The 144,179-nt window shown below is 37.2% G+C and overlaps 1 pseudogene; it reads left to right on the top strand.

Moving 5' to 3' along the window:
* Nucleotides 1-23,829: 23,829 nt before the first annotated feature.
* On the top strand, nt 23,830-119,849 carry LOC138446272 (solute carrier family 25 member 36-like; annotated as a pseudogene).
* The last annotated feature ends 24,330 nt before the right edge of the window (nt 119,850-144,179 follow it).

The raw sequence follows: 144,179 nt of genomic DNA, 5'->3' as shown, positions 1-144,179 counted from the left end.
TTGGAAGGGCTCATGCTGAAGCTCCAATACTTTGGCCACCTGATACGAGGAGCCAACTCATTGGAAAAGACTGTGATGCTGAACAAGATGGAAGACAAGAAGAGAAAGGGGCGACAGAGGACAAAATGGTTGGATGTCATCATCAACTCAATTGATGTGAGTTTAAGCAAACTGGGAGATACTGAAGGACAGGGGAGCCTGGGGTACTGAAATCCATGGGGTCACAAAGACTTGGAAGTGATTTAGTGACTGAACAACAAAAAAATTTTAGTTGAAGGATAATTGCTTTACAATATTGTGTTGCTTTCTGTGATACATGAACATGAATCAGTCAGAGGTATACATATGTCCCCACCCTTTTGAACCTCCCTTCCATCTCCCACCACATCTCACCCCTCTAGGTTGTCACAGAGCCTCAGTTTGACTTCTCTGTCTTCCAGCCAATTCCCATTGGCTATTTTTTTTTAAACATATGATAGTATATATGTTTCCATGTTACTCTTTCCATTCATCCCACCCTCTTCTTCCTCCCACCTGTGTCCATCAGCTTATTCTCAGTGTCCATCTTTCTCAATCCCATATATATGTGTTAACGTATGATTTTTTTTCTCTTTCTGGCTTGCATCACTGTGTACAATAGGCTCTAGGTTCATCTACCTCATGAGCACTGATTCAAATGTGTTCCTTTTGGTGGCTAAATAATATTCCATTGTGTATGTGTATGGCTGCTTCTTTATCCATTCATCTGTTGATGGGTATCTAAGTTTCTTCCATGTCCTACTTATTGTAAATAGTGCTTCAAACTCTATTTTTTAAAAATACCACAGCCTGATCAAATAGGCAGATTTAAACTTTTAATAACTGCTGTGTGCATGCAAATTGTAATAATTGTTACTAGTTGCCAATCTAGTGAAAGAGTAAAGAAGAGAGAATCCACAAATAGTAGGAAGATAAGAAAATAAGAAAATGCAGAGGTTTTGTTTACTTTAGAGCAGAGTCAATAAAGGGATGTGGAAATCCATGAAGAATTATATAATGCTAAATATAAAGGCATTATATATATATATATATAATATATATATATAGCTGAAATGTAACATATATAATTTTGAGAAAACTGCTATTACTACTGCTCAGCTGGAATTCCATCACTTCCACAAACTTTGTTCATAGTAATGCTTCCTGAGGCTCACTAAAGGATGTCTGGTTCTAGTTGAGTGACCACACCATAGGGTTTAACTGAGTCATTAAGAACTTCTTTGTACAGTTCTTCTGTGTATTCTTGCCACCTTTTCTTAATCTCTTCTGCTTCTATTAGCTCCTTGATGTTTTTGTTCTTTATTGTACCTGTCTCTACATGAAATGTTCCCTTGATAGCTCCAATTTTCTTAAAGAGATCTCTAGTCTTTCCCATTCTATTGTATTCCTATATTTCTTTGCATTGTTCCCTTAAGAAGACTTTCTTATATCTCACTGCTGGTTTCTGGAAATCTGCATTCAGTTAGTTATACCTTTCCCTTTATCCTTTTCCTTTCACGTCTCTTCTTTTCTCGGCTATTTGTAAGACCTCTCAGACAACCACTTTGCCTTCTTTCATTTATTTTTCTTGGGGATGTGGTACCACCTCCTGTACGATGTTATGAACTTCCGTCCATAGTTCTTCAGGAACTCGGCCTACTAAATCTAGTCCCTTGAATTTAATTTATTAATCACTTCCACTATATAGTCAAAAGGGATTTGAATTAGGTCCTACTGAATGACCAAGTGCTTTTCCCTACTTTCTTCAATGTAAGCCTGAATTTTGCAATAAGGAGCTGATGATCTGAGTTACAGTCAGCTTCAGGTCCTATTTTTTATTTTATTTTATTTTTTTTACTGTATAGAGCTTCTATATCTTCAGCTGCAAAGAATATAATCAACCTGATTTTGGTACTGACCATCTGGTGGTGATCATCTGAGTTACTTCAAATCTTAAAAGATGATGCCATTAAAACGCTGCACTCATTATGGCAGGAAATTTGGAAAACTCGCCAGTGGCCATAGAACTGGAAAAGGTCCATTTTCATTCCCATCCTAAAGAAAGGCAATGCCAAGGGATGATCACATGACCATACAATTGCACTCATTTCACCTGCCACCAAGATTATGCACATAATCTTTCAAGCTAGGTTTTAGCAGTACTTGAACCAAGAACTTCCAGATATACAAACTGGTTTTAGAAATGGCAGAGGAACCAGAAATCAACTTACCAACATATGCTGGATCATAGAAAAAGCAAAGGAATTCCAGGAAAACGTCTACTTCTGGTTCATTTACCATGCTAAAGCGTTTCACTGTGTGGATCACAACAAACTGTGGAATAGTCTTAAAGAGATGGGAATACCAGGTCACATTACCTGTCTCTTGAGAAACCTGTATGCAGGACAAGACATACAAAGCTGTATGCAACAGTTAGAACTGGACATGGAACAATGGACTGATTCAACATTAATAAAGGAGTACATTAAGGCTGTATATTGTCACCCTGCTTATTTAACTTATTTGCAGAATACATCATCCCAGAATGCAAATGCCAGCCTGGATAGATCACAAGCTGAAATCAAGATTGTCAGGAGAAATATCAGCAACCTCAGATATGCAGATGATACCACTTTAATGGCAGAAAGTGGAAAGAAACTAAAGAGCTTTTTGATGAAGATGAAAGAGGAGAATGAAAAAGCTGGCTTAAAGCTCACATTTGAAAAAGTAAGATTATGACATCTGGTCCTATCAGTGCATGGCAAATAGATGAGGAAAATGTGGAAACAGTACCAGATTTCATTTTATTGGGCTCCAAAATGAATGTGTGGCTGCAGCCATGGTATTAAAACTTGCTTGCTCCTTGAAAGATTATCTATGACAAACCTAGACAGTTTATTAAACAGCAGAGGTATCACTTTGATGACAATGGTCTGTATAGTCAATACTATGGTTTTTCCAGTAGTCAGATTTGGATGTGAGATTTGGACCATAAAATGACTGAGCACCAAATAACTGATGTTTTCAAACTGTGGAGTTTGAGAAGACTCTTGAAAGTTCCTTGGGCAGCAAGGACATCAAACCAGTCAATCCTCAATGAAATCAATTCTGAATATACATTAGAGGTTTGAATATTCATCAGAGGCTTTTGTTCACCTGATTTGAAGAGCCAACTAATTGGAAAAGACCCTGATGTTGGAAAGATTGATGGCAAGAGGATAAGGGGATGACAAAAGATGAGATGGTTGGGTGGCATCACTGACTCAATGGACATAAGTTTGAGCAAACTCAGGGAGATAGTGAAGGACAGGGAAGCCTGGAGTGCTGTGTCCAAGGGGTCACAAAGAGTTGTACACAAATTAGCAACTGAACAACAAAAGCAACATTAATACTGCCACTGCCGTTACTACAACTACTATGCACACCAAGTCAACTTCTATAATTTTTGCATTAAAACTTTATTAAGAAATAAATGAAATAAAGAAATGAGACAGGAAAAATGGAGGGAGGAAGGAAAGAACTGAGAGAGGGGGAAAATAAACAAAAATGACGTAGATTGGAAAGAAAGACAAAGTAAAAATGAGAGTCGATGGTCAACATTTAGAATGAATTAATCAAATAGCAAGATTGTTGATATATATTTGTGTTCAGTGGTCAATAGAATCTTTATACAACAGGAACAATACACTTGAAAACAAAATTTTAAATTATTTTATTCTCATGCCATCAAAGTAGCAGAAATTAAGTCCAATATAAGAAAGATATTATTGTTATGAAAAAATATAAATCTTGAACAAAATTAGTGACACAAATAAAAAACAAAGTAAACATTACGATATATTTGAAAATATCTCGATTTACACATGAATTCAATGACATTACAACCAAAATTCCTCACCTCAATAATCAATAATTTGAAAAATTAATCCTCTATTTACAAGAAAGTATAAGAGTGAAGGTGAGTCAAGATAATTCTGAAACAATAATAGGAGGGACTTAATCTACAAGATACTAAGCGTTCAGTTAGAGTACAGTCAGTTAAAACATTATCAGCTAAAACAAACCATCATGAAACTCCAAAGAGGAATGTATATCCAACTCATGAGTGTTGGGGGATCTTGGTGTGTCACATTATTGAGGGCTTTCTGATTGCACATTCATGCAGGAGTGACACTTGCTTCTCTGTTCTGTGTATTTGATAGCTTGATAGAGAGGCTTGAAGGAAGTCAGGTTCAACCCCTTTTGCAAGATTTTGAGTGGTTGTATGCTCATTTACAGGCAACATTGATAATAACTGGTTTTATTATTTTGGGAGAACAGCAAAAGACACTGAATGTATGTCTATTCATTGTGAAGAAGAGAGGCAAAGTGATAATATTTTAACTTTATCTTTTTGCTTTCATTTATTGATTGGGATATTTTATGGCTTGCTTCTTTATATCTATACTTCTATAAACTTTAGTAAATATAGGAAAGGTAGGATAAATGTTTAATTCTATTCTTTGATTTTCCAAACTCCATTGGATGAATTAGCTCCAGCTCATTATTCAAAATAATCAATTAATAATTAAGAGCACATAGATTTAGATAGTTATTTTGACTTTAATCTTTATTACTGCAATTTTTATCCATTTTGAAGCTTACAATGTCACATCGTTGACAAGTGGGAATCCCTTCAAATTATCTCTTGCTTCCTTTTCTCAAGACCCTTGTTGACTTAATAGCTTTATTATTCTATGTAATATGTCAAGATGTTTCAGGCTTATCTTGAACATTTCTGCAACAGATATTAATCAACAATTTTTCCAAGAAGATTTAATAATATATTTTCATAGAAAATGAAATTGTAGAACCACAATTTGGGCTCTATGAATGTTCATTGTCCTGTTGTGCATAGTTCTAAAAATTTTCAGTAGGTGAATCTAAGACTCTGTGTGTGTGTTACCTGCTCAGTCATGTCCAACTCTTGGCTATCCCATGAGCTGTAGCCCACCAGCCTCCTCTGTCCATGGAATTCTCCAGAGAAGAATACTGGAATGAGTTGCCATTTCCTTCTCCAGGGGGTTTTCTGGAGCCAGGGATTGAATTCATGTCTCCTGTATTGCAGTCAGATTCTTTACTGATTGAACCACCAGGGAAGCCCAATATAATTATATTATAACATATAAAATGTGTGTGTGTGTGTGTGTGTGTGTATTTTTCAATGAGTTTCAGGTTGATAGTCAAATACAGGAACATGCAGGTTTTACTTAACTATTTCTATAATATATCTCTATCTCTTTCCACAAAGATTTCCACAGAAAATCTCCTAGAATTTCCAGTGGTAGAATATATTACAAAAAAGAGAATATATTGATTACTCACTTGCTTAATCAGAATTTTTAACACCATATTTTGGAATAAAAATAAAATACTAATACCACCACCACCACTTAAAAAGATAGTAATTTTTTTATTGCTTGGGCTGCATTTACTCTAACTGCTTAATTTTTATGTATCTATGTACGGATTGTAATAAAGACTTTATATTTTGGATCATATATTTTTCTCAATTTCATAATATTATCTCCTTTTTTAATGTGGCATTTCATTTACATATTCCATTTAATTCTCAACTCTAGTTTTTATGCTGATGTCTCTCTACTAATTTTGCTCATCTGAAGTTTTGTGTTTAGCAGATTTTTAGAACAATCTTATGGAAACAATATTGCTTGATAATACTTAGGAATTATGCTGGATAACAGCTTATACTGTTAATAATTGAATGTTGATTTCAATTAAATTGTTGCATAGAAGATATACATAGACAAAATGAGGCAACTTTCATTGAACAGTATCTATATTTTTCACATGTTTTAGGGATTTACACTGTTTATTCTATATTCTATTTAGAAATTATTAAATGCTTTTGAAATAAGCTAGGCAACTTTCAATATCTACTACTTGGTTAAATTATATTAAGCATTGCATCAAGAAATGATGTAAATAGGGTAACCTTTCTGGACCTGAGAAATCAAAAATACCATGGCCACAGACATTTGCACATGATTTCTCGTATGATCTACTCCTCTCCATTGTTCTCTTCCATTCCTTCTTCACTATTCCCATCGCCATTCCTATGTTCTTCTGCCCACTCTACCAGCACACATATCACTATCTTGCATTCCCACATGGAACTTTGTGAAAGATAATGTGTTAGGGGGCAACTCACTGTAAGTGCATCCATATTTTCACCCACGACTACAATAGGCATTTTTCAGGGAAATACTAGAAGAAAGCCAGGGAAGCACAGAGCCTTGAATCTGTTGCTGCTCAGTTACCTAAAGCTTCATGACAGCTTCACATCCTATTTCCAACTTAAGAGAACATCATAGGAACGTTATACAAACACCTTACCAGATTTCTAAAGTTCAGTGTTTAGATAGCTAATTAACAAAATCAAAGTAATTCGAGTTCACATATTCAAAACAAGTTGCAAAACACATCCTAGAAGACAGAATTGACTATGAGAACCTGAAATTTTCATTTCCTAACTTTCAAAGGCTAAAATTATCAAGATTAATGTTGCACTAAAAATGATTTTGCATTTATACATGGTAGAATACCAAATTGTATAACCTGTTAACAGAGAAATAAGTGTGCCTTTCTAAACATATCCTTAGATCACTGAAGTCATTAAAATGTGTTGAGTAAGTACTAAAGCTAAAGTCTTCCTTGGTCTCATTTATGACCTTGTTGGATTTTTTTATGTACCATTTATGTGCATTTTAAACATTTCAACTGCATTCTAAAAAAAGTAATTATTGTAAACATTTTCACCCCAGATTGTCACTTCTCTACAACTATCACTACCACAACTTAATACAAAGGCATTTTCATAGCATTTTGATCTCACATACTTCATAGTGTAACTTCTATGAGTTGATAAACTTTATGCCTTATAATGGGAAACTTTGTGATAAAAGACATTAGGGTGTCATCCTAAAAACGCATCGTAATTATCTTCCCTATTACTCATAAAATCAGAGAAAATTCAAATAACAGTTTTCTTCAGGCAGTGAACATAAGGGAAAAGAGCTCAAATTCACTATGAAATAGTCAAGGGTCACTCAGTAGCACTGATCTAGTCTATTGCTTCCGTTGTTTCAAAGATAAGATGAGATGATAAAGATTTGTCTGGGGTAAAGTAAAACTCCAAATATGATAAGCTTTGTACTACTGCCATTCTTAACTTTTCATTATATCCATGTGAAGAGGTGAAAGTTAATTTGCATTGATTTAAATAAATTACCACTCGACTATAACTTATTTTCTAAATATCCTATTCTCTCATGGAAACATGTTTATATGGACTTTTTCTTGATATTCATTCCTCAAACATGTGACCATCAATATTAACTATCCTATCTGGGTACATTTATACATACTGACCTCAACTCATTGATATTTGCATTCTAATTAAATTCATAGCATTTCTATATTAACAAATTCAGGCAGAACATATGACTATTTCCATTAAATCCTGGCTGGAGATTGTGAAAGAGAAGCATCACTTATCTAAAGGATATCCCATTCATACATTTGCTGTAAATACATATTTTAATGCAGAAAATTAAAATTATCCTTCTAGGAACACACCAAATAAATTAAAGATATAAAAAATCATTGATATATCACATTTTTTTTTCTTTATTTTCCTTATCTTACAGCCTGGGGATTCTCAAGAAAAAAAAAGAAGTTTACAAAACAAAACTTTATTTCCCTGAATATAAGGATATGCTGCACATTCATTGCTGGAATAAGCATTATTTTCTATATCTCTGATCTCATTTTACTTGGGCTTAAAATTTCAGCCATATCACTGGACAGATTTCTGAGTACAAACATATATTCATGTTCAAAGACCTTTTATGGCCTGGGTGGGGGGAGGGGAATATGCTTTTAACTTGTTCCACATTCTACCTTTTACCCTCAGTACTCTTGCTTTTTCATAATCCATAATAAAAAGCCTGAGTGCCCACGGAATGCACTGTTTATAAATAAAGTAATATAAAGACCCGATTATAAAGTGTAAAGTTATGACCAACCTAGACATCATATTAAAAAGCAGAGACATTATTTTGCCAATAAAGATCTGTCTAGGTTCTTGCCTGGTGAATCCAGGGATGGGGGAGCCTGGTGGGCTGCCATCTATGGGGTCACACAGAGTCGGACATGATTAAGTGACTTAGCAGAAGCAACAGCAGCAGCAGCCAAGGCTATGGTTTTTCCAGCAGTCATGTATGGCTGTGAGCGTTGGACTATATAGAAAGCTGAGCACCGAAGAATTAATGATTTTGAACTGTAGTGTTGGAGTTGGACTTCAAGGAGATCCAACATCCATCTTAAAGGATATCAGTACTGAATATCCATTGAAAGGACTGATGCTGAAGCTGAAACTTCAATACTCTGGCCATTTGATGAGAAGAACTGACCATTTGAAAAGACCCTGATGCTGAGAAAAATTGAAAGCGGGAAAAGGGGATGACAGAAGATGAGATGGTTGGATGACGTCTTTGACTAGATGGACATGAATTTGAGCAAACACTGGTAGCTGGTGATGGACAGGGAGGCCTGGCATGCTGCAGTCCATGGGGTCACAAAAAGTCAAACAAGACTGAGCAACTGAACTGAACTGACTGATGAAGGGAAATGACTCTGTTTCTGATCTGTCACCAGTGCCTCTCCTGAAGGATGACAATTTTAGTCATTTCTCCTCTTTTCTAACCTTGAAAACTTCAAATATTATACATTTTTCTGGATTAATGAACTGTGGACACTGCCAATTGAGTCTCCTTTGCCAAAACATCATGAGTTTACTTTTTTTTTTACATAATACTTGTTTTTCAGTACTTTTCACAAATTTTTATAGTTGCATTCTTTTCATTTCTTTCTTCAGTTAGCTTTGGAACTTTAAATATATGTAATCTCTATCATTGTTTCTTCTTTTTCACAGTATTTCTAAATGTTCTCTGTGTACAACAGAGCTCATATACTGCTACCCTTCCTCCATGTTTCCTGAGTCAAGTTTCAAGTTGCAACTTTTAACATAGAACACTTCTTTAATGATGTGTAGGACTTGCTAAAGATCAGAGGAGAAAAAGAACTGAGAGAACAACAGTCACAAACATTTTGACATTCATGGTCTATTCTCTCACCACCCTCCAAACCTGTAATCAATGAAAGAAAGCAGAGCAAAGAGAAATAAGCAAGCAGAGAACTAGAAAAAGAAAAACAAGGCAAAGAGAAAATAATAATTTAAAAAGTGCAGAGACTGAAAAAAAAAAAAAGAAAGAAAAGAAAAGAAGGAAGAGAGAGAGAGAGAAATAAACATATGGGGAGAGTGCAAATATCAGGCCAAAACAGGAAAGCAAGATGTCCAGAAAATCTGATAACCGTCTTCTAAAGCATGTGAGAATCTCACTCTTTGTAAATAGGTGCTTGAACTTTAAAATAAAAACATCTAACTAGAATATATGGTTATTATATTTCAAACTTGATTAAAGAAATGTTCTGATTCTACTCTGAATTAATTAGAAGAGAATGGTGAACTAAATTTAAATAAAGCAGTGAAAATGCCATGTACTACATATGAAATTGACTCAACAACACTTACCCAATAATAAATGCCTGACAAAAGAAATTTCTTGGGTGGAATTATCATTTAATATAGTTTACATAATGTTTTTATATATGAATATTGGCATATGATTTTTTACTACAAGAAATATAAATAAACAAAAGAGTATAACACATGGTAAACAGAAAAAATATGAAACAGAAGCAGAACCAGAGATTGCCCAAATGCTAGCATTGTTAGGCTTGTGTATGCTGAAGTATCTGATGGAAAAGGCCAAAGAATATGTGTTCAATATTTTAAACAGAGAAATGGAAAAATTTTTTAAAGCGTTAATTGAAAATGTCATACCTAAAAATAAAAAGAAAAACAGAGGTAAAGTCGTCTAATAATTGCCACTACAAAGATAAGAACTAATTTGAAGAATGCATAAGAGAAATTATCCCAACTTGATTTAAAATATAAACACATGGTGATCTGCAGGACAATATCAAGTAATATAACATGTGTTTTAATATGTTGAATTCCCAGAAGGAAAAGAAAAAAAGAAAAAATAAACAAATAATGCTTAAAAAATTTTCAAAATGAAATAAATAGATCACCAGAAACAAGAACCTCATCAAACCCTTATAATGAAAAAAAGGAAAAATATACATATACTCAGACACATGAGAAAATTGCTGAAAAACAAGGTTAAAGAACAAATCTTAAAAAGCCACCATGGAAGAAAGAAAGTGAAAGTGAAATCATGTCTGGACTCCTTGCGACCCCATGGACTGTAGCCTACCAGGCTCTTACATCCATGGGATTTTCCAGGCAAGAATACTGAAGTAGGTTACCATTTCCTTTTCCAGGAGATCTTCCCGACCCAGGGATTGAACCTGGGTCTCCTGCATTGTAGGCAGATGCTTTACCATCTGTGCCACCAGGGAGTTCTAATCAAAATCAAAGGCATTTTCAGATAAACAAAAGGTGTGATATTTTTTGTCTATCTTAAACTCCAATCTTTTAATCAAACTTAAACTTCAACTTACGTTTTTTGTTTTTGTTTTTGTTTTTGTTTTTGTTTTTTTTTTTATCAAAGTATATTATCAACCAAAACAGAAAAAAAACAAAAGAAAGCATATAATAATAAAACTTCATCTTCAGGGATGAATGAAGAAACCATACATTTAAAAAAACATTTAAAAACCAAACATTTAAAAAGAAATTAATTTAAACCTACTAAAACTTTCGTGGAAAAATTGTTGATTCTTTAAAGAAAACTAAATATACTCTGAAAATTATATCCAGATATAAATTACATGGTTTTAAAACAAAAGTCAGAGAGGGTAAGGAAAGCATGTTGTAGAGATCCTACATCACTGATGTAGTAGTAAGCAGGCTTTTCAACACAGAGTGTAATAAGACAAAGGTGAACATTATAATTCCTTTAAAAATTCACAAAAATAATGTTGAGGCATAATAAATCATCTAAGAGGAAATAAAGCTGATTATATGAGTATATGATTCACTGAAAAGTGGGCACAAAAGAAAGTGTAAATCAACCAAAGAGAAAAGTGCCACTAACTTTAGTTTTCACCTAAAACATGACAATAATTGTATTAAAAAACGACGTGCAGATTTTTCAGGCTAGATAAAAAAAGAAAAATTTAACTATTTTTTATTTATAAGACAAACATTGTATATTAAAAACATACCTATGTATTTAAAAAATGTTTAAAAAACGTAACACATGAAGTATATACATAAGAAAACATTTTATATGCATATCAGACAAATTAGACATCACAAAAAGAGTAATACCAAAAATAAAAAGGACATTTCCTAATTATATAATATTTTATCAAGAAGTTACAATTAAAGAAGTTATAAAATGGAAATTTATGGCAAAACCAATACAATATTGTAAGGTAATTAACCTCTAATTAAAATAAATAAATTTATATTTTTTTTAAATGGAAATTTATTCTATCTTTAGGTTATATTAGAACAAGTAAAGGTGTAAAGGCCATGACATTTTTCTGTATGAAAATGTTAGAAAACCGAAAAGAAATTTAAAACCAAAATAAGATGACAGAAAATTTAAAAATAAAAACTAGGAAGAACTGTAAAGATGGCGGAGGAATAGGATGGGAAGACCACTTTCTCCCTCACAAATTCCTCAAAAGAGCATTTCAACACTGAGCAAACTCCACAAAACAACTTCTGTAGGCTGGCAGAGGACATCAGGAAACCAGAAAAGCAGACCACTGTCTTCAAAAACAGGTAGGAAAAAATATAAAAGATGAAAAGGAGACAAAGGAGGTGGGGAGGGAGCTCCATCCCAGGAAGGGAAGCCCGCCCCAGGAAGGGAATTTTAAGAAGAGAGGTTTCCAAACACCAGGAAACACTCTCCCTGCCAAGTCTGTGGCGAGCCTTGGAAACACAGAGAGCAACATGACAGGAAGGAAAAATTAATAAATAATTAAAACAAACAGATTAAAAGCCCAACAGTAATTCCCCCAGAGGAAAAGCAGCACAGACACCTGCATCCGCCACAAGCTAGTGGGGGCAGGGCAGGGAAGCGTCGGAGGCACGGGCTGCAGCGCTTTGTAAGAATCGGGCAGGAACGCCCCACGTGCAACCAGAACGACCTAACTTGGGCTAGCAAACCAGACTGTGGGATAACTACCACGCGAAAAGCTCGAACATAAGACACCACCAGGACCGAGCACAGAACAAAGGACGGAACTGAATAAGCGGGCTGCAGACCACCCCCCACTGGGGACAGGCAGCCAGAGCCGTAAGGACTGGAAAGGGGCAATTGCAGACCCAGAGAGACTTTACTTACCTAACTGCAAGCAGGCTTCTTTGTTAAGACTTCTGGGGGTGCTGGACAGTCACCATCTGCCTCACGGGGGGCTCCAGCTGTCCACCCAGAAAGCTGAGCAGCAGTGGCAGAAAAGGTGACAAGTCCCGGCGATCGTGCTTGCCAAACTCCTGAGCTACTCGGACCTGGGAAGGGCACAAAGCGCAGTCCCAGCCGAATCTGTGCCTCTGAGGGCTGCCTGAGCACCGAACCTGAGTGGCTTGGACTGGGGAAGTGCACGCAGCCTAGGGCTGGCCCCAGACGGTTCCTGGCTGAGCATCGCAGAGCCGGAGTGTTTGTGCACCGCCAGAAGGGACAGGTCAAGCAGGGCTGAGACACTGTGTGCACACGACAGAGCTATTTGTTTACAGCATCCCCCCTCCCCACAGCGCAACTGAACTAGTGAGCCTAAAAAACTAGCAAACAGAAGTTAAACAGAGGGAACCACCTTGGAAGTGATCCCACACGGCCCACAACATCAGAGAAGGGCTAGATATATTTTTAATATTTTTAAAGTCATTCCTTTTTTTTTCTTTTTTTAATTGTTAAGTCTTCTATTTCTCCTCTAATTTTTATTTCTATAACCTACTATTACTATTTTTTAAAAAAAGACTTTTTTCTTTTTTTTTTTTTTTAGGGCAAACACCATATATAGTCTTTGGATGGTTGTTGGTGTTTTTTTTTTTTTTTTAATAATTCTTGTTTGTTTGTTTGTTTGTTTTCTCTCTTTTTTTTTCTTCCTTTTTCCTTCTGCTTCTTTTCTTTAATATTGTATTTTTGAAAATCCAACCTCTACTCTCGATTTTTAATCTTTGCTCTTAGGTTTTTGGTATCTATTTTGTGCATTTAAAAACCCAAACTTCACTACCCAAGCTTACCTGAGAGCGAGATTACTGGCTTGACCACTCTCTCCTCCTTTGGACTCTCCTTTTTCTCCACCAGGTGGCCTCTCTTTTCTCGCCCATCTCTTCTCTATCCAACTCAGTGAATCTTTGTGTGTTCCAGACGGTGGAGAACACCTAAGGACCTGGTTACTGGCAGGATTTGTCTCTCTCCTTCTCATTCCTCTCTCTTATCTTCCTGGCCACCTCTGTCTACTTCCTCCCTCTCCTCTTCCCCGTATAACTCCATAAATACCTCTGAGCGGTCCAGACTATAGAGCTCACATAAGGAAGTGACTACTGGCTAGCTTGCTCTCTCCTCTTTTGATCTCACTGCATCTCATTCCAATTACCTCTAACTACCCCCTCCATCTTCTCTTCTCCTTGTAACTCAGTGAACCTCTCTGAGTGTCCCTCAATGTGGAGAAACTTTTCATCTTTAACCTAGATGTTTTATCATCGGTGCTGTATAGATGGAGAAGTCTAGAGGCTACTGTAAAAATAAAACTGAAAACCAGAAGCAGGAGGCTTAAATGAAAAGCCTAAAAACATTGGAGAACTCTTGAATTCAGGGAACATTAAGCAATAGGAGCTCATCAAATGCCTTCATACCTACACCAAAACCAAGCTCCACCCAAGGGCCAACAAGTTCCAAAACAAGACATACCACACAAATTCTCCAGCAACACAGGAACACTCCCCTGAGCTTCAATATACAGGCAGCTTAAAATTATTCCAAAACCTTTGATGTCTCATAACCCATTACTGGTCACTCCACTGCACTCTAGAGAGAAGAAACCCAGCTCCACCCACCAGAACTCCAACACAAGCCTCCCTGACCAGGAAACCTTGACAAGCCACTGATAGAACCCCACCCACAGTGAGGAAGCTCCATAATAAAGAGAACTCCACAAATTACCAGAATATTAAAAGGCCACCCCAAATGCAGCAATATAAACAAGATGAAGAGACAGAGGAATACTCAGCAGGTAAAGGAACAGGAGAGTTGCCCACCAAACCAAACAAAAGAGGAAGAAGTAGGGAATCTACCGGAGAAGGAATTCCGAATATTGATAGTGAAAATGATCCAAAATCTTGAAATCAAAATGGAATCACAGATAAATAGCCTAGAGACAAGGATTGAGAAGATGCAAGAAAGGTTTAACAAGGACCTAGAAGAAATAAAAAAGAGTCAAAATATAATGAATAACACAATAAATGAGATCAGAAACACTCTGGAGGCAACAAATAGTAGAATAACGGAGGCAGAAGATAGGATTAGTGAAATAGAAGATAGAATGGTAGAAATAAATGAATCAGAGAGGAAACAAGAAAAACGAATTAAAAGAAATGAGGACAATCTCAGAAACCTCCAGGACAATATGAAACACTCCAACATTCGAATTATAGGAGTCCCAGAAGAAGAAGACAGAAAGAAAGATCATGAGAAAATCCTTGAGGAGATAATAGTTGAAAACATCCCTAAAATGGGGAAGGAAATAATCACCCAAGACCAAGAAACACAGAGAGTTCCAAATAGGATAAACCCAAGGCAAAACACCCCAAGACACATATTAATCAAATTAACAAATATCAAACACAAAGAACAAATATTAAAAGCAGCAAGGGAAAAATAACAAATAACACACAAGGGAATTCCCATAAGGATAACAGCTCATCTTTCTATAGAAACTCTTCAGGCCAGGAGGGAATGGCAAGACATACTTAAAGTGATGAAAGACAATAACCTACAGCCCAGATTACTGTACCCAGCAAGGATCTCATTCAAATACGAAGGAGAAATAAAAAGCTTTACAGACAAGCAAAAGCTCAGAGAATTCAAAACCACCAAACCAGCTCTCCAACAAATTCTAAAGGATATTCTCTAGACAGGAAACACAAAAAGGGTGTATAAACCTGAACCCAAAACAATAAAGTAAATGGTAATGGGATCATACTTATCAATAATTACCTTAAACGTAAATGGGTTGAACGCCCCAACCAAAAGGCAAAGACTGGCCGAATGGATACAAAAACAAGACCCCTCTATATGCTGCTTGCAAGAGACCCACCTCAAAACAAGGGACACATACAGACTGAAAGTGAAGGGCTGGAAAAAGATATATCACGCATATAGAGACCAAAAGAAAGCAGAAGTGGCAATACTCATATCCGATAAAATAGACTTTAAAACAAAGGCTGTGAAAAGAGACAAAGAAGGCCACTACATAATGATCAAAGGATCAATCCAAGAAGAAGATATAACAATTATAAATATATATGCACCCAATATAGGAGCACCGCAATATGTAAGACAAATGCTAACAAGTATGAAAGGGGAAATCAACAATAACACAATAACAGTGGAAGACTTTAATACCCCACTCACACCTATGGACAGATCAACTAAACAGAAAATTAACAAAGAAATGCAAACTTTAAATGATACTTTAGATCAGTTAGACCTAATTGATATCTATAGGACGTTTCACCCCAAAACAATGAATTTCACCTTTTTTTCAAGTGCTTATGGAACCTTCTCCAGGATAGATCACATCCTGGGCCATAAATCTAAACTTGATAAGTTCAAAAAAATCAAAATCATTCCAAGCATCTTTTCGGACCATAATGCATTAAGATTAGATCTCAATTACAGAAGAAAAACTATTAAAAATTCCAACATATGGAGGTTGAACAACACACTTCTGAATAACCAACAAATCACAGAAGAAATCAAAAAAGAAATCAAAATATGCATAGAAACTAATGAAAATCAAATCACAACAACCCAAAACCTGTGGGACACTATAAAAGCAGTGCTAAGAGGAAAGTTCATAGCAATACAGGCATACCTCAAGAAACAAGAAAAAAGTCAAATAAATAACCTAACTCTACACCTAAAGCAACTAGAAAAGGAAGAATTGGAGAACCCGAGTTAGTAGAAGGAAAGAAATCTTAAAAATTAGGGCAGAAATAAATGCAAAAGAAACAAAAGAGACCATAGCAAAAATCAACAAAGCCAAAAGCTGGTTCTTTGAAAGGATAAATAAAATTGACAAACCATTAGCCAGACTCATCAAGAAGCAAAGAGAGAAAAATAAAATCAATAAAATTAGAAATGAAAATGGAGAGACCACAACAGATAACACAGAAATACAAAGGATCATAAGAGACTACTATCAGCAGGTGTATGCCAATAAAATGGACAACGTGGAAGAAATGGACAAACTCTTAGAAAAGTACAATTTTCCAAAACTGAACCAGGAAGAAATAGAAAATCTTAACAGACCCATCACAAGCACGGAAATTGAAACTGTAATCAGAAATCTTCCAGCAAACAAAAGCCCAGGTCCAGATGGCTTCACAGCTGAATTCTACCAAAAATTTCGAGAAGAGCTAACACCTATCCTCCTCAAACTCTTCCAGAAAATTGCGGAGGAAGGTAAACTCCCAAACTCATTCTATGAGGCCACCATCACCCTAATACCAAAACCTGACAAAGATGTCACACAAAAAAGAAAACTACAGGCCAATATCACTGATGAACATAAATGCAAAAATCCTCAACAAAATTCTAGCAATCAGAATCCAATAACACATTAAAAAGATCATACACCATGATCAAGTGGGCTTTATCCCAGGGATGCAAGGATTCTTCAATATCTGCAAATCAATCAATGTAATTCACCACATTAACAGATTGAAAAATAAAAACCATATGATTATCTCAATAGACGCAGAGAAGGCCTTTGACAAAATTCAACATCCATTTATGATAAAAAACTCTCCAGAAAGCAGGCATAGAAGGAACATACCTCAACATAATAAAAACTACATATGACAAACCCACAGCAAACATTATCCTCAAGGGTGAAAAATTGAAAGCATTTCCCCTAAAGTCAGGAACAAGACAAGGGTGCCAACTTTCACCGCTACTATTCAACATAGTTCTGGAAGTTCTGGCCACAGCAATCAGAGCAGAAAAGGAAATAAAAGGAATCTAAATTGGAAAAGAAGAAGTAAAATTTTCACTGTTTGCGGATGACATGATCCTCTACATAGAAAACCCTAAAGACTCCACCAGAAAATTACTAGAGCTAATCAATGAATACAGTAAAGCTGCAGGATATAAAATCAACACACAGAAATCCCTTACATTCCTATACACTAATAATGAGAAAGTAGAAAGAGAAATTAAGGAAACATTTCCATTCACCATTGCAATGTAAAGCATAAAATACTTAGGAATATATCTACCTCAGGAAACTAAAGACTTATATATAGAAAACTATAAAACACTGATGAAAGAAATCAAAGAGGACACTAATAGATGGAGAAATATGCCATGTTCATGGATCAGAAGAATCAATATAGTGAAAATGAGTATACTACCCAAGGCAATTTACAAATTCAATGCAATCCCTATCAAGCTACCAGCCACATTTTTCACAGAACTAGAACAAATAATTTCAAGATTTGTATGGAAACGCAAAAAACCTCGAATTGCCAAAGCAATCTTGAGAAATAAGAATGGAACTGGAGGAATCAAGTTGCCTGACTTCAGGCTCTACTACAAAGCCACAGTCATCAAAACAGTATGGTACTGGCACAAAGACAGACATATAGATCAATGGAACAAAATAGAAAGCCCAGAGATAAATCCACACACATATGGACACCTTATCGTTGACAAAGGAGGCAAGAATATACAATGGAGTAAAGACAATCTCTTTAACAAGTGGTGCTGGGAAAACTGGTTAACCACTTGTAAAAGAATGAAACTAGATCACTTTCTAACACCGCACATGAAAATAAACTCAAAATGGATTAAAGATCTAAATGTAAGACCAGAATCTATAAAACTCCTAGAGGAGAACATAGGCAAAACACTCTCCGACATAAATCACAGCAGGATCCTCTATGATCCACCTCCCAGAATTCTGGAAATAAAAGCAAAAATAAACAAATGGGATCTAATTAAAATTAAAAGCTTCTGCACAACAAAGGAAACTATAAGCAAGGTGAAAAGACAGCCTTCTGAATGGGAGAAAATAATAGCAAATGAAGCAACTGACAAACAACTAATCTCAAAACTATACAAGCAACTTAAGCAGCTCAATTCCAGAAAAATAAACGACCCAATCAAAAAATGGGCCAAAGAACTAAATAGACATTTCTCCAAAGAAGACATATGGATGGCTAACAAACACATGAAAAGATGCTCAACATCACTCATTATTAGAGAAATGCAAATCAAAACCACAATGAGGTACCACTTCATACCAGTCAGAATGGCTGTGATCCAAAAATCTGCAAGCAATAAAAGCTGGAGAGGGTGTGGAGAAAAGGGAACCCTCTTACACTGTTGGTGGGAATGCAAAGTAGTACAGCCACTATGGAGAACAGTGTGGAGATTCCTTTAAAAATTACAAATAGAACTACCTTATGACCCAGCAATGCCACTGCTGGGCATACACACAGAGGAAACCAGAACTGAAAGAGACACATGTACTCCAATGTTCATCGCAGCACTGTTTATAATAGCCAGGACATGGAAACAACCTAGATGTCCACCAGCAGATGAATGGATAAGAAAGCAGTGGTACATATACACAATGGAGTATTACTCAGCCGTTAAAAAGAATTCATTTGAATCAGTTCTGATGAGATGGATGAAACTGGAGCCGATTATACAGAGTGAAGTAAGCCAGAAAGAAAAACACCAATACAGTATACTAACACATATATATGGAATTTAGAAAGATGGCAATGACGACCCTGTATGCAAGACAGCAAAAAAGACACAGATGTGTATAACGGACTTTGGACTCAGAGGGAGAGGGAGAGGGTGGGATGATTTGGGAGAATGGCATTCTAACATGTAAACTATCATGTAAGAATCGAATCGCCAGTCTATGTCTGACTCAGGATACAGCATGCTTGGGGCTGGTGCATGGGGATGACCCAGAGAGATGTTGTGGGGAGGGAGGTGGGAGGGGGGGTCATGTTTGGGAACGCATGTAAGAATTGAAGATTTTAAAATTATTTTTTTTTATTTTAATATAAATTTATTTATTTTAATTGGAGGTTAATTACTTTACAATATTGTATTGGTTTTGCCATACATCAACATGAATCTGCCACAGGTATACACATGTTCCCTTATCTTTATTTTATTTTATTTTATTTTTTTTTTGGAGATTAACAATACATTTTATTTATTTTTTTTTGAAAATTTTTATTATTTTTTTTATTTATTTTTTTTTAAAATTTTAAAATCTTTAATTCTTACATGCATTCCCAAACATGAGCCCCCCTCCCACCTCCCTTCCCATAACAACTTTCTGGGTCATCCCCATGCACCAGCCCCAAGCATGCTGCATCCTGCGTCAGACATAGACTGGCGATTCAATTCACATGATAGTATACATGTTAGAATGTCATTCTCCCAAATCATCCCACCCTCTCCCTCTCCCTCTGAGTCCAAAAGTCCGTTATACACATCTGTGTCTCTTTCCCTGTCTTGCATACAGGGTCGTCATTGCCATCTTCCTAAATTCCATATATATGTGTTAGTATACTGTATTGGTGTTTTTCTTTCTGGCTTACTTCACTCTGTATAATCGGCTCCAGTTTCATCCATCTCATCAGAACTGATTCAAATGAATTCTTTTTAACGGCTGAGTAATACTCCATTGTGTATATGTACCACAGCTTTCTTATCCATTCATCTGCTGATGGACATCTAGGTTGTTTCCATGTCCTGGCTATTATAAACTAAAAAAATTAAAAAAAAATCTATTAAAAAAATAAATAAAAAACAAATAAATAAATAAATAAAAATAAAAACTAAACTATTTGGAGACCAACATGGCAGAGGAATAGGTGGACGTGGAGAACATCTCTCTCCATGTAGGCATCAGGAATACACCTTCAGACACAAAAGTGCATTGAAAACACCAGCTGAGAGCAGACAGGAGAGCCTGACCAGTGGAAAAGAATATTTAGAACCACACAAAACTCGATAGGAAGAAGGAATTAGGAGGAGAAACAAGAGTGCTAATCGGACTAGACATGCCCTGGACAGGTGGGGGAACTGAAGCAGTGGTCTGATCCCCACATCAGGGCAATTGTCAGAGGAGAACCATTTAAGGCTGAGAGTGAAACAGGTGATCTGTGGAAGCCTAAATAGAATGATAATCAAACAGTCCTTGCCGCAGCCATGCATAACCCCAAGAACGACGCATGTCACCTAGAAAGTGCAGCAGCTGGGAGCTGGAGTTTAAGGGTTGTGGAGCAAACCCAGGGTAAGGGATGCTGTTGACTGTGGAGAGATGGGCTGAGGGGATGTGAGGGAGGAGATTGTGGTGGGAAATGCCTGTGGAGGAAAGCCAGACAGCCATGGAAGCAAGGTGATACTGGTGAGTTATGTGTAGGGGCTGGAGCCATCACCATAGCCTCTTTCTCCAGATGCCAGCATCAGCAGCTGAAAAATAGAGAGCCTGGCCCATCAAATGCCTTATGCACTGAAATTCATAGAAGGACCCCACCCAGGGTGCCCCTTTAAGTGCCTGATGCTCTGATCTACTGAGTAGGACCCCAGGTGGGGGGCTGGGGGGGTGGGGCGCCTCTATGTGCCTGAAGTGCTAAATAACAGAGAAGGACCTCAGGCAAGGGAGTCCTCTAAGTGCCTGAATGGACAGAGATATAGTGAAAGACTGGCCGAAGAGGCCTTATTATCACCAGCTACAAGAGGAGCAAAAACAAACAAACAAACAAAAAACTCTGATAGGGCCATAACTCCTGCATCAGAGGCAGTCCGTGTCCCTGCATACTTGAAGTCACAAGGGTCCCCAGAAGCCAAGCAGCTGTGCCACCTTCACACTCAACCCTCAAAGGGGCAGAGCTGCTGCAAGCAAAAAACTCTTGTGTCTATGCACACAGGGTCACTTTGGCAGTGTCTGACTCTTTGCAACCTGTGGACTGTGGCCTTCTCTATGAGGGGGATTCTCCAGGCAAGAATACTAGAGCGTATTGGCCCATACTGGTTGGCATACCCTTCTAGAGCACTATATTTCCTGCTGCCTTAGCCACCAACTCTCCTGAGTACCTGGTGCTACCAGAACCCTTGTGACCCAAGCAGCTGCACCACCTCCAGGCCTGGAAATCACAGGGGCAACCCAAGTCCTCCATGGCAGCCTCAGGAGCAAACCCCAGCAGATGACCCACACATAGAGGTGGAAATAAAACCTCAATTGAAACCCAATGGCAATGTGGCTAAGGAAGAAGACCCAAAACCCCACCAACTGTGCAAGCTGAACATTATATCCACATAATCAACTATACAGACCCTGTGTCTATGGAATATATAAAAGGACATTGAGAGCTCCCAGGGTGGGGGTGGAGGGGTGGGGTGGGGAACGCACTAGTTCTGATAGTTGTGGACATTGGAGGCAAGATCACTGAGGAGTAGGACCAGATTAGAATCTGAGGTGCTCCCATGGAAGGCCCAGAGACAAGCGCAATGTTGGGGAGGTGAGGTGGACTGTGACTACCCTCAAGCGAAAGGACTCTGACAGCAGTGACTCAAGAAAAAAATTTATTATCCTTACGTTTTGACTTTTTCTATAGATTCTTTTGGATTTATTTTTCCTTTTTTTCCCTCCTATTTTTCCCCCTCTGTTGTAGTTGTTGAGTTTATTGGCACTAAGATATCTAATTAAGCTTTTGAGTTTTTTATTTCTATTATTTTCTCACTCACATTTTTTAATTGTGGTTATAAATCTCTGCCTCTAAGGTGGGCTTTTGCAGTTCTATGGAGGTTTTTTTTTTTTTTTCCTTTCTTTCTTCCGTTTTTATTTTCTCTTTTTTAATTTTAATTTTTAATTTGGTAAACCTATTATTATTTTTCCTGCTTGCTTTTCTTACTGTTCTTTTCCCCTTGCAGTTAATCTTTAATGTATATAAATCTTTTATACCTACCTCTGTTTAATTTTGCATATCTATTCTCTTTCTTTTTCTCTTCTTTCTTTCCTTTTCTCTCAGCATATTTGTTAGTTTTGTTTCACTGCTTTATTCTCACTTGGCACCTTGTTTTTGTTTTGTTTTCCAGTTTGTGCTTTAGTTAGTTTTGTTCTCAATTTGTGGATATAATTTTTTGTTTCCTTTGTTCACTAGGTCAATCTATTGTACTATATTTTTGTTGGGCTATTTTAATTTTGTGTATATGTATATGTGTATATTCAGTCACACTTTTTATTGGTGTTATAAACCTCTGTTCCTACGTTATTCTTTTGCAGCTCTGTGGAGCCTTCTTTTCTTTCTTTCTTTTTTTTTTAATATTTCTTCTTCGTTTTTGTTCTTTATTTTTTCCATTTCTCTTTTTTTCACTTTAAATTTTAATTTTTTTAACTTATTATATTTTTCTACACTTATTCCCTTGTTCGCTTTTCCTACTGGTATTTTCCCCTTGCAGTTAATTTTTAAGTATATAAATCTTAATCTAGCTCTATTTGACTTCATGTATCTATTCTTTCTTTCCTTTCCTCTCAGCATTTTTTTTTTAAGCTTGGTTTTCATTGCTTAATTCCGCACTTGGCACCTTGCTTTCATTTTGTTTTCCATCTTGTGCTTTAGTTAGTTTTTGTCTTAACTGGTAGATGTAATATTAGGTCTCCTTTGTTTGCCATGTAAATCTGCTGTATTTTATTTTTGTTGTACTGATTTCATTTTGTTTATGGGTGTATATATGTGTGTGTGTGTGTGTATATATATGTTCAGTCACGCTTTTTATTGGTGCTATAAACCTCTGTCTCTCTGTTGGGCTTCTGCAATTCTATGAAGTTTTCCTATTATATTTTGTTCTTATTATTTTTATTTTTAGCCTATTATATTTTTTCTATATTTATTCCTTTGTTTGCATTTCTTATTGGTCTTTTCCCTTTCCAGTTAATTTTAATGTATATAAATCTTCTTCATCTGCCTCTCTTTAACTTTGCATATCTATTTTTTCTTTCTTTACTTTCTTTACTTTCCTCTCAACATATTTGTTAGTTTTGTTTTCATTGCTTTATTCGTCACATGGTACCTTACTTTAGTTTTTTTGTTTTCTGTTTTTTTTCCAGTTTGTTCTTTAAGTTAGTTTTTTTTTCTTAACTGGTAAATATAATTTTTGATTTCCTTTGTTTGCTGGTCAATCTACTGTACTTTATTTTTGTTGGACTGTTTTCACTTTGCTCGTGGGTGTATATGTATATTCCATTATTTTAATTATTATTAAAATAAATTATTATTTTCCTCCTGGGTAAAGGAGACTTCAAACACAATAAGTTAGAAAGAAAAATGATGAAAAGACAGAGAAATACTACACAAATGAAGGAAAGATAAGAAATATAAAAGTTGAAATAAATTAAGAGGAAATAGGCAAACTATCTGAAAAATAATACAGAATAATGATAGTAAAGATGATCAGAAACCTTGAAAACAGAATTGAGAAAATGCAAGAATCAATTAACAAAGACCTTGAAGAGTTAAATAATAAACTTACAGAGACAAGCAACACAATTACTGAAATTAAAAATGCTCTAGAGGAAATTAATAGCAGAATATTTGAAACAGAAGAATGTATCAGTGAGCTTGAAGACAAAATGGTGAAAATAACTTCTGAAGAGCAGAAACAAGTAAAAAGAATGAAAAGAACTGAGAATAGTCTCATATCTCTGGGACAACATCAAATGCACCAACATTCGAATTACTGGAGTCCCAGAAGAAGAGAAAAATAAAGGGAACGAGAAAAATTTCGAAGAGACTATAGTTGAAAACGTCTCCAATGTGGAAAAGGAAATAGTCAGTCAAGTTCAAGAGGTGCAAAGATTCCCATACAGGATAAATCCAAGGGAAAACACACCAAGACACATATTAATCAAACTAACAAAGACTAAACAAAAGGAAAGAATATTAAAAGCAGCAAGGGAAAACCAACAAGTAACATACAAGGGAAACCCCGTGTGTTTAACAACTGATCTTTCAAGAGAAACCCTGCAGGCCAGAAGGGATTGGTGGGATATATTTAAAGTACTGAAAAGGAAAACCTGCAACTGAGATTACTGTACCCAGCAAGGAACTCATTCAAATTTGATGGATAAATAAAAAAATTTTCAGACTAACAAAATTTAAGATAATTCAATACCACCAAATGAGCTTTAGAACAAATGTTAAAGCAACTTATCTAGTTAAGAAATACAAGAGAAGAAAGCAATCTACAAAAACAACCCCAAAGAATTTAAAATATGGCAATATGAATATATATATCAAAAATTGCTTTAAATGTAAACAGATTAAATGCTTCAATCAAAAGACACAAGCAGGCTGAATGGATAAAAAAACAAGACATATATGTATGGTGTCTACAAGAAACCTACTTCAAACCTAAACACAGTTATAGACTGAAAGTGAGAGGATGGAAAAATATATTCCATACAAATGGGAAGCAAAAGAAGCTGGAGTAGAAATCCTCATATCAGGCAAAATAGACTTCAAATAAAGAAGATTAAAAGAGATACGAAATGACACTACATAATGATCAAAGGATCAATCCAAGAGGAAGACAAAATAATTGCAAATATCTAGGCATCCTACATAGGAGCACCTCAATCATAAGACAAACACTAACAGACATAAAAGGAGAAATTGACAGTAACACATTAAGAGTAGTAGACTTTAACATCCCACTCACACCAGTCACCAAAACAGAAAATTAATCAGGAAACACAAGCCTTAAATGATACATTAGAAAAGAAGAATCTCATTGATATCTTCAGGACATTCCATCCTAATACAGAAGACTATATCTTCTTCTCAAATGCTCATGGGACATTCTCCAGAACAGACCACATCTTGGGTCACAAAGCAAGCCTCAGTAAATTTAAGAAAATTAAAATCATATCAAGCATCTTCTGCAAACACAACTCTATGCAGTTAGATATCAATTACAAGAAAAAGAAAAGAAAAAAAAAACAGTAAAAAACACAAACACATGGAGATTAAATAACATGTTTCTAAACAACCAACAGGTACTGAATAAATCAAAGGAGAAATCAAAAATTTCTAGAAACAAATGACAATGAAAACGTGATGACTCAAAACCTATGGGATTAAGTACTGCAGCAAAAGCAGTTCTAAGAGAGAAGTTAATAGCAATGCAGTCTTACCTCAATAAACAAGAAAAACATTGAATAGACAACCTAAACTTGGCCCTAAACAACTGGCAAAAGAAGAACAAGAAAAAAAAATTAGTAGGAGGAAAAAAAATCATAAAAATCAAAGCAGAAATAAGTGAAAAATGAAAGAAACAATAGTAAAGATTAATAAAACTAAAAGCTGGTCTTTGCGAGATAAACAAAATTGACAAACATTTAGCCAGACTCATCAAGAAAAAAAGAGAACAATCAAAACCACAAAATTAAAAGTGCAAAGATAGAGGTTACAACAGATGATGATGAAATACAAAGGATCATAAGAGACCATTATGAACAACTATGTGGCAACAAAACGGAAAAAGAAACAAAACAAACAAACAAACAAAAAAAAAAAGGAAGAAATGGACAGATTCTTAAAAAGTTCGATCTTCCAAACTGAAACATGAAGACATACAAATTGTGAGCAACCCAATTACAAGCACTGAAATTGAGGCTATGGTCAAAAATCTCCCAAAAAACAAAAGCCCAGGACCAGATGGCTTCTAAGGAGAATTCTATCAAACATTTAGAAAAGAGCTAAGGCCTATCTTTCTTTCTTTCTTTCTTTTATAACATTATTTATTTATTTAATTTTACTTTACAATACTGTATTGGTTTTGCCATACATCAACTTGAATCTGCTACAGGTGTACATGCGTTCCCAATCCTGAATCCCCCTCCCACCTGTCTCTCCATACCATCTCTCTGGGTCATCCCAGTGCACCAGCCCCAAGCATCCTGTATCCTGTATTGAACCTAGACTGGTGATTCGTTTCTTACATGATAGTATACATGTTTCAATGCCATTCTCTCAAATCATCCCACCCTCTCCATCTCCCACAGGGTCCAAAAGTCTGTTCTATACATCTGTGTCTCTTTTCCTGTCTCGCATACAGGGTTATCGTTACCATCTTTCTAAATTCCATATATATGTGTTAGTATACTGTGTTGGCGTGTTTTTTTTTTTTTTTTTTTCTGGCTTACTTCACTCTGTATAATCGGCTCCAGTTTCATCCACCTCATTAGAACTGATTCAAATGTATTCTTCTTAATGGCTGAGTAATACTCCATTGTGTATATGTACCACAGCTTTCTTATCCATTCGTCTGCTGGTGGACATCTAGGTTGCTTCCATGTCCTGGCTATTATAAACAGTGCTGCAATGAACAGTGGGGTACACGTGTATCTTTCAATTCTGGTTTCCTCAGTGTATATGCACAGCAGTGGGGTTGCTGAGTCATAAGGCAGTTCTATTTCCAGTTTTTTAAGGAATCTCTGCACTGTTCTCCATAGTGGCTGTACTAGTTTGCATTCCCACCAACAGTGTAAGAGGGTTCCCTTTTCTCCACACCCTCTCCAGCATTTATTGCTTGTAGACTTGTGGATCATAGCCATTCTGACTGGTGTGAAATGGTACCTCATTGTGGTCTTGATTTGCATTTTTCAAATTGCCAAGGAAGGAACACTTCCAAACTCATTACAAGGCCACAATCACTCTGAAACCAAAACTAGACAAAGACAACACAAAAAAGAAAGCTACAGCTGAATATCACTGATGAACATAGGTGCAAAAATCCTCAACAAAATTTTAGCAAACAGAATTCAGTGATATTCATATCCACTGAATCAGTGATGCCATCCAACCATCTCATCCTCTGTCGTCCCCTCCTCCTCCCGCCCTCAACTTTTCCCAGAATCAGGGTATTTTTAAATGAGTCAGCTGTCCACATCAGGTGGCCAAAGTATTGGAGTTTCAGCTTCAACATCAGTCCTTCCAATGAGCACTCAGGACTGAACTCCTTTAGGATGCACCTCAACATAGTAAAGACCATATATGGTAAGCCTACAGCAAACATTATTTTCAATGGTGAAAAACAGAAAGCATTCCCTCTGAGATCAAGAACAAGACAAGGGTGTCCACTTTTACCACTTTTATTCAGTGTAGTTCTGGAAGTCTTAGATACAGCAATCAAAGAAGACAAAGAAATAAAATGAATCTAGATTTAAAAAGAAGTAAAGCTCTTACTGTTTGCAGATGACATGATTCTGTACATAGAAAAACCTGAAGATAGTATCAGAAAATTATTAGAGGTAATCAGTGAATTTAGGAAAGTTTCAGAATACAAAATCAATACACAGAAATCACTTGCATTTCTATATACTAACAGTGAAATATCAGAAAGATCAGTTAAACTAATCACATCATCTTTCAACAACAAAAAATAATAATAATAAAATTTCTAGGAATTAAATTACCTAAGGAGACAAAAAAAAAACTGTACACAGAAAATTATAAGACATTAATGAAAGAAATCAAAGATAGCATAAACAGATGGAGAGATATTCCATGTTCTTGGGCAGGAAGAATCAATATCGTGAGAATGACTATACTACCAAATGCAATTCTACAGATTCAATGTGATCCCTATCAAATTACAATGGCATTTTTCACAGAATGAGAACAAAAAATATTCACAATTCAAATGGAAACACAAAAGACCCAAATAGCCAAAACAGTCCTGAGAAAGAAAAACGGAGCTGGAGGAATCAACCTTCCTGACTCAGATTATACTACAAAGCTATAGTCATCAAGAGAATATTGTGCTGGCAAAAAAACAAACAAACAAACAAACATAAATATAGACCAATGGAACAAGGTAGAAAGCCCAGAAGAAAACCCTTGTACCTATGGGTTGCTCATTTTTACAAATGAGCCAAGAATATACAATGGGGCAAAGACATCCTCTTCAATTTATTGTACTAGGAATACTGGACAGCTGGGTGTAAAAGAATGAATTTGAAACACTTCTTAATGCCATACACAAAGATGAATTTAAAATGAATCAAAGACCTAAATATAAGACCAGAAACTATAAAGCTCTTAGAGGAAAACATAGACAGAACACTTGATGACATAAATCAAGGCAAGATCCTCTGTGACTCACCTCCTATAATAGTGGGGGAAAAATAATTAAACATGTGGAGCCTGATTAAACTTAAAAACTATTGCACAGCAAAGGAAACTATAAGTGAGGTGAAAAGACAACCCTCAGAATGGGAGAAAGTAGTGGCAAATGAAACAACTGATATAAGATTAATTTCCAAAACATACAAGAAGCTCATACAATTCAATACCAGAAAAACAAACAACTTAATCAAAATATGGGAAAAAAAGACCTAAAAGACATTTCTGAAAAATACATACAGACCGCTAACAAACACATGAAAAGGTATTCAACATCACTTATTATTAGAGAAATGTAAATCAAAACCTCAAGGAGATATCACCTCACACCAGTCAAAATGGCCATCATCAAAAAGTCTACAAACAATAAGTGCTGGAACACTCTTTCACTGTTGGTGACAATGTAAATTGATACAGCCATTGTAGAAGATGGTATGGAGACTGTTTAAAAAACTAGAAATAAAACCAGCATATGACCCAGCAGCCCCACTCCTAGGCATATACCCTGAGGAAACCAAAATTGAAAAAGACACCTGCATCCCATTGTTCGTTGCAGCACTATTTGCAATGCTAGGACACAGAAGCAACCTAGATGTCAATTGACAGATGAATGAATAAGGAATGTGTGCTGCATATACACAATGGAATACTACTCAGCCATAAAAAGGGACACATTTGGGTCAGTTCTAGTGAGGCGGATGAGCCTAGAGCCTATTGTCCAGAGTGAAGTAAGTCAGAAAGAGCAAGACAAATACCGTATGCCAATGCATATATGTGAAATCTAGAAAAATGGTACTGAAGAAATTATTTGCAGGGCAGCAATGAAGAAACAGACACAGAAAATAGACTTTTGGACTTGGGAGAAGGGAGGAGTGGGTGAGATGTATGGAGAGAGTAATGTGGAAACTTACATTACCATATGTAAAATAGATAGCCAATGGGAATTTTCTGTATGTCTTGGGAAACTCAAAAGGACTCTGTATCCACCTGGAAGGGTGGGATGGGGAGGGAGATGGGAGGGAGGTTAAGAAATGAGGAGATATATGATTACTTACCACTCATTCATGTTGAGGTTTGACAGAAAACCACAAAATTCTGTAAAGGAATTTTCTTTCAATTAAAAAAAAAGCTGTTTGAAATAGTAAATGAATAAATAGCAGAGAATATCAACAAAATTGAGAACTAGTTTTTAAAATTATGATGAAATTGATAAGCACATAAGAAAAAAAAATCAAGGAAAAAGAGAATTATAAATTACCTGATTAAGAATAGGAAAGATTTCACCACATGACCTATAATTATTACATTAATAATAGCAGTATATGATAAATATGGTAACCAATTTGAAACTTAGATGAAATAGAATATTTATGACACAGGATTTAAAAGATGACAACAAAATCATAAAAAACCTAAACCTATTAGATATGACAACATTCACTAAAAATCTTAACTCCTCACACATATACACATACTCCACATAGATACACTCAAGCACACACACTTTCATTCACTCTATACCCAGATAATTTACTGGTAATTACTTCAATCATTTATTGAAAAAAAAAAGTCAGAATTACACAATCTTTTTCAAAATAAAATTTGTATTAAACAATTGCTAACTCATTCTATGAAGTCAGTTAAATCTTGATACCACGCCAGAAAACACATCATTTTCATGTAAAAGAAAAGTTAATATGGTTATAAAAATCAGCGCAAAATATTTAAGAAGTATTTACAAATTGAATTCATCGATAAATTAGAGAAATATTTTTTTTTACCAAGTACAATAAACTTCATCTAAATTCAAAATTTATGCTAAACATTATTATAAACACAGTGAATAGAGAAGCCATAGTCTAGGAGAATAAATTTACAATAGTAGAGTTGACAAGGATAATTTACCCCCAAAAATTTAAATGTTTAAATTTATCTATGTATTATCCATTTATTTATCTTCTTTGGTATTTCAATAATAAATGACAAGAAAAGCATACAAAAATATGGGCAAAATATTGCACAGACAATTCACAAAAAAAGACATTCAAATGACCAATAAGCATATGAAAAGATGAAAAAACAAAAATCTGTTATTTTGTGTCAGCTAATGGAATGAGAAAAAAAATATATTTGCCTTTGCTAGGATCATTCTTCTAGTGAGGTTACATAGTCTTAAATCATATCATATATCAGGGGCGGCGGCCAAGAGGAACAACAACACGTCCAAGGAGTGGCGGCTGTGCGGATGCAAGAGGGCCGAGAAGAGCTACTCCACTTTCAATGTCAGGAGGGAAGACCTCATCCAAGCTAAGGAGCAGTGGCTGTGCTTTGCTGGAGAGCCGTGAAGAGATATCCCACAACCAAGGTAAGAGAAACCCAAGTAAGACTGTAGGTGTTGTGAGAGGGCATCAGAGGGCAGAGACACTGAAATCATAATCACAGAAAACTAGCCAATCTGATCACAGGGACAAAAGCCTTGTCTAACTCAATGAAACTAAGCCATGCCATGTGGGGCCACCCAAGGACAAGTCATGGTGGAGAGGTCTGACAGAACGTGGTCCACTGGAGAAGGGAATGGCAAACCACTCCATTGTTCTTTCCTTGAGAACCCTGTGAACAGTATGAAAAGGCAAAATGATAGAATGCTGAAAGAGGAACTCCCCAGGTTGGTAGGTACCCAATATGCTACAGGGGATCAGTGGAGACATAACTCCAGAAAGAATGAAGGGATGGAGCCAAAGCAAGAATACCCAGTTGTGGATATGACTGGTAATAGAAGCAAGGTCTGATGTTGTAAAGACAAATATTGCATAGGAACCTGGATTCTTAGGTCCATGAATCAAGGCAAATTGGAAGTGGTCAAACAGGAGATAGCAAGAGTGAATGCCAACATTCTAGGAACCAGCAAAATAAAAAGGACTGTAATGGATGAATTTAACTCAGATGACTATTGTGTGTACAGTCAGGAATCCCTTAGAAGAAATGAAGTAGCCATCATGGTCAACAAAAGAGTCCGAAATGCAGTACTTCGATGCAATCTCAAAAATGACAGAATGATCTCTGTTTGTTTTCAAGGCAAACCATTCAATATCACGGTAATCCAGCCTATGCTCCAATCAGCAACGCTGAAGAAGCTGAAGTTGAGCGATTCTATGAAGACCTACAAAACCGTTTAGAACTAACACCCAAAAAAGATGTCCTTTTCATTATAGGGTACTGGAATGCAAAAGAAGGAAGTCAAGAAAAACCTGGAGTAACAGGTAAATTTAGTCTTGGAATACAGAATGAAGCAGGGCAAAGGCTAATAGAACTTTTTAAAGAGAACACACTGGTAATAGAAAACACCCTCTTCCAACAAAACAAGAGAAGACTCTACACATGGACATCATGAGATGATCAACACTGAAATCAGATTGATTACATTCTTTGCAGCCAAAGATGGAGAAGCTCTATACAGCCAGCAAAAAACAAGACTGGGAACTGACTGTGGCTCAGATCATGATCTACTTATTGCCAAATTCAGACTTAAATTGAAGACAGTAGGGAAAACCACAAGATCAATCAGTCCAGTTCAGTTCAGTTGCTCAGTTGTGTCCGACTCTTTGCGACCCCATGAACTGCAGCATGCCAGGCCTCCCTGTCCATCACCAACTCCTGGAGTTCACTCAGACTCATGTCCATCGAGTCAGTGATGCCAATAAGCCATCTCATCCTCTGTTGTCCCCGTCTCCTCCTGCCCCCAATCCCTTCCAGCATCAGAGTCTTTCCTAATGAGTCAACTCTTCGCATGAAGTAGCTGAAGTACTGTAGTTTCAGCTTTAGCATCATTCCTTCCAAAGTAATCCCACGGCTGATCGCCTTCAGAATGGACTTGTTGGATCTCCTTGCAGTCCAAAGGACTCTCATTCAGGTATGACTAAATCAAATTCCTTACGATTATACAATTGAGGTGAGAAATATATTTAAGGAACTAGATCAGTTAGACAGAGTAATTGATGAACTATGGACGGAGGTTTGTGACATTGTACAGGACACAGGGATGAACACCATCCCCATGGAAAAGAAATGAAAAAAGAAAAATTACTGTCTGAGGAGGCCTTACAAATAGCTGTGAAGAGAAGAGAAGCAAAAAGCAAAGGAGAAAAGGAAAGCTATATTCATTTGAATGCAGAGTTCCAAAGAATAGCAAGGAGAGATAAGAAAGCCTATCTCAGCAATCACTGCAAAGAAATAGAGGAAAACAACAGAATGAGAAAGACTAGAGATCTCTTCAAAAAAAATTAGAGATAGCAAGGGAATATTTCATGCAAAAATGGGCCCGATAAAGGACAGAAATAGTATGGACCTAACAGAAGCAGATGATATTAAAATGAGGTGGCAAGAATACACAGAAGAACTGTACAAAATGGATCTTCATGAGGTAGATAATCACGATGGTGTGTTCACTCATTTAGAGCCAGAAATCCAGGAATATCAAGTCAAGTGGGCTTAGAAAGCATCACTACGAACAAAGCTAGTGAACAAAGCTAGTGGATGGTGATGGAATTCCAGTTGAGCTATTGCAAATCCTGAAAGATGATGCTGTGATAGTGCTGCATTCAATATGCCAGCAAATTTGGAAAATTCAGCAGTGGCCACAGGACAGGAAAAGGTCAGTTTTCATTCCAATCCCAAAGAAAGGCAATGCCAAAGAATGCTCAAACTATCGCACTATTGCATTTATCTCACATGCTAGTAAAGTAATCCTCAATATTCTCCAAGTCAGGCTTCAGCAATAGGTGAAATGTGAATTCCAGATGTTCAATCTGGTTTTAGAAAAGGGAGTAGAACCAGAGATCAAATTGCCACCATTTGCTGGATCATCAAAAAAGCAAGAGAGTTCCAGAAAAAAACATCTATTCCTGCTTTATTGACTATGCCAAAGCCTTTGACTGTGTGGATCACAATAAACTGGAAAAGTCTGAGAGAGATGGGAATACAAGACCACCTGACCTGCCTCTTGAGGAACCTACATACAGGTCAGGAAGCAACAGTTAGAACTGGACATGGAACAACAGACTGGTTCCATATAGGAAAAGTAATAGGTTAAGGCTGCAAATTGTCACCCAGCTTATTTAACTTAAACTCAGAGTACATCATGCAAAACGCTGGGCTAGAGGAAGCACAAGCTGGAATCAAGATTACCAGGAGAAATATAAGTAACCTCAGAAATGCAGATGACACTATGCTTATGTCAGAAACTGAAGAAGAACTAAAAAGCCTCTTGATGAAAGTGAAAGTGGAGAGTGAAAAAGTTGGCTTAAAGCTCAACATTCAGAAAACTAAGATTATGGCACCTGGTCCCATCACTTCATGGGAAATAGATGGGGAATATATAAAAGTCTGACACTGTTTCCACTGTTTCCATATATATATATATATATATATATATATATATATGTATATGTATGTATGTATATGTATATATTTTGTTCCAAAATCACTGCAGATGGTGACCGCAGCCATTAAATTAAAAGACTCTTACTCTTTGGAAGGCAAGTTATGACCAACCTTGATAGCATATTAAAAAGCAGAGATCTTACTTTGCCAACAATTGTCCATCTAGTAAAGACGACGGTTTTTCCAGTAGGCACGTATGGATGTGAGAGTTGGACTGTGAAGAAAGCTGAGCACCAAGGAATTGATGCTTTTGAACTTTGGTGCTGCAGAAGACTCTTGAGAGTCCCTTGGACTGCAAAGAGATCCAACCAGTTCATCCTAAAGGAGATCAGTCTTAGGTGTTCTTTGGAAGGACTGATGCTGAGTCTGAAACCCCAATACTTTGGCCACCTCATGCGAAGAGTTGACTCATTGGAAAAGACTCTGATGATGGGAGGGACTGGGGGCAGGAGGAGAAGGATATGACAGAGAATGAGATGGCTGGATGGCATCACTGACTCGATGCACATGAGTTTGGGTGTATTCTAGGAGCTGGTGATGGACAGGGAACCCTGGCATGCTTCGATTCATGGGGTCACAAAGAGTCAGACATGACTGAGCGAGCTAACTGAACTGATATAAGATTATACCACTAATTTATATTTGCTATAATAAAAATGAAAATAAACCCTAGGATATATCATTCTTTCCTTCAAAAAGGTTTTTAAAAATCTGACAATTCAAGGTTGCTGAGAAATAACACAGACCTAAACAAATTTTTTCAGTTGCATTCAGTTGCTCAGTCGTGTCTGACTCTTTGTGATCCCCTGAATTGCAGTACACCAGGCCTCCCTGTCCATCATCAACTCCGGAGTCCTCTCAGACTCACGTCCATTGAGTCAGTGATGCCATCCAGCCATCTCATCCTCTGTCGTCTCCTTTTACTCCTGCTCCCAATTCCTCCCATCATCAGAGTCTTTTCCAAAGAGTCAACTCTTCGCATGAGGTGGCCAAAGTATTGGAGTTTCAGCCTCAGCATCATTCCTTCCAAAGAAATCCCAGGGCTGATCTCCTTCAGAATGGACTGGTTGGATTTCCTTGCAATTCAAGGGACTCTCAAGAGTCTTCTCCAACACCACAGTACAAAAGGATCAATTATTCGGCACTCGGCCTTCTTCACAGTCCAACTCACATCCATACATGACCACTGGAAAAACCATAGCCTTGACTAGACGGACCTTTATTCTCAAAGTAATGTCTCTGCTTTTCAATATGCTATCTAGATTGGTCATAACTTTTCTTCCAAGGAGTAAGTGTAGTTTAATTTCATAGCTGCAATCACCATCTGCAGTGATTCTGGAGCCCCCCAAAATAAAGTCTGACACTGTATCCACTGTTCCCATCTATTTCCCAAGAAGTGAAAGGACCGGATGGCATGATCTTCGTTTTCTGAATGTTGAGTTTTAAGCCAACTTTTTCCACTCTCCACTTTCACTTTCATCAAGAGGCTTTTTAGTTCCTCTTCACTTTCTGCCATAAGGGTGGTGTTGTCTGCATTTCTGAGGTTATTGATATTTCTCCAAGCAGTCTTGATTCCAGCTTGTGTTTCTTCCAGTCCAGCATTTCTGATGATATACTCTGCATATAAGTTAAATAAGCAGGGTGACAATACACAGCCTTGACGTACTCCTTTTCCTATTTGGAACCAGTCTGTTGTTCCATGTCCAGTTCTAACTGTTGCTTCCTGACCGGTATATAGGTTTCTCAAGAGGCAGGTTAGGTGGTCTATTATACCCATCTCTCTCAGAATTTTCCAGTTTATTGTGATCCACACAGTCCAAGGCTTTGGCATAGTCAATAAAGCAGAAATAGATGTTTTTCTGGAAAACTCTTGCTCTTTCCATAATCCAGCAGATGTTGGAGATTTGATCTCTGGTTCCTCTGCCTTTTCTAAAACAAGCTAGGACATCTTGAAGTTCACGGTTCACGTATTGCTGAAGCCTGGCTTGGAGAATTTTGAGCATAAATCTACTATCATGTGAAATGAGTACAATTGTGTGGTAGTTTGAGATTCTTTGGCATTGCCTTTCTTTGAGATGGGAATGAAAACTGACCTTTTCCAGTCCTGTGGCCACTGATGAGTTTTCCAAATTTGCTGGCATATTGGGTGCAGCACTTTCACAGCATCATCTTTCAGGATTTGAAATAGCTCAACTGGAATTCCATCACCTCCACTATCTTTGTTCATAGTGATGCTTTCTAAGGCTCATTTGAGTTCACATTCCAGAATGTCTGGCTCTAGATGAGTGATCACATCATCGTGATTATCTGGATCATGAAGCTCTTTTTTTGTACAGTTCTGCTGTGTATTCTTGCCACCTCTTCTTAATAGCTTCTGCTTCTGTTAGGTCCATACCACTTCTGACCTTTATGGAGCCCATTTTGCATGAAATGTTCCCTTGGTATCTCTAATTTTCTTGAAGAGATCTCTAGCCTTTCCCATTCTGTTATTTTCCTCTATTTCTTTGCATTGATCGCTGAAGAAGGCTTTCTTATCTCTTCTTGCTATTCTTTGGAAATCTGCATTCAGATGCTTATATCTTTCCTTTTCTCGTTTGTTTTTCACCTCCGTCCTTTTCAAACCTATTTGTAAGGCCTCCCCAGACAGCCATTTTTCTTTTTTGCATTTCTTTTCCATGGGGATGGTCTTGATCCCTGTCTCTAGTACAATGTCACGAACCTCATTCCACAGTCTCAGGCACTCTATCTATCAGATCTAGGTTCTTAAATCTATTTCTCACTTCCACTGTAAAATCTTAAAGGATTTCATTTAGGTCATACGTGAATTTTCTGGCAGTTTTCCCTACTTTCTTCAGTTTCAGTATGAATTTGAAACTGATCTGAGCCACAGGCAGCTCCTGGTCTTGTTTTTGTTGATTCTATAAAGCTTCCATCTTTCGGTGCAAAGAATATAATCAATCTGATATCGGTGTTGACCCTGTGGTGATGTCCATGTGTAGAGTCTTCTCTTGTGTTTTTGGAAGAGGGTGTTTGCCATGACCAGTGCATTTTCTTGGCAAAATTCTATTAGTCTTTGCCTTCCTTCATTCTGCATTCCAAGGCCAAATTTGCCTATTACTCCAGGTGTTTCTTGACTTCCTACTTTTGCATTCCAGTCCCCTATAATGAAAGGACATCCTTTTGGGTGTTACTTTTAAAAGGTCTTGTAGGGTTTCATAAAACTGTTCAACTTCAGCTTCTTCAGCATTACTGGTTAAGGCATAGACTTGGATTATCATGATATTGAATGGTTTACCTTGGAAACGAACAGAGATCATTCTGTCGTTTTTGAGATTGCATCCAAGAACTGCATTTCGGACTCTTTTGTTGACCATGATGGCTACTCCATTTCTTCTGAGGGATTCTTGCCCACAGTAGTAGATATAATGGTCATCTGAGTTAAAGCCACCCATTCCAGTCCATTTTATTTCGCTGATTCCTAGAATGTTGACGTTCACTCTTGTCATCTCTTGTCTGACCACTTTCAATTTGTCTTGATTCATGGACCTGACATTCCAGGTTCCTATGCAATATTGCTTATGCAATATTGCAATATTGCAATACAGCATAGGACCTTGCTTCTATCACCAGTCACATCCACAGCTGGGTATTGTTTTTGCTTTGGCTCCATGCCTTCATTCTTTCTGGAGTTATTTATCCACTGATCTCCAGTAGCATATTGGGCACCTACTGAACTCAGGAGTTCCTCTTTCAGTAACTTATCATTTTGCCTTTTCATACTGAAAAATAATTTTAGAAGTTTCTATAAATTACGCACATTCATACTATTAATACTTCCTAAATTTTAATCTTAATTATTTATCAAGAGAAATAATCCTGAGAACCTATATCCTGAAAAAAGTGTCGAACAAGCCAGCAAAATATATATCATGAATAATTGTGGAAGATTTATATACTGTTACACAAAACTTAAAGCAACCTAAATTTCCATCAAGAGGTAGATTATCAAACAAATTTTTGTGTATCACTCACTGGAATACTATATGACAAAGAAAAGAAACTAACAATACCGTGATGTATGTCATGTATACGCTGTATAGTCAAGTCTTTCCAGTAGTCATGTATGAATGTGAGAGTTGGACTTTAAGGAATGCTGAGCACCGAAGAATTGATGCTTTCAAACTATGATGCTGAAGAAGACTCTTGAGAGTCCCTTGGACAGCAAAGAGATCAAACCAGTAAGTCTTAAAAGAAATCAGCCCTGAATACTTATTGGAAGGACTGATGCTGAAGCTCTAATATTTTGGTCACCCGACTCATTGGAAGATCTCCCATGGCTGGGGAAAAGTTCAAGCCAGAAGGAGAAGAGAGCAACAGAGGATGAGATGGTTGGATGGCATCCCTGATTCAGTAGACATGATCTTGGGCAAACGCCAGGAGATAGCGAGTGACAGGGAGGCCTGGAGCCCTGCAGTCCATGGGGCCATGAAGTGTCAGACAGAACTTGGCAACTGAACAACAACATTTAAGAATCTCAAAAATATTTTGTTGAGTAAAGGCACAGAAGGGTACATATTGTGTGATAGCTCTTATGTAAAGGTCCACCTCAAGTAATGATATAAATGACACCAGAAATCCCAACAGTTTGTTTTTGACTGGGATTATGTACTGCTAGGGAAAAGCACCTGGGAATTATTTACAATAGTGAGAATATTCTACAACATGACAGGGTTGTGGGTACCTACTAGTATACATTTTCTTCAAAACTCATATGATTACATTTAAGTTCTGAACATATATTCTATATACAAATTATGGCTAAAAAATAAATAAATAAAAATGAATATATGTAAACATTGTTTATCATTTTTATGATTGTATGAACATTGTTTACTTCATTCTACTGTACTGATATGGTCTCCATAATGATTTTGGTCTCCTCAGTAATCTCTTCCAAGAACTACTATTGATAGACATGACTTCTATATCACTCCACTCTCTCTTTAATTTTTTCTATATTGTCCAGCCTCTTCTCTTCATTATGAAAACTATTTTCACTTCATATTATCTTGATTTTGAATTATTATGTTGACCGTTATGTTTTTAATTCATAGCTCCTTTAATATCATTTTCCTTTTATAGAAACCTATTATTTTCTTGTGGTTGAAATATCTTCTTGACTTTCCCTGTGAACAGTTACAATAAATATTTTGGCTTCCTACTGACCCACTGTTCTTGCTATTTTGTTTGTTAGTTTTAATTTGATTTTTCTCTTTCATAAAACTTTTTCTTATATATCTATCAGTCTTAAAGTTATTTTCATACCAAAGAAAGAAATATTGCATGATTTTTTTCTCATATCTTGGGTTAAGAGTACTCTTATTGCTCTGTTTTACTACTGGGTGTCTACCTGAAAAGAAACGTAACTGGAATTTTGAGTGGAATTGGTATTTTCCAGTCAAATATAATTTATCATTGTGATAAATTATAAATTTATCATCAGTTTTTGGAGAAGGCCCATCTGATCTGTGGTTAACAAAATGTCAGAATAAGGAGAGCCACTGACTCATCAAATAGCAAGGTTAATTAAAGAACTCCACTCACTTTTGGTTTTGTTTTATTGGATATAAAACAGGGGCTTCCCAGGTAGCACTAGTGGTCAAGAATCTGCCTGCCAATGCAAGGAACGTTAGAGAGGATGATTCAATCCCTAGGTGAGGAAGATCCCCTGGAGGAGGGCATGACAAATGATTCCAGTATTCTTGCCTGGAGAATCTCATGAACATGAATATAATATATGCATGTTAAAGATAAAGTTGAAAAGCAAAGTAAAGTCAACTGTAATTCATTATTGAAAACAAAAAAAAATTAAAGCAATCAAGTGAAAAAGAAAATAGACTTAATAAGAATGCAGAGCATTCCTACTATAACCAAATAGAGACACACTAGAGAAAATAATTCAGTTCACAACAGATTGCTATTGTTTTCCAGTTCTTCAGTAATGTCTGACTCTTCCATCTCAAGAACTGCAGCATGTGAGCCTTCCCTGTATTTCAATATCTCCCAGAAATCGACCAAACTCATGTCCGTTGAGTCGGTGACGCCATCCAACCATCTAATCTTCTGTTGATCATTTCTCCTCCTGCACTCTTCCCAGCATCAAGTCTTTTCCAAGAATTCAGCTCTTCTCATCAGGATGCCAAAGTACTGGAACTTCAGCTTCTGCATCCGTCCTTCCAATGAACATTCAGTGTTGACTTCACTTAGGATTGATTGGTATGATTTTCTTGCTGTCAAAGGGACATTCATGAGTCTCCTCCAGCAGCACAGTTCAAAACCATTAATCATTTGGCCCTCAGCCTTAAGGTCCAACTCTCTTATCGATACATAATTACAGGAAAAACGCAATTTTAACTATGCAGACCTTTGAGGCCAGGTGATGTCTCTGCTTTTTAATATGCTGTCTAGGTTTGTCATAACTTTCCTTCCAAGGAGCAAGTGTCTTTTAAGCTCATGTCTGGAAGCACTGTCCAGAGTGATTCTGGGGCACCAAAAATTGAAGGCTATGGTGGTTACCATTTTCTCCCATCTATTTTCTATGAAATGATGGAACTGAAAGCCATGATCTTAGTGTTTTGAATGTTAATTTTAAACCAGCTGTTTTACTCCGCTCTTTCATCTTCATCAAGACTTGCTAGTTTTTCTGCACTTCCTGCAATTTCAGCTCAGTTCAGTCATTCAGTCCTTTCTGACACTCTGCAACAACATGGACTGTAGCACACCAGGCCTCCATGTCCATCACCAACTCCCAGAGTTTACTCAAACTCATGCCCACTGAGTCAGTGATGCCATCCAACCATCTCATCCTCTGTTGCCCCCTTCTCCTCGCACCTTAAATCTTTTCGGGAATCAGGGTCTCTTCAAATAAACCCTCTCCCAGACTCATACTCTCACATCAGCTGGCCAAAGTATTGGAGTTTCAACTTCAGTATCAGTCCTTCCAATGAATAGTCAGGACTGACTTCCTTTAGGATGGACTGATTGGTTCTCCTCATTGTCCAAGGGAATCTCAAGAGTCTTTTCCAGCATCAATTCTTCAGCACCAAGCTATCTTTATAATCCAACTCTCACATCCATACAGGACTACTGAGAAAACCATAGTATTTTTAATATGCTATCTAGGTTGGTCATGAATTTTCTTACAAGGGGTAAGCGTCTTTTAATTTCATGGCTGCAGTCACCAGCTGCAGTGGTTTGGAGCGCTCAAAAAATAAAGTCTAATACTTTTTCCAATCTATTCCCAATCTTCTTTATTTTCTGCCATAAGGGTGGTGTCTTCTGCATATCTGAAGTTATTGATATTTCTCCAGGCAATGTTGATTCCAACTTATGCTTCATCCAGTCCAGCATTTCTCATGATGTACTCTGCATGTAAGTTAAATAAGCAGAGTGGCAATATACAGCCTTTTCATACTCTTTTCCTGATTTGGACCCAGTCTGCTATTCCATGTCCAGTTTTAACTGTTGCTTCTTGACCTGCATACAGATTTCTCAGGAGACAGGTCAGGTGGTCTGGTAGCCCCATCTCTTTCAGAATTTTCCAGTTTGTTGTGATCTATATAGTTAAAGGCTATGACACTCAATGAAGCAGAAGTAGATATATTTTCTGGAACTCTCTTGCTGTTTTGATGACCCAGCGGATAGTGGTGATTTGATCTCTGGTTCCTCTGCCTTTTTAAAATACAGCTTGAACATCTGGAAGATCACGGTTCACGTTCTGTTGAAGCCTGCCTTAGAGGATTTTGTGCATTACTTTGCTATAATCTGAGGTGAGTGCAATTGTGCGGTAGTTTGAGCATTCTTTGCATTGCCTTTCTTTGAGATTGGGATGAAAATTGACCTTTCCCATTCCTGTGACCACTGCTGAGTTTCCTAAATTTGCTGGCATATTGAGTACAGCACTTTCACAGCATCATCTTTCAGGATTTGAAATAGCTCAACTGGAATTCCATCACCTCCACTAACTTTTTATCATAGTGATGCTTCCTAAGGCCCATTTGACTTCACATTCCAGAATATCTGTCTCCAGGTTGAGTGATCATACCACCGTGATTATCTGTGTCATGAAGATCTTTTTTGTACAGTTCTGTATATTCTTTCTACATCTTCTTAATATCTTTTGCTTCTATTAGGTCCATATCATTTCTGTCCCTTATTGTGCCCATCTTTACATGAAATGTTCCCTTGGTATCTCTAATTTTCTTGTTGAGATCTCTAGTCTTTCCCACTCTATTGTTTTCCTCTATTTCTTTGCATTGCTCACTGAGGAAGGCTTTCTTATTTCTCCTTGCTGTCTTTGGAACTCTGCATTCAAATGGATATATCTTTGTTTTTCTTCTTTGCCTTTTGCTTCTCCTCTTTTCACCTCTATTGTAAGGCCTCCTCAGAGAACCATTTTGCTTTTGCACTTATTTTTCTTGGGAATGGTCTTGATCACCACCTCCTGTACAATGTCCCAAACTTCCATCCATAGTTCTTCAGGCACTCTGTGTATCAGATTTAATCCTTTGAATCTATTGGTCGCTTTGACTGTATAATCATAAGGGATTTGATTTAGGCCATTGTTTTTCCTCACTTTCTTGAATTTCAGTCCATATTTTGCAATAAGGAACTGATGATTCTAGCCACAGTCAGCTCTGGATCTTGTTCTGACTGTATACAACTTCTCCATTTTCAACTGCAGAAAATAAAATCAATCTGATTTTGGTATTGACCATCTGGAGATGCCCATGTGTAGTCATCTCTTGCATTGTTGGAAAAGAGTGTTTGCTATGATCAGTGTGTTCTTCTGACAAAACTCTGTTAGCCTTTGCTCTGCTTCATTTTGTACTCCAAGGCCAAACTCACCTGTTACTCCAGGTATCTTTTGACATCCTAGTTTTACTTCTAAATATGATAAAAAAAAAGGAGACACCTGTGTGTGTGTGTGTGTGTGTGTGTGTGTGTGTGTTAGTTCTAAAGAGTCTTGTAATTCATAGAATCACTCAACTTCCTCCTCTTCAACATTAGTTGATGGGGCATAGACTTGGATTACTGTGATGTTGAATGATTTGCCTTGGAAATGAAAAAAATATATATCACTTTTTCATTTTTAAGACTGCACCCAAGTACTGTGTTTGGGGCTCTTTTGTTGACTATGAGAGCTACTCCATTTTTTCTAAGGGAATTTTGCCCATAGTAGCAGATATAGTGGCCATCTGAATATAATTTTCCCATTCAGTAAATTTTAGTTAACTGATTCCTAAAATATCAATGTTTCCTCTTGCCATCTCCTGTTTGATCACTTACAATTTACCTTGATTCATGGACCAAACATTCCATGTTCCTATGCAATATTATTCTTTACAGTATAGCACTTTACTCTCACCACTAGTACTTAGTCACTCAGTCAGGTTCAACTTCTGTGACTCCATGGACTGTAGGATGAAGCAGGACCCCCTGCCCATGGAATTTTTCAGGCAAGAATTCTGAAGTGGGTTGCAATTTTCTCCTCAATGGGATCTTCCCCACATAGGGATCAAACACACATCTCCTGTATATCCTGTATTGCAGTGGATTTGTTACCCTCTGAAACACTGGGAAAATACTAGACACATTTACAACTGGGTGTGGTTTCTGCTTTGGTTCAGCCTCTTAATTCTGTATGAAGTTATATCTCTGCTCTTCTCCAGTAGCATATTGGACACCTACCTACCTGGAGGGGTCATCTTTCAGTATCATATGTTTCTACTTTTTTTATACATTTCTTGGGGTTCTCAAGGCAAGAAAACTGAAGCGGCCACAATTCCCTTCTCCAGTGGACCATCTTCTATGAGAACTCTCCACCATTACCCATCCGTCTTGGGTGGCCCAGAATGTCAAGGCCCATAGGTTCATCAAGTTACACAAGTCTGTGATCCATGTCATCAGTTTGGTTAGTTTTCTGAGATTGTGTGTTTTGTTCTGGACCTCACAGTATTGTAGTTCTGCTTCTTCTGCCTGTCCTGTAATGGATGAGGTTAAGAGGCTTGTGCAAGCTTCCTGATGGAAGGGATTGGCTGTGGGGAAAACTGAGACTTGCTCTGGTGGGCAGGGTCATGCTCAGTAAACCTTTAATCCAATTTTCTTTGGTTGGACAGGACTCTGTTCACTCCCCATTAATTTATTTGGCCTGAGATAGCCCAGTTCTCCAGTCTTCAGTCTCTATAGTAGGACTACAGGCTCTTTGTAGGCTAATGGCTACCTACTGCAAGAGGACATATGCCAACACTCTGTGCCTCCTGAGCTTGCTGTGGTCAATGACCCTGTTCTGGCAGCAGGCCACTGCTGACCATGCCTCAGCAGAAGACACTTAAAAACTCACAGCAAACCAAACTCCATAAATAATCTAGCCATACTTTTACAAAGGCGTAGGACCTTCATGAAAAGAAACTATAATGATTAAATGCTCTGAAAACCATTGTTGTTTTCAGTCACTACATCGTCTCTGATTCTGAAATCACATGAATTGCATCACACCGGGCTTCCTTGTCCTTCACTATTTCTCTGAGCCTGCTCTAACTCATATCCATTGAGGTAGTGATGCTATCAAACCATCTCATCCTCTGTCACTTTATCCTCCAGTGCTCAAACTTCCCCAGCATCAAGGTCTTTTACAATGAGTCAACTCTTTGCATCAGGTGGTCAAGTTTTGGAGTTTCTGCTTCAGCATCAGTCCTTCTAGTGAATATTCAGGGTTGATTTCTATTCGGAATGACTGGTTTGATCTCCTTGGTGTCCAAGGGACTCTAAAGAGTCTTTTCCAGCACCATTAAAAAAAAAAAACTCAATTAATTATTTGGCACTCAGTCTTCTTTATGGTCCAACTCTCATATCCATACATGACTACAAGATGCTTTTTAACACACTGTCTAGGTTTGTTATAGCTTTACTTCCAAGGATCAAGCATCTTTTAATTTCGTGGTTACAGTCACCATTCACAGTGACTGCAAGAAATTAAAATCTGTACCTGTTTCCCCTTCTATTTGCCATGAAGTGAGGGACCAGATATCATGATCCTAAGTTTTTGAATGTTCAGTTTTAAGCCAACATTTTTCAAATTCATTTTTCAGCCTCATCAAGAGATTCCTTAGTTCCTCTCTACTTTTCTGCCATCATCTGCATATCTCAGATTGTTGATAATTCTCCCAGCTATCTTGATTCCATCTTGTGAGTCATCGGCCTTGCATTTCACATGATGTACTCTGTATATAAGTTAGACTAGCAAGGTGATAATATACAGCCTTCACGTACATCTTTACCAAATTTGAACCAGTACACTGTTCCATGTCTGGTTCTACTTGTTGCATCTCGACCTGCATGCAGGTTTCTCAGGAGAAGATAAGGTAATCTGGTATTCTTATCTTTAAGAATATTATGTACTTTGTGTGATTCACACTGTCAAAGGCTTTAGCATAGTCAATGAAGCAGAGGTAGATGTATTTATCGATATCCCTTGCTTTTTCCATGATTCAACAAATGTTGATAATTTGATATTCAGCAATTAAAACTTGATGAATAGAGAATCTTTTCATATACTTATTTTGGCAAAAAGTCAGAAAATGTGTAAATAATATTGATAATCACCACCAGTGTTTCATTTTTATTTCAGTAAGTCCATCTAAAATTTCTTTTTTTTTATGTTTGAGAATATTTTCCGTGAAAAAGTAGAATATCTTTAATAAAGTTAAGGAATGTATTCTGGAACTTTATTTCTTTTAAAAATATTTGCTGGTGTTTAAAAAATTATTTGCTGGTATTTTTGTTGATTTGCTTTTATTTTACAAATAATATGGTAGATTGTATTATGGTTCCCAGATATATTCTCTACTTCCTATAAAAGCATTTATTTCAGTTCAGCACCACATGATAACCAGTGTCTCTTTTGGGAGGGATACACTGTCCCCTTAATGATATTTGTAGATTTGTAAAGCATTGGATCAATGGCATTTGGGAAAGCATAAAATATGCTACTTAAGAGCAAAGCTTTTTTAAAAATATCACAAATTTTCATCGACTGTCTTGTATTTTTTGTTTTTTCTTTTTCTCTCTGCTAAGAGAATATACCAAATGGAGATCCTCCTCCAGCCTAGTCTCCAGGAAAAGAAGACCCCCGGGGAATATCTGAACAACCTATGGTTGTTAAAATAAAACAAGAACAGAACTGAGACATTTGTTGCCAGCATCAAAGAATTTGGAGTTGTTAGTCATCATAGCATTATGGTATTCAATTTTTATCTTAAGCCTCTTAGAATCAGTTGAGATGAACATAAACTAGTACCTATCTGAACAATGAACAACATGATATTCATCATTTCCTGAATCAAGGCGTTTTCCCATGCCAAGTTTAAATGATAATCTAGCATGATAAAATATGCTTATAAGTCAATATTGTCACCTTCAGTTTTCTAGTACTAATATTTATTTAGACTGCCCCCATCCCTAAAGATTTTTAACCTAAGGGTTTTTTTTTTTTTTAATGCTTACAATTAATTGTCAGGCTTTCCATATCCTTCTCTGTCCCATGGAAGTTCACACATCCTAATATAATTCACTAATTAAAAGTTAAAACTAGTCTTCTTGAAAATTATTTTTGCTTTCATTATACTTATTTTTTCTTAAACTTTTGACAATTTAAAAGTTTGTGTTAAATGATTTTTAAAAATCTTTGTAAAAGATAAACATGAACCAAGAACTTCCAGATGTACAAACTGGATATACAAAAGCGAGAAGAACCAGAGATCAAATTGCCTACATATATTGGATCATGGAGGAAGCAATGGAATTCTAGAAAAACATCTACTTCTGCTTCACTGACTATACTAAAGCTCTTAAGTGTATGGATCACAAACAAAATGTGGAAAATTCTAAAAGAGATGGGAATACCAGATCACCTTAGGTGTCTCCTGAGAAACCTGTATGCAGGTCAAGAAGCTATAGTTAGAACCAAAAATGGAACAACTGACTGAATCAAAATTAGTAAAGGAGTATGAGAAGGCTGTATATTATCACCCTGCTTATTTAACTTATATTCAGAGTACATTGTGAAATGCTGAGCTGGAAGAATCACAAGCTGCTGTCTAGATACCTGGGAGAAATATCAACCACTGAAGATATTTAGATGATACCACTCTAATAATAGAAAGCTGAAGAGGAACCTAAGTGTCTCTTGCTGTAGGTGAAAGAGGAAAGCAAAAAATGCTGGCTTGAAACTCAACAATAAAAAAGCTGAGATCATCTCATCCAGTCCCATCATTTCATGGCAAATAAAGTGGCAGGGGTGGGAGGGTGGGGGGCAGGTGTGGTGGTGTCAGGAAATGGAATCAATGGCAGATTTTATTTTATTAGATTCCAAAACACTTACTCCTTGAAAGGAAAGCTATGCCAAACCTAGACAGCATTTTAAAAAGCAGAGACATCACTTTGCTGACAAAAGTCCATGTAGTCAAAGCTATGGTTTTTCCATTAGACATGTATGGATAAGAGAGTTGGACCATAAGAAAGGCTTAGTGCCAAAGAATTGATGCTTTTGAATTGTGATGCTGGAGAAGACTCTTGAGAGTCCCTTGGACATTAAACTAGTCAATCTTAAAGGAAATCAACCCTAAATATTCACTGGAAGGAATGATGCTGAAGCTCTAATACTGAGGTCACCTGATGCAAAGAGCTGATTCATTGGAAAAATTGAATGTAAAGAAGAGAGTGGCAGAGATGAGATGGTTGGATGACATCACCGATTCAATGGACATGAACTTGGGTGAACTCCAGGAGATGGTAAGGGACAGGGAGACCAAGTGTGCTGCTGTGTTTGGTGTTGAAAATAGTCTGACATGACTTAGTGACTGAGAAACGACAACATGCTCATCTTATGTACTCCTTATCATTTAACTTTCTTTTTCTACTATTTCCTTTAGGTGTTTCTCATGGTATAAAAATATGTATGCTATTGCTTATTCTCCACTTCTCCTTATTGTTTGGAGTAGTATACATTTAATTCATCCTTATAATTTTACCAAGTATATATGTGGTATGAAAAATGTTAACACTTGTATTCAATTTTCCATGCTTACTAAAATTCCTTTCATAAGTTCTTTTTTCTTTCTTTCAAGGCTCTTTAAATGACACATTTTCAATGCCAGAGCCCCTGAAATTCCAAAACAGAACACTACTCCTCCCTCTTTGCTCTTCCAGAACTTTGCTCATCACGTCAGTATAGTAATCATTATATTTTAGCTACATTTGGACATATTTACCTCTTTTCTAAACTGCATTTTACTTTGTAGCATTTTATTCATTTTTGAAAACCATCTATATGGTAGGTGCTTAGTCCATTTTTGCTAAATTTAATTGGAATTCAAGAAATTGCCAAAAAAAAAAAGAGAAATTGCCATCCATCATATTTATCCTCCTTAAATTATCAGGTATGAGCTGGCTCCAACTGAAACTCAAATGAGTAGATGGAGTAGAACTTTTTTTCAAATTTCTAAGACTTGTATTTTTTTCATTTCATTAAAGTAAATGTGTGAAATACAATGCATTGGGACAGGGTGCTCGGGGCTAGTGCACTGGGATGACCCAGAGGGATGGGGTGGGAAGGGAGGTGGGAGGGGGTTCAGGATGGGGAACACATATACACCCATGGCTGATTCATGTCAATGTATGGCAAAACGACTATAAAACTGTAAAGTAATTAGCCTCCAATTAAAATTAATAAATTTATTAAAAATAAATATGTGAATTAATATTTAAGAGCAATGTTTCCTTTTTCCTGGATTTCTAGTTATATAAATGTAAAGCAGATATCCTGTACTATAATGCAAACTGTTAGGAAGAGGAGACGGAACTAGTTCTGTCCATAATCTTAAGAGCATTTAGACTGCAAAGGACTTCTGTTTCTGACAATATTCTTCTAATATGTGTAGGTGGAGTAAGAATTGGAAAATTCCAGCCGGGAGCTGGAGACTTTAGCTGAGCCCTTTCTGGGAATGAAAGTAAGGGGAAGGTGAGCAAGTTGTCCTTGGTAAGCAAGTCTCCAGACTTAATTAGTATGGGTTACTATAAAGGACCTCATGCTATGTACTTTTGGAGTAGTCATATTGTATACATATTATGATTTTTCCCCCTTGTGCATTGTTATTCCTTACTGTTAATCCTATTTTTTATGTAAAACTTGGTTAAATATTACTTGGCTTGGGAAATGAAAGAAATAAAAATATACAACAAAATACCTGGAAAATAGAGACATCAGCAGCCATCTGGAGAAGACTATTGTAAGATATGATTCATTCATTCAATCAATCAAAAATATTTATCAAACACTTAATATGAGCCAGACAATGGAGATAGGGCAGTGAACGAAACAGCCATGATTCCCTTTTATAGTCTACTCAATCAAATTAAACATATATTTTATGTTTAAACATTTTAAACATGTTTAAATTAAAAATTAAATGTATTGTATCAATATTTAACTTTTTTTCCAATTTTGAAGATTTTATTTCAGTAGTTGAACTCATAAGCAACCATGCTGCTGTGCTGCTATTGGGATTGCTATAACTTTAATATAGAAATTGTCATAAAATACAGAATTGAATTTTAAAGTAAGACAACTTGTCAAACTCCTGTAACCATAGATTCATTCTCCATTTAGAATAAATACCTATCAAGTAAATTGATTTAATTCTTTTTGGGATCAGCATTTATATTAAAGATATTCTCATCATGGTTATAGCAAGCATCTGCTGATTTTACAGTCAACTATGATCATCTGTCCAAGTCCTCAGTTTGCCTCCCTTTACAAATTAGGGAGCTAGACACTTACCAACTGACTCAGCAAATATTAAAACTAGCTTTTAAAATGAGAGAATAGAATTTAAAAGATAAATTTCTGTGAAGATAAGTGAGAAATTTCTCATAAATTTTATTGGACAAAAAAGGAGATAGAGAAAGATGACAAGAGAGGGAGGTAGAATGAACAACATTAAATACAACTGCAAAAGTATAATTTGAAATCTAAGGAAACAATTGCAAATCAAAATAAAGGGAAAATAAAGTTCACTGTTGTTTGGTATGCATTCCTCATGTATAAAGTTCCCAAACATGAAAGCTAGCATTATTAGTTTACCAAAAATGTACTAACCTCCCACTTATGACTGCTCCTCTATTCCATGGCCAATACAAATATAGTTCAATGGAATTATTCATTGCCATGTTTTTAATCTCAATCCCTGATAGAATATTTCTATCTTGAGCTCCATGTTTACCACTGTCTGACTCATCACCATGTTGAAACTTCAAGTTCTTTCCAACTTAATTAAAATGAAAGCAGTGAGGAAAGTTTTATAAACTCCATGAAATTACTGTATCAGCAACTGATATTTTGCCCTATGTAACAAAGATTTAAAAGTGGAAATAATCTAGAGGGACAGAATGACTCAGGAGTATACCTCTCACTTCTGTGTCAGCTGTTGGTCTTCCCTGGTGGTTCAGAGGTTAAAGCGTCTGCCTCCAGTGCAGGAGAACCGGGTTTGATCCCTGGGTCAGGAAGATCCCTGGAGAAGGAAATGGTAACCTACCGCAGTATTCTTGCCTGGAGAATCCCACGGACAGAGAAGCCTGGTAGGCTACAGTCCACGGGATCGCAAAGAGTTGGACACGACTGAGTGACTTCACCTTCACCTTCTGTGTCAGTAGTTAAAATCCAGTGCAAACCTGTAGTGACTAAATCTGCTTCCATTTGGTGTTTCACAGAAGCAGGTAAGAAAATGAGGGCAAGGACTTTGTAAAGTCTGATAATCCTCATTGACTGGTAAATACCCCTGGTGGCCCCTGAAATCATGGGTGATGCAGGAGATATAAAAGGGAGACTGATGAGGAACAGAATAGCCTTCTTCCCAGGGCTCTTCCTTCCAGATAAGGAGGAATCCTTTCTTTTTTTTTTTTTTTTAACCTGATATAGGAATTGTCTCTAATATTTTTTCACATGATTAAATGCTGTTTTGTACACTTAAGAAGGGAAAATAATTTAGAATTTCATTGAGATACAGTTCAAATAATGAGAGTCAAGAAAAACTCATGGATGTTAATTGTCTTTACATCATCCACAGTCAATAAAACAGAGATAACAGTGACGTTAATGTGTGAATGCATTCTATACATCTAAAGTATCATTATAAGTAGGGCATCTCTAAAATTAAGTGTATAATTCAGAGCTGTCCTCCTACATTTATCAGTTCAATCACTCACTTGTCTCCAACCCTTTGTGAACTCATGGATTAGAGCATGCCAGGTTGCCTGTCCATTACCAAACTCATGTCAATCAAGTTGGTGGTGCCATCAAACCATCTCATCCTCTGTCATCCCCTTCTCCTCCCACTTTCAATCTTTCCCAGCATCGGGGTCTTTCTCAATGAGTCAGTTCCTTGTATCAAGTGGCCAAAGTATTGGAGCTTCAGCTTCAGCATTACTCCTTCCAATGAATATTCAGGACTGATTCCTTTAGAATTTATTGGTTGAATCTATTTGCAGTCCAAAGGACAAGCAAAAGTCTTCTCCAACACCACACTTCAAAAGCATTAGTTCTTCATCTCTCTGCCTTCTCTATGGACCATCTCTCCACCATACATGACTACTGGAAACGCCAAACTTTTGACTATAAGGACTGTTGTTGGCAAAGTGATGTCTCTGCTTTTTAATATGCTGTCTAGGTTGGTCAGAGCTTTTCTTCCAAGGAGCAAGAGTCATTTAATTTCATGGCTGCAGTCACCATCTGGAGTGAATTGGGAGCTCAGGAAAATAAAGCCTGCCACTGTTTACATTGTTTCCCCATCTATTTGCCACAAAGTGATGAGACCAGATGCCATGATCTTAGCTTTTTGAATATTGAGTTTTAATCCAACTTTTTCTCTCTCTTCTTTCATTTTCATCAACAGGCTCTTCAGTTCCTCATTTTCTGCAATAGGGTAGTGTCATCTGCACATATGAGGTTATTGATATTTCTCCCAGCAATCTTGATTCCAGCTTGTGCTTCATCCAATCTGGCATTTCCCATGATGTACTCTGCATAGAAGTTAAATAAGTAGGGTGATGATATACATCTTGTACTCCTTTCCCAATTTGGAACAAGTCTTGTTCCATGTTTGGTTCTAACTGTTGCTTCTTGACTTGGATACAGATCTCTCAGGAGGCAGGTCAGTTGGTCTGGTATTCCCAACTCTTAAAAGAATTTTCCATAGTTTATTGTGATCTACACAGTCAAAGGCTTTGGTATAGTCTATAATATAGAAACAGATGTTTTTTGCTTTTTTTTTTTCCCCTGGAATTCTCATGCTTTTCCAATGATCCAACAGATGTTGGCAATTTGATCTCTGGTTCCTCTGCCTTTACTATTCCAGTTTAAACATCTGGAAGTTCATTGTTCACATGCTGTTGAAGACTAGCTTGTAAACACCTGGAGTAACAGGCAAATTTGGCCTTGCAATGTGGAATGAAACAGGGCAAAGACTAATAGAGTTTTGCCAAGAAAATGCACAGGTCATAGGAAACACTCTCTTCCAAAAACACAAGAGAAGACTCTACACATGGACATCACTGGATGGTCAACACCAAAATCAAATTGATTATATTCTCTGCAGCCAAAGATGGAGAAGCTCTATACAGTCAACAAATACAAGACCAGGAGCTGACTGTGGCTCAGATCATGAACTCCTTATTGCCAAATTCGGACTCAAATTGAAGAAAGAAGGGAAAACTAATAGACCATTCAGGTATGACCTGAATCATATCCCTTATGATTATACAGTGGAAGTGAGAAACAGATTTAAGGGCCTAGATCTGATAGATAGAGTGCCTGATGAACTATGGAATGAGGTTGGTGACATTGTACAGGAGACAGGGATCAAGACCAGCCCCATGGAAAAGAAATGCAAAAAAGCAAAATGGCTGTCTGGGGAGGCCTTACAAATAGCTGTGAAAAGAAGAGAGGAAAAAAGCCAAGGAGAAAAGGAAAGATATAAGCCTCTGAATGGAGAGTTCCAAAGAATAGCAAAAAGAGATAAGAAAGCCTTCTTCAGTGATCAATGCAAAGAAATTTGAGGAAAACAACAGAATGGGAAAAACTAGAGATCTCTTCAAGAAAATCAGAGATACCAAGGGAATATTTCATGCAAAGATGGGCTCGATAAAGGACAGAAGTGGTCTGGACCTAACAGAGGTAGAAGATATTAAGAAGAGGTGGCAAGAATGCACGGAAGAACTGTACAAAAAAGATCTACATGACCCAGATAATCATGATGACGTGATCACTAATCTAGAGCCAGACATCTTGGAATGTGAAGTCAAGTGGGCCTTAGAAAGCATCACTATGAACAAAGCTAGTGGAGGTGATGGCATTCCAGTTGAGCTGTTTCAAATCCTGAAAGATGACACTGTGAAAGTGCTGCACTCAATATGCCAGCAAATTTGGAAAACTCAGCAGCGGGCACAGGACTGCAAAAGATCAGTTTTCATTCCAATCCCAAAGAAAGGCAATGCCAAAGAATGCTCAAACTACCACACAGTTGCACTCATCTCACATGCTAGTAAACTAATGCTCAAAATTCTCCAAGCTGGGCTTCAGCCATACATGAACCATGAACTCCCTGATGTTCAAGCTGGTTTTAGAAAAGGCAGAGGAACCAGAGGTCAAATTGCCAACATCTGCTGGATCATGGAAAGAGTAAGAGTTTTCCAGAAAAACATCTATTTCTGCTTTATTGACTAAGCCAAAGCCTTTGACTGTGTGGATCACAATAAACTGTGGGAAATTCTGAAAGAGATGGGAATACCAGACCACCTGACCTGCCTCTTGAGAAATCTGTATGCAGGCCAGGAAGCAATAGCTAGAACTGAACATGGAACAACAGACTGGTTCCAAATAGGGAAAGGGGTACGTCAAGGCTGTATATTGTCACCCTGCTTATTTAATTTATATGCAGAGTACATCATGAGAAACGCTGGGTTGGAAGAAACACAATCTGGAATCAAGATTTCCAGGAGTAATATCAATAACCTCAGATATGCAGATGACACCACCCTTATGGCAGAAAGTGAAGAGGAGTTAAAAAGCCTCTTGATGAAAGTGAAAGAGGAGAGTGAAAAAGTTGGCTTAAAGCTCAACATTTAGAAAACGAAGATCATGGCATCTGGTCCCATCACTTCATGGGAAATAGATGGGGAAACAGTGGAAACAGTGTCAGATTTTATTTTTCTGGGCTCCAAAATCACTGCAGATGGTGACTGCAGCCATGAAATTAAAAAACGCTTACTCCTTGGAAGAAAGTTATGACCAACCTAGATAGTATATTCAAAAGCAGAGACATTACTTTGCTGACTAGTCAAGGCTATGGTTTTTCCAGTAATCACGTATGGATGTGAGAGTTGGACTGTGAAGAAGGCTGAGCGCCGAAGAATTGATGCTTTTGAACTCTGGTGTTGGAGAAGACTCTTGAGAGTGTTTTGGACTGCAAGGAGATCCAACCAGTCCATTCTTAAGGAGATCAACCCTGGGATTTATTTGGAAGGATGATGCTAAAGCTGAAGCTCCAGTACTTTGGTCACCTCATGCGAAGAGCTGACTCATTGGAAAAGACTGTGATGCTGGGAGGGATTGCGGGCAGGAGGAGAAGGGGATGACAGAGGATGAGATGGCTGGATGGCATCATGGACTTGATGGATGTGAGTCTGAGTGATCTCCTGGAGATGGTGATGGACAGGGAGGCCTGGCGTGCTGCAATTCATGGGGTCTCAAAGAGTCGGACACGACTGAGTGACTGAACTGAACTTCCTAGTATGAGAGGTGAGTGCAATTGTTTGATATTTGGGACATTCTTTGGCATTGCCTTTCTTTGAGATTGGAATGAAAAGTGTCCTTTTCCAGTCCTGTGGCCACTATTGAGTTTTCCACATTTGCTGGCATATCGAGTGCAGCATTTTAACAGCATCATCTTTTAGGATCTGAAATAGCTCAACTGGAATTCCATCACCTCCCCTAGCTTTATTCATAGCAATACTTGCTAAAGCCCACTTGACTTCTCTTTCCAGATGTCTAACTCTAGGTGAGTGATCACACCATCGTGGTTATCTGGATCATGAAGATATTTTTTGTATATTTCTTCTGTGTGTTCTTGCCTTCAGATTTTCATTTCCCTTAGTTATCTCATAATACTACTAATTCTATTAAACCAGAGTCTAAAATATGATATTTTCTTCTTTTTCTCACATTCATGGATCCTATATCATTATTTTTGCACATTTTTTGTCACCTATGGGTTCATATCTAAATCTAATGCTTGGTATAAATAGATAAGATAGATAGATATAGATATAAATAATGGTTTGAATCAAAAAATTTTTCTACATGCAAGTGCATTTCACCAGCATCCTACAGAAGTAATGTGGATATTTTCTCTCCGGCTTGTCATTGTAATTCAGACAGTCTTGCTCTTAGTCTTTGTCTCAATCACGAATCTTTATAGAAGTAGTCAAGTTCTCACTAAAGTAAGTATTTTATCTACTCTGTTGCTAGACTCTTTTCCTCTGACTGTCATATGTGCCCTGGAGCTCCCACATCATATGCTCTACTCAGGGGAATCTCTCTTGTATGTTTCTCCAGACAGGCCCTGAGCTCTTACCCTCCCTTTGATTATGCACAACAAGACACTCTCAGAGAGTATTTGACAAATTAATCTATTTAAAAATATTTTTGCCTTAGGATAGATATTAATTCTTGCCTACGTTCACATTAAACACAATTTGATAGGCAATAAGACTATTCTTTAACATATATTTGGTTTTTTGTATGAAAAATATCAAGAAACAGATTTATAGAATGGAATGCCTTTATGACAGAATGTGGTTCACTAGAGAAGGGAATGGCAAACCACTTCAGTGTTCTTGCCTTGAGAACCCCATGAAAAGTATGAAAAGGCAAAATGATAGGATACTGAAAGAGGAACTCCCCAGGTCCGTAGGTGCCCAATATGCTACTGGAGATCAGTGGAGAAATAACTCCAGAAAGAATGAAGGGATGGAGCCAAAGCAAAAACAATACCCAGCTGTGGATGTGACTGGTGATAGAAGCAAGGTCCAATGCTGTAAAGAGCAATATTGCATAGGAACCTTGAATGTCAGGTCCATGAATCAAGGCAAATTGGAAGTGGTCAAACAAGAGATGGCAAGAGTGAATGTCAACATTGTTGGAATCAGCGAACTACAATGGACTGGAATGGGTGAACTCAGATGACCATTATATCTACTACTGCGGGCAGGAATCTCTCAGAAGAAATGGAGTAGCCATCATGGTTCACAAAAGAGTCCGAAATGCAGTACTTGGATGCAATCTCAAAAATGACGGAATGATCTCTGTTCATCTCCAAGGCAAACCATTCAATATCACGGTAATCCAAGTCTATGCCCCAACCAGTAACCCTGAAGAAGCTGAAGTTGAAAGGTTCTATGAAGACATACAAGACCTTTTATTTTATATTTTTTTAATTTTTTAATTTAAATTTATTTATTTTAATTAGAGGCTAATTACTTTACAATATTATATTGGTTTTGCATTCTTATTATTTTTTAATTTTCATTTTTACTTTATTTTACTTTACAATACTGTATTGGTTTTGCCATACATCAACACAAATCCACCAGGGGTGTACATGAGTTCCCAAACATGAATCCCCTTCCCACCTCCCACCCTACAACATCCCTCTGGATCATCCCTGTGCACCAGCCCCAAGCATCCTGTATTCTGCATGAAACATAGACTGGCGATTCATTTCTTACATGAGAGTATACATGTTTCAATGCCATTCTCCCAAATCATCCCACCCTCTCCCTCTCCCTCAGAGTTCAAAACTCCACTCTACACATCTGTGTCTCCTTTGCTGTCTCGCATACGAGGTCATCATTACCATCTTTCTAAATTCCATATATATGTGTTAGTATACAGTATTGGTGCTTTTCTTTCTGGCTTACTTCACTCTGAATAATTGGCTCCAGTTTCATCCATCTCATTAGAACTGATTCAAATGTATTCCATCAGCAGATGAATGGATAAGAAAGCTGCGGTGCATATACACAATGGAGTATTACCTAGCCATTAAAAAGAATACAAGACCTTTTAGAACTAACACCTAAAAAAGATGTCCTTTTCATTATAGGGGACTGGAAAGCAAAAGTAGGAAGTCAAGAAACACCTGGAGTAACAGGCAAATTTGGCTTTGGAATGCAGAATGAAGCATGGCAAAGACTAATAGAGTTTGGCCAAGAAAACGCACTGGTCATAGCAAACACCCTCTTCCAACACACAAGAGAGGACTCTACACATGGAAATCACCAGATGCTCATCACCAAAATCAGATTGATTATATTCTTTGCAGCCAAAGATGGAGAAGCTCTATACAGTCAACAAAAACAAGACCAGAAGCTGACTGTGGCTCAGATCATGAACTCCTTATTATCAAATTCAGACGTAAATTGAAGAAAGTAGGGAAAACCGCTAGACCATTAAGGTATGACCTAAATCAAATCCCTTATGATTATACAGTGGAAGTGAGAAATAGATTTAAGCACCTAGATCTGACAGATAGAGTGCCTAAAGAACTATGGAATGAGGTTGGTGACATTGTACCGGAGACAGGGATCAAGACCATACCCATGGGAATTAAATGCAAAAAAGCAAAATGGCTGTCTGGGGATGTCTTACAGATAGCTGTGAAAAGAAGAGAGGCAAAAAGCCAAGGAGAAAAGGAAAGATATAAGCATCTGAATGCAGAGTTACAAGAATGGCAAGAAGAGATAAGAAAGCCTACTTCAGCGATAGATGCAAAGAAATAGAGGAAAACACCAGAATGGGAAAGACTAGAGATCTCTTCAAGAAAATTAGAGATCCCGAGGGAACATTTCATGCAAAGATGGGCTTGATAAATGACAGAAATGGTCTGGATATAACAGAAGCAGAAGATATTAAGAAGAAGTGGCAAGAATACACAGAAGAACTGTACAAAAAAGATCTTCATGATCAGATAATCCCGATGGTGTGATCAATCACAGAGAGCCAGACATCCTGGAATGTGAAGTCAAGTGGGCCTTAGCAAGCATCACTACGAATTAAAATAGTGGAGGTGATGGCATTCCAGTTGATCTGTTTCAAACCCTGAAAGACGATGCTGCCACATGCTGCACTCAATACCCCAGCAAATTTGGAAAACTCAGCAGCGGCCACAGGACTGGAAAAGGTCAGTTTTCATTCCAATCCCAACGAAAGGCAATGCCAAAGAATGCTCAAACTACTGCACAATTGCCCTCATCTCACATGTTAGTAAAGTAATGCTCAAAATTCTCCAAGCCAGGCTTCAGCAATACATGAACAATGAACTTCCAGCTGTTCCAGCTGGTTTTAGAAAAAGCAGAGGAACCAGAGATCAAATGGCCAACAACTGCTGGATCATGGTAAAAGCAAGAGAGTTCCAGAAAAAACATCTATTTCTGTTTTATTGACTATGCAAAAGCCTTTGACTGTGTGGATTACAAAAAACTGTGGAAAATTCTGAAAGAGAGCGGAATACCAGACCACCTGACCTGCCTCTTGAGAAATCTGTATGCAGGTCAGAAAGCAACAGTTAGAACTGGACATGGAACAACAGACTGGTTCCAAATAGGAAAAGGAGTACGTCAAGGCTGTATACTGTCACCCTGCTTATTTAACTTATACGCAGAGTACATCATGAGAAGTGCTGGACTGGAAGAAATATAAGCTGGAATCAAGATTACCAGGAGAAATATCAATAACCTCAGATATGCAGATGACACCACCCTTATGGAAGAAAGTGAATTGGAACTAAAAAGCCTCTTGATGAAAGTGAAAGAGGAGAGCGAAAGAGTTGGCTTAAAGCTCAACATTCAGAAAACGAAGATCATGGCATCCGGTCCCATCACTTCATGGGAAATAGATGGGGAAACAGTGAAAACAGTGTCAGATTTTATTTTTCTGGGCTCCAAAATCACTGCAGATGGTGACTGCAGCCATGAAATTAAAAGATGCTTACTCCTTGGAAGAAAAGTTATGACCAACCTAGATAGCATATTCAGAAGCAGAGACATTACTTTTCCGACTAACGTCCGTCTAGTTAAGGCTATGGTTTTTCCAGTAGTCATGTATGGATGTGAGAGTTGGACTGTGAAGAAGGCTGAGAGCAAAGAATTGATGCTTTTGAACTGTGGTGTTGGAGAAGACTCTTGAGAGTCCCTTGGACTGCAAGGAGATCCAACCAGTCCATTCTGAAGGAGATCAGCCCTGGGATTTCTTTGGAAGGAATGATGCTGAAGCTGAAACTCCAGTACTTTGGCCACCTCATGTGAAGAGTTGACTCTTTGGAAAAGACTCTGATTATGGGAAGGATTGGGGTAGTAGGAGAAGGGGACGACAGGGGATGAGACAGCTGGATGGCATCACTGACTCAATGGACGTGAATCTGAGTGAACTCTGGGAGCTGGTGTGGACAGGGTGGCCTGGAGTGCTGCGATTCATGGGGTCACAAAGTGTTGGACACGACTGAGTAACTGTACTGAACTGATTCCTTTTATATATTATTTAACAATTTTTTTTGCATTAAGAAAGCAAAAAATGGGACAGTCATTTGATTTTCTCAAAGATAGACCATTAGCAGACACCAGAACATAAATGTTTTTTACCTCTGGCACTAGTGAATTATTTTGGTGGTTGTTTTTTGCTACACAGTAGCTCACATTGATCTGTGCATACTTATAAGTGCTTAACTTAATTATTAATTGTTAGTCGTATTATTGCATATTTTCCACATATAGTGCAATAATGAGGTCTTATAGCAAGTGATCAATCTTTCCTCTAAAGTAAAAGTAAATTGTGCAAAAGTGTCCCTTGGAATGCAAGGATATCCGACCAGTCCATTCTGAAGGAGATCAGCCCTTGGATTTCTTTGGAGGGAATGATGCTGATGCTGAAACTCCAGTACTTTGGTCACCTCATGCAAAGAGTTGACTCATTGGAAAAGGTTCTGATGCTGAGAGGCATTGGGGACAGGAAAAGAAGGGGACAACAGAGGTTGAGATGGCTGGATGGCATCACTGACTTGATAGACATGAATTTGAATGAACTCCAGGAGTTGGTGATGGACAGTGAGGCCTGGCGTTCTGCGATTCATGGGGTCACAAAGAGTCAGACACGACTGAGGAACTGAATTGAACTGAACTGAACTGAACTTATAGCAAGTGAACAATTTTTAGCAAGTGAACAATCTTTCCTCTAAAATGAAAATAGATTGTGTAAACGTGTAAGTCTGAAAATTATTTTTAATGCTATTTTGCAAAGGAAATGGTAAAGTCAAAACATTTGATCATTTTAAGACATTTGTTTCAAGTAACAATTTTCTTTCTAATGTAGTATTAATATCCTTTGGCCTAATATTTTATTAGAAAGTTATTCTTACCACAGCGTGGTCAAAACTGAGCCTTAATCTTTTCCAATTTATGAGATAACAATGAAGTGTTATTTCAATAAACTAATACAATTTCTTAATAATATGAAGAAAACTTCTAAGGTTATGTTGAACAATATATGATAGCCACTATTCATAATATTATATAAAATTACATTATGTTAAGAATTCAGTTATTCAGTAGCACTAGTCATACCTAAACCACTCAATAATCACATGTGCCTACTGGATACTGTATCAGAGAGGGCTGATATAGAATATTTCCATCATCACAGAAAGCTCTGTTAAACAATGGCATTCTGTGTATATATATATGTATATTCTTAAAAAGTTCTAATCTACAATTCTTTTGATCAACTCCTAATGGTAATGTGTGTGTGTGTGTGTGGATGCATGTGTGTGCAAATATGCTCTTAAATGGGTGGTTTCACATTATAAGAGTAATAGTAAATAAAAACAGATTTCCTAAATAAGACTCCATTTTAATTAAGATGTAAAATCCCTATTTTAAAATAAAAATTCCCACTGACTATTTTCACAAGATAGAGCATAATATTTTTCTTCCTTCAAATGCAACTACATTTTAGTTTGTTGTGTTGGAAGGTCTATAGTAGCTTTGGTTAGAGAATTATCCAGGGAATAACTTCTAAATGCCATTAACTGCATGAAAATGACACTCATACTTTTGTGTTTAAAAAGCAAAATGTTTTTGGAGTCTCGATTCTTTCAACTACTATACAGTTTGTTGTTTTGATTATCCAATAAAGTTCCATTCTTTTCCAGCATGTCTCTTTTGCAGCCCATATTTTATATTTAAATGCATAATATAATTTATAGAAATTTGAAAAGCTAGAAGCTCAAGGTAAAGTTGCAAGGAACGTTGTTTATTATTTAGTCCTGAAGCAAAGCCATGTTGCACATTTATATTATTTTGCTCAGTAAAAATCTATGACTTTGTTTAAACAGAAGTCTAAATACACAAAAGTTTGCTATCCTCCTTTGCAGACAATCTATTGAAAGCCTCTTTTTGACTTGCATAGTTGATTTATGCCTAGGGCAGATACACTTCCACAATGAAATCCTCCAGAGAGTAACAATAATAACTTCCTCAGGGCCTTCCTGGCTCCATTTCAGGACTTCACCATTTGGGGAGACATATGAAGATCAGTTTAGAGGATTTTGGAAGTGATTATCATGGAGGTTATTCTTTTTAGCAGATAATTTTTTTCGTTGTTTTGAAGCTTCCACATAAATGTAAAACAGAAAATATGTTCTCAGAAGAGACAAATATATATTTCAGTTTTCCTCGCCAACAGTTGAAATGACTACAAACTGAGCCTGAGGATATCCAGTCACAGTATGAAGGGTGAATTTTAAACTGAGTGTGCATTAATAGGATATGGGTCTTTCCAATCTCCCCAATAAATTATCTTCTTTCAAGACAAATATAAATATAAGAACAAGGTGTAATGTGACTACTTGATAATTTAATTCTCCTTCAATGTGTCCTTAAAACTTGTAACAAAGCAATACGATGTTTTAGAATGATTTAATGCATGAAGATCCAACCTCAAGAAGATCCAACCAGTCAATCCTAAAGGAAATCAGTTTTGAATATACATTGGAAGGACTGATGCTGAAGCTGAAATTCCAATACTCTGGCCACCTGATGAGAAGAATTGACACATTTGAAAAGATCCTGATGCTGGGAAAGATTGAAGGCGGGAGGAGGAAGGAACAATGGATGATGAGATGGTTGGATGGTATCACCAACTCAACGGACACGAGTTTGAGTAAGCTCTGGAAGTTGGTGATGGACAGGGAAGCCCGGCGTGCTGCAGACCGTGGGGTCACAAAGAATCAGGCACAACTGAGGAAATGATCTGAACTGAACTGAACTGAACGCATGAAGTAAAAAGTACTTCAAGATTCCAATAGGTTTTCAAAATTACAAAAACATTCATTCTAAAACATTTTAAGTTAATGTTCTTTATTAATACTTCCTTTGTATTTAAAAGTAACATCATGCAATGTGCAGATGTCTCTAGCCTTTAAAATTCTAATACAGAACATGAACTTTATTGTTACATAGGTTAAACACTTCACTGAAGATAATCACCACAGAATTATTATAATCTTCCCATGAATTTAAGTAGAATTTTCAAAATATAAGAATATGGTAATGACTTTGATCTTGTCCTTCTATATTGATTTTTAGATAAAGCATTGTATTTCTCAAATTTGACTCTGGCCATAGAAGAAAAAAAAAATTTAAACAATACAGCAAAATATAGAATTGAAATTGTATTACGTGTTTATAAAATATCCATGTATGCTGAATCACAGTTTTTGCAAGTTTCTTTTATTTGATTATTTTCTTTAAGCAGGGACTCTTGACTGGGGCATTTTATCCTCCATGGAATATTTGGCAATGTTGGAGAAATATTTCGTTTTTACATCTAAGAGGGTGACTACAACCAGTATCTTTGGGTAGAGGCAAGAATGCGGCTAAAAATCCCCACAACAATTTATGTAGTTTATAATATTGAGAATCTCCTCTCCAAAGCATATGTAAAGATCTACAAACTACCAAAATTTGATAAGCAAACACAAAAAATCATGTACAGAAAAAATTTTTAGAACTTCAAAATCTTAGGAAGATGGGCAATCTACTCTGACTGGTTTATATATACACCCACACACAACCATTACAAGTATACAAGATACATATGTATGCATATGTGTTTATTTGTGTGTATATATAGAGAGTTGAACACACATATGCCAACTGGTGCTCAAATGTTGTTTGTCTCTGAATAATGCTTTGGAAGAATTGTTATTTTTTTCAGTTACTAAATTGCTGTCTAGTCTGGATTCTTTAAGTATTAAGTGATCAGAGCCACAGTTTTGAGTAGACATGGACTTTCTCCTCCTGGTTGTATAGCTCCTCCTGCAGCTATATAGGAATATGTTTTTTCTAGTGTGAGGCTTGTATTGAGAAAACCATATCTTTTTGTGACTGTCAGATCTCTGGTTTGTTGATATTCAGCCTCTAGAACAGATCCATCTTCTAAATTAGATATTTTTCAACTTCAAGATGAAATATTATATTCACTATTTATTTATTAAAATATAATTGTTGCTCTTGCTATAACTCAATATATGTTCAATATAATTGTGACTAAGTGACTGAGCTATCATAGTTTTGGAGAAGGAGGGGAATTATGACCCCTATCTTCCTCTGTACTCACATTCCTACCTCTATATTGAAAAGAAGCAAAACTCCACAGCTCAGTTCCTACACCTGGAAGGATGCGAATATATCCTGAACACTAGCCAGCCAGTCAAACAAAATTTCCTAATTTATTTTGATTTCTATCTTGAAGATTCTCTGAAAACTCTTACTACTAGGTAGCACTTAGGCACCTGGTGAGAAATTTAAGGATACTCCTCTCCCATTTATAAGGGCAAAATAAATTACTGCTTATTTTCTAAAGCATTTAGCTGCTGAAGATCTCCCACAGTATATGAAATAAAAAGGGGATACATAGAGTATATCAGAGAACTTGACATTCATGTTGCAGAATGTGTGTTTGTGTGTGTGTGTGTGTTGTTGTTGTTACTGTGTCTAAAGTGTGGATCATATTTACTATGTAATATGCTATCAGTATAATCTATTTCAAAAACTGTGAAGCCAATCTCCACTTAGCATCAACTTATATGACTGTCACTTGGAGTAAACTCACCTTCCCATGTTTGCTTGTTTGTTTTATTCATTTATTTCTTTTTACAAAGTCTCACTGACACAATAATCTGAGACACTAGATTATATTCAACATAAACTTATTTAAATTGTGAGTTATCACTGAAAAAAAAATCCAATATTTGTGGATAAAATAACCAAAATTTAGTCTAAAAGCAGAGGTGAAAAGAACTAATATAATTTTATTTTTGAGGAAATCAAAAAGTGTCATTTTTTAAAATTATGGGCAAATACAAACACCAAAATTTAATTGCAAATGATTATATCTTTATAGTATTTTCATTGTCATTAAAATGGAAAGACAAACTAAAACTATGATGAATCCTCAGAACTCACACACTTTGACATAGGCAATATTTAGAGAAGTAATACATTGGGCTTTCCAGGGTGTTCAGGGGTAAAGAATCTGCCTGCCAGGGTTCAATCCCTGTGTTGGGAAGATCTCCTGGAGGAGGAAATGGCAACCAACTCCAGTATTCTTGCCTGAAAAGCCCCATGGATGGAGGAACCTAGTGGGTTACTGTCCATGGGGGCCACAAAGAGTTGGACATGAGTGAGCTTGTTCAGACATAGACTCTGGAGGAAGTCTTCAAAGGATACTGGCCAAAGGATTGTAACTGGCAGAAGCGATCTCCAATCTGGGTATTTCAGGGAAAAGTACATGCATGATTAAATGGTGTAGAGGTGAAGAAAATCATCTTAATTTGTTGAAGTGTTACTAGGAGATTAAGTTCAAACAAAGACTGGCAAGAATTGGGAGTACTTTCAATGCTGAAGTGAAGTTTGAAAGCCATTCAGTTGTGTCCGTCTCTTTGTGAACCCATGGACAAATCAGTCCATGGAATTCTCCAAGCCAGAATACTGGATTGGGTAAACTTTCCCTTCTCCAGAGGATCTTCCCAAGCCAGGAATCAAACCTAGGTCTCCGGCATTGCAGGCGGATTCTGTACCAACTGAGCCACAATGTTGAGATATTAGATAGATACATTAACAATGTCTAGATATTCTTAACAGGAAGTTAACTTTTAAAAGATGACTTTTAAGAAAGTAAGTCAGACAGCAGTACTTGTGGGTTCCTGAACCCAATTCCAACATGTTCTGTAGAAGCTTCCCTTCACCAATAAGTAACTAAAGGACCTCAGTAAGGTGTCAGAGAATTCAACTCTATTCTGACACTAATTGGAAATAGCATCAGAGACAGGTGAAGGACTCAGTTCAGTTCAGTTCAGTCGCTCAGTTTTGTCCGACTCTTTGCGAACCCATGAATCCCAGCATGCCAGGCCTCCCTGTCCATCACCATCTCCGGGAGTTCACCCAGATTCACGTCCATCGAGTCAGTGATGCCATCCAACCATCTCATCTCTGTCATCCCCTTCTCCTCCTGCCCCCAATCCCTCCCAGAATCAAAGTCTTTTCCAATGAGTCAGTTCTTCACACGAGGTGGCCAAAGTACTGGATTTTCAGCTTTAGCATCATTCCTTCCAAAGAAGTCCCAGGGCTGATCTCCTTCAGACTGGACTGGTTGGAACTCCTTGCAGTCCAAGGGACTCTCAAGAGTCTTCTCCAACACCACAGTTCAAAAGCGTCGATTCTTCAGTGCTCAGCCTTCTTCACAGTCCAACTCTCATATCCATACATGACTACTGGAAAAACCATAGCCTGACTAGACAGACCTTAGTTGGCAAAGTAATGTCTCTGCTTTTCAATATGCTAGCTAGGTTGGTCATAACTTTTCTTCCAAGGAGTAAGAGTCTTTTAATTTCATGGCTGTATTCACCATCTGCAGTGATTTTGGAGCCCAAAAAAATAAGGTCTGACACTGTTTCCACTGTTTCCCCATCTATTTCCCATGAAGTGATGGGACCAGATGCCATGATCTTCATTTTCTGAATGTTGAGCTTTAAGTCAACTTTTTCACTCTCCTCTTTCACTTTCATCAAGAGGCTTTTTATCTCCTCTTCACTTTCTGCCATAAGGGTGGTGTCATCTGCATATCTGAGGTTATTGATATTTCTCCTGGTAATCTTGATTCCAGCTTGTGTTTCTTCCAGTCCAGCGTTTCTCATGATGTACTGTGCATATAAGTTAAATAAGCAGGGTGACAATATACAGCCTTGATGCACTCCTTTTCCTATTGGAACCAATCTGTTGTTCCATGTCCAGTTCTAACTGTTGCTTCCTGACCTGCATACAGATTTCTCAAGAGGCAGGTTAGGTGATCTGGTATTCCCATCTCTTGAAAACAGCCTTCCACTTCAGATACCAAGTTCACGATGTGCTTTAACCAGACTTCTGACAATCTAGTTAAAATCAGAAGCCCCCACAATTTTTTTTGTTTGTTTTGATTAATTTACTCTATGAGCTACAGAACTCAGGAAGCCTATTCACACAGTATTTTACCCACGTATTACAAAGAATGTTACAGGATACAAATCAGTAAGCAGATGAAAATGTAAGGTCAGGAACAAAGGAGCTTCTGTCCTTGCGGAACTTGGAGCCTGGCATGTTGTCCATGGGAGTGTTCTTGTTCCCCATCCAGAAGTTCTCATGAACCTCCTTCTTTTGTATTTTTTTAAGGAGACTTTATTACCTAGGAATGATTGATTAAATCATTGGCTATTGATGATTTATTCAGTCTTTAGCCCTCTCCTCTTCTGAATATATATATACATATATATATATTTAAGTCACATTATTAGAGAAATAAAATAAATGTTGAGAAAGTATACATTGAGTTTTAATAAACAAATAAAATAACAGTTGTCATTGTTAACAAGGAAGATTACATGAACCTGAACATAATCTTACTGGAAGATTTCAATACTACCTTGTTAAAATGATAAAAAAAGAAGGAAAAGAAAATCTGGAAAGTATATGACAAATTATTTCAAGCTAATATGCAAGTTAATATAATTATACCATCATAAACATAAATGTATTGATGCATATATGCATATGTACATGTATTTAAAAATCTGTTGAAAATAAAAAAAAATTATTTCCTTATGATAATGATGGTGATGTTTGCATCTTTTTTGAAAATTAAGCCTGGGTATTAAAGGGAAGGCAGAAATTGCCATCCTTAAAATATAAGTCTGGCATAAATATTATTTTTAGCTAGTTATTCAAAGAAAGTACAGATACAAAAAAAGCTTTCTAAACTAAGTAGAAGTTACCTTTCTGTGAGAAACATTTACATTTTTAAGGAAAATCTTCATTTATAACGGTGTCTCCTTCTATGTACCAGGAAGAGAAGAATTAATTTAACTGTCTAGAAATTCTTGCCAATGAAAGCAAGTACTTTAATCTGCATAAAAATATTATTCTCTTTACGGTACTTTGCTTGGTAGCCTCTAGTAACTGCCCCCTTCCCCATAGACACATCTATACCAAACGCATTCTTTTGTCTTTATCTGGAGTTATTATTTAAGGTGATGGCTTGGGCCATGTCTGGGAGTTGCTCAGTTTCCTGGACATTTCATATATATACAGAAGTTTTACATGCCATTAAAATTCTTCTTGACTGTTACATTTAAAATGAATAACCAACAAAGACCTACTACATACAAGGAACTCTGCTCAATATTATGTGACAGCCTGGATAGGAGGGTAGTTTGGGGGAGAATGGATACATACACACACACACACACACACACACACACACACACATATATATAACTGAGTCTGTCTGTGTTTGCCTGAAACTATCACAATATTGGTAACTGGCTATACTCCAATACAAAATAAAAAGTATCAATACAAAACAAACAAACAAATAAAACATCTGTTTGCTATTCAACTCTTAATATGTCTTTTTTATTATGGGGAAGGTGTCTCAGCCAAGAACCTAGAAAAGTAGGAGAAAAATTATGTTTCCTTCTTCACAATGTTAACAAAAACAAAACAAAGCAAAAAAAAAAAACAACAATCAGAAAATTTAAGAATGTTTGCAGGTTGAATGCTTGTAAACAATAAAATTAAATTTATTCAATAAAATTAAAAATAAAAAAGATGAAAAGAAGTTTTTAAATATGAGTGACTTATGAAATAAATTGCTAAAAATTATACATCAAGGATAAAATGTAAAATAAAAGTATAATCTACTTAGAAAACAAAGAAAATGTAACAAAAAGTGGGGTCTTTGCTCAAAAACCATTAAAGAGGTGAGGTGGGAAGCTGGTTGTCAGAGAGCAGGGGACCACCAGTGGTGGATAGACACCTATCCAAAACCTAACTCCCCCAACTGATAATCAGTTGGCATTTATAGGTTGAGGAAGGAGACCTCACACAGAAACAACACACTCAGCTCTGTTTCTAACAGAAAGAGAAGATATTAAGAAGAGGTGTCAAGAATACACAGAAGAACTGTTCAAAAAAGGTCTCAATAAGCCAGATAAACATGATGGTGTGATCACTCACCTAAAGCCAGACATCTTGGAATGTGAAGTCAAGTGGGCCTTATGAAACATTACCACAAACAAAGCTAGTGGAAGTGACTGAATTGAAACTGAGCTATTTCAAATCCTAAAAGGTGATGCTATTACCATGCTGCATTTAATATGTCAGCAAATTTGGAAAAGTCAACAGTGGCCACAGGACTGAAAAAATCAGTTTTTATTCCAATCCCAAAAAAGGGAAATGGCAAAGAATATTCAAACTACTGCACATTACATTCATTTCACATGCAAGCAAGGTAATGCCCACAATCCTTCAGCTAGGCTTCAATAGTACATGAACTGAAAACTTCCAGATGTACAAGTTGGATATAGAAAAGGCAGAAGAGCCAAAGATCAAATTGCCAACATCCGTTGGGTCCTAGAAAAAGCAATTGAATTTCAGAAAATCATCTACTTCTGCTTTATTGACTATGCTAAATCATTTGACTATGCAGATCACAACAAACTGTAAAATTTTTAAAGAGATGAGAATACCAGAACAGCTTACCTGCCTCCTGAGAAACTTGTATGCAGGTTAAGAAGCAACAGTTACAACCAGACATGGAACAATGGACTGGCTCAAAATTGTGAAAGAAATATCTCAAGGCTGTATATTGCCACTGTTTATTTAATCTATATGCAGAGTACATCATGTGAAATGTTGAGCTGGTTTAATTACAAGCTGGAGTCAAGATGGCCAGGAAAAATGTCAACAGCCTCGGATATGCAGATGACACCATCCTAATGGCAGAAAGTGAAGAGAAACTAAAGAGCCTCTTGATGAATGTGAAAGAAGAGAGTGAAAAAGCTGGTTAAAGCTCAACATTGAAAAAATAGAGATCATGGTATCTTGTCCCATCACTTCATGGCAAATAGATGGGGGGAAAATGGAAACAGTGAAAGACTTTAATTTCTCGGGCTCCAAAATCATCTTGCATGGTGACTGTAGCCATCAAATTAAAAGACGTCTGCTCCTTGGAAGAAAAGCTTTGACAAACCTAAGCAGTGTATTAAAAAGCAGAGACATCACTTTGCCAACAAAGGTCCTTCTAGTCTAAGGTATGGTTTCTCCAGTAGTCACATATGGGTTTGAGATTTGGACCATAAAGAAGGCTGAGGTAATGAAGAATTAATGCTTTCAAACTGTGATGATGGAGCAAACTATTTAGATTTCCTTGGACTGCAAGGGGACCAAATAAGTCAATTCTAAAGGAGATCAGCCCTGAAAATTCATGCGAAGGACTGATGCAAAAGCTGAAGCTCCAGTACTTTGGTCACTTGATGTAAAGAGCTGATTGGGAAAAGATCCTGATGCTAAAAAACATTGAGGGCAGGAGGAGAAGGGTGCAAGAGAGGATGAGATTTTTGTATGGAATCATTTACTCAATGGACATAAGTCTGAACAAATTCTGGGAGATGGTGAGGGACAGGGAAACCTGGCATGCTGCAGTCCATAGAGTCTCAAAGAGTTGAACACTACTTAGCAGCTGAACAGCAGCTCTGACACTCATCTTGAAACCGGTCTTCAATCGTCTGATCAGTATCTTCTTGATTGTTTTAGATAGGGTTAATCTTCAGCCCCTACCCATCATCACCTAACACCTTTTGTCTTTAGCTGGAGATGTTACTTAGGTAGTAGCTTGGGTCATTTGGCAGTTACTCAGTTTTCCTGGTCTTCTCCCATGTATATTGAATGTTTACAAGCTATTAAACTTCTGTTTGCTTTTCTCCTGGTAATCTGACTTTTTTATTCCAAGAGTGTCTCAGTCAAGAATCCAGAAGGGTAGAGTGTGTAAAAAAATTAGTAAAAACAAACCTCAATTAGAGTTGGGAAACCAGGAGAGGTAGTTCTCATGCACTGTGATGATATCAGAGCCCAACAGGAAGAAGAAAGACTCCTTTCCTAAGGTCTCGGCCAATTAAAAACAATAACAAACAAACAAACATGGACTGCTTCTTCACTGATGTCCTCCAAATTTCCTGTTCTCTCAGTGAAGGTGATCTTCTTCCTTTGTCATGTGAGAACTTGCACATGGCTGACCATGGTGTCAGACCTCAAATACCAACTCCCATATAAGGCCATCTTTCAAGGGGAAATTTCTAACATGTATTGGTTTTAGGTCAACATTTTGGAGTCACTGTGGGGATCAGGAAGAAAGGTTCTGCCTCTAGTAAGCAAATAGGTGCCATATCTGAAACTGAGTCCATTGTCATTCACTTGAAGTGACAATAAAATATTTTTTAGTGGTATAAAATTAGATATGAACAATTTTTTAATAACATATTCTTTTGCTGGAATCAATATTGTACAGTAATTAACCTCCAATTAAAATAAATAATTTATCTTTAAAAATAAATAAATAAAATGACATATTCTTGGAATGAAACACTCTCTAATATATAAATGTGATTAAATTGTACTGGCTTTCCAATGGTGATAAAGATAATATAATAGCAAAGTCCATATGGATAGACAAACTACTGACAGTAGTCAATAAACTTGGAACATTAAAAAAACAAAAAAAAATAGAAGGAGAATTTATGAGTCAGGTAATATAATATGAAATATATAATAAAATATAATGAAATCTCTTTAAATGATTAAAACACAACCTTGGAAAGAGAAAATATATCAATGGATATTGAGTTCCAAAACAATGTTTTCTTATATATTTATGTGTGTGTGAGTATGTGTGTGCTAGTAGCTTGCTGCTGCTGCTGCTAAGTCACTTCAGTCATGTCTGACTCTGTGAGACCCCAGAGATGGCAGCCCACCAGGCTCCCCCATCCCTGGGATTCTCCAGGCAAGAACACTGGAGTGGGTTGCCATTTCCTTCTCCAATGCAAGAAAGTGAAAAGTGAAAGTGAAGTCTCTCAGTCGTGTCCGACTGTTCGCAACCCCATGGACTGCAGCCTACTAGTCTCCCCCATCCGTGGGATTTTCCAGGCAAGAGTACTGGAGTGGGGTGCCATTGCCTTCTCTGGTTAGTAGCTTAGTTATGTCTGATTCTTTGTGACCCCATGGACTGTAGCATGCTGGGCTCCTCTGTCCATGGGATTTTACAGGGAAGAATACTTGAGTAGGTTGCCATTTCCTTCTCCAAAGTATATGTAAATGTACTATACAGCACAGAAATCAATTCATTTAATTGGGAAAAGGAAGCTTAATTTAATAGGTGATGTCAGCACAAATAACTAACCAACTACGGATATAACAAGACAAGAAACTTACCCTCACTATACATAAAAATAAATTTTAAGTAGATTAAATGTTTAATTATACTTGTTTCTGTTGATAATATGTATTAAATCTGACTGATAGATCTGATAAAAAATAAGTTTAAAATGTGTAATATCATTTTGGAAAACAAATAGATAAACTCTTAAGGTTCAGATGCCTCAATTTTAGTAAAGGGAAATTGAAGACACTATTACGGAGAAGATTGTCATAGATGACTTTTCAAAAATGAAAACTTCCTGGGGAAACGACTAGACCATTCAGATATGACCTAAATTAAATATCTTATGACTGTACAGTGGAAGTGACAAATATATTCAAGGGATTAGATATGATAGACAGAGTGCCCGGAGAACTACGGACGGAGGTTTGTAACACTGTACAGGAGGTGGTGATCAAAACCATCCCCAAGAAAAAGAAATGTGAAGAGGCAAAATGGTTGTCAGAGGAGGCCTTAAAAATAGCTGAAAAAGGAAGATAAACAAAAGGCAAAGGAGAAAAGGAAAAATGTAGATACATCTGAATGCAGAGTTCCAAATATAGAAAGGAGAGATAAGAAAGCCCTCCTAAATGAGCAATGCAAAGAAATAGAGGAAAACAATAGAATGAGAAAGACTGGAGATTTCTTCAAGAAAATTAGAGATACCAAGGGAATATTTTACACAAATATGGGCACAATAACAGACAAAAATGGTATGGACCTTACAGAAGAAGATATTAAGAAGAGGTAGCAAAAAGAAAACACAGAAGAACTATTCAAAAAAGATCTTAGTGACCCAGATAACGATGATGGTGTGATCATTCACCTGGAGTCAGACATCCTGGAGTGTGAAATCAAGCGGACTTCAGGAAGCATCACTATGAACAAAGCTGTGGAGGTGATGGAATTCGAGCTAAGCTATTTCAATTCTGAAAGATGATGCTGTTAAATTGCTGCACTCAATATGCCAGTGAATTTGGATAATTCAGCAGTGGCCACAGGACTGGAAAAGGTCTGGTTTTGTTCCAATCCCAAAGAAAAGCAGTGTCAAAGGATATTCAAACTATTGTGCAGTTGCTCTCATATTACACTCCAGTGAAGTAATGTTAAAAATTCTTCAAGGTAGGCTTCAACAGTACATGAACCAAGAACTTCCAGATGTCAAGCTGCATTTTAAAAGGCAGAGGAACCAGAGATCAAATTGCCAACATCCGTTGAATGATAGAAAAAGCAAGAGGATTTCAAAAACCATCTACTTCTGTTTCATCAAATATGTCAAAGCCTTTGATTGTGTGGATCACAACAAACTGGAAAATTCTTCAGACTACCTTACCTGCCTCCTAAGAAAACTTTATGACTGTCAAGAAGCAACAGTTAGAACCGGATATGGAAGAACAGACTGGTTCCTAATTGGGAAAGGAGTATGTCAAGATTGTATATGTTCACCCTGCTTATTTAACTTATATGCAGAGTACATCATGAGAAATGACTGGCTGGATGAAGCACAAGCTGGAATCAAGATTACTGGGAGAAATATTAACCTTAGTTATGCAGATGACACCACTCCAGTGGAAGAAAGCAAAGAGGAACTAAACAACCTTTTTATGAAAGTGAAAGAGAAGAGTGAAAAACCTAACTTAAAACTCAACATTCAAGAAACTAAGATCATGGCATCCAGTTCCATCACTTCATGACAAATAGATGGGGAAACAATGGAAAGGGAGACAGACTTTATTTTCTTGGGCTCCAAAATCACTGCAGATGGTGACTGTGGCCATGAAATTAAAAGACACTTGCTCCTTGAAAGTAAAACTATGACAAACTTATATAGCATATATTTTGCCCACAAAGGTCCTTCTAGTCAAAGCTATGGTTTTCAGTAGTCATGTATGGATGTGAGAGTTGGGCCATAAAGAAAGCTGAGCACCGAAAAATTGATGCTGTTGAACTGTAGTGTTGGAGAAGACTCTTGAGAGCCCATCGACTACAAGGAGATCAAACCAGTCATTCTTAAAGGAAATCAGTCTTGAATATTCATTGAAAGGACTGAGGCTGAAGCTGCAGCTCCAACTGTTTGGCCACTGGATGAAAAGGACTGACTCATTGGAAAAGACCCTGATTCTGGGAAAGAGTGAAGGCAAGAGAAGGGGATGACAGAGGATGAAATGGTTGGATGGCATGACTGACTGGATGGACATCAATTTGAGCATACTCCAGGAGCTGGTGATGGACAAGGAAGCATGGCGTGCTGCAGTCCATGGAGTTGCAAAGAGTCAGACACAACTAAGCAATTGAACTAAACTGAACTGATATAATAAATCAAAAAAAAAAAAAAAACAAATTCAACTTTCTTCAAAAACATGACAAAATAGAAACCATATATAGTTACATACAAGATATAATTATTCGGGTAGGTTCAGTAGCTCAGTCGTGTCCAAAACTTTGCAACCCAATGAAAGGCACCATGCCAGGCTTCCCTGTCCATCACCAGTTCCCAGAGTTCACTCAAACTCATGTTCATTGAGTCGGTGATTGCATCCACCCATCTCATCCTTTGTCGTCTGCTTATCCTTCTGCCCCTAATCCCTGCCAGCATCAGAGTCCCTTCCAGTGACTAAACTCTTTGCATGAGGTGGCCAAAGTACTGGAGTTTCAGCTTCAGTGTCATTCCTTCCATGAACACTCAGGTCTGATCTCCTTTAGAATGCATTGGTTGGATCTATTTGCAGTCCAAGGGACTCTCAAGAGTCTTCTCCGACAATACAGCTCAAAAGCATGGATTTTTCGGTGCTCAGCCTTCTTCACAGTCCAACTCTCGCATCCATACATGACTACTGGAAAAACCATAGCTTTGACTAGATGGACCTTTGTTGGCAAAGCAATGTCTCTGCTTTTCAATATGCTATCTAGGTTGGTCATAACTTTTCTTGAAAGAACTAAGCGTCTTTTGATTTCATGGCTGCAGTCACCATCTGCCGTGAACATGGAGCCCAAAACAATAAAGTCTGACAATGTTTCCACTATTTCCCCATCTATATTCCATGAAGTGATGGGACCAGATGCCATGATCTTCGTTTTCTGAATGTTGAGCTTTAAGCCAACTTTTTCGTTCTCCTCTTTCACTTTCATCAAGAGGCTCTTTAGTTCTTCTTCACTTTCTGCCATAAGGGTGGTGTCATCTGCATATCTGAGGTTATTGATATTTCTCCCGGCAATCTTGATTCCAGCTTGCGCTTCCTCCAGCCCAGGGTTTCTCATGATGTACTGTGCATATAAGTTAAATAAGCAGGGTGACAATATACAGCCTTGATGTACGCCTTTTCCTATTTGGAACCAGTCTGTTGTTCCATGTCCAGTTCTAACAGTTGCTTCCTGACCTGCATATTGGTTTCTCAAGAGGCAGGTCAGGTGGTCTGGTACTCCCATCTCTTTCAGAATTTTCCAGTTTATTGTGATCCACACAGTCCAAGGGTTTGGCATAGTCAATAAAGCAGAAATAGATGTTGTTCTGGAACTCTCTTGCTTTCTCAGTGATCCAGTGGATTTTCACAATTTGGTCTCTGGTTCCTCTGCCTTTCCTAAAATCAGCTGGAACATCTGGAATTTCATGGTTTATGTATTGCTGAAGCCTGGCTTGGAGAATTTTGAGCATTACTTTACTAGCATGTGAGATGAGTGCATTTGTGTGGTAGTTTGAGATTATTTGCCTTTACCTATCTTTGGGATTGGAATGAAACTGACCTTTTCCAGTCCTGTGGCCATTGCTGTTTTCCAAATTTGCTGACATATTGAGTGCAGCACTTTCACAGCATCGTCTTTCAGGATTTGAAATTTCTTAACTGAAATTCCATCACCTCCTTAGCTTTGTTCATAGTGATGCTTTCTAAGGCCCACTTGACTTCACATACCAGGATGTCTGGCTCTAGGTGAGTGATCATACCATCGTGATTATCTTAGTCGTGAAGCTCTTTTTTGTACAGTTCTTCTATGTATTCTTGCCACCTCATCTTAATATCTTCTGCTTCTATTAGGTCCATACCATTTCTATCCTTTATTGAGCCGATCTTTGCATGAAATGTTCCCTTGGCATCTCTAATTTTCTTGAAGAGATGGCTAGTCTTTCCAATTCTGTTGTTTTCCTCTATTTCTTTGCACTGATCGCTGAGGAAGGCTTTCCTTTCTCTTCATGCTATTTTTTGGAACTCTGCCCTCAGATGTTTATCTTTCTTTTTCTCCTTTGCTATTTGCTTCTCTTCATTTCACAGCTATTTGTAAGGCTTCCAGACAGCCATTTTGCTTTTTTGCATTTCTTTTTCAATGGGGATGTTCTTGATCCCTGTCTGCTGTACAATATCATGAACCTCAGTCCATAGTTCATCAGGCACTCTATCTATCAGATCTAAATGTAAGACCAGAAACTATAAAACTCCTAGAGGAGAACATAGGCAAAATACTCTCTGATACACATCACAGCAGGATCCTCTATGACCCACCTCCCAGAATATTGGAAATAAAAGCAAAAATAAACAAATGAGACCTAATTAAACTTAAAAGCTTCTGCAGTGTATATTTTTAAAAGTATGTACATCTTTAATATTCAGTAATATAATTAGCAAGAGAAAAGAAGATCAAAATCAATGGCTTAATCAGGGTTTTTTGAAAAAAATGAATTGTGGATATGGGCAGAAGATGTAATGTAAAAGACAGCTAAATGAGATTTGCATGGACAAGTAGGAGAACAGTGTTTTCTCATGGGCACATGTTGAAGAGACAGTTAAAAAAATAAAAATAAAAAGCAGATGGTTTTAAATAGCAAGGGAAGTAGAAAAGCAATGATTTTTAAAACTACAAATTGTTGGTCCCTGTTTCTAGGGTTTCAGATTCAGAAGGCAGGGATGGGCTGATGTGCAACTCTAAAAATGATTTTCAATTCTAGCTTTTTACTAGAGTTAGGTGAGGAGATTTTAAGAACACTAATGTCTGGGCATTATGTCAGACTCTTCTCCACAGATAAACCAGAGTTTGTTTTTTGTTTTTTCAATCTTCCCATGTTATTCTGAAAACCAGAAATTGTGAATTCTCATAGAAAAGAAAACTTTATGTGGAATGGCACTGGTCATTGAACAAGGACCGTCTGTAAGTATCTGTTGGAGGAAAGAGGGCTAGAGATACACTGAAGTTCTTTAATAATTTCAGCATGATTTGAGACTCCTATTACCCATTGCAATATCATATATAGGATTGGATCTTTAAAATTGCTACAGTCCCATGGAACTTTCTGCATTGATGAAAGTCTTCCACATCTGTGCTTTGCAGTGCTATAGCCACTAGCCACATGAAGATCTTAAGCACTTGAAATGTGACTAGTGCAAGTGAGGAAATTATTTTTTAAATTTTACTTCAGTTTAATTGATTTAGATAGCCATGCATAGCTAGCAATTCTATCACACCATGTAGATTTAAAATGTCAGTCAATAAATTAGCCACAATTTGCCTTCCAAGGGAAGTATTTGAAAATAACCAGAAACCTAGTTGCCCTGATGTACTACTATCTAGACAGACAAAATACAGAAAATTTGTTTCACTGCAAATTAACGTCCAGAACAGAGACTAAATAATCTCCCTGACTTGAATTATTTGGTTGTTCTGATATGTGTGCACAGTGCAAATGTGGTGTCTTTGTTTTTCCTACATTGACTTTTTCCCTCAGCTAATTCTGAAAGAGCACCCTCCCTCCTCCAGCATGATTCCTAAGAGACAAGAAACTTTTTTAATCCAGTTCATTTTTCTAACAAAATTTGAAATTATGTTCCCTTCCTGCTTAACTGACTGAGATATTGTGGTTCTCAAATTTTGTTTTCTCCAACCAGATTTGAAAGAGTGCACAATTCTTATCTTCTTATGTAAGTTCCTATACTACTTAAACAAACTCCTAAGTAATTTCCTCCTAAATTAGAACCAGCATCTTTCATAACATTCATGGCTTAATTCCATGAAATAGAGCAATACATGGGTGAATATTTCTCTACAACTAGTATTCTTGTAGAGATACAACTAATATTTTTAGAATGATAGAATATAACTGCTATTCTAAATTTTTAAATAATATATTGTGTCACAAAATTAAATATTATAAAAATAAGTGATCATACAGTGTTCCACTCCCACTGTTACGTCTGATACAACTAGTGCAGCTCAACAAAATGAATTTTATTTGTATCATTCTTGAGATTTAAATGTTAAAATCTAAATATACACAGAGGAAATTTTATATGCTAATTGCACTTTATAGTTATCAGCATATATAGAAAAAAATTCAAAAAGGCTATACAACTTCAATTGGAATTATATTGACTATCTAGATAAAGTTGGGGAAAACTGACACTGTAATAGTATTGAAATTTCCAAAATATAAATACAAGATCTTTCTACACTTATGAAGATCTTATTTTAATTTCCCTTAATTATCTTTCATCATTTCTATTGCGGAGGGTTTCCACATCTTTGTTCAAAGTTTTTCCAATAAATTTATTATTTTAACATAATTATATGCTTTATTTGGGGCTTCCCTCACAGCTCAGTCAGTAAAAAATCCACCTGCAATTCTGGAGGCCTGTTTTCAATTCCTGGGTTTGGAAGATATCCTGGAGAAGGAAATGGCAACCCACTCCAGTTTTCTTGCCTGGAAAATCCGATGGACAGAGGAACCCAGTGCACTCCTGCCCATGGGGTCGCAAGAATAGGACACACTTGAGCGACTAAATCACCACCATGATTTATTTACTTTCAGTTTGTGGTAAATAATTGTAGGTCATGTAATCTGCTCACTGACCAAGTTGTAGGTGTACTGTGCAGTACTGTTAACTATACCTGTGTTGTTGTGCAGCAGAGCTCTGCAAATTTTTCATCTTGCCTGAGTGAAAGCCTATGTCTATTTACACAGCAACTTCTGTTAGCCTATCCCCACAAGCCCTGGCAACCACCATTCTACTTTTATGTCTGTAATTTTGACTAATTTAGATATCTCATATAAGTGGAATCATATTTGTCCCTCTGTAACTAGTTTACTTCATTTAGCATAATGTCCTCAAGATTCACCCATGTAGTAGCATATGGTAGGACTCCCTCATTTTTAAAGCCAAATAATATTCCATTTTATGCATATTTTATCTATATAACATATTTTCTTTATTCATTCATATGTTGAAGTACATATAGATTGTTTCCACCTCTCAGTTCTTGTGAACAATGATGCAATAAACATAGGGATCAAAATGTATCTTATTATTTTAGATAAATACTCAGCAATGGGATTGCTGACTCTGTTTGATAGTTCTACTTTTAATTTTGTTGGGAATATCCAGCAGTTCAGTTCAGTTGCTCAGTCGTGTCCAATTCTGAAACCCCATGGACTGCAGCATGCCAGGCTTCCCTGTCTGTCACCAACTGCCAGAGCTCCCTCAAACTCATGTCCATTGAGTCAGTGATGCCATCCAACCATTTCATCCCCTGTCGTCCCCTTCTCCTCCTGCCTTCAATCTTTCCCATCATCAGGGTCTTTTCTAATGAGTCAGTTCTTTGCACCACGTGGCAAAGTATTGGAGCTTCAGCTTCAGCATCAGTCTTTCCAATGACTATTTAGGACTGATTTTCTTTAGGATGGACTGGTTGGACCTCCTTGCAATCCAAGAGAATCTCAAGAGACTTCTCCAACACCACATTTCAAAAGCATCAATTCTTCGGTGCTCAGTTTTCTTTATGTTCCAAATCTCACATCCTTACATGACTACTGGAAAAACCATAGCTTTGACTATATGGACTTTTGTCGGCAAATAATATCTGTGCTTTTTAATACATCCATAGTATTTTTCCATAATAGCTTTACAATTTTACGTTCCTATCCACAGTGCACAAGTGCTCCAATTTCTCTACATCTTTACCAACACTTATCACTTGTCTTTTTATGATAGCCATCCTAACAAGTGTGAATTTATATTTTGTTGTGGCTTTCATTTGCATTTTGGGATGGGTAGTGATGCTGAGCATTTTTTGATAGGCCCATTGTTCATATGACATTTGTAAATCTTCCTTGGAGAGACGTTTACTTAAGTCCTTAGCTCTTTTTTTTATTTTCCCCAAATATTTATTTTTTTTTAATTGCTGTACAGAATTTTGTTGTTTTCTGTCAATCCTCAACATAAATCAGCCATAGGTATACATATATCCCTTCCCTTTAGAATTTTCCTCCCACCTCCCTCTCCATCCCACCCCTCTAGGTTGATACAGAGCCCTTGTTTGTGTTTGTTTGGTATAAGTATCCAGTGTAATGCCTTTGAATTTTATCTAGTTTTACTAACACATTGTTGAAGGTACAATCCTTTTATCTTTGTGTGGTATTGGCACCCTTGTCAAAGAGGATTTGCCCATATGTGGCAGAATTTATTTCTGGGTTTTATTACTGTTCCTTTGGTCTATGTGCCTGTCTTTCTTCTGGGATATATTGCCTTATTTATTATAATATTGAAAGGTTGTTGTTGAATCACGACGCCGGGATTCTTAGGCCCTGGAGGAGATGAATTCAATCCGGGGCCAGAGACAAGGCTTGATTGCTCAGAGCTTTTGTGTAATAAAGTTTTATTAAAGTATAAAGGAGATAGGGAAAGCTTCTGACATAGGCATCAGAAGGGGGCAGAAAGAGTACACCCCTGCTAGTCTTCAGATGGATGTTATAAAGTTACCAGCAGTTTGTTAATGAAAGAAAGGAATGTCTCAAAACTTAGAATGGCACCAGACCCCTTGCCCATAAGATGTATTTTGGGATAATATTGGCACCAAATGGTTTATCTTGGGCTATAAAAGGATTAACTTAAATACTGAAGAAGGACAGATACAAATAGTTTCATTTACATAGATTAGAGTAACAATATCTGAGTATAATATACTGGTTTATCAAGTAAGTTCTAGGCCCAAAAGGCAGAACCGAATTAAAGACAGAGTTTGGGGTAAATGCATAGTATGTTAGCATACCTTAAGATAAACATTTCCATAAGAAAAGGCAACGGTTCACTTCAAGTGAAACCAGGTGTCATTATGGCAACACAGAATTTTAAGAGAAACCTTTTAAATTTGTATACAGAAGGAATCACAATAAACTGTGGAAAATTCTGAAAGAGATGGGAATACCAGACCACCAGATCTGCCTCTTGAGAAATCTGTATGCAGGTCAGTAAGAAACAGTTAGAACTGGACATGGGACAACAGACTGGTTACAAATAGGAAAAGGAGTATGTCGAGGCTGTATATTGTCATCCTGCTTATTCAACTTCCCTGCAGAGTACATCATGAGAAATGCTGGACTGGAAGAAACACAAACTGGAATTAAGATTGCCGGGAGAAATATCAATAACCTCAGATTTGCAGATGACACCACCTTTATGGCAGAAAGTGAATTGGAACCAAAAAGCCTCTTGATGAAAGTGAAAGAGGAGAGTGAAAAAGTTGGCTTAAAACTCAACATTCAGAAAACGAAGATCATGGCATCTGGTCCCGTCACGTCATGGGAAATAGATGGGTAAACAGTGCAAACAGTGTCAGAATTTATTTGGGGGGGGGCTCCAAAATCACTGCAGATGGTGACTGCAGCCATGCAATTAAAAGACGCTTACTCCTTGGAAGAAAAGTTATGACCTACCTAGATAGTATATTCAAAAGCAGGGACATTACTTTGCCAATTAAGGTCCGTCTACTCAAGGCTATGGTTTTTCCTGTGGTCATGTATGGATGTGAGAGTTGGACTGTGAAGAAGACTGAGTGCCAAAGAATTAATGGGTTTGAACTGTGGTGTTGGAGAAGACTGTTGAGAGTCCCTTGGACTGCAAGGAGATCCAATCAGTCTATTCTGAAGGAGATCAACCCTGGGATTTCTTTGGAAGGAATGATGCTAAAGCTGAAGCTCCAGTATTTTGGCCACCTCATGCGAAGAGTTGACTCATTGGAAAAGACTCTGATGCTGGGAGGGATCAGGGGCAGGAGGAGAAGGGGACAACCGAGGTTGAGATGGATGGATGGCATCATGGACTCAATGGATGTGAGTTTGACTGAACTCCGGGAAATGGTGATGGACACGGAGGCCTGGCGTGCTGCGATTCATGGGGTCGCAAAGAGTCAGACACGACTGAGCGACTGAACTGAACTGAGAGAGAAGGAAAAAATATCACTAGTTTGTTTCCTCCTGCCACTTATGAGAGATAAAAATCTCTGACACTTGCAGGCTATTTCCTCCGTTTGGAGACCCCTGGCCTTCCTGCCTGTTACCTTCTCAATATGATGGTATGTCTTTAGGTCAAGAGGAGTGAGGTCTTTCTTTATTCTTCATTTTCAAGATTCTTTTGGATATTTGGGGTCCTTTGATCATGGAAAAAGCAAAAGAGTTCCAGAAAAACATATATTTCTGCTTTATTGACTATGCCAAAGCCTTGGACTTTGTGGATCACAATAAACTGTGGAAAATTCTGAAAGAGATGTGAATACCAAACCACCAGACCTGCCTCTTGAGAAATCTGTATGCAGGTCAGGAAGCAACAGTTAGAAGTGGACATGGAACAACAGACTGGTTACAAATAGGAAAAGGAGTACGTCGAGGCTGTATATTGTCATCCTGCTTATTCAACTTCTGTGCAGAGTACATCATGAGAAACGCTGGACTGGAAGAAACACAAACTGGAATCAAGATTGCCGGGAGAAATATCAATAACCTCAGATATGCAGATGACACCACCCTTATGGCAGAAAGTGAATTGGAACTAAAAAGCCTCTTGATGAAAGTGAAAGAGGAGAGTGAAAAAGTTGGCTTAAAGCTCAACATTCAGAAAACGAAGATCATGGCATCCGGTCCCATCACTTCATGGGAAATAGATGGGGAAACAGTGGAAACAGTGTCAGACTTTATTTTGTGGGGCTCCAAAATCACTGCAGATTGTGACTGCAGCCATGAAATTAAAAGACGCTTACTCCTTGGAAGAAAAGTTATGATCAACCTAGATAACATATTCAAAAGCAGAGACATTACTTTGCCGACTAATGTCCATCTAGTCAATGGTATGGTTTTTCCTGTGGTTATGTATGGATGTGAGAGTTGGACTGTGAAGAAGGCTGAGCACCAAAGAATTGATGCTTTTGAACTGCGGTGTTGGAGAAGACTCTTGAGAGTCACTTGGACTGCAAGGAGATCCAACCAGTCCCTTCTGAAAGAGATCAAACCTGGGATTTCTTTGGAAGTGTCACATGAGTGTTGGGCCTGGCCTATACAAATTGGGCCAGATAGGAGTGTTGTTTGTTTTACCTGAGGCCCTCACTCCGGTCCTCGGACCTTCTTTTGTTTCATTTTCACAGGCTTTTCCCTTCCTTTTCTGTGGCCACCACCATTATGGACTCCTTTTCCCTGTTCTACCTACCTAACAGAAGGAATGATGCTAAAGCTGAAGCTCCAGTGCTTTGGCCATCTCATGCGAAGAGTTGACTCATGGGAAAAAACTCTGATGCTGGGAGGGATTGGGGGCAGGAGGAGAAGGGGATGACAGAGGATGAGATGGCTGGATGGCATCACGGACTCGATGGATGTGAGTCTGAGTGAACTCCAGGTGATGGTGATGGACAGGGAGGCCTGGCGTACTGCGATTCATGGGGTCGCAAAGAATTGGACATGACTGAGTGACTGAACTGAACTGAACTGAACTTGTTTATTCCATATAAATATTTGATTTTTCCCATTGCTACAGAAATATTAGAATTTTGATAAGGACTGAGTGGAATCTGAAGGGTGGTTTGGGTTGTACAGACATCTTAATAATATTAAATTTTATAATCCTGGGAGATGGACTATCTTTTCATTGATATCTCTTTTCTTCCAGCAGTGCTTTGCAGTTTTCAGTGAATAAGTCGTTCATTACCTTGGTTAAATTTATCTCCTAGTATTTTGTCTTATTTTCTTTAGATGCCATTGTAATTAGGATAATTTCCCTATGTCCTTTTCAGTTTGTTTTTTCTTAGTGTATACAAAGACAGCTGATATATTTATGTTGATTTTGCAATATACAACTTCATTAAATTTGTTTTTTAGTTCTAAAAAGTGTGTATAGTGCAGCATTTTGTTTTCTATATATAAAGTTATGTCATCCACAATCAGAAATAATTTTACATCTTCCTTTCCAATTGGAGTGTCAACTATTTTTTTTCTTTTTTGTGTAATTGTTTTTCTAGTACTTCCAGTACCATGTTGACTAGAAGTGATAAGAAATGAATTCATCCCTTGTTTTAGGTCTTAGTTAAAAATTTTTCATTTTTTTACCATTGAGTGTGCAGATAGCTGTGGGCTTTTCATGTAGGAACTTTATTATGAGTGAGCCTCCTTTAGACAGTATGTAGTTGGGTGTTGTTTATTTATTTGCTGAGTAATTCCGTGGCCCTTAAGTAGAGAGTTTAATTCATTTACCTTCAATATAATTGCCAAAAGGTAAAGACTACATTACTGTTTGAGCTAGAGAAGCCCAATGCAAAAAAATAGACAAAAACAACAAAATGGGAAAAGCTAGAGATTTCTTCAAGAAAATTAGACACCAAAGTAACATTTTATTCAAGGACGGATACAATAAAGGACAGAAACAGCAAGGACCTAAGAGAAGCAGAAGAGGTTAAGAATAGGTGGCAAGAATACACATAAGAACTGTACAAAAAAGTTCATCACCCAACCGTGATGTTGTGATCACTCAACCAGGAACCAGACATCCAGCAATGTGAAGACAAGTGGGCATTAGGAAGCATTACCATTACCAAAGCTAGCAGAGGTGATGGAATTTCAGCTAAGCTATTTCAAGTCCTAAAAGATGATGCTGTGAAAGTGCTGCAATCAATATTTCAGCAAATTTGGAAAACTCAGTAGTGACCACAGAGCTGGAAAAAGTTAGTTTTCATTTCAATCCCAAAGAAGGACAACACCAAATAATGTTCAAACTGCCACACAATTGCACTCACTTCACATACTAGCAAGGTAATGCCCCAAATCCTTCAAGCTAGGATTCAACAATGTGTGAATGAAAAGCTTCCAAATGTTTAAGTACTACTTAGAAAAGGCAGAGGAACCCAAAGATCAAATTGCCAACATTCTCTGAATCATATAAAAAGCAAGAGGATTCCAGAAAAACATCTACTTCTGTTTCTTTGACTGTGCTAAAGTCTTTCATTATGTAGATCATAACAAACTGTAGAAAATTCTTAAAGAGATGGAAATACCAGAGCACCTTACTTCCCTCCTGAGAAACCAGTATGCAGGTTAAGAAGCAACAATTAGAATAAGACATGGAAAAAAGGACTGGTTCAAAATTGGAAAAGGAGCATGTTGAGGCTGTCTAATATCACCCTGCTTATTTAACTTCTATGTAGAGTACCTCATACAAAATGCAAAGCTGGATGAATCACAAGCTGGCATCCAGATTGCTAGGAGAAATGTCAACAACCTCAGATATTCAGATGTGTGTGCATGCTAAGTTGCTTCAGTCATGTCTGAACCTTTGAAACCCTATTGACTGTAGCAAACAAGGTTCCTCTACCCATGAGATTCTCTAAGCAAAAATACTGAAGTGGATTTCCATGCCCTCCTCCAGGGGACCTTCCTACCTAGGGATTGAACTTGAGTCTTTTGTAAATCTTGCATTGCCAGGCGAGTTCTTTACCACTAGTGTCACCATGCAGATGGTACCACTTTAATGGCAAAAATGTAAAGAGGAACTAAAGAGCCTTCTGAAGAAGGTGAAGGCGGAGAGTGAAAAAGCTGGCTTAAAACTAAACATGTAAAAAATTAGATCATGTCATAGACTTCCACTCAGTTCAGTTCAGTCACTCAGTCATGTCCAACTCTTTGTGACACCATGAATCACAGCATGCCAGGCCTCCCTGTCCATCACCATCCCCCGGAGCTTACTCAGACTCACATCCATCGAGTCCGTGATGTCATCCAGCCATCTCATCCTCTGTCGTCCCCTTCTCCTCCTGCCCCCAATCCCTCCCAGCATCAGGGTCTTTCCAGTGAGGCAACTCTTCCCATGAGGTGGCCAAAGTATTGGAGTTTCAGCTTCAGCATCAGTCCTTCCAATGAACACCCAGGACTAATTTCCTTTAGGATGGACTGGTTGGATCTCCTTGCAGTCCAAGGGACTCTCAAGAGTCTTCTCCAACACCACAGTTCAAACACATCAATTCTTCGGCGCTCAATTTTCTCCACAATCCAACTCCCACATCCATATATGACCACTGGAAAAACCATAGCCTTGACTAGATGGATATTTGTTGGCAAAGTAATGTTTCTGCTTTTCAATCTGCTATCTAGGTTGGTCATAACTTTCCTTCCAAGGGGTAAGTGTCTTTGAATTTCATGGCTGCAATCACCATGAGCAGTGATTTTGGAGCCCAAAAAAATAAAGTCTGACAATGTTTCCACTGTTTCCCCATCCATTTCCATGCAGTGATGGGGCCAGATGCCATGATCTTCATTTTCTGAATGTTGAGCTTTAAGCCAACTTTTTCATTCTTCACTTTCACTATCATCAAGAGGCTTTTTAGTTCCTCTTCACTTTCTGCCATAAGGGTGGTGTCATCTGCATGTCTGGGGTTATTGAGATTTCTCCCAGCAATCTTGATTCCAGTTTGTGCTTCATCCAGCCAAGCATTTCTCATGATGTACTCTGCATTTTAGTTAAATTAGCAGGGTGACAATATACAGCCTTGATGTATGCCTTTTCCTATTTGGAACCAGTTTGTTGTTCCATATCCAGTTCTAACTGTTGCTTCCTGACCTGCATATAGGTTTCTCAAGAGGAAGGTCAGGTGGTCTGATATTCCCATCTCTTTCAGAATTTTCCACAGTTTATTGTGATCCACATAGTCAAAGGCTTTGGCATAGTCAATAAAGCAGAAATAGATGTTTTTCTGGAGCACCCTTGCTTTCTCAGTGATCCAGCAGATGTTGGCAATTTGATCTCTGTTTCCTCTGCCTTTTTTAAAACCAGCTTGAATATCTGAAAGTTCACAGTTCACATATTGCTGAAGCCTGACTTAGAGAATTTTGTGCATTACTTTACTAGCGTGTGAGATGAGTCCAATTGTGCAGTAGTTTGAGATTTTTTGGCATTGCTTTTTTCTGGGATTGAAATGAAAAGTTCCATTACTTCATGTCAAATAGATGGGGAACAAATGGAAACAGTGACAGACTTTATTTTCTTGGGCTCCAAAATCACTGAGGATATTGACTTGCAGCCATGATATTAAAAAACACTGTCTCCTTAGAAGAAAGGCTATGACAAACCTAGACAATATATTAAAAGTCAGAGACATCACTTTACTGACAAAGGTCCGTGCAATCAAAGCTATGGTTTTTCCACTAGTTATGTATGGATGTGAGAGTTGGACCATTAGGCTGAGTGCTGAACTCTGAGGATCTGACTGATGCCTTCAAACTGTGGTGCTGGAGAAGACTCTTGAGAGTCCCTTGTACAGCAAGGAGATCAAACCAATCAATCCTAAGGGAAATCAACCCTGAATATTCATTGGAAGGACTGATGCTGAAGCTGAAGCTCCAGTATTTTGGCTACCTGATGTGAAGATCCAGCTCACTGGGAAAGACCCTGATGCTGGGAAAGATTGAGAGTAGGAAAAGGGGACAACAGAAGATGAGATGATTGAGTGGCATTATTAACTCAATCAACATGAATTTCAGGAGATAAATTTCAGGAGATATCAAATTTCAAGGGATAAGGAATGACAGGGAAGCCTGGCCTGCTGCAGTACATAGAGTAGCAAAGAATTGGATACAATTTGGTGCCTGAACAACAATAAAATGCATACTACTGTCAATTTGTTTGCTTGCTTGTTTGTTTTTTCTCAGCTTATACCTTTTTTGTCTTCCTTTTCCTTTCTTGCTGTTTTTCTTTCCATTGTATTTATTTTATTTTGTTTTTTGTATTTGTGATGACATGCTTTAAGTTTTTTCTCTTTCATGCTTTATCTTCTACATGTATTTTCTTTATTTTGACCATGTAACTTACTTAAAGTTTATTATATTTATATCTTTCTATTTTATAGCATTCTATCTTTAATTGATAATTTTATTTCATTTGAACACTAAAATTCTATCGTTTCCCTACTCCTTGCTCATACACTTTGTGTTATTAATGTGAAATTTACCTCATTTTATATTTATATCTGGTATTCCCATATTTATTCTTTATATTCATATTATATTATAATAACATATTATAGCTATTTTTAATATTTTTGTGTTTTAAATTCTGTTTCAGAGGAAAAGTTACTTATGTACCACTATTATAATATGGGGGCTTCCCTGATGGCTCAGACGGTAAAGCCTCTGCCTGCAATGGGAGAGACCTGGGTTCGATTCCTGGGTTGGGAAGATCCGCTGGAGAAGGAAATGGCAACCCATATTTATCTATATATATATTTATATGTACCAGTGAGCTTCATACTTCCATATAATTTTGTTTTGCTAACTAGTGACCTTTTATTTCAACTTGAAAGAAGCACTTGAACATTTCTTCTAAGGTAGTTATAGTGGTGATGAACATCGACTTTTGTTATTCTAGGAAAGTACTTCTCCTTATTTATTTGAAGGACAGTTTTGCTGCATATACCATTCTTTATTAGCAGTTGCTTTTTTTTTTTTTTCAGCACAGACGTTCTATTTTCGTTGCTGTAAGGCCTACATAAAACATCTTATAAGCAACATAATTTGAATTGCATACAATGACTCCAAACTTTAACTTCTCCTCTTTCCACGTTTTTATTATATGCATTTGTCACAGTTTACATCTTTCATATATAATGTATCTATTAACACATTGCAGCTATAGTTACTTTTAACACTTTGCCTTTTAACTTTCATAGGGGAGTTAAAAGTGATATACAAATGACGAGTATAGTATTAAAGTATACTGAATTCGATAATTTTTTTTTAATATTTACAATGACTTTTATACTTTTATAAGTTTTCAGATTATTTCAAATTGAAAAACTCTCGTATTTTCTGTAATGCATGTCAATGGTTACAATGTCTAATGGTTACAATCACCAATGGTTACATGTCTAATGGTTCAGTTCAGTTCAGTTCAGTTCAGTCACTCAGTCGTGTCCGACTCTTTGTGACCCCATAAATCGCAGCACGCCAGGCCTCCCTGTCCATCACCATCTCCCAGAGTTCACTCAGACTCACATCCATCGAGTCCGTGATGCCATCCAGCCATCTCAACCTCGGTCGTCCCCTTCTCCTCCTGCCCCCAATCCCTCTCAGCATCAGAGTCTTTTCCAATGAGTCAACTCTTTGCATGAGATGGCCAAAGTACTGGAGCTTCAGCTTTAGCATCATTCCTTCCAAAGAAATCCCAGGTCTGATCTCCTTCAGAATGGACTGATTGGATCTCCTTGCAGTCCAAGGGACTCTCAAGAGTCTTCCCCAACACCACAGTTCAAAGGCATCAATTCTTTGGCACTCAGCCTTCTTCACAGTCCAAATCTCACATCCATACATGACCACAGGAAAAACCATAGCCTTGACTAGACAGACCTTAGTCGGCAAAGTAATGTCTCTGCTTTTGAATATACTATCTAAGTTGGTCATAACTTTTCTTCCAAGGAATAAGTGTCCTTTAATTGCATGGCTGCAGTCACCATCTGCAGTGATTTTTGAGCCTAAAACAATAAAATCTGACACTGTTTCCACTGTTTCCCCATCTATTTCCCATGAAGTGATGGGACCAGATGCCATGATCTTCATTTTCTGAATGTTGAGCTTTAAGCCAAATTTTTCACCCTTCCCTTTCACTTTCGTCAAGAGGCTTTTTAGCTCCTCTTCACTTTCTGCCATAAGGGTGATGTCATCTGCGTATCTGAGGTGATTGATATTTCTCCCGGCAATCCTGATTCCAGCTTGTGTTTCTTCCAGTCCAGCGTTTCTCATGATGTACTCTGCATATAAGTTAAATAAGCAGGGTGACAATACACAGCCTTTTCTTAGATAGACCAACTTAGATAGGGTGACATACTCCTTTTCCTATTTGGAACCAGTCTGTTGTTCCATGTCCAGTTCTAACTGTTGCTTCCTGACCTGCATACTGATTTCTCAAGAGGCAGGTTAGGTGGTCTGGTATCCCCATCTCTTTCAGAACTTTCCACAGTTTATTGTGATCCACACAGTCCAAGACTTTGGCATAGTCAATAAAGCAGAAATAGATGTTTTTCTGGATCTCTCTTGCTTTTTCCATGATCCAGGGGATGTTGGCAATTTGAACTCTGGTTCTTCTGCCTTTTCTAAGCCAGCTTGCACATCTGGAAGTTTACGTATTGCTGAGGCCTGGCTTGGAGAATTTTGAGTATTTCTTTACTAGCATGTGAGATGAGTGCAATTGTGTGGTAGTTTGAGCATTCTTTGGCATTGCCTTTCTTTAGGATTGGAATGAAAATTGACCTTTTCCAGTCCTGTGGCCACTGCTGAATTTTCCAAATTTGCTGGGATATTGAGTGCAGCACTTTCACAGCATCATCTTTCAAGATCTGAAACAGCTCAACTGGAATTCCATCACCTCCGCTAGCTTTGTTTGTAGTGATGCTTTCTAAGGCCCACTTGACTTCACATTCCAAGATGGTTACAATGTCTAATGGTTACAATGGTTGCTATTACTTCTTCTTTTTTTTTCTTTTTATTTCAGAAGAGTGCTAAAGTCTTCATTCCTGAGGAACATCTTTATGGGGCAAACTACTATTGGTTGGCAGGGTTCCACATGCCTCCCCCTTCCCCCACCAGCACTTTAAATGTATTGAATATATTTTCTTACTCTTTCCTAGCCTGGAACGTTTTCATTAAGAAATCTGCTAATAACCTTGCTGGGCTCCTTTTTCTGTGAGGAATTATTTTATCTTGCAGCTTTTAAATATTATTTTAGGTCTTTGATTTTATGCAGTTTTAATATATCATTAAAAGGATCTTTTTAGATTGAATATTTTGGAAGATATATGAACTTCATGAACTTAAACTTCTAAATCTCTTCTTATGTTTGGGAATTTCTTAGCCATTATTTATTTAAATAAGCATTCAGCCACTCTTTCTCACTCTTTCCATTCTGGAGTTCCAACAAATGTTTTGATTATTTTTTTCTTAATAAGAAAAAAAAAGAATAAGCAAACAAAAAGACAATTAGAAAAAAAATAAATAAAAATAAAAACAGTAATCTTTGGTAGCTAAGGAAAAAAAAAAGAATCCATAATTCACATGTTTTCTTCATTATTTTTTTCTTTTTTTCCCCTTTGTTTTTCTTTATTTTATTTTATTTTTTGATCCTCTGAATAATATTAAATGACCTGTCTTTTAGTTCACTGTTTCTGTTTGTTTTGTTTGAGTCTGTTGTTGATGCTCTTTATTGAATTATCCAGTTTGATCATTTTGTTCTTCAGCACTATAACTTCTATTTGTTGAATTTTTTGATGCTTTGTCCATGGAGGCAAGACTAGAATCTAATCCCCTGGAGAAGGCCTTTGTCTTGGGTCTGTGTGTGGGACTGGCACTTGGGTCCAAGTTTCTGGGCCTGGCACCTGAGTCTGCTTGGGCAGGCCTGCATTCTACATCACTGGGAGCTGACTAGGTGCCAGACATTCTTGGGGGTAAACCTGGTTATAGTCTTTAGAGGCTAGCATGGCACTGTGTTGGTCCAGTCTAAAGCCTGGAGTCTAACCTGATGAAGGTGTGGGCCAGGAATCTGGATTTATGAGAGCACACCAGGAGCCTGAGGCCACAGAGTGTGACCTGGCACACGGACTGCTCTGTGCTGGCTTTGTCACTTACTTTACTCTCCCTCCACAGGGAAATTGGCTCTTTCCATGCAAAAGATCAGGAGCAAGTGGTTAATATGAAGTTGTCTTTCCTGTCCTCTCCAATGCCTCTTCTCCTATTTCTGGGCTATTCACTAAGTCCTTTACCTGGAATGTATAAGTCGTGTCAAGATATATTTGTACATGGATAGTTGTTCAAATTGATGTTTTTAAAAGAGGATGAGCACTCAGTTCAGTTCAGTCACTTAGTCGTGTCCGACTCTTTGAGACCCCATGAATCACAGCATGCCAGGCCTCCCTGTCCATCACCAACTCCCGGAGTTCACTCAGACTCGTATCCATCAAGTCGGTGATGCCATCCAGCCATCTCATCCTCTGTCGTCCCCTTCTTCTCCTGCCCCCAACCCCTCCCAGAATCAAAGTCTTTTCCAATGAGTCAACTCTTCACATGAGATGGCCAAAGTACTGGAGTTTCAGCCTTAAGTCCATAATTGTTTAAAATTAAGATATTAATCTAGAATCATCCTCATATTGGTGGAATATTGGCTAATGACAGTTTGCCTTGAACAACAGGGGTTTGAATTGTTTAGATCCACTATTTTTATAGATCATTTTTCCCAATGCTAATTCTACAGTACTGCTTGATATGCTGTTGGTTAAATCATAGATGTAAAAGCTCACATATGAAGAAATCACATATATGGAGAGCTGAATGTAAGTTGTATGAAGGTTTTCAGTAGTAGAGGGTCAGCACCCCACCCTTCATATTCCCTAAAGGCCAAATGTACAATGATTTGAAGTGAGAAAACCAATGGATGGCCTGTTCCATATATACCAATTATTGATTTATTTCCTGTCAAAATTCAGCATCTGGCCTATAAAAATAAACTGGACTGCTAAGCACTTTTTCACAACGAGCACACTGTTAAACTTATCTACAGAGTGGGTGTGAGTGTTCAGTCCTGTCTGGCTCTTCGTGATTTCATGGACTGTAGTCCTCCAGGCTCCTCTGTCCCTGGAATTTTCCAGGCAAGAATACTGGAATGGGTTGCCATTTCTTACTCTAGGGCATCTTCCTGGGCCAGGGATCAAACTGTGCCTCTTGCATTTCCTGCATTGGCAGGTGGAATCTTTGCCATTGTGCCACCTGGGAAGCATTATCAAAAGTGTACTGGGAGAATGACATTCTAACATGTATACTATCATGTGAATTGAATCGCCAGTCTATGTCTGACGCAGGATGCAGCATGCTTGGGGCTGGTGCATGGGGATGACCCAGAAAGATGTTCTGGGGAGGGAGGTGGGAGGGGGGTTCATGTTTGGGAATGCATGTAAGAATTAAAGATTTTAAAATTTAAAAAATAAAAAACTAAAAATTTAAAAAATAAATAAATAAACATGTAAATCATAAAAAAAAAAAAGAAAAAAAAAGTGTACTGGGAGTATACAATAGAAAAGGGGGTGTTTTATTTCTCATCAAGGTGTGTTGTAGGTTTTTAAAAACAAATTATTAATTTTCTACTCCTGCTACACAGTCTGTAGTGCAAGTATGTGCAGACATCTAGTGGTGACCTACCCCAGGAACGTGCCCAAAAGCACACAATCCTGGGACAACCATAGATGCCCAAATCTGAATGCAGTGACCACCTTCCCAAGTCTTCCCAAACCAGATACTGCCAGCTCCATTCATCACATGTGAAACTGTCCCAGTTCATTCCAGGTAACTGTACACCAACATTGGCTTGCTTGTACCTTAGAGGGTTATTTCCTACTTGACTGACTGTAGTAGACAAGCTCTGACTCCTGCAATCTGGCAAAAACATCTGTCATCCAGTGGCTGTATCATACCTTCTCCAATGAGGTCCTTAGCCCAGCTTTAAAAATCTTCCTTATTTAAGTTTTTTCTCCCTCAGGAATGTACCCTCAGACATAGTGTGTATTTTAGATATACATTTTTGTGTTTTAATAATTAAGCTCCTTTCATAATATAATCATCATTTGTACTCTTGTAAATAACTATGTAGTTTGTGTCCTGATTAGAGTTACACATTATGTACCTCATCTTAAAAGAAGAGGCTGACCCTTTCCAAAGAATATTGACTATTTGTTTTGTTTTGTTTTTAACCAAACTGACGCACATTCCAAACCATATAAAAATTAGAAATTAGACTACATCCTCACCGTGCTGACACCATTTTTAATAAAGGAAAGTTTGTGTGATAAGAAAAATAATTCCTTAATTGCACTATTGTTTTATATTTTTTATTTAAATTCCCAGAGGAATGCAGTAGACAATGAGACAAAGTAAATGTTAAAATATCATTGTGTATTGCATGAACTGAAATCCATGTTAATAAACAATTGCAAAATACTTAGATAATAAAGACAGTATATAGTGCAAGAAGGACATTTGTCCTAAGGATATATAATATAAAGTCAAATTGAGAATAAATATTTTAGCTTAAGAGTTAGTTAAATATTTATATGCCTTCAAATTCCTCTTAGCTGGAGAATGCAATAAGAAAAGTATGTTTTTGGAAGAAGGCATACAACCTGTTTCTGATTCTTGACTTTATCTCTTGTGAAGGAAAAAGCTACTTTCTCCAAGACTGCAGGCAACTTTGGATTAGATTTATGAGACTTCAGAAAGATATTTCACAGACTGTCTATGACACATGGATTTCTGTGGTAGAAGTGGTCATTGCTATATTTTAGTGTGACTTGCTTCATGTTTTGATCTACTCATTTGGGCATACCCTTGAGTTTCAGAGATACAAGAAGCAATGACCATCTATATCTGTAGGCCCCAGCTCTTCAGATGGAAATTTCTACCCATCAACTTACACATCTGTGCTTCCTACTTTGATCAATTATTTTTCTTAGAATCATATATTTTACTGTACATATAAATTCTGAGTCACACACTTACAAATTTTAAATTAAATCATCTTCTCTTCCAAAGTCTTAGGCATTCTAGACTTATAAAATTATACTACATGTGTTTTCACTAATACTCAAAAATTGATAGAGCTTGCATAAGGTTTGACACAAATCTTCACTATGTAAAAATTCAATATCTGCAAAGTGTAATAAAGTGGAATGCAATAAAATGAGGCATGTCTGTACATTTAAATTGGAAGTGACATCATTAAAAGTTCTAGACAGAAAATATAAGTGCAGAAGAGTGTACAAGTCCTCTAAAATTGAAAAGTTTTCCTTCATCCATTTCTATCAAATTTGAAAATCCTGTCTGAATATTAGACAGTGGAGGAAGAAAAAAGTGTCACCTATCCAAGAGGGATTGCACTAGATCACTGACTGGCAAACTATGTCAAATGAGCTAAATCTAGCCTATTGCCCATTTTTGTGAACAAAGTTTTATTAAAACAGAGTCATGTGCATTTGCATGCTGTTTGCCTGTATACATTTTGCCATCAGTGAATTTTAGTGTTGGAGAGGACCATAAAGATCATTCATTTTTATTCTCCTATTTCGCAGATGAAGAACATGAGGTTACTAGCTTGAGCCACTGGAATGGCTTAATAATAACATGTGTGACCCCAAAGAACATAGAGAAAAGTCTCCATTTGTCTTTTTCCATGTTATTTTGACCAAGGGGGCCATATGTCATGTATAGGATATGAGGAGCCTCCAGCATCCTTGGTCCCTGAATGTTTTCCATGTAGTAGAACTCCAGCAAGCTGAATTAGGGGAACATGGCATGAATTTGAAATGTACTGTACTTTGAAGAGTGGTCGAAGATGATGATTTAGAAGTCCCTGAACCTACCTCTTTCAATAGATACAATGAATCTATACCTTTATAAATAGCAATTTCTCTCAAATAATACCCAAATGTTGATTGTACAGAGAGTGTGCATAAGATGGTCAAATAGGAAATGACAGAAACGATGGAGAAATATTATTCATAGTAACGCCATCCTCTATGTGGCAATCTGTAACAGGGGTATTGTGAGGGGCCTGAGCACAGACTTGCCCACCCAGGTACACAGTGAAAAATCAGTAGTTTAAGTGGCATCTTGGCTATATGGGAAGTAATTTATGAACTCTGGGAATTCTGCCAAACAGGCAGAAAATTGCTGAAGTTTTCTCCAGAGTCAGAGGCACCATTGGTTGAGATCCTCTGGGATACCTCCTGGCCATGCCTGCACCCCTCCCCAACCACATTACCAAGGTGGCTTTGGGCCAGGAACTGACCTAAATCAGGGCTTACTGTAGTTCCACCCAGTCTGCCAAAGTTTCCAAGTGCAAGCAGTCTACACATGACTACTCCTTCAAGACTACAAGTAGATATTTTACCTAATTCATAACAAAAAGTTAAACAAATAAGGAAAGAGAGGAATATGATCCAAATGAAAAAGGAAAATAAAATTACAGGAAACAAATTTCAGTCAAGTGGAGACAAGTAATTTACCTGATAGAGTTCAAAGAAACAGTCATAAGGAAGCTCACAAACTGGAGAAGACAATGGAGAAACTAAGAGAGTTTCATCATAAAGACTATTTTTTAAAGTCAGAAAATACAATATATGATATAAAAAATATAATAGAAGAATTCACCAGTAAATTAAATGATACAGAGTAATGAATATGCAGTCTGGAAGACAGACTAGTGGAAAACACCAAATAAGAATAACAACAACAACAACAAAAAGTTTTCGAAATAAAAAGAATGTAAGGGACTAAGCATGCAATTGCTATTAAAATTAGATAAATTTATCTCGACAGAAAAATAAGGAAAATCATGCCTTAAATGACAACACTATATTAGATGGTTGCAATATTCAGATATATACAGAATATTCCATCCAAAAGCAACAGAATACACATTCTTTTCAAGTGCACAGGGAAAATTCTCCAGGCTAGACCACAAGTTGGGCCACAAAAAAAATCTAAATACTTATAAGAAGATTGAAATTATACCAAGATTTTTTAGCATTGCAAAAATATGAAATTAGAATTCAACTACAAGAAGAAAACTAGAAAAATATTGAAATATAGAGATGCTAAGCAGTGTGCTGCTAAACAAACATTTATTAACAAAGAAATCATAGAGGAAATTAAAAAAAAATCTGAGACAAATGAAAATGCAACACAGCTGTCCAAGATCTATGGGACCCAGAAAAAACAGTGCTAACTGGGAAGCTCAATCCAATATAGGCTTACCTCAAAACTTAAGGAAACTCTCAAATAAGTAATGTAAATATACACTTGAAAAAAAAAAAAAAAAAACTGCAAGAAAAAGAAGCCAAAATTTGCCAGAAGGAAGGAAACAATAAATATCAGAGTGGAAATAAATGAAATAGGGAATTGAAAATTCATAGAAAAATCTGTGAGACTAAGAGTTGATTCATTAAAAAGATAAAATTGATTAAACTATACCGACTCATTAGTAAACAAATATAGTCCAAATAAATAAAACTAATTATGAAAGAGGAGAAATTACAACCAACACAAAATAAAAACAAATGATCATAAGGGACTCTATAAAAAAAATTACATGTCAGCATATTAGACAACCTAAAAAATTGGCAAATTCTGATAAATGTACAATATGAAGAAATAGAAAACTTGAATAGACCTGTTACTTGTAACTAAATTGAATCAGTAATCTAAAATCTCTCCAAAACAAAAGCCAAGGTTCATATAGCTTCAAAGGTAAATTCTTTCAGCATCTCTCTATCTCAATTTTTTTCCAAAAACTTGAAGAGAAAGAAACACTTCTGAATTTATTTTATCAGGTCAGCATTTCCTTCATACCAAAAAACAAAAGACATCATAAAATAAAAAGGAAGTTGCAGGCCAATATATTAAACAATATAGTTCTAATAATCTTTGAGAAAATGTTACTGAACTGAATTCAATGACATATTTTTTTTCTTTTTTTTTTTTTTAATTTTACTTTATTTTACTTTACAATACTGTATTGGTTTTGCCATACATCAGCATGAATCCACCACGGGTGTACACGTGTTCCCAATCCTGAATCCCCCTCCCAACTCCCTCCCCATACCATTTCTTTGGGTCATCCCAGTGCCCCAGCCCCAAGCATCCTGCATCCTGCATTGAACCTAGACTGGCAATTCATTTCTTATATGATATTATACATGTTTCAATGCCATCCTCCCAAATCATCCCAACCTCATCCTCTCCCACAGAGTCCAAAAGACTGTTCTACACATCTGTGTCTCTTTTGCTGTCTCGCATACAGGGTTATAGTTACCATCCTTCTAAATTCCATATATATGTGTCAGCATACTGTACTGGTGTTTTTCTTTCTGGCTTATTCACTCTGTATAATAGGCTCCAGTTTCATCCATCTCATTAGAACTGATTCACATGTATTATTTTTAATGGATGAGTAACACTCCATTGTATATATGTACCACAGCTTTCTTATCCATTCATCTGCTGATGGACATCTAGGTTTCTTCCATGTCCTGGCTATTATAAACAGTGCTGTGATGAACATTGGGGTACACGTGTCTCTTTCATTTCTGGTTTCCTTAGTGTGTATGCCCAGCAGTGGGACTGCTGAGTCATAAGGCAGTTCTATTTCCAGTTTTTTAAGGAATCTCCACACAGTTCTCCCTACTGACTATACTAGTTTGCATTCCCACCAACAGTGTAAGAGGGTTCCCTTTTCTCCACACCCTCTCCAGCATTTATTGCTTGTAGACTTTTTGATCACGGCCATTCTGACAGGCGTGAAATGGTACCTCATTGTGGTCTTGATTTGCTTTTCTCTGATAATGAGTGATGTTGAGTATCTTCTCATGTGTTTGTTAGCCATCTGTATGTCTTCTTTGGACAAATGTCTATTTAGTTCTTTGGCCCATTTTTTGATTGGGTCATTTATTTTTCTGGAATTGAGCTTCAGGAGTTGCTTGTATAGTTTTGAGATTAGTTGTTTGTCAGTTGATTCATTTGTTATTATTTTCTGCCATTCCAAAGGCTGTCTTTTCATCTTGCCTATTGTTTCCTTTGTTGTGCAGAAGCTTTTAATTTTAACTAGATCTCATTTCTTTATTTTTGCTTTTATTTCCAGTATTCTGGGAGGTGGGTCGTAGAGGATAGTGCTGTGATGTATGCCGGAGAGTGTTTTGCCTAAGTTCTCCTCTAGGAGTTTTACAGTTTCTGTTCTTACATTTAGATCTTTAATCCATTTTAAGTTTATTTTTGTGTATGGTGTTAGAAAGTGTTCTAGTTTCATTCTTTTATAAGTGGTTGACCAGTTTTCCCAGCACCACTTGTTAAAGAGATTGTCTTTAATTCATTGTATATTCTTGCCACCTTTGTCAAAAATATGGTGTCCATATGTGTGTGGATTTATCTCTAGGCTTTCTATTTTGTTCCATTGATCTATATTTCTGTCTTTGTGCCAGTATCATACTGTTTTCATGACTGTGGCTTTGTAGTAGACCCTGAAGTCAGGCAGGTTGATTCCTCTAGTTCCATTCTTCTTTCTCAAGATTGCTTTGGCTATTTGAGGTTTTTTGTATTTCCATACAAATTGTAAAATTATTTTTTCTAGCTCTGTGAAAAACACTGCTGGTAACTTGTTAGGGATTGCATTGATATATTAAAAAGATCATACAATATTATCAACTGGGTTTCACCCCAAGGATGCAAGAATAGGTTAATCCCCATAAATCAATTGATGTGATACACTACATTAAGAAATTGAAGGATAAACATCATATACTCATCTCAATAGAGGCATGGAATTTTTTTTTGACAAAATTAGACATTCATTTATGATAAAAAACTGTCACCAAAGTGGCTATAGAGGAAAGATACATGCTGCTGCTAAGTCACTTCAGTCGTGTCTGACTCTGTGCGACCCCAAAGACGGCAGCCCACCAGGCTCCCCCGTCCCTGAGATTCTCCAGACAAGAACACTGGAGTGGGTTTCCATTTCCTTCTCCAATGTATGAAAGTGAAAAGTGAAAGTGAAGTCTCTCAGTCATGTCTGACTTTTAGCGACCCCATGGACTGCAGCCTACCAGGCTTCTCCCTCCATGGCATTTTCCAGGTAAGAGTACTGGAATGAGGTGCCATTGCCTTCTCCAATACTACAACATAATAAAGACTCTATATGACAAACCCTCAATTAAGATAATAATGATGAAATGCTGAAAGCTTTTCCTCTAAGAGTAGGAACACAACAAAAATTCTCCCACTCTCGCCACTCTATTCAACATACTGTTGAAAGTTCTAACTAAAGCAATTACACACACAAAAAAAAAAAGTATATAAAATGCATCTCAATTGGAAGGGAAAACATAAAAGTGTCACTATTTGCACATGGAAAAATACTATATTTCTCTCCCTATAGATATAAAACACTAAAGTCTCCACCAAAAACCTATTAGAACTAATATATTAATTTAATAAATTGTCAGGATGCAAAATTAACATGCAGAAATTAGTTGCATTTCTAGACACTAATACAGAACTATCAGAAATAAAATAATAATATCTGCCATTACATCAAATATAATAAAATACATAAATTTAAGACCACAAGAGACTTGAACTCAGAAAACTGTAAAAAAAATTAATCAGAAAGAAATTGAAAAAGACACTAATAACTTGAAAGTTATTGTGTTCATGGATTGGAAGAATCAAAATCATTAAAATGTACATATGTCCCCAAACAATCTGTAGATTCAATGCAATCTCCATCAAAATATCAATTTTTCATAGAACTAGTACCAATAATCCTAAAATTTGTATGGGAACACCAAAGACCTAAAGTAGCCAAAGCAACTTGAGGAAAAAGAACAACACTGAGATAACATGCTATCAGAATATAAAGGTATAATTAATAAATAGAAAGCAATCAAATCAGTATGGCACTGAAAAAGACAAACAAACAAACACAGACATACAGATAAGTGGAACAGAATAAAGAGTCCAGAAATAAACCCATGCTCATGTGGTCATTTAATCTACAAGAGAAAATAATATACAATAGGGAAAGGAAGTTTATTCAATAAATGATGCTGGGAAAACTGGATAGTTATAGCCAAAATAATCCAACTGGACCACTTTGATTCACAGGATACAAAACTAAATTCAAAATAGATTAATAACATAGATCTTACTTACATGTAAGACCTGTAAGTTCTTAAAACTTAATAGAAGAAAACTCCTAGAAGAAAACATGGAATATACTCTTTGATATTGGTCTTATCATTATTTTTGGATATGTCTTCTCAGACAAGAAAAACAAAAGCAAAGATTAAAAAATGGGACTACATCAAACTAAAAAGCTTTTGCACAATGAAAAAGTTATTAGTATAATGAAAGGACAACCTACTAGTGGAAGATATAAGCAAATTATATATTGGATAAGGAAGTGATATCCAAAATATATAAACAAATCATATATCTCAATATGAAAAAAATTCTGATTAAAAAGTGGCCAAAGAGCCTGAATAGATTTTTTTCTCAAATGAGACATAAACAGATGAATATGTATATATATATGAATATGTATATCTATATATGCATGTATGAGATATTATTGTTGTTCAGCTGCTTAGTCATATCCAACTTTTTGCGACCCCATGGACTGCAGCATGCTAGGCTTCCCTATCTCCAGAGCTTTCTCAAACTCATGTCCATTGAGTCAGTGATGCTATCCAACCGTCTCATCCTCTATCATCCCCTTCTCTTGCTGCTCTCAGTCTTTCCCAGCATCAGGGTCTTTTCTAATGAGTCAGCTCTTTGCATCAGTTGGCCAAAGTATTGGAACTTCAGCTTCAGCATCAGTCCTACCAATGAATATTTAGGACTGATTTCCTTTAGGATTGACTGATTTGATTTTGCAGTCCACAGGACTTTCAAGAGTCTTCTTCAACTCCACAGTTCAAAAGCATCAGTTCTTTTGAAATTGATTATGAATCAGTGCTCAGCCTTCTATGTGGTCCAATTCTCACAACCATACATGGTTACTGGGAAAAATGTGCCTTTGGCTACATGGACCTTTGTTGGTAAAGATTAATGTTTCTGCTTTTTAATACACTGACTAGGTTTGACATAGTTTTTCTTCCAAGGAGCAAGTGTCTTTTAATTTCATGGCTTCAGTCACCATCAGCAGTGATTTTGGAGCCCAAGAAAATAAATTCCATCAGTGTTTCCATTGTTTCTCTATCTATTTGCTATGAAATGATGGGACAGGATGCCATGATCTTCATTTTTTGAAAGTTGATTTTAAGCCAGGTTTTTCACTCTCCTCTTTCATCTTCATCAAGTGGCTGTTTATTTCCTCTCCAATTTCTGCCGTAAGGATGGTATCATATGCATATCTGATATTGTTGATACTTCTCCTGGCAATCTTGATTCCAGAGCTTGTGTTTCATCCAGCCCAGATTTTCTCATGATGCACTCCTTAAATAAGGAGAGTGACTGTATACAACCTTGATGTACTCCTTCCTTATTTTGGAACCAGTCTGTTGTTCCATGCCCATTTCTAACTGTTGTTTCTCTACCTTCTTACAGATTTCTCAGGAGGCAGGTAAGGTGGTCTAATATTCCTATATCTTTAAGAATTTTCCATAGTTTGTTGTGATCCACATAGTCAAAGACTTTATCATAGTCCATGAAGCAGAAATAGATGTTTTTCTGGAATGTTGTTGTTTCAATTATCCAACAGATATTGGCAATTTGCTCTCTGGTTCCTCTGCCTTTTCTCAATCTTTCTTGAACATCTAGACGTTCTCAGTTCACTACTGTTGAAGCCACTTGGAGAATTTTGAGCATTACTTTTCTAATGTGTGAAATGAGTGAAATTTGTGGCAATTTGCACATTCTTTGGCATCGCCTTTCTTTGGGATTGGAATGAAAACTGATCTTTTCCAGCCCTATGGCCACTGCAGAGTTTTCCAAATATGTGGGCATATTGAGTGCAGCACTTTAACAACAGTATGGGATATTACTTAGCTATTAAAAATGATAAAATATATTTATGGAAATACAAATGGACCTATAGTGTATAATGATAAGTGACATAAATCAAATAAAATAAAACAAATAATGCAACATTTCACTTACATGTAAAAACTAAAAACAAAACAAATGAATAAACCAGAAACAGACTCACAGATACAGAGAACAAACAGGTGGCTGCCAGAAGAGAAGAGTGTGGGGGGATAGATGAAAAAGTGAGAAATTTTTCCAACTGTAAAATAAATAATCATGGGGATATACTGTACACATAGAGACTATCGCTAGTAATATTGTAACAACTATGTATTGTGATGGATGGTAACTGATGTTATCACAGTGATTCTGTTGTAATGTATAAAGATGTCAAATCACTATGTTATATTGAAGCTAATATAAAATAGTAGTTAATTATAACTCAATAAAAATTGAAAGACATTTTAGGGATATTTAAGATTACAAATATTTGGAAATTAATAGCATAGATAGAACAACTATCATTAGTACATTTTCATATACAAACACTCATCCTCTGAAAATAAGAATTAGCTTATAAAATGCCAACAAGATTTATGAAGTTTTCCTACATCAAGTTTTGTCTTTCATGAACAAGTCTTTCCAAGACTATGAAACATAGATTGGTAAATATTTTCAAATATGAAATTAATTCTAACAATTTTAAATTAAAATGGCTGGTTATAACCGAACTCAGTGTAGCATTTTATTGCACATACAACTCTGCCCTTTTTGATATTATTATATAGATTTAATATTGATCATCGCTTTACAATAGGTCTCTTATGATGGCACATCTATATAGTTTGGAGAGAATTTACATAGGCCGTATTAAGTGAAGTGAAGTGAAAGTTGTTCAGTTGTGTCTGACTCTTTGCAATTCTATGGACGTAGTCTGCCAAGGAATTCTCCAGGCAAGAATATCAGTCCATTCCCTTCTCCAGGGGATTAGACTGACCCAGTGATCAAACCAGGTCTCCTGCATCTCCTGCACTGGCAGGTGACATACCTAAAACTTTTGGGAAGGTGACATCAAAATTTTGCTTGGAATTTACATTTACACCTGTTATCTTGGCATTATGCTTATAACATTTTCCATTCATTCTTAAGTGTTGGGGATTAGACAATGAATTATATGATCACTATACCAACAACCATTTTGATAACATTTTATCCCAACATTATATGTAGCAGAATAAGTGGTAAAACCATCTTTTAGCTCACCATCCCATTTGTGAAAGAATTTAAGGATAGATAGACATCAGGATGGGCATGTTAGAAATCATCATCTCCAGAATTTCTATGGATAAGAAAATGTCTTATAGTGAAAGCATCTGGATCATATCTACAGTTTCTCATTGATTATATTCTCATGATCTTATCCGTTTCCACCTAATGCAAACATAACAGTCCCATAATTTAATAGGGAAGTCTTGGAAAGATTCTGCAAGAGTTGCCATCTACAATGAGGACTGATTTTTTGATAAATTTACTTTTAACTCTTGCAACATAAATACTGAGATGAACAGATGTATATAAATTAACTTGAATTTATATATAAGAAGCAAATTGTTAATACTTAAATTATCACAATTAGAAATCCACATTCCAGGAATATTAGGGAGCATTTTAGTGACCCTAATAAAAACAACTACCATGGAAAGGAGAATTCCATGACCTTCATATATTAACATCTAGAGATTCTCCATAAGTTTTGTTAGTTAAAATTAAAAATGATAGAGAGATATAAAGATGCACACAGAGACTGGTTCAAAGTGGTGGAGTGCATTCATTCCTCCTGTGAGAACACCAAAATCACAACCAGTTGTTGAACAACCATTAACAGGAGAATTCTTGAGCCCACCAAAAAAAAGACAAAAGAGAGACTGCAATGGAGATGGTAGGAGGGGCACAATCATGATAAAATCAAATCCCATACTCACCATGTGGGTGACCCACTAGCTGGAGAATAATACCAAAGAAGCTCCCCTACTATTGTGAAGGTTCTGAGCCCATCAGTCTTCCCAGCCTGGCGACCCAGAAAAGGGACTAAGAATCCTCAGGGAACCTCACTTTGAAGGCCAGAAAGATTTGATTACAGGACTTCATCAGGACAGGGGGAAACACAGACTCCACTCATGGAGGGCACAAACAAAATCTTGTTGGTACCAGGACCCAGAGAAAGGGACAGTGACCCCACAGAAGACTAAACTAGACTTACCTGCTAATGTTGGAGGCTCTCCAGAAGCATGGGTTAGCAGTGTGGCTTGCTCTGTGGACAGGGATACTAGTGGCATCAGTACTGGTAGATGCACTCAGGCATAGGCCCTCTTGGAATTGCCATTAGCCCTACCGTTGGCTGGATCACCTCAGGCCAATCAGCTAAGAGGGAGGGAGCACAACCCCACCCATCTGCAGACAATTGCATTACATTTTACTGAACACAGTCCAGCCTACTAGGGCAAGACTCAGTTTTTCCCACCACCAGTTTCTTCCTCCCATCCAGAAGCTTACACAAACTTCTTGACTTCATCCACTGAGGGCATACAGAAGAAGCAAGAGCTACAATCCCATAGCACTAGAATGAAAAATCACATCACAGAAAGTTAACCAGAATGAAGAGGCAGAGGGTTATGTCCCAGGTGAAGGGACAATAAAAAAATCTCAGACAAACAATCAAGTGAAGTGGAGATAGGCAACATTCCAGAAAACATTTCAAAATAATGATAGTGAAGATAATCCAAGATCTCTGAAAAAGAATGGATATGACGCAATAAAAGTTTGCTTCCCTGGTGGCTCAGACGATAAATCGTCTGCCTGCAATGTGGAAGACCCGGGTTTGATCCCTGGGTCGGGAAGATCCCCTGGAGAAGGAAATGACAGCCCATTCCGGTACTCTGGCCTGGAAAGTTTCATGGACAGAGCAGCCTTGTAGGCTACACTCCATGGGGTTGAAAAGAATCGGACACGACTGAGCAACTTCACTTCACTTCTTCACTTATGGCCTAGAAGAAATAAAGAAAAAAACAAACAGAAATTAATGATATACTAAAAGAAATCAATATCAAAATAACTGAGAAAAAGAATGGAAAGGTGATCTGGAAGACAGAGTTGTGGAAATCACTACTGCAAAACAAAATATAGAAATAAATGGAAAAAATAAAGAAAGAAATATTTGGGACATCAAATTCACCAACACTTGTATTTTGAGAGTCCCAGAAGGAGAGGAACCAGAGATCAAATTGCCACAATCCGTTGGATCATTGAAAAAGCAAGAGAGTTAAAGAAAAATATCTAATTCTGCTTTATTGACTACACCAAAGCCTTTGATGGCATGGATCACAATAAACTGTGGAAATTCTTAAAGAGATGGGAATGCCAGACCACCTGGCCTGCCTCCTAAAAAATCTGTATGCAGGTCAAGAAGGAACAATTAGAACTGGACCTGGAGCAACAGACTGGTTCCAAATCAGGAGAGGAGTACGTCAAAGTGGCATATGGTCACCCTGTTTATTTAACTTATATGCAGAGTACATCATGAGAAACACTGGGCTGGATGAAACACAAGCTGGAATCAAGATTGCTGGGTGAAATATCAATAACCTCAGATATGCAGATGACACCATCCTTATGACAGAAAGCAAAGAAGAACTAAAGAGCCTCTTGATGAAATTGAAAGAGGAGAGTGTAAAAGTTGGCTTAAAATTCAACATTCAGAAAACTAAGATCATGGCCTCCAGTTCCACCTGCTGCTGCTGCTGCTAAGTAGTTTCAGTGGTGACTGACTCTGTGTGACCCCATGGGCTGTAGCCCACCAAGCTCCCCTGTCCACAGGAATCTCCAGGCAAGAATACTGGACTGGGTTACCATTTCCTTCTCCAGCGGTCCCATCACTTCATCGAAAATAGATGGGGAAACAATGGAAACAGTGACAGACTTTATTTTCTTGGGCTCCAAAATCACTGCAGATGGTGATTGCAGTCATGAAATAAAAGATGCCTGCTCCTTGCAAGAAAATCTATGACCAACCTAGACAGCATATTAAAAAGCAGAGACATTACTTTGGCAACAAATGTCTGTGTAGTCAAAGCTATGGTTTTTCCAGTAGTGATATATGGATGTGAGAGTTGGACTATAAAGAAAGCTGAGAGATGAAGAATTGATGATTTTGAACTCCAGTGTTAGAGAAGACTCTTGATAATCCCTTGTACTGCAAGGAGATCCAACCAGTCCATTGTAAAGGAAATCCGTCTTGAATATTCATTGGAAGGACTGATGCTGAAGCTGAAACTGCAATACTTTGGCCATCTGATGTGAAGAACTGACTCATTGGAAAAGACCCTGATGCTGGGAAACATTGAAGGTGGGAGGAAAAGGGGACAACAGAGGATGCGATGGTTGGATGGCATCACCCACTCTATGGATATGAATTTGAGTAAAACTCCAGAATTGGTGATTGACAGGGAAGCCTGGCATGCTGCTATCCATGAGGTCACGAGGAGTCAGACACGACTGAGCTGAACTGAACTGAAGTGCACTGACAAGGAGAAGAGAGAGAGAAAGTACCTGAGAAAATATTTGAAGACATAGTAGCTTAAAACCTCCCTAACAAGAAATAGGTTGATGAAATAATCAAGAACATCCAGGAAGCTCAGAGAAGCTTCTAAAAGTCCCAGGCAGGATAAACCCAAGGAGGAACACTCCAAGACACATAGTAATCAAACTGACAAAAATTAAAGACAAAGATAAAATATTCAAAGCAACAGGGGAGAAATGGGAAATAACATATAAGGAAACTCCCATAAGATTATTAGCTGATTTCCCAACAGGTACTCTACAAACTGGAAGGGAATGGCATGATGTGTTTAAAATGATAAAAGGGAAGAAATTACAACCAAAAATGTTCTAACTAGCAAGACTCTCATTCAGATTTGTTGGAAAAATCAAATGCTATACAGACAAGCAAAAATTCAGCACCATCAAATCAGCTTTACAAGAAATGCTAAAGGGATTTTTCTAGTCAGGAAACAGAAGAAAATGAAAGAAAAATCTCACATAAAATAAATAAAAAAGAATTAAGAAAATGGTATTAGGATCATGCATATTGATAATTACCTTAAATGTAAATGGGTTAAGTGCACCAATACAGATTGCCTGGACAGATGAGAGCTTGTACATATAGGCACCCCCACTTACCACATCACTCTACTTAATCCCTCAAACTCTATGTGAGTTCCTTTTTTTGTTAGGATAATCATGTTTAGGTTATGACTTTCAATCGTATCTTTTATTTTATGTCTCGCTATTGATTGTGAAAACTGATAAACATCTTTTACCATTGTGATCATATAACTATTTGTTTAATACTTTATATCATGATTGGCCAACAGAAAATAATGGAATTTTGTATCATGAAAATTACCATTTAATAGAAAAACTGGTAATCATTTTTTAAAATCTTGATGCACATTAAAATTATCTTAGAATATTTTGAAAAACATAAATGCCCAGGTATTGTTTGTCCTCCAAATTATGTTTGATATTAATTTCTTATTTTGATATTAGTTTCTCATTTTGATACTAAAATCTCATTTAAATGTTTTCTTCTCTGTAATCACTCTCGAGTTTTTTCAGTCTTTTAAGTTTGCTGAAGCTTTCAATGATTAAGTCAAAGATCTCTCTTGGTTATTGTCACATTGCACTTAAAATATGTGGGTTATTTTCAGTACATTTTGATATTGATTTCTAACATAATTCCATGGTGATAGTAGAGCAGACTTTATATAATTTCAAAATATTTAGACTGAATTTTTTGCACCTTTTTTTTTTTTTTCCTTTGCACCTTGTTTTATGTTCCTGGATATGTTCCAGTGTCTATAGCTTTACAGTTTATGGGAACTTAAATATAATTGAATTTATATTTTCTTGTTGTGTGAAAATTGTATGAATCTTAATTACGCTGAATTGGTTTGTAGCCTTTTTCAGGTCTATTGTATCCTTCTAATTTTCTGTCTATTCATTCTATTAATTTTTGAGAGTATAATATTGAAATTCCAACTAAAATCTTTATCAATTTAAAAGTAATAATAGTAATATATGGTGGAACTATATATAACTTTGTTCTGTATTTTCCAATTCTCTTGAAATGTGTTATATCATAATAATTTTAGAAGTTTTAAATTAAAAATGATAGGAGAAAATTGATGAAGTATGTGGCAATATATGTGGGTAATCTAGCCAGATGGTAGAGACACTTCCAAGTTTGCCTAAATGTTCCATTATAATCAGATGAACCCATGAACAAATGCCTTCCCAAGTGATTCTCTAGATTGTGACTCAGCTTCTTTGTCCTGTCTCTCATTTAGGAATTCATCATATGACATGGACCTTTAGCTCACACTGATATTAAATTTATCATATCTGACTGAAGCACACTTTGTATGTAATGAATTCACAAAAAGAGATTGCATAACAATTATTCTGTCTTCTTGTAAATAAACATTTGAAATAAATTCTAGCTATTTTATTAAAGGCATGTCTTGGCAACAAGATTTTTGGTAACAGGCTCATAGACCCCCACTATCTTTAATTATTGGCCCTATCTTTTAGTTTCGTTCAGTTCAGTTGCTCAGCCAGGACTCAGTCGACTCGCTTCAGTCGACTCTGGGACTTCATGGACTGCAGCATGTCAGGCTTACCTGTCCATCACCAACTCCTGGAGTTTGCTCAGACTCACTTCCATATAGTTGGAGATGCCATGCAACCATCTCATCCTCTGTTGTCCCCTTCTCCTACTGCCTTCAATCTTTCCCAGAATCAGGGTCTTTTCCAGTGAGTCAGTTCTTTGTATCAGGTGACCAAAGTACTGGCGCTTAAGGTTCAGCGTCAGTCCTTCCAATGAACATTCAGGACTGATTTCCTTTAGGATGGGCTGATTTCCTTTAGGATGGACTGATTTGATCTCTTTGAGGTCCACAGGACTCTCAAGAGTCTTCTTCAACACCACAGTTCAAAAGCATCAGTTCTTCAGCTCTCAGCCTTCTTTATGGTCCAATTCTCACATCCATACATGACTACAGGAAAAGCCATAGCTTTAACTAGATGGACTTTGCCAGCAAAGTGCTATCTCTGCTTTTAACACACTGTCTATGTTGGTCAAAGCTTTTATTCCAAAGAGAAAGGATCTTTTAGTTTCATGACTTCAGTCACCATCTGCAGTAATTTTGGAGCCCAAGAAAATAAAGTCTCTCATTGTTTCCATTGTTTCCCCATCTATTTGCTATAAAGTGATGGGACAGGATGCCATGATCTTCATTTTTTGAAAGTGATTTCAAGCCAGGTTTTTCACTCTCCTCTTTCACCTGTATCAAGGGACTCTTTAGTTCCTCTCTGTTTTCTACCATAAGGGTAGTGTCATCTTCATATCTGAGGTTATTGATATTTCTTCCAGAAATCTTGATTCCAGCTTGTGCTTCATCCAGCCCAGCATTTCACCTGATGTTCTGTGCATAGAATTTAAATAAGCAGGGTGAAAATATACAGCCTTCAATTAAAAATAAATAAATTTAAAAAGAAAAAACTATGTATATTGTAAATTTGAGGGAAGTCACCTGAAAAACTTTAAAAAACATAAATGAAAAATAATAATAAAAGATAAAATAGAATGATTAAAAATGCTCACTTAAAATCAGAAGTGACAAAAATAGAAAAAATTAAACAATGTACAAATGCATGACAAAAAGCTGTTAGAAATATAGCTATCTTTACCCAACTATATCAATAGTTACTTTAAATATAAATGATCTAAACACACTAGTTATAAGGTAGTGAAATTTAGGCTGAATTTTAAAAGTAAAAGTAATACTGAAAGATCTACAAGAAACTCACTGTAAATATTGACTCAGATAATTTATAAGTAAAGTAGATGGAGAAACATATGTAATTACCAACCAAATGAAATTTGGTATAACTATGTTAACTTCAGACAAAGTTATCTTTGTAACAAAGAAAATTAAATGTGATGGTGGAATATCACATAATGATAAAGTATTCAATTCTGCAAGAAGATATAATTATCAAATCACACAGTTATATAAAGCCAATACTTGGGAGAAAATCAGCATTTTTATGATATCCATAAAATTTGCCTATTAAATAACTGTTGATTGATTAATTTACTTAATATTTGTTTCACGCATTTATGCACTTGGTAATATCACTAAACTTTGGGGGAAAATTAAGTAAAGGAGAAAAAATACGTATAAAACATTATGTAACTTAGCTGGCATAATAAAAATGTGTTAACTTCCTTTAGCAGTGTTTTGATTGTGTTGTATTACTATACTTTCTCCAAGACGTGTCATATCTGTTCTATTTGATACTTTCCATGAAATTAAAAGATGCTTGCTCCTTAGAAGGAAAACATATTAAAAAGCAGAGACATCACCCTGCTGACAAATGTCCATTGAGTCAAAGCTAAGTTTTTTCCCAGTAGTCATGTACAGATGTGAGAGTTAGATCATATAGAAGGCTGAGTGCTAAAACAAAAACAACAACAACAACAAAATGGTGCTTTTGAATTCTGGTTCTGGAGAAGACTCTTGAGAGTCCCTTGGACAGCAAGGAGATCAAATCAGTTCATCCTAAAGGAAATCAACACTGAATATTCATTGTAAGGACTGATACTGAAGCTAAGCTCCAATATTTTGGCCATCTGATGCAGAGAGCCAGTTCATTGGAAAAGCCAGTATCATTTCACCTGATACTGGTGAAAATTGAAGGCAAAATGGAGAAAACGGTGGGATAGGGTAAGATGGTTAGTAATAAAGCATGACTGACTCAATGTACATGAGTTTAAGTAAACTCCAGGAGATAGTGAAGTACAGAGAAGTCTGGAGTGCTGCAGTCCATGGCATCCCCAAGTTGGATATGACTTAGTGTCTGAATAACAACGGCAATTTAGGCATGAGTTAAGAAAATTTATAACTTCGAATTATTGAACCATGTGACACTACCTAGTTTCATCTTATTATATTTGAATTATCCTTAATGAAATTCAATTCTGTTGCATTTTACTTTAATAATTTTAGATTTCAAACTAAATTCTATGCTTTAGAAACATCTTGTATGTAATACAAGCATGTTTCCCATTTTCCCGGATGTCATTGACAGCCTCTAATGTGGTCCTCAATCATGTCCCTACCTGGTATTGATGACTTTGTACAATTCTCTCTAATTCAGTATGGCCTGAATATCAGTTCAGTTCAGTTCAGTTGCTCAGTAATGTCTGACTCTTTGCAACCCCATGGACTGCAGCACGCCAGGTCTCCCCATCCATTACCAACTCCCAGAGTATACTCAAACTCATGTCCATTGAGTCAGTGATGCCATCCAACCATCTCATTCTCTGTCATCCCCTTCTCCCTGCCCCCCCCCCCACCTTCAATCTTTCCCAGCATCAGGACCTTTTCCAATGAGTCAGTTCTTCACATCAGGTGGCCAAAGTATTGGAGTTTCAGCTTCAGCATCAGTACTTCCAATGAATATTCAGGACTGATTTCCTTTAGGATGGACTGATTGGGTCTCCTTGCTGTCCAAGGGACTCTCAAAAGTCTTCTCCAACACCACAGTTCAAAAACATCAATTCTTTTGTGCTCAGCTTCTGGAGAAGGGAATGGCAAACCACTTTAGTATTCTTACCTTGAGGACCCCACGAACAGTATGAAAAAGCCTGAATATAGTGACTCCTAAAAAAAAAAAGTGCATAAAAGTGATGGATTGTCACTTATGATAGAGATGAAGTTGCAAAACTAATGTAGCTTTTATCCTGGGTGCACTTTCTTACCCTCTTACTGGCTCACTCTGAAAGAAGCCAGGTAGCATGTTGGGAAAACATCCTCTATACCAATTAACTCTTCAGTTGAGACTAAAGTCTTGGCTAAAAGTTTGAATCCAACATCATGAAAAATCTTTAAACAGAGGTTTAAACTAAGTCCTGCACCACAGAAACTGAGAGATCATGAATGCTTTTTTTAAGTGGTCATATCTTGTGTTATTTTGTTTTGCAGCAACAGATAATTCATATAATGAAATTTAGAATCCACAAGAGCAATGAAAGGGTAAGCATCATTGCTACAAAGTTAATAATTTTACTTACCCTACCCAGTTGTGGAAAGGCTCTGTAAAAATGATCTTTAGTTCAGATTTTGTAGAAAGAGTAAAACTCTGGGTCTGAGGACAAGAAATTTGATTTGGTAATATGTGCAACTAATAATTAACATAATGGGAAAATGTAGATATAATAGTTCTCTTTATTATTTGAAGTTCATGGAGCACAAATGACTAGTATATAGTAAAAAGTAAAATTTGAAATCTTCAGCAATGAATATAACTTGAAAATCCTCTCTGCATGTAAAATTCAGTTTGGTCTCAGGTGGCTGAAAATCAGATATTAACTGGACTCTATCTTCCCATTTAAATAGTATTGAATGCATCTTGTAGAACTTCAAAGTTATCTGTGTGCAAAGAGTTCATGCATGCTAAGTCACATTAGTCATGTCTGACTCTTCATGAGACCCTACGTAGCCTGCCAGGCTACTCTGTCCATGGTATTCTTCAAGTAAAAATATTAGAGTGGCTTGTGTTCTCCTCTAGAGGATCTTCTGACCCAGGGATCAAATATGTGTCTTTTATATCTCCTGTGTTGGCAATATATATATAGTCTACATTTATATAATACTTATAATACAGATGATACATATATACTGCTAATACTTCTGACTTCTAGAATCATTCATGGTTCCCACACATGACACTATGGTAAATAGATAGTAATGTTCTCTTTTCTTCACCAACAGCAGCAAAACAAATTTTACGTGAATTTAGTACCCAAAAGGAAAGTTGCACAGATAAATTTCCACTGATTATTGCTTTCGTTTTGAATTCCAATGTTTATTTCATCTTCTTGCACCATATGATTATTTACAACTTATATAGAAAAAAAAAAAAAAGGTAAGTTTTGTTTTTTTTTCCTAAAAGAAGAAAAGAGTGAAGGAAATAAAAGAGGCAAAATGTATCACCAGATATTTATAGACACACCACTGTCAAATATGAATACCAGTGAGAGACAAGGAATCTATTAATAAGTATCTACAGAATCTTTACCTATTACCCAGAACTAGGGTGAAATCATTGAAAAAATATTTTACTTTTATTTTACATTCAAGGATAAATGAAACACACAGTGGTTAAAAAAAAAAGAATAATTCTTTCTTGATATATCTAAAAAGAAGTGCAAAATTAGAACAAAGCCAAGTCCTAATCTTTGAGTTCTCAAAAGACAACTCAGTTGTGAACAGAAAATCAGAGATGGGCTGACTGGTAGCTAGAGTTTGAATCACAAAGCTGTCTTGTATTTTTTCCAGTATCCGTAGTCCTGAGACAGAGGAATGTTGGAAACATAAAAGTACCCTGGGTGGGGCTCTGAAAGTAAAAACAATGTGATTCAATAAAGCTGTTAATGATAAATTACTATAATAATGAACATTTTATTGACAAAAACACGTGCATTTGTCAGCATGCAGTGGTGGTCAGAAGTGACCACAGGACTGGAAAAGATAAATTTTAATTCCAATTCCAAAAAAGGGCAGTGCCAAAAAATGTTCAAACTACCCTACAATCATATTCATTTCCCATGATAATAAGGTTATGATCAAGGACTCTGGGGGAGAAGGAGAGGGTGGGATGATTTGGGAGAATGGCACTGAAACATGTATACTATCATGTAAGAAACGAATCACCAGTCTATGTTCGATGCAGGATACAGGATGCTTGGGGCTGGTGCACGGGGATGATCCAGGGAGATGGTGTGGGGTGGGAGGTGGAAGGGGGGTTCAGGATTGGGAACTCATGTACGCCCGTGGCGGATTCATGTCAATGCGTGGCAAACCCAATACAGTATTGTAAAGTAAAATAAAGTAAAAATAAATTTAAAAAAATCATTCAAGCTAGGCTTTAGCAGTATGTGACATGAGAACTTCTAAATGCACAAGCTGGATTTAGAAAAGGGAGAAGAATCAGAGATCAAATTGCCAACCATCAATGGATCATAAAAAAGCAAGGGAATCCCCCCCCCAAAAAAAAAAAATCTACATCTGCTTCATTGACAACACTAAAGCCTTTGACTATGTGGCTCACAACAAACTTCGGAAAATTCTTAAAGATATGGGAATATGATCCAACATTTTCTGTCTCTTGAGAAACTTCTATGCAAGTCAAGAAGCAATGGATAGAACCTTACATGAAACAAATGACTGGTTCAAAATTGGTAGACTATGGCAAGGCTGTATATTGTCATCCTGTTTATTTAACTTCTATGCAGAGTACATCACATAAAATGCAAGGCTGGGTGACTCACAAGGTGGAATCACGTTTGCCAGGAGAAATATCAACAACCTCACATATTCAGAAGACATCACTTTAATGTCAGAAAGTGAAGAGGAACTAAAGAGCCTCTTGATGAGGGTGAAAGAGGAGAGCAAAAAAAGCTTACTTAAAGCTCACAATTCAAAAACTAAGATCACTGCCTCTGATCCTATCATTTCATGGCAAATAGAAAGGGAAAAAATGGAAACAGTTACAAATTTTATTTTCATGGGCTCCAAAATCACTGCAGATGGTGATTGCAGCCATGAAATTAAAAGATGCTTGCTCCTTGGAAGAAAAGTTATGATGAATATTGAAAGTATATTAAAAAGAAAAGACATCGCTTTGCTGATAATGGTCCATATATTCAAAACTATGGTTTTTCCAGTAGTCATGTATGGATGTGAGAGTTGGACCATAAAGAAGGTTGAGCACCAAAGAATCGATGCTTCCAAATTGTGGTACTGGAGAAGACTCTTGAGAGTCTCCTGATAGCAAAGAGTTCAAATCAGTCATCCTACAGGAATTCAACTTCAAATAGTCATTGAAAAGACTGATAATGAAGTTATAATACTGTGGCCACCTCGTGCAAACAGCCAAATCATAGGAAAAGATCCTGATACTAGGAAATATTGACGGTCAAAGGAGAAGAGGGCAGCAGAGGATGAGATGTTTAGATAGCATCACTGACTCAATGGACATGAAGTTGAGCAAATTCCAGGAGATGGTGAAGGACAGAGAAGCCTGGCATGTTGCAGTCTGTGGGGCTGCAGAGTCAGACACAACTTTGTGACTGAACAACAATAGTAATGGTCTACTAAGTTTAGAACTTAGTAGGAAGTATTCAGAGTCATGCTGGGAATAAAAGGTGTGATTCTCCAATCTGGTCAGTGGAAACTAAAACTTAAAGATTTATAAGATCAAGTATACAGAATTGCAGTAACAAATTAACATCTAGAAGCAAAAACTACAAAATGAATTAACACCACAAGTGGCTTCTACCTGTCCTAGGCATTGATAGCTTTGTTTAGAAATTGTGTTTCAAATACACTTAATCTCTTAATACTTTTCTATTAATACTTCTTTTCTTATGAAAGGTCCTATTTGCCTGTGAACTAGAGCATCTCCTTGGCATCTCAGGCCCATCCTACAGCTAGACTTAAGTGGTTGTATTCAAGTCTTTGCCGTATTGTGTCTGCCTCTGTCTCAAGCTCTTTGAGGAGCAAGGGCTATGTGGGTGAGGATGAATGATGTGCTCTTTCTGGCCTCTGCCTTTCTCTCCTCTTCCAGCGTTTCTGTAGAGGGTCAAGTGCGGGGTGAACTCTCCATACTCTTCATCCCCTCACTACTACAAGGCAGGGGACCCTCCAGTCTCAGAGATGTGGGCTTCTGGTGTTTTGGCCTCAAATTTCCATCTTTGTTTTTCTTGTTGCCTATCCTGTTGCCAAAATTCTATATAAAATTCATTATTTAGAATGTATATATCCTGAAATAATTTATAGTTAAACCAAATATATATAGGGATTATTGATGCATTTAGGCAAGTACCCTGCTTCACAAAACTACTTTTTTTTTTTTACTTTATTTTACTTTACAATACTGTATGGGTTTTGCCATACACCAACATGAATCCACCACCGGTGTACCCATATTCCCAATCCTGAACCCCCATACCATCTCTCTGGATCATCCCAGTGCACCAGCCCCAAGCATCCTGTATCTTGCATTGAACCTAGACACAAGCAACTCCTGCAGCTCAATTCCACAAAACCACTTTTAAAGACAGTTTAGAATATCCTGTATTAGAAAATGTTCTAAGAATTTACATTATTATATTTCCTAAACATAAACAATTGCATTTACTACATTAGAGATATCTTTTTATTTTTTAATATAAATTTATTCATTTTAATTGGAGGTTAATAACTTTACAATATTGTACTGGTTTTGCCATACATCAACATGAATCCACCACAGGTATACATGTGTTCCCCATCCGGAATCCCCTTTCCTCCTCCCTCCCTGTACCATCCCTCTGGGTAATCCCAGTGCACCAGCCCTAAGCATCCAGTAGGCTACCATTTCCTGAAGACTTTCTATATATCAGAGGCTTCATAAATGTTTCCACTCCTAGAGGGCATAATCCTAGAAGATTGCATGGACTAAAATAAATGTGCAATGTGTGAGTTGTGAAGTTGTATTTGAAGTTTACTGAGGACAATAACCTGGGAGGCAACCTCTTATATAGCTTTGAGGGACTGCTCCAGTGAGGCAGGGGAAGGTCATTGGTACACATGACTGGTGAAGGAGGGTACATGCAGTCAACACACATTTTAGTTGAAGGTTGCTGCTAATTACAGGGAACACATGTGTCCATTAACAGTTTTAGTGCTTTTCTAGACATGAGAAGATTCAAGAAACTGGGCTCATAAAACTTCCTGAAAATATCTAAGTATCTGAAGGTCTGTTCTGTCGATTTTCCCCAGAGTACAGAGTATCTCACTCTTGACCTCCACCCAGAACTCCTTTCAGGGGGTGTTGAAGGTCAGCGACTGTGCTGGCTGGTGACTTAATCCTTACAGAGCCAGATAGCAAGTGACAGTCTTTAGTTCACATCTGGTATTATTTTAATTTTAAAGTTTAAAGAAAATCAGTGAGGTTATTAAACAAAATTACAAGTTTATTTGAAGAGGTAGGATTTAAACTCAGATCTCTTCTCTCTAAAGTCTGAAATCTTTCCTAAATACCACTGAAAAGAAAAGAAAGTAGAACAAAACAAAATATCATTTAGAGATTTATTCCATTATGCCAGGATTTGCAATACTATGATTATGTTTTAACATATGAAGAAATTTAGGGAACATAGGACATGAGAGAGTGAAACTAAGTTATTTTAAGATTATCTGTGTTTAACTTAAGAAATTGAGCCAATTGTATTGAGTTGATCAAAAAGTAAAGCAAAAATAGACACATATTCCATTTTCACTTAAAGTAAAAATTTTAAAAACATATATTTCATTTTCACAAAGAACCTTTTTGAACCATTTCTTCACAAATTTTGTCCCACCTTCTGCCATTTTTCGGGAAACTTCATAATAGCACTCTCCCAAAACTTTCCGTAAACTTTTTCAGTAAAGAACTGTTCCAGGTGTCTTTTACATTCTTCCAGGGAATTTAAATGTTTCCCATCAAGAGAATTTTGTAAATACTAAAATAAACAGCCCTCTAGCACGGGTGCTGAGCGCGGCGCCAGAGTGGGAGGCGGTGGCTGCAGCGCGGCGGGCAGGCGGCAGCCGAGTCTCCATTCGCGCCCCTCGCCATCCCCGGGGCGCCCAATGCTCCAGGCCAAGCAGAAGCTGCGCGGCCTATGCCCGCTGGCCGGATCCGCGTCCCGCCTCAGTCCCTGGAGGACACTCTGGAGAGAGGAGGAGCCAGAAGCACAGGCTGGTGCACCTGTTGGTCGGAGAATGTGGTGGTGCAGTGGGAGCCATTCTGACATGTGCGCTGGAAGCTGTGAAAACGGCTGCAGTCATCTTCTGTGACACTTTGTATCTCTGCAGTTCAGCTGAGCACCACGGCCGGAGCCAGGGTCAATGGCGTAGTGTCTCCTGGACCTCTCCATTGTCTAAAGGTGACCTTGTGAAAAAAAGGGCCTCGGTTCCCTGTTTAGAGGATTAGGCCTCAGTTTGGTGACAGTGGCCCTTTCCAGAGCAATATAATTTGCTGTTTATTCAAACCACAAGGAAACGTTGAATCGTATATTTGATCCTGATCCTTCCCAGGTACACATGATTTCAGCTGCAATGCCAGGCATTTACTGTACATTTCTCTTTGAGAAAAGAGTGAGATCATGTCATCTCATGCTCCCCATCCGCAGGTTACTTCCTGGATGGACTAACTTAAACCTCGTTTTACCGCAATTACAGCGACCAACCCCATTTGGCTTATAAAAACTCTATTATAGATTGATGCAAGGAACCGTGGGGAAAAGCGAATGGGTGCTTTCCAGTGTGTCCCTGAAGTGTATCAGACAGATGGACTTAGAGGATTTTATAGGAAAATGTCTGCTTCATATGCTGGAATATCAGAGACTGTTATCCATTTTGCTATTTATGAAAATATTAAGCAAGAACTACTGGAATATAAGATTGCTTCTACAATGGAAAATGAAGAAGAGTCTATAAAGAAGTGTCAGATTTTCTGGGAATGATGCTAGCTCAAAAACGTGTGCCACAAGTATAGCATATCCACATGAAGTTGTGAGAACAAGACTGTGTGAAGAAGGAACAAAATATAGATCCCTTTTTCAGACATTATCTTTGCTTGTTCAAGAAGAAGGCTCTGGGTCTCTTTACCGTGATCTGACAACTCATCTGGTGAGACAGATTCCAAACACAGCCATTATAATGGCCACTTATGAGTTGGTGGTCTACCTGCTAGTGGACAGCACCACCAAACTGCTGTGCTATAAAGAAGGAAGACCAAAAGAGAAAGTTGACCATGGAGCTCCAAATCCAGCATGGTGGACAGAAGGAGAATAGCGTGGGAACATGGAACTATGCCTAACTGGAAGTTTAGTTGTAGGAATTATAGCAATCCTAACCACAATACTTAGCCTTTTTAGTATTGTGAAAAAACAAACAAACAAACATGGCTGCCTCCAAGAGAAAACCTTTAGAAGCACTCTTTCCTCAAAATTGCCATTTTCTCTATCATGTCCACAGAAGACTATTGGCATTTTGTTGATTTATGGCAACTAGAATACAGTGTTTATTCCATGAACACTTTTCCAGTCTTCTAGACAAAGCCATCTGTAACTATATACTATACTAGAACTATCCAAAAAGTATTAACAGTCATAAATTTCTAATTTCTGGTTTCTGTATAGTTCCCATAAATTGGAAAGTAACAATACTATCTACAAACTATTTACATTACCTTGAGAGGATCTGGCACTGTATTTTAAAGTTAATTGTTTGGTACCAGTAGCCACTGTTTTTGATAAAAAAGAATAGTGTCCAAATTTGGAGAGGGCAATGGCAACCTACTCCAGTACTCTTGCTCGGCAAATCCCATGGACAGAGGAGCCTGGTAGCCTGCAGCCCATGAGGTCGCTAAGAGTGGGACACGACTGAGCAACTTCACTTTCACTTTTTATTTTCATGCACTGGAGAAAGAAATGGCAGCAGCAGCAGCAGTGCCCAAATATTGTGCCTACTTTTAGCTTTAAAATGTTTTCATTTCTACTGCTCATGGGTACTTTATGTTTGGCCCAATGTGAACACTAAAATTGTTTCATGTATCAACTCAAATGGTAATAGTTTGGGACAGAATAAGCTTGTAAAATGTTGATTCTTGACCACTTCGATAACTTGAGCATATCCTCTTATATTTTCTAACCTAATGATATGTGAATGAATGCAATGTCTTTTCAGTGACTTACTAATTATGAACTTGAATTATCATCCATCATACATAGGCATCCTTTTCTTAAAGTGGAAAAGAAAATGTTCTGCTTCTGAATCTTTCTCTGGTATCTACCATTTTGGGGCTGGTGCACTTGGATGACCCAGAGGGATGGTATGGGGAAGGAAGAGAGAGGGGGATTCAGGATAGGGAACATGTGTATACCTGTGGCAAATTCATGTTGATGTATGGCAAAATCAATGCAATATTGTAAAGTAATTAACCTTCAATTAAAATAAATAAATTTATTAAAAAAAAGAATGAAGAAAAAAAATGTCTTCATCAGGATGCCCCCCCCCCAAAAAAAAAATTGAACCTTTGGATTATTTCTGGAAGGTCCGCAAACATTGCATTTATTTAGTAGATAAAATGGTAATTTTCAGCTTTGCCCTTAAAAGCTGCTTTTCTTTTTAAGGAAACATTTTAAGTATACAAGGCAGCATAAACATTCATAGAAGAAGGGCCTCTGTTACCTGATTGAGTGGGTAGGGATCCTAATTGACTTATAGTTTTATAAGTGAACAAACTACTTTGGATGAGAAATTTATTCCATCCTAATTTCTTGAATGGTAAATCATAAAAACATGATGCAAGTTAATTCAGATTAAGTGTGTTAACAGGAGATTTTACATTTTGCTATTGAGTTCAACTGCACCTTTTAATACTGTAAGTGAATTATATGTATGGCCCTTATGAAGATATTTGCTGTAAGTCTATAATATTAAAGACCTTTGCTTATGGATGTTAAGCTTATACCATTAAACTTACACCATTAAACTCCAGTATGGTACTCACTTCAGTATACAGGAACTGCACATTGTGTGCAATGGCTTTATCTTAAGAACTGTTTGTGAATACACTTTGTGGCCTTTTGGGGGCTTGGGGACTGTGACTGGGAGAGAATTCCCATGTTAGATTATTATTTTTAAAAAACACTGGTTAATGTATTAGGCAGAAACAGTATTCATAACATTCTTTTCTGGGATTTAGGTGTATTTTTTGAGGGATCTTTAATACAAATGTTTCAAGTAGTATGTGTACTGCAAGGTATTCTTATGTGTACTGCCCCAAGATAATATCTATAGCATGTCATTGCAAGCTTGCTCTGCTGTCACCAATGAAACACTGTGCCCTGTTGAATTCCTCCACCTTCTTAACTTCCTTGTAATCAACGGTAACTGGATGTTTTTGAGGTGCTTGGAATTACTATTCCAATCTATTTGGAGACCAAAGACAAATTCAGTTTCATTACCTTTGGCATTATTCATATCTTTTATGGTGAATTTCAGCTTTGACATTTATTCTGAGAAACATGCCAAAAAAAGAAAACAGTAATGGAGTTTATAACTTAAATCTGTAGAGAAAGTGTTAACCTGTAGTGTTTTGATTTTCAGGTGCCACTTATAGTGCCTAATACAGTGTCGTTTACCTTGTGAAGATCTGTAAACATTAGTTGTTTTGAATGTGCAAGAGACTCTAATTTTAGTGATCTGAATACCCCACAAATGGCTAAGAATGATATGAAAACCAGCAACTAAGGAACATCTTAGTTGCAGCAAATTCATAACAAGTGTCCTTCAAGGATGAACTCATATTCTGTTCCTGTTTGTATTTGTACTGACCTTTTAGTGCATTGTATTCAGCTTTTAAAAGTGAGTATATTTCTGTGTTGGAAGAAAAAGGATCTTAGTCTCAGAATTTGTTTCTTTGTGCAACTGGAAAGGAGTGATGATGTTTAATTGTTTTGTCCCCCCAAAAGTACAGTCTGTTGCAGTTTATGTACGACAGAAATAATTTTAAAAATACTATAAAAATAAAATAAAATGAACAGACATCTGAAGAGGTGAATATAGGCAATGAATCAGAGCTTTCAAACCAAAGTGTAACAGTTTTTGCTCAATTATCAAAGAGACATGTGGTCTTGTGATATCCTGATGGAAGATTATGCATAAAGTTGACTAACTCCAGATGATTTTTGTTGAGCGCTGCCTTCAGTTGGTCTGACTGGAAGTAGTACTTGGAATTAATTGTTTGGTTCTCCAGAAGGAGTTCATAATAGAGGATTCCCTTCCAATCCCACTGTATACACAATATCACCTTTGGATGAAGACCAGCCTTTGGTGAGGCTGGTGGTGGTTCATTTCCCTTTCTCCATGTTCTCTTCCATTCCACGTAATTGTACAGTATCCACCTTTTATTGCCTGTTATTTTTTTATTGGAACATTTTTGTTATATTTAAGTAGAGAATTGCATGCAGAAATATGATCAAAAATATTTTTTATTTGTTTTTGTTTAACTTATGTGGAACCCAAACATCAAAGCAATTAGCATAACTAAGCTGGTGGTGAATTATTTTCAGCACTTGATTTGGATATTTTGAGTATGCCTGCTCTCTCCTCCATGGTGTAACACTGATTATTCTCAAATAATGTCTCAGTTGAATCACTATCAAATTCAACTGGTGTACCCAACTGTGGGGCAACTTCCTGTGGAAAATCTCTGGCATGAAACTTCCCAAACCACTTTTAACATGTTCAATCAGTCACAGCACCTTCCTCATGCACAAATCTTTCTTGTGTCTCAGTTGAGTTTTTACTCTTATATAATAAAAGATAATATCCTGGAAATTTTGCTTATTTTCTTCCATCTTCAATATTAAAATAGCTACACAAAAATTCATCAACTTTGATAATTTTTTCAATGCATGCTGATATGATTGTTGTCATAATACAATATAATATAAGTGTGTGGAATTATTTTAAGGACAACTAAGCACTATTAGAGCCATCTTACAGAAAAAATTAAATGAACCTTTGGCTGACCCAATAATATATTCAATATTTCCTTCTCATGGATGATTTCTTTGTGATTGCAGGTAGGATGGTCATTTCTGAATATATGTCAAGACTTAAAGGCAAGAAGACTAGTTTGGCATGTGTGTGTCACCCTTCTTAGTACCCTGGTGAGCTGATAGCTGCCACATCAGAATAAAGAGTCAGTCCCTTGGAGATAAAGTCTATCTGAATCATTCAAATGGCTATTGTTTATGTGACTTAGTCTACTAAATGGAATTTGTGTTTGCTTATTTCTCTGAAAATGGGGAAGTGGGAGGTTGAGTGGACACTATTGGCCATACTTAAACTGTGTTTGCCCTAAAATTACATTTCCAAGGAAATTAAATCTTGGGTCTAAAACCATAAAAAGCAGCAGTGTAAAGCATAAACTATGCCTAATTTTAATCAGTGTAAATTACTCTGCTAGACGAGATGTTATATGCCATGAACAGCCATATAATATTTTAAGAAAAGTACTCTTTGAATAAATTTTTACAGTCAAAATTTAATGAATGACATTTCAACACATTTTTCAAATGAAACAGTTGAATGATTTATTAATTTTCTAAGCTTTATATTTTATTTAATTGAATGACAGACCTGTTATTTTCATTTCATCTGCCCTTGGAAGCTTCTCAGGATATTGTTCTCTTTGTCTGTTTTAAGCTCTATGAATATATTTTTATATCAAGTGAAAAAGACAGTATTAAATCCTGATTTGCATGGTACTAGATCTCAAAGTAAACATGATCATGGTAAAAATTGAAATTGTAAACATAAAAAACTTTACCTTTGACAATGCTATTGCTAGCTATTGTTGAAATATGTTATCTTTATCATTATCAATCTATCATCCTTCATTCATAGTGAATACTAATTAGCAGATTTTTTACTCATAGTTTTAGCACTGTTGCTAATCTTCTGTGAATTAATAATAAAACTTTTAAATGTAATAATTCCAGTTCAGTATAATATAGTGAAAATAAAGCTGCCTCTTCTAGGTTCAGTTATAAGTCACTGTCCTACTAATAGAATTTCCTAAAGAAAGCGAAAGTCTCTTACACCTAATGAACAGTCCGCAAATGAAAAGGTGCCTCCCATATTTTACTCTGGCATGATACTGAAATCCTTCCCCACTGTAATTAGGACTATATCAAGCTCTTGTTATTCTCCTGATTTTGCTTTCTGCAATGGGTGTTATGTTCATCCTAATCATATAGTCTCTTCAATCAGGGAGAGTTAATGTTGATGTCTAGTTCACTCCATCTCAAAGAAATGGTCTGTAGTTTCTTCCTCATTTGCCAATATAATTTAAATTACTGTAGAAAACAAGAGTGACACATAGCAGAGCAGAGAGGTGTTTACATAACAGTTTTCACGAGTATAACAACACTGATTAAAGTGCTGAATTGTTTATTTACTCATTATGAAGCAACCAGGCTCAGGTCAATGGAAAGAAAAAACAGAATTCTTGTGTAAATTCTTCTTTATGGGAGCTGATTTCCATTCAATAATGAGCTATGGAAGGAACAACTAAAAAAACCCAGCTGCAAGTTAGACAATTCAATACGTTGTACAATGTCTTGGACAAGATCAAATGCTAATGTGACCTAAACATTGCTCTTATATTTTCCCATTGGGAATGCAGAACTGTGCCCATTGCATGGAACTTTATTTTATGGTTTTTTTTTTTTTTCAGTTCATTTATTTTTTTATTTATTTTATTTTTATTTTTACTTTATTTTACTTTACAATACTGTATTGGTTTTGCCATACATTGACATGACTCCACCACGGGTGTACATGCATTCCCAAACATGAACCCCCCTCCCACCTCCCTCCCCATAACATCTCTCTGGTCATCCCCGTGCACCAGCCCCAAGCATGCTGTATCCTGCATCGGACATAGACTGGTGATTCATTTCTTACATGATAGTATGCATGATTCAATGCCATTCTCCCAAATCATCCCACCCTCTCCCTCTCCCTCTGAGTCCAAAAGTCCACTCTACACATCTGTGTCTCTTTTGCTGTCTTGCATACAGGGTCGTCATTGCCATCTTTCTAAATGCCATATATATGTGTTAGTATACTGTATTTGTGTTTTTCTTTCTGGCTTACTTCACTCTGTATAATTGGCTCCAGTTTCATCCATTTCATTAGAACTGATTCAAATGTATTCTTTTAATGGCTGAGTAATACTCCATTGTGTATATGTACCACAGCTTTCTTATCCATTCATCTGCTGATGAACATCTAGGTTGTTTCCATGTCCTGGCTATTATAAACAGTGCTACGATGAACATTGGGATGCATGTGTCTCTTTCAATCACTGCATGGAATTTTAAAGAAAAACTTTGATTTTAGTTCATTTATAAACAGGTGCTGATATCAGAAGACCTTTTGCAATATGTTATTTAATCTGCTTATTCGATCATTTTCCTGAATAGTAGTCTCTTTCCCTTGCCATGTAATCTAAATGTCACTATACTAGACCAAATAGACTGAGTATGGAATTAAAACACACAAATTGTCAAACAATGAAACAATCCTAACACTCCCATTAACAAGGTGTTGCTATTAAAAAGAACTTTCCTATTAATTTTCCTGTTATTAAGAAATGAACTTTCACTTTCATAAGGCATATTCACTCCGTCTGGCATGTGGTTGTCTACTAAATATTTACTGATGACAGTAAAGTCAGTCTACACATCCTTGGAAGAGGAAGCAAGCAAGAGCACAGGGTATAGCTGTCCTATCACGTCACTGGGTCACCAGCCTCCTTTACAGTATATTAGCTATGTTTCATAGCCCTGCTTCCCACTTCCTTTTGGATGTGACAAAATACTTTTATTATCTAAGTACAACCTCCAGTCTTTTCATCTGTTTCTGTCTTTAGTTCTTACTGATAGTGTTTGAATACAAACTTGAAAGGAATTCAAGCTTCTTAGAATAAAACTGTGAACTACTTTGTGACAAACTAACTTCAGACAAAATTATGTAAAGACAAATCCATAAAAGGGACATTTGAGTTGACTTAAATGTGCATATTAGTTCATTAATATTGATACTACTCAAAGTGTTCTTGTCATGATGGTATGGTAGTCATAGAAAAGCTAAATAAGCCCAAGGAATTGTCCAAAGGATGGTCCATCTGAAGAGGAAAGGATGTGTATTCATCCTGAATTATTGAAATGCTTTTTCCTTTATATTAGTATATGTAACTGATAGCAAACTCTTGTGCAGTTCAGTTCAGTTCTGTTCAGTCGCTCATTCGTGTCTGACTCTTTGCAACCCCATGAATCGCAGCACGCCAGGTCTCCCTGTCCAACACTAAATCCCAAAGATCACTCAGATTCACGTCCATCGAGTCCGTGATGCCATCCAGCCATCTCATCCTCTGTCGTCCCCTTCTCCTCCTGCCCTCAATCCCTCCCAGTATTAGAGTCTTTTCCAATGAGTCAACTATTCGCATGAGGTGGCCAAAGTACTGGAGTTTCAGCTTCAGCCTCATTCCCTTCAAGGAAATTCCAGGGCTGTTCCCCTTCAGAATGGACTGGTTGGATTTCCTTGTAGTCCAAGGGACTCTCATGATTCTTCTCCAACACCATAGTTGAAAAGCATCAATTCTTTGGTGCTCAGCTTTCTTCACAGTCCAACTCTCACATCCATACATGACTACTGGAAAAACCATACCCTTGAGTAGACAGACCTTTGATGGCAAAGTAATGTCTCTGATTTGAATATGCTACCTAGGTTGGTCTTAACTGTTCCTCCAAGGAGTAAGCGTTTTTAATTTCATGGCTGCAGTCACCATTTGCAGTGATTTTGGAGTCCCACAAAATAAGGTCTGACACTGTTTCCCAATTTATTTCCGATGAAGTGATGGGACCAGATGCCATGATCTTCGTTTTCTGAATGTTGAGCTTTAAGTCAACTTTTTCACTCTCCTCTTTAAATTTCATCAAGAAGCTTTTTAGTTCCTCTTCACTTTCTGCCATAAGGGTGGTGCCATCTGCATATCTGAGGTTATTGATATTTCTCCCAGCAATCTTGATTCCGCGTGTGCTTCTTCCAGTCCAGTGTTTCTCATGATGTACTCTGCATAGAAGTTAAATAAGCAGGGTGACAATATACAGCCTTGATGTACTCCTTTTCCTATTTGGAACCAGTCTGTTGTTCCATGTCCTGTTCTAACTGTTGCTTCCTGACCTGCATACTGATTTCTCAAAAGGGAGGTCAGGTGGTCTGGTATTCCCATCTCTCTCAGAATTTTACAGTTTATTGTGATCCACACAGTCAAAGGCTTTGGCATAGTCAATAAAGCAAAAGTAGATGTTTTTCTGGAACTCTCTTGCTTTTTCCATGAATCAGCGGATGTTTGCAATTTGATCTCTGGTTCCTCTGCCTTTTCTAAAACCAGCTTGAACATCAGGGAGTTCACAGTTCACGTATCGCTGAAGCCTGGCTTGGAGAATTTTGAGCATTACTTTACTAGCATGTGAGATAAGTGCAATTGTGCAGTAGTTTGAGCATTCTTTGGCATTGCCTTTCTTTGGGATTGGAATGAAAACCGATCTTTTCCAGTCCTCTGGCCACTGCTGAGTTTTCCAAATTTGCTGGCATATTGAGTGCAGCACTTTCACAGCATCGTCTTTCAGAATTTGAAAGAGCTCTACTGGAATTCCATCACCTCCATTAGCTTTGTTCATAGTGATGCTTTCTAAGGCCCACTTAACTTCACATTCCAGGATGTCTGGCTCTAGGTGAGTGATCACACCATCGTAATTATGTGGGTCGTGAAGCTCTTTTTTGTACAGTTCTTCTGTGTATTCTTGCCACCTCTTCTTAATGTCTTCTGCTTCTGTTAGGTCCATACCATTTCTGTCCTTTATTGAGCCCACGTTTGCATGAAATGTTCCCTTGGTATCTCAAAGTGTCTTGAAGAGATCTCTAGTCTTTCCCATTCTGTTGTTTTCCTCTATTTCTTTTCATTGATCACGGAGGAAGGCTTTCTTATCTCTTCTTGCTATTCTTTGGAACTCTGCATTCAGATGCTTATATCTTTCCTTTTCTCCTTGGCTTTTTGCCTCTCTTCTTTTCACAGCTATTTGTAAGGCCTCCACAGACAGCCATTTTGCTTTTTTGCATTTCTCTTCCTTGGGGATGGTCCTGATCCCTGTCTCCTGGACAACGTCTTGAACTGCATTCCATAGTTCATCAGGCACTCTATCAGTTCTAGGCCCTTAAATCTATGTCTCACTTCCACTGTATAATCATAAGGGATTTGATTTAGGTCATACTTGAATGGTCTAGTGGCTTTCTTTACTTTCTTCAATTTAAGTCTGAATTTGGTAATACGGAGTTCATGATCTGAGCCACAGTCACCTCCTGGTCTTGTTTTTGTTGATTGTATAGAGCTTCTCCATCTTTGGCTGCAAAGAATATAATCAATCTGATATTTAGCAGTCTGCATTGGCACCCCACTCCAGTACTCTTTCCTGGAGAATCCCATGGACAGAGGAGCTCGGTAGACTGCAGTCCATGGGGTCCCAAAGAGTCAGACATGACTGAGCGACTTCACTTTCACTTTTCACTTTCATGCATTGGACAAGGAAATGGCAACCCACTCCAGTGTTCTTGCCTGGAGAATCCCAGGGACGGCAGAGCCTGGTGGGCTGCCACCTATGGGCTTGCACAGAGTCGCACATGACTGAAACGACGCAGCAGCAGCAGCAGCAGCAGCAGCAGCAGCAGCAGCAGTGTGTCTTGCACCTACCCTGGGTCTCCTTGGGCTACGAGTTAATCACCAACTTTGTATAATGCCTTTGGTCTTTTTTCCCAAAGTAACACATGAATGTGGCATTTTTGAGACAGAGATGGAAAATGTGGGGTCTGTATTCACAGCCTACCCCTAGCACTCAAGGTTATGCATGCATTTTAGCACGGCTTTTGTTTTCAGTGAATCTCTGTTATTGCCCTGTGAGCTACTCATAATGATCAAGCGTAAAAACACCTTGACTGGCACCTGCCTGGAGCTTCACTTAATGGATACTTTCAGTCCTCAGATACCAGGACTAAATTAAAATGTGTATCTGTGGGAAAACTTTCTGAACATATTTTCCATCCTGAATTGGTTGATTAAAAAAAAAAAAGTTTGGAGTAAAAATGTACAATGACAAGAATAGAGAATTGTGAAGGTGAAGAAGGAGAAAAAACTCAGGTTTATTTTTACATAAGTTAGAGGCTATTCCAGGCTTGGTTGGTACTGTGAATGAGATATGCTTTATTAAAACTGTTAGGAAGAACATACATTCATCAAAAAGTCGTTTACACAGCAAAGCAAGCAAATCTAAACACCAATATATTCTAACTGAATAAGAATAAGAGTTAGTAGGTTAACTTTTAAAGATAATTGCTTTACATTCATTATAGCTTTTTTTCATGTTTAACTGTAAGTCAGTTAATGGCTTATGATTTAGAAAGAAAGTCATCTATTTGCAGTTTTCTTTGAACTATAAAGGGAGACATGGGTTCAATCCCTTTGTCGGGAAGATCCCCTGGAGAAGAAAATGGCAACCCACTCCAGTATTCTTGCCTAGAGAATCCCATGGACTGAGGAGCTTGGTGGGCTACACTCCACAGTGTTGCAAAGAGTTGGAAAAGACTGAGCAACTTGACTTCATTTCACTTCACTTGAACTATAAAAGTACTCAGATTTTATTGTAGAAACATTGGAGAAAACATAACCAAAATGTAAATAATTCCATCAATCCTAAACTAGTTAATTTGAAAGATTGTTATATTACTTTTCAACGGACAGACACACACACAATGACCATGTTATGTGTCTGGGTGTGTGTATAAAATTATGAACATATAATAACTGATCTCTAGAATTTTTAAAATTCTCGTTTGAATTGAGCATCAAAGCTGGTAATATATTAAAAATATTTCCTCTATGAAATTTGCATGTCAGAGACATGCATATATGTATGTGGCATATGTGCATATATATATATATGACTTTTGTTTGTGGTATTTTTAACATTCATATATTTAAATATTTTGTGCTAGTCTGTCAGCACCTTTCTTTGTATTTTCTTCATTTGCATTTTAATTGTGAATTTGATTATTATTTATGTCATATCACTGTTTTACCTGAGGCATATATAACTTCTTAAAATATGTGTTTTCATATAGCAAAATGTATAGTTAATGGTTTCTTACATTGCTCTTATTATTGCATTAATCTTAACTGCATTACTGGAGATGCTGTTAATTACAGATTTAAGTTTTTAGAATCATATCCAGTTCTTTCTACCACCCATTAAAAGCTCAGATTGTCTCTCTTTACTTTTAAATTCCTTCAAATGTCGTATGTGTGTGTGCTAAGTCACTTCAGTTGTGTCTGACTCTTTGAAAACTAAAGACCATAATCCACCAGGCTCCTCTGTCCATGGGATTCTCCAGGCAAGAATACTGAAGAAGGTTTCCATGCCCTTCTCCAGAGTACCTTTTCAACTCAGGGATTGAACCCATGTCTCTTTCATTGGCTGGCAGGTTCTTTACCACTAGAACCACCTGAGAAGCCCTCTATGTCATTTACTTATTTTTAATCCCAGGCCATTTTATTCTTGTGACTTTTTTAAAATATAAATTTATTTATTTTAATTGGAGGTTAATTACTTTATAATATTGTATTGGTTCTTGTAACTTTTAAAGCATTGTTTTTTACTTTCGTTTTCATTTTTAAAGATGCTTAGAAATTCTCTGTCATTAGTGTTTTCACACTTGACCAGACTGTTTTCAAAAGTATGACTTCTTCAGAAAAATTTAGATATGTCCTCAACTTCTTGTTTCACAGTAATAGTATAGATACCAAGCTAATTAAAATAACGCTTTCCTTGTAGTCACATAAATCAATATATAATTAAACATAATTTCAATGTATAAGTTCCATATATTATTTATACCTCATTGTTCACCTGGAAGATATTTCATATATATAAACTCAATGCTCTTAGAGAGAAAAAGCTTGAGAAAATTTTCTTGAATCCAACTTTAAACCATGTGCAAATGTGCAAATAGTCATTCTTCCAAGATATGATGTAACTAGAAGAGACAGTTGCTCAGCCTCTCAGTCATGTCTGATTCTTTGCAACCCCATGGACTGCAGCATGCCATGGACTTCCCTGTCTTTCATCATCTCTCAAAGCTTCCTCATATGCATGTCCATTGAGTCGGTGATGCCATCTGACCATCTCATCTTCTGTTGTCCCCTTATCCTCCTGCCTTCAATCTTTCCCACCATCAAGGTCTTTTCTAATGAGTCAGCTCTTCACAGCAGGTGGTAAAGTATTGGAGCATCAACTTCAATATCTGTCCTTCCAATGAATATTCAAGGCTGATTTTCTTTAAGAATGACTGGTTTGAAATCCTTGTTGTCCAAGGGACTCTAGAGTCTCTTCCAACACCACAGTACAAAAGCATCAATTCTTTGGTGCTCAGCCTTCTTAATGGTCCTACTCTCGTCTCCATACATGACTACTGGAAAAACCATAGCTTTGACTATGTGGACCTTAGTCAGCAAAGTAATGTCTCCACTTTTTAATGCTCTCTCTAGGTTTGTCATGACTTTTCTTCCAAGGAGCAAGTGCCTTTTAATTTCGAGGCTGCAGTCACCATCAGCAGTGATATTGGAGCTCAAGGAAATAAATTCTGTCAGTGTTTCCACTGTTTCCCCATTTATTTGCCATGAGGTGATGGGACCAGAAGCCATGATTTTAGTTTTTTGAATCTTGAGTTTTAACCCAGGTGTTTCACTCTTCTTCACCTTCATCAATAAGTTCTTTAGTTCTTCTTCACTTTCTATCATAAGGGTGGTGTAATCTGCGTGTAATCTACATAACTGTGGTTATTGGTATTTCTCCTGACAATCTTGATTCCAGCTTCTGCTTCATCCAGCCTGGCATTTCTCCTGATATAACCAGGATATAACCTAAATAGACAGCATGATAATATACAGACTTGACATATTTCATTCCCAATTTTGAACCAGTCCATTGTTGCATGTATGGTTCTAACTATTGCTTTTTGACCTGCATAAAGGTTTCTCAGGTGGTAGGTAAGGTGGTCTGGTATTCCCATTTCTTTAATATTTTTCCACAGTTTGTTGTGAGTCACACAGTCAAAGGCTTTACCATAGTCAATGAAGCAGAACTAATTTTTTTTCTGGAACTCTCTTGCTTTTTCTATGTTCCAGCAGATGTTGGAAATTTCATGTCTGGTTTCTCTGCCTTTTCTAAATCCAGCTTACACATCTGGAAGTTCTCAGTTCAGATACTGCTGGGGCCTAGCTTGAAGGATTTTGAGCGCTACTCTTCTAGCATGTGAAATGAGTGCAATTGTGCAGTAGTTTGAGTATTCTTTGACTTTGCCTTTCTTTCAGATTGGAATGAAAACTGACCTTTTTCAGTCCTGTGGCCACTGTTGACTTTTCCAAATTTGATGGCATATTGAGTGTAGCACTTTCACAGCGTCATCTTTTAGGATTTGAAAAAGCTCAGCTGGAATTCCATCACCTCCACTAGCTTTGTTCATAGTGATGCTTCCTAAGGCCCACTTGACTTTGCACTCCACGATGTCTGGCTCTAGGTGAGTGATCACACCATTGTGGTTATATGGGTCATTAAGATCTTTTTTGCATAGTAATTCTGTGTGTTCCTGTCTCCTCTTCCTAATAAAAATCTGCTTTTTTTAGGTCCATACTATTTCTGTCCTTATTGTGCCCATCTTTGCATGAAAGGTTCCCTTGATATCTTTAATTTTCTTGAAGAACCCCCCTCCCACCTCCCTCCCCATAACATCTCTCTGGGTCATCATATTTGGGAACGCATGTACACCCGTGGTGGATTCATGTTAATGTATGGCAAAACCGATACAGTATTGCAAAGTAAAATAAAGTAAAAATTAAAATTAAAAAAAAAAATTTCTTGAAGAGATCTCTAGTCTTTCCCATTCTCTTGTTTTCCTCTATTTCTTTGCATTGATCACTGAGAAAGGCTTTTTCATCTCTCCTTGCTATATTTGGAACTGTGCATTCATATGGGTATATCTTTCATTTTGTCATTTGTCTTTAGTTTCTCTTCTTTTCTTGAAGAGGAAAAGTTAATATTTTACATAACCTCCTGCACATTCTGCTTCTGTAACCCAGCTTACTCCTTGCAAAGTCTAGATCATGTAGGTCTCAGAAAGTGGGGACTCACAATACTAGGAACTGGAGCTTATCTCACTCACCCTTGTCCTGCTCTTTGCAATCACCCTAGCCCCTGCAAACCCACAAACCCTGTCCGTGTATTAAAAAAAAAAAAAAAAAAAACACACACACAACTATGTAACTCTTGTTTGGGACTCAGAGCTTAGAGTGTTAACTTCTCTGGGCCTCCAGGAGTAATAAACCTGAGTTCTCCAGCTCTCCAAGTGTGTTGATTGGTTTCTCAAGTACTGATTTCTGCAACATTTCTGGAGGCCCCCATGTGATTCCAACCATGCAGGCCCCTTGAGCCACTGGACTGGCGGCTCCAACAGGCTGGAGCAAAGGTACCCCAAGAAAAACCCAAGACAAACGAGAAGGCATGCCACCTGATGGTACTATGGGTTCTCTTTCAGACCGGTTTTCCCACTCTCTGGACAGCTGAGCCCTGACTGCACTCATTGGAGGAACAGACCAACTCACCAGTCACAGCCACAGGATAATGTAAGGCTCCAGGGCCAGTCTCCAAGCAGGAACCTACCCCAACGGGTAGAAGAGGAGACAGATCACCTCCTTGGGCTCTCAGAAGGGAGCATCAGATAGGAAGAAATGGGAACTCAGGAGAAGGGAGACATGGTGAATGATAACCTCCTGGGGGCTCCCAGGAAGAGAGCAACAGTTAAGGAACCCTCTGAATGATTATGAGTACGTGATTGCTGATTGAACAGAGTGAGAGAATCCCCACCCTCACCCCAACTCCTTTGGAAACTCCAAAGTCAATTCTTTCTGCATATACAATTAAAAACAAAAAAACAACCAGCTTGTTAAAAGGTTCTGCCTAGGAAAAATCTTAAAGTTTACTCTTTTTATATCCTTGAAATACACAGCCCACTTTGCCTGAGACCTCAGCCTTGAGCAAGTTAGAACTTCAAGCAAAGAAAAAAAAAAAAGGATGGGGGGGAGAGACAAAGAGATATTTTAAGTCTCAAACAGAAAACTATAAGATCTCTGTCTGTCTGGATTTATGTATGTCTCAGTGTATGTCTTTTTTTTTTTTCTGATAATAGTGTTGAAGTTGTAAATGCATTCTAATGTAATTATCTAAAGAAAAGTAAGAGCTTACAAATGAAACAGTTCTAAATATAAGAAAAATTAACCTAAATAAATTTCAGATTCATTTAAACTGGGAAACATTCAATATTAAATAATTAGTATTAATGTTTGTTTGCTAATATAATAAGGAAGATGTATGATTTTAATAAAGAAGATATAAAAAATAAAAAATATATTTTATAAAGGGAAAAGAAAGTAGGTCTGACTTACAGATGGCTTTTATAGAAAGTGATTAAAAGGTTTGTGGAAAGTGAACCCTAAAAAGTTTTGTGCATAGTTAGGACTAATTTTAAAATAGATTTAATTAAATTTACCTAAATGAGTTTAAAGTAAGCTGGTGCAAAACAAATTTAGCCTTTTCCTCTGTTAAGAGGACATACTTTCTTCAGATATTTAAGGTCCATCTAGTCAAGGCTATGGTTTTTCCAGTGGTCATGTATGAATGTGAGTGTTGGACTGTGAAGAAAGCTGAACACTGAAGAATTGATGCTTTTTAACTGTGGTACTGGAGAAGACTCTTGAGAGTCCCTTGGACTGCAAGAAGATCCAACCAGTCCATTCTAAAGGATATCAGTCCTGAGTGTTCATTAGAAGGACTGATGTTAAAGCTGAAACTCCACTACTTTGGCCACCTCATGTGAAGAGTTGACTCATCGGAAAAGACTCTGATGCTGGGAGGGAGTGGGTGCAGGAGGAGAAGGGGACGACAGAGGATGAGATGGCTGGATGGCATCAAACTCGATGGACATGAGTTTGAGTAAACTCTGGGAGTTGGTGATGGACAGGGAGGCCTGGTGTGCTGCGATTCATGGGGTCGCAAAGAGTCAGACATGACTGAGTGACTGAACTCAACTCAACTGAACTGAACTGAGTAATAGATTTGTTTCTTTACCTCTTAATTGATCTATTCTATATTTACCTTAAAATCTTTTGCTAACTTTGGCTAAGTGAATAACTATTATTTCACAGTGACTTTTATGATCCTACCTGACTGAGTGTTATAAACCCTTTTGATATTTATTGACAAAGCTTCCTAAATAACTTGACTTCTAGCTAACTTTGGGATACTTCAGAGGGCCCCCAAGACAGCCCAAAGAGCTGTTAAGCTACCTGGGTTCACTGGGCATGTTAACTTACATAAGAAATACTGTTGAAGGGATGATAAATCTTTTCAGATTGTACTATATGGTTGATGTTACTAATATAGATATCTTAAAATTATATAAAATTCATATAGATCTGATATGCCCTGATAAAATATGGGCAACTATAATTCTAGTTATCATATTAAAGAGTTATGACAAGGTTCTTTGTCAATTGCAGTAAAATCAGATTTTAAACATGCCTTCTATGGTTTTACTCTTATGCCTTTAGAAAAATAAAGGCATAGTTCTTTAAGATTTATAGAAAAGTCTTTCTAAGATTAAACAGATAAATTTTGTTATTAACAGTAAGCTAGTACCAGACTGAAATTTGGTCTTCTCTCTATTTAGAGAACAAAGTTTTATTAAAATTCAGCTATTGATAACAGATTATGAGTTTATTTGTCTTTAAGTGATTTATATCTGTTTTCAAAATCTTTTTGTTTCTTTGACAAAGTAAATAAACATTATTTAATGTTACAGTACATGAAGACAAATTTCATTCTGCTTCAAAAACAACAAAAAATAACCCTTCACAGGTGAAGTTTAGATATCCTGATGTCCTTAAAACATGGCAATAGTCTGCTCCTAAATCAAGAAATTAAAAATGGATAAGCAGCAGCTGAAAATCAAAGTCCCAGGGCTATGGGAAATCCAAGATGGTTACTTGGCTTTTCCCAGCTCCCTGACATACCTTTTTTATTTGATGGGTTAAAGCTTTACCTGGCTAGAGTTTTAATGCCCTCAAAATGAGTTCTCCAAAAAAGAAAAAAAAAATATGTTTCACTGAACATTAAGTTCTAATTTTGTTAGTTAAAGTCTGTGCTTACTAAGACTCATTTCTGAGATAGTTCCTTATCATGTTCTATTGCTAAAAGTTTTTATTAAAGTATTTAAAAGGACACTGTAAGGTTTTCTAGAGCTCATCTCAGTAGCCAGTCTTTGGATAAAGGTCAGATGCTCCATGATGTACAACCAGGAGATTAACAGTTGGCTATAATCATTTAACTGAGTCAGATGACCTGAGGTATACCAGGCTATACCTAATGAAAGTTCTTAACTTGAATTCTTGATTGTGACTTTACTAATAACTGCTAGCTATATTATTTTCTATATAGCTTGCTTCAGAAGATTATTTCTTACGTTACCAAATGCGTGACTGAGCCTGTGATCAAATGCTGATATGCAGTTCCATATGAGATCAATAATTGTAATAATGTAACTCTAGATATGAGAAGAAACAACAAGAAGAAATATTTTCTTGGACCAAGAGGCTAATAAGACAGGTATAGTCCAGAAACTTTTGCTACTTACAAGGGCTGGTCTAGTGACAATACATTGAGTGGCCTCTCAATGGAATCTTTGCTAGACCTGGGAATGAGCCTTCATGGACACAATGACCATGAAATGCCCCCAAAACGTGGTAAAATACGATTATGAAGAGGTCCTGCTGACTGGAAGTTGGCCCTTGACAGCTGCCTCTACAAAGAGTAAATCATGACCATTACAAGATGCTGACCTTCAACATCCCCTTGAAAGGAATTCAGGGAGGAAACAAAAAATAAGGCACTCTGTGCTCTGGGCAAAACCCAGAAAACATGCCTTCAGATAGTCAGATGTTTTCAGGTAAAGATTTTTATGAGTCCAAATTCTTACATCTTCTCATACCTAGAGAAACACTAATGTCATGAATCAAAGTCTGGACCTGGTTCTCCTGGCTAGCCCCTCAGCAGCTTTCCTACTTCTTTTAACCTTTGGACTATTTATCTTTAATTTTCGTGTTAAGTTTGTTTCTCCAAGTAGTAGTACAACAAGAATATCCCCCAAGCAATGCCCAGACAATGCTAGAATAAGCTGCTTTATCATTCTTTGTACTCTCCTCTCCCTCCATAAATGCACCGAGGTCCTCAAGCTATTCTTCCTTTGAGATCTTATATAGGAGATGATGCCCAGTAATAGAAATGCTCAGGGGAGACCACCAACAACTAGCTGACCTGGAGATGTCCATCTCCAGGACCTGGAAAAGTGTTCTGCCATATCTCCCGAGAAACCTTTATTATTATTATTATTATCATTTTACTTCACAATATTGTATTGGTTTTGCCTCACATCAACATGAATCCACCACGGGTGTACACCTGTTTCCAATCCCGAACCCCCCTCTCATCTTCCCCCACACCATCACTTCGGGTCATCCCAATACACGAGCCACAAGTATCCTGCACCCTGCATCAAACCTAGATTGGCGATTCATGTCTTATATGTTATTATACATGTTTCAATGCCATTCTCCCAAATCATCCCACCCTCTCCCTCTCCCACAGAGTCCAAAAGACTGTTCTATACACCTGTGTCTCTTTTGCTGTCCAGATGGTAATGATAACCGAGAAACTTTTAAAAGGACCCCCTTTCCTTTGGGTAATTGAGTTCATTCCTATCTGCCAGGAGATGAGATACGCGTTAAAGATTAAAAGAAGGAACCTCTTCAGCCAGTTTGAACAGGCCCTCACACGGTCATCCTGGAAACCCCTACTGCTGTTAAAATTATGATGTCATCCCTTTGATCCACCACACCAGAATCAAGAAAGCAGAGGCTTCCTGTGATGAGGACACCTGGAAAGCAGGCACCCCAAAAATCTCCTCAAGGTCAGGTTCCAAAGACAAGGGTCCTCACCCACAAAGGATGCTGAGCCCTACTCTACTCACTCCAGAAGCTGACTAGTCAATGCTCGGCAGAGGGTTGAGGATTCTTCAGCCTTGCTCCAGCTACATTAGTGCATCTGGCTGGTCAAGCACAGTGGAATATTGAGGATCTGGTTATTGAAGTATTCAGTTCAGTTCAGTTCAGTCATTCAGTCGTGTCCAACTCTTTGCGACCCCATGAATCGCAGCATGCCAGGCCTCCCTGTCCATCACCATCTCCCGAAGTTCACTCAGACTCACGTCCATTGAGTCAGTGATGCCATCCAGCCATCTCATCCTCGGTCATCCCCTTCTCCTCCTGCCCCCAATCCATCCCAGCATCAAAGTGTTTTCCAATGAGTCAACTCTTCACATGAGGTGGCCAAAGAACTGGAGTTTCAGCTTTAGCATCATTCCTTCCGAAGAAATCCCAGGGCTGATCTCCTTCAGAATGGACTGATTGGATCTCCTTGCAGTCCAAGGGACTCTCAAGAGTCTTCTCCAACACCACCATTCAAAAGCATCAATTCTTCAGCGCTCAATGGATTTTAATTTTCAACCCAGGCCTCTATCCCTAATCAGTATTATTGCTGTGCTTTTCATTACGAGACCAACTAGACTCCCTGGCTGAGGTGGTTTTACAGAATAGGAGAGGGCTAGATCTACTGAGAAGAGAAGGCAATGGCAACCCACTCCAGTACTCTTGCCTGGAGAATCCCAGGAACGGCAGAGCCTGGTGGGCTGCCGTTTATGGGATTGAACAGGATCGGACACTGAAGCGGCTTAGCAGCAGCAGCAGCAGACCTACTGACAGCTGAAAAGAGAGGACTCTGTCTCTTCTTAAATGAAGAATGTTGTCTTTTTGTAAACCAATCAGAAATAGTCAGGGATGGCCCAAAAACTAAGGAACCAAATCATAAAAAGGAGAGAGGAGCTAGCTAATTCCTGGGGTAATTAGAGCAGTATCTGGAACTGGGCACCGTGGCTCCTCCCTTTAACAGGCCCTCTCTTCATCCTCTTTGCAGAGCTCTTGTCTGACCCTTGTATTTTCAATGTTATTAGCAATTCATATCCTCTCAGATTGAGTCCATAAAGTTACAAACGGTAATAGCTCAATATAGCCCCCTAAACAATGGGGAGCTCTGAATGTCCAACCAAAACATGAGATGGTGCTTTCTGCAATGAGTGATAAAAGCATCAAGAGGTGGGAATGAAGAGGAAAAGTTACAATTTTACATAACTTCCTGCACCTTTTGCCTCTGAAATCCAGCTTGCTCCTTGCACATTCAAGATGACTTAAGGTTTCAGAAAGTGGAGACTCACAATACTAGGAACTGGAGCTTATCTCATTCACTCTTGTCCTGTTCTTTGCAATCGCCCTAGTCCCTGCAAAATGCAAACCCACTTAATCATGCCTGTCTGCACATAAAAAAGTCTGTAACCCCTTTGTTTGGGGGCTCAGAGCTTAGAGTGTTAACTCCTCTAGGCCCACAGGAGTAATAAACCTGAGTTCTCCAGCTCTATGAGTGTGGTGCTTGGTTTCTCGAGTACTGGATTCTGCAACATTCTCAGCTCTTTGTAAGGCCTCATCAGATAACCATTTTGCCTTTTTGCATTTCTTTTTCTTGGGGATGGTTTTGATCACTGCCTACTGTACAAAGTTGCAAAGCTTTGTCCTCAGTTCTTCAGTCATTCTATCAGATCAAATCCCTTGAATTTATTTGTCATGTCCACTGTATAATCATAAGGGATTTGATTTAGGTCATAACTGAATGGCCTAGTGGTTTTTCCCTACTTTCTTCAAGTGAAGTCTGAATTTTGCGATAAGGAGTTCATTATCTGAGCCACAGTCAGCTCCCTGTTTTGTTTTTACTGATTGTATAAATCTTCTCAATTTTTAACTGCAAAAGATGCAATCAGTATGGTTTCACTATTGACCATCTGGTGATGTCCATGTGTAAAGTTGTGTTGGTGTTGTTGGAAGAGGGTGTTTGCTATGAACAGTGAGTTCTGTTGGCAAAACTCTGTTAGCCTTTGCCCTGATTTATTTTGTAATCCAAGGCCAAACATTCCTTTTTCTCCAGGTAGAAGATGTGAGACGATGAATTTCCTTTGTGATTACTTTTAACTAATCTAAAACTTACCAGAAGTACTTGAGATGCTTTGCAGTTAGTAGAATCATGGTCACATCCTGTTTCTGAGGCACCACACTAAGTGAGATACAGGAAAAGAACCTCAACATTAGAATTTGCATTAGAAATTGCAACACAAGTGAACTTTGAAAAGCATCACTGAGACTCTTTCTTAGTACAAAAGACTGGAGTTTGCAATCTAATTTACAATAGAAAAAAAAAAACTTCTCTTACCTACAAAAGATCTTCTTTTCTATTATTGATGAGGAAAAGAGCAAAAATAGCAATAGGAGTGACAAGAGAAAGAACATCAGTTCAGTTCAGTTCAGACCCTCAGTCGTGCCTGACTCTTTGCGAACCCATGTGCCGCAGCACACCAAGCTTTTCTGTCCTTCACCAATACCTGGAGCTTGCTCAAACTCATGTCCATTGAGTCGGTGATGCCATCCAACCATCTCATCCTCCGTCATCCTCTTCCCTCCTGCATCAGAGTCTTCTAATGAGTCAGTTCTTTGCATTAGGTGACTAAAGTATTGGAGTTTCAGCTTCAGTATCAGTCCTTTCTATGACTATTCAGGTATTTCCTTGAGGATTGACTGGTTTGATCTCCTTGCAGTCTAAGGGACTCTGAAGAGTATTCTCCAACACCATGGTTCAAAAGCATCAATTCTTCGATGATCAGTTTTCTTTATAGTCCAACTCTGACATCCATGACTACTGGAAAAACCATCACTTTGACTAGATGAACCTGTGTCAGCAAAGTAATGTCTCTGCTTTCTTAATATGGTTTGTCATAGCTTTTCTTCCAAGGAGCAAGCATCTTTTATTTCATGGCTACAGTCATCATCTGCCGTGATTTGGAGCCCAAGAAAATAAAGTCTGTCATGGTTTCCATCGTTTCCCCATCTATTTGCCATGAAGTGATGAGATTGGATGTTGTGATCTTCAATTTTTGAATGTTGGGTTTTAAACTCGTTTTTTTCACTCATCTCTTTCACTTATTTTTTTTCACTTTTCCTCTTCACTTTCTGCCATGATGGTGGTGTCCTCTGCATATTTGAGGTTAAAAAATAATATAGTAGAGCATATTTGTGGCTATCCTCTAAATTGCATAATCAATAAAAAAGAAGAAAATATATATGAATAGATGATGCATAAAGTGTGAAAATTTTCAAATTTGTTGTGATTTGATCTAGAGATTTTGTTTTAATCTCTAGATCTCAGTTAACCTGTTATTAGAATTATACCTTACCTAAAGTATATTAGTGTGTTTTATTTAAAGGAGTTAAGCTATATAGCAATAGTGCAATGTGGCTTATTAAAATGACATTCTTCAAAGGTCATATCAACTTTAATAAATACTTATTTTTCCCCTGGTGGAGAAAAGTTCAAAATTTCCTGAAATATGAAAATTTAGATTTCAAATATGGTAACTCCCTGAAAGTAACAGGGTGGCTATCAATACAAAATGGAAGTTGTTAATGATGAAAAAGTATCCTTTGAATCAAGCACTTACTACTGTGAAATCTTGACTTTGAGATTTATTTTTAAATTTCAGTGACCTCATTATGCATCATCATCATCATTGTTGTTCAGTCCCCCAGTTATGTCTGACTCTTTGCAACCCCATAGACTGCACCATGCAAGGCCTCCCTGTCACTCACCATCTCCCAGAGCTTACCCAAGTTCACGTCCATTGTATCAGTAATGCCATTCAACCATCTCATCCTCTGTCATCCCCTTCTTCTGCCCTCAATCTTTCAGCTTGGAGTTTCAGCTTCAGTATCAGTCCTTTCTATGACTATTCAGGTATTCCTGAGTATTGTTATTATGTATCAGGTATTCAGGGTCTTTTCCAATGAGTCAGCTGTTCACATCAAGTGGCCAAAGTACTGGAGCTTTAGCTTTAGCATCAGTCCTTCCAATGAATATTCTGGGTTAAATCTTCTTTAAAATTAACTGGTTTTATCTCCTTGTTGTCCAGGGGACTCTCAAGAGCCTTCTCTAGCAACGCAGTTTGAAGGCATCAATTCTTCATCATCTGCCTTCTTTACAGTTCAGCTATCACAACTTTACATGACCACTGGAAAGACCATAACCTTAAATATACAGACCTCATTATGTCACATATTAACTGAGATATTTTATGACTCCAAACCTTTTTCATCACTTTTACATGATTATTTCAGCTAAAGCTTCATATACATTATATTTGACAACATCCCAGACATTTTGAAATATGAAGACTACCATTTGACATCACAGCAGTGATTACACATACAGTATTACACGTCATACTGTACTGCCACATGTTTGTTCAATCTACTTCTTTTCACCAGACATGGAATGGAGAGCTGCTTAAATCTTTCAAATTTATTTAACATTTTCATTCACAAAGCTATGCTTTAAAATTTAAGAACCAAAGCTGAATTCAGTTATGCATACTGTCTTTGGCTCAATGGGACACTCTCCCAATTCAAGAAGCTACAATTCTGACAATGTACAGTATTTGGAATTAGCATATGCCCATGGCAATTACCCTGAAAAGTTATGTACTATAAGCCAAATTAAGTGCTTCACTGTTAGATCAGTGGTAAAGAATCTACCTGCCAATGCAGGAGACATGGGCTTGATCCCTGAGTTGAGAAGATCCCCTGGAGAAGGAAATGATAACCCACTCCAGTATTCTTGCCTGAGAAATTGTATGGACAGAGGGGCCTGGTAGGTTACAGTCTATAAGGTCTCAAAAGAGTCAGACATGACTTAATGACTAAACAACAACAAGCAAGCAAAATTAAAATATTTAATTGCATTGTTAAATTATTTTATTAATGTATCTGAAACATATATAAAATGTATGTATTTATTATTTTACTATATTAATAAATATTAATTAATAATATATTATAATTGTTATATAATATAATTATATATTATATTTAAATATAAATATATTTAAATTATATATTATAAATTTATAACATATAAATTATATATATTTAAATACACCATATGTAAGTATAATTATATATTATTATATAATGTATTGTTATTATGTATTTATTATATTAATATTTTATATATATATGGGCTTCCCTGGTGGCTCAGATGGTTAAGAATCAAGCTGCAATGCCAAGAGACGTGAGTTCAGTCCTTGGGTTGGGAAGATCCCCTGGAGAAGGGAACAGCTACCCACTCCAGTATACTGGCCTGGAGAATTAGATGGACTGTATAGTCCACGGGGTCA

The sequence above is a fragment of the Ovis canadensis genome, chromosome 9 (assembly GCF_042477335.2).
Source record: "Ovis canadensis isolate MfBH-ARS-UI-01 breed Bighorn chromosome 9, ARS-UI_OviCan_v2, whole genome shotgun sequence".
Taxonomy (NCBI): Eukaryota; Metazoa; Chordata; class Mammalia; order Artiodactyla; family Bovidae; genus Ovis; species Ovis canadensis.
This window is presented reverse-complemented; position numbering and strand designations above follow the sequence as displayed.